The 143,353-nt window shown below is 31.6% G+C and overlaps 3 protein-coding genes across 10 annotated transcripts; all 3 read left to right on the top strand.

The window, feature by feature from the left end:
* The first annotated feature begins 23,817 nt into the window (after positions 1-23,817).
* On the top strand, positions 23,818-31,411 carry LOC148624975 (RNA exonuclease 4-like). Its single transcript, XM_088568147.1, has 8 exons — positions 23,818-23,923; positions 25,071-25,469; positions 26,060-26,139; positions 26,957-27,064; positions 28,620-28,813; positions 29,049-29,137; positions 30,504-30,653; positions 31,256-31,411. The coding sequence occupies exons 2-8, from the start codon at positions 25,074-25,076 to the stop codon at positions 31,382-31,384; spliced, it is 1,146 nt and encodes a 381-aa protein (XP_088424273.1). The 5' UTR covers positions 23,818-23,923; positions 25,071-25,073; the 3' UTR covers positions 31,385-31,411.
* Positions 31,412-38,219: 6,808 nt separating this feature from the next.
* On the top strand, positions 38,220-79,753 carry LOC148624974 (uncharacterized). 7 transcript variants are annotated; one of them, XM_088568138.1, is made up of 25 exons: positions 44,345-44,475; positions 45,597-45,711; positions 51,565-51,613; positions 53,318-53,418; positions 56,410-59,426; positions 60,110-60,205; positions 60,785-60,936; positions 61,407-61,563; positions 63,124-63,211; positions 64,138-64,188; positions 64,551-64,609; positions 65,387-65,458; positions 65,914-65,982; positions 66,365-66,448; positions 68,694-68,773; positions 69,158-69,260; positions 70,546-70,572; positions 71,578-71,601; positions 73,096-73,233; positions 73,898-73,997; positions 74,309-74,469; positions 75,026-75,148; positions 75,758-75,817; positions 76,133-76,230; positions 76,571-79,753. In XM_088568138.1, exons 2-25 carry the CDS (start codon positions 45,633-45,635, stop codon positions 76,605-76,607), a joined length of 5,025 nt encoding a protein of 1,674 aa, XP_088424264.1. In that variant the 5' UTR covers positions 44,345-44,475; positions 45,597-45,632; the 3' UTR covers positions 76,608-79,753. The 7 variants fall into 7 exon arrangements, with proteins under 7 accessions (XP_088424269.1, XP_088424270.1, XP_088424264.1 ...); XM_088568143.1 differs by lacking the exons at positions 44,345-44,475; positions 45,597-45,711 and adding an exon at positions 38,220-38,356; XM_088568144.1 differs by lacking the exon at positions 45,597-45,711 and having other exon boundaries at positions 44,327-44,475.
* A 945-nt stretch (positions 79,754-80,698) lies between these two features.
* Positions 80,699-85,210, top strand: LOC148624973 (toll-like receptor 4). 2 transcript variants are annotated; one of them, XM_088568145.1, is made up of 2 exons: positions 80,699-80,837; positions 82,393-85,210. In XM_088568145.1, exon 2 carries the CDS (start codon positions 82,599-82,601, stop codon positions 85,203-85,205), a length of 2,607 nt encoding a protein of 868 aa, XP_088424271.1. In that variant the 5' UTR covers positions 80,699-80,837; positions 82,393-82,598; the 3' UTR covers positions 85,206-85,210. The 2 variants fall into 2 exon arrangements, with proteins under 2 accessions (XP_088424271.1, XP_088424272.1); XM_088568146.1 differs by having other exon boundaries at positions 80,716-80,837; positions 82,546-85,210.
* Positions 85,211-143,353: the final 58,143 nt, after the last annotated feature.

The following is a 143,353-nucleotide window of genomic DNA, read 5'->3' as shown; positions in this document are numbered from 1 at the left end:
TTTTTGAAACCTTATAGTGTATGCGGAAGTCTAAAATTAGGTGTTTTTGAGAATCACAAGGTATATACATGTAGTGACTTACATTAGATGCATGAATATCAATGGAATGAATATATTAGGTTTTTTTTCACATTATTTATATTATTTACTAGCAAATACAAAAGATTCAGACCAATAAAACACATATCTGTGATTTTATGGATCCTAAGACAAGGCTGTGAAAACCCCTGATTTTGCCATATTTCATTGACTGGGTTCATAAAAATTACACTAAATTGTCAGATTTCTGCCTAAACCTTGTTCATAAAGTATGTTTTTTGTTGATTTGATGTTCCTAGTGTATAGTTAGAGGAGAAAAACTCAAAGCTGTACAATATGTTCCCCACAGGTTTATATTTCATACCTAGCACCTTAGCAAAAGTGCAATTTCAATGGAAAATCCCATAGAAACCATATTTTTTATTTTAATTTCAGAAAATAGAGAATAAAGGGCCAAAATCTTATTATTTCATGTAGATTTACTGAATTCTTGAAAATAAACACCAAATTACCCCCAGCAAATACTAGCAAATACAATTTCTGATACCCTGGCAACCCCCTTATTAGGCACGAGACCGCAATTAATTTTCAAGTGCATTTCAATATACACATTTGAGCAGATTAAAAAAATTCCACCGGTGCAAACTGAATAAAACTTCTCTGGCCTAAAGATATGTACAAACAGGATTTTATATATCAATTGTAGAAAATTTTACCATCATTTTCTGAAATTAATACATATAATTCGGAGATGGGGTAAACATGACAAATGAACTGAGTTAAAAGTCCTAAATTTTAACCTTCTTCCACTGAACCAAATCACAACTTTTAGTCAGAATTGATTAATGAAAAAAAAATCCCAAGTAATTTTAACCTATTTTCTACCAATTAGAGGCAAAACTTCAGCAAATAAGTTTCCAGTAAAAATATGAAAAAATGTGGAAGGTACCTACTACCAAAGTTGGAACTATATTCGTATACAACGAAAACCAAGGGGAATTAATTGTGTTCTCGTACCTATTAGATCAACAAATGTGCTCAATTTGAATAAAAACTGCACTCATGTCAAGATAAACCTTTTTTGACTTCAAGTACAAAGTTTCATCATGATTAGTTGAAAAATATATAAGTTATAGCAAATTTAGTATCAGTGGTACATTGCATGACTCGCATGTCCAATGGTCGAAGGAAATAAGGCCCCTCTAAAATGTGCATTTTTTTTTTTTAATGCAATATTTTTGTGATTTTTTACATTGGTTGCATCATATTATGTGTATTTGATGCAATGAAGTTCAGTTTACTCAAGTTCCAGCTGTTTTAAGGCCAAAAATTGGGTTTTTATACATGCGGCCATGGTCAATGCACTTTTAGACCATGTATAGGGGTACACATATGAAAACTCATTTTATGATGCTGACAATGACTTAAATTGATCAACTTCAAACATAAAGTGGTCTACACATATCAAATGTACATTGAAAACAATAAGAAGTGGTTTCAAAACTAAAACTGTCACTCCAGATCAATTTAAACCAGACCTCTACAGAGCTTGTTCAAGTGTGATTGTGTCCGATATTAAAAGTTAGCCTTTATTTGGGTTTTGAAGGATGAAAGATCTGAAACAAATGTAAAATAATGTAAGGTTCTAAGCTTATCAGGTACATAAGCAGACAGTCAGCTGTATTTTTCCAGTTTTTCTACAAAAAATTTCATTTTTGAAACCCCCCTTATAGTGTATGCGGAAGTCTAAAATTAGGTGTTTTTGAGAATCACAAGGTATATACATGTAGTGACTTACATTAGATGCATGAATATCAATGGAATGAATATATTAGGTTTTTTTTCACATTATTTATATTATTTACTAGCAAATACAAAAGATTCAGACCAATAAAACACATATCTGTGATTTTATGGATCCTAAGACAAGGCTGTGAAAACCCCTGATTTTGCCATATTTCATTGACTGGGTTCATAAAAATTACACTAAATTGTCAGATTTCTGCCTAAACCTTGTTCATAAAGTATGTTTTTTGTTGATTTGATGTTCCTAGTGTATAGTTAGAGGAGAAAAACTCAAAGCTGTACAATATTTTCCCCACAGGTTTATATTTCATACCTAGCACCTTAGCAAAAGTGCAATTTCAATGGAAAATCCCATAGAAACCATATTTTTTATTTTAATTTCAGAAAATAGAGAATAAAGGGCCAAAATCTTATTATTTCATGTAGATTTACTGAATTCTTGAAAATAAACACCAAATTACCCCCAGCAAATACTAGCAAATACAATTTCTGATACCCTGGCAACCCCCTTATTAGGCACGAGACCGCAATTAATTTTCAAGTGCATTTCAATATACACATTTGAGCAGATTAAAAAAATTCCACCGGTGCAAACTGAATAAAACTTCTCTGGCCTAAAGATATGTACAAACAGGATTTTATATATCAATTGTAGAAAATTTTACCATCATTTTCTGAAATTAATACATATAATTCGGAGATGGGGTAAACATGACAAATGAACTGAGTTAAAAGTCCTAAATTTTAACCTTCTTCCACTGAACCAAATCACAACTTTTAGTCAGAATTGATTAATGAAAAAAAATCCCAAGTAATTTTAACCTATTTTCTACCAATTAGAGGCAAAACTTCAGCAAATAAGTTTCCAGTAAAAATATGAAAAAATGTGGAAGGTACCTACTACCAAAGTTGGAACTATATTCGTATACAACGAAAACCAAGGGGAATTAATTGTGTTCTCGTACCTATTAGATCAACAAATGTGCTCAATTTGAATAAAAACTGCACTCATGTCAAGATAAACCTTTTTTGACTTCAAGTACAAAGTTTCATCATGATTAGTTGAAAAATATATAAGTTATAGCAAATTTAGTATCAGTGGTACATTGCATGACTCGCATGTCCAATGGTCGAAGGAAATAAGGCCCCTCTAAAATGTGCATTTTTTTTTTTTTAATGCAATATTTTTGTGATTTTTTACATTGGTTGCATCATATTATGTGTATTTGATGCAATGAAGTTCAGTTTACTCAAGTTCCAGCTGTTTTAAGGCCAAAAATTGGGTTTTTATACATGCGGCCATGGTCAATGCACTTTTAGACCATGTATAGGGGTACACATATGAAAACTCATTTTATGATGCTGACAATGACTTAAATTGATCAACTTCAAACATAAAGTGGTCTACACATATCAAATGTACATTGAAAACAATAAGAAGTGGTTTCAAAACTAAAACTGTCACTCCAGATCAATTTAAACCAGACCTCTACAGAGCTTGTTCAAGTGTGATTGTGTCCGATATTAAAAGTTAGCCTTTATTTGGGTTTTGAAGGATGAAAGATCTGAAACAAATGTAAAATAATGTAAGGTTCTAAGCTTATCAGGTACATAAGCAGACAGTCAGCTGTATTTTTCCAGTTTTTCTACAAAAAATTTCATTTTTGAAACCTTATAGTGTATGCGGAAGTCTAAAATTAGGTGTTTTTGAGAATCACAAGGTATATACATGTAGTGACTTACATTAGATGCATGAATATCAATGGAATGAATATATTAGGTTTTTTTTCACATTATTTATATTATTTACTAGCAAATACAAAAGATTCAGACCAATAAAACACATATCTGTGATTTTATGGATCCTAAGACAAGGCTGTGAAAACCCCTGATTTTGCCATATTTCATTGACTGGGTTCATAAAAATTACACTAAATTGTCAGATTTCTGCCTAAACCTTGTTCATAAAGTATGTTTTTTGTTGATTTGATGTTCCTAGTGTATAGTTAGAGGGAGAAAAACTCAAAGCTGTACAATATTTTCCCCACAGGTTTATATTTCATACCTAGCACCTTAGCAAAAGTGCAATTTCAATGGAAAATCCCATAGAAACCATATTTTTTATTTTAATTTCAGAAAATAGAGAATAAAGGGCCAAAATCTTATTATTTCATGTAGATTTACTGAATTCTTGAAAATAAACACCAAATTACCCCCAGCAAATACTAGCAAATACAATTTCTGATACCCTGGCAACCCCCTTATTAGGCACGAGACCGCAATTAATTTTCAAGTGCATTTCAATATACACATTTGAGCAGATTAAAAAAATTCCACCGGTGCAAACTGAATAAAACTTCTCTGGCCTAAAGATATGTACAAACAGGATTTTATATATCAATTGTAGAAAATTTTACCATCATTTTCTGAAATTAATACATATAATTCGGAGATGGGGTAAACATGACAAATGAACTGAGTTAAAAGTCCTAAATTTTAACCTTCTTCCACTGAACCAAATCACAACTTTTAGTCAGAATTGATTAATGAAAAAAAAATCCCAAGTAATTTTAACCTATTTTCTACCAATTAGAGGCAAAACTTCAGCAAATAAGTTTCCAGTAAAAATATGAAAAAATGTGGAAGGTACCTACTACCAAAGTTGGAACTATATTCGTATACAACGAAAACCAAGGGGAATTAATTGTGTTCTCGTACCTATTAGATCAACAAATGTGCTCAATTTGAATAAAAACTGCACTCATGTCAAGATAAACCTTTTTTGACTTCAAGTACAAAGTTTCATCATGATTAGTTGAAAAATATATAAGTTATAGCAAATTTAGTATCAGTGGTACATTGCATGACTCGCATGTCCAATGGTCGAAGGAAATAAGGCCCCTCTAAAATGTGCATTTTTTTTTTTTAATGCAATATTTTTGTGATTTTTTACATTGGTTGCATCATATTATGTGTATTTGATGCAATGAAGTTCAGTTTACTCAAGTTCCAGCTGTTTTAAGGCCAAAAATTGGGTTTTTATACATGCGGCCATGGTCAATGCACTTTTAGACCATGTATAGGGGTACACATATGAAAACTCATTTTATGATGCTGACAATGACTTAAATTGATCAACTTCAAACATAAAGTGGTCTACACATATCAAATGTACATTGAAAACAATAAGAAGTGGTTTCAAAACTAAAACTGTCACTCCAGATCAATTTAAACCAGACCTCTACAGAGCTTGTTCAAGTGTGATTGTGTCCGATATTAAAAGTTAGCCTTTATTTGGGTTTTGAAGGATGAAAGATCTGAAACAAATGTAAAATAATGTAAGGTTCTAAGCTTATCAGGTACATAAGCAGACAGTCAGCTGTATTTTTCCAGTTTTTCTACAAAAAATTTCATTTTTGAAACCTTATAGTGTATGCGGAAGTCTAAAATTAGGTGTTTTTGAGAATCACAAGGTATATACATGTAGTGACTTACATTAGATGCATGAATATCAATGGAATGAATATATTAGGTTTTTTTTCACATTATTTATATTATTTACTAGCAAATACAAAAGATTCAGACCAATAAAACACATATCTGTGATTTTATGGATCCTAAGACAAGGCTGTGAAAACCCCTGATTTTGCCATATTTCATTGACTGGGTTCATAAAAATTACACTAAATTGTCAGATTTCTGCCTAAACCTTGTTCATAAAGTATGTTTTTTGTTGATTTGATGTTCCTAGTGTATAGTTAGAGGAGAAAAACTCAAAGCTGTACAATATTTTCCCCACAGGTTTATATTTCATACCTAGCACCTTAGCAAAAGTGCAATTTCAATGGAAAATCCCATAGAAACCATATTTTTTATTTTAATTTCAGAAAATAGAGAATAAAGGGCCAAAATCTTATTATTTCATGTAGATTTACTGAATTCTTGAAAATAAACACCAAATTACCCCCAGCAAATACTAGCAAATACAATTTCTGATACCCTGGCAACCCCCTTATTAGGCACGAGACCGCAATTAATTTTCAAGTGCATTTCAATATACACATTTGAGCAGATTAAAAAAATTCCACCGGTGCAAACTGAATAAAACTTCTCTGGCCTAAAGATATGTACAAACAGGATTTTATATATCAATTGTAGAAAATTTTACCATCATTTTCTGAAATTAATACATATAATTCGGAGATGGGGTAAACATGACAAATGAACTGAGTTAAAAGTCCTAAATTTTAACCTTCTTCCACTGAACCAAATCACAACTTTTAGTCAGAATTGATTAATGAAAAAAAAATCCCAAGTAATTTTAACCTATTTTCTACCAATTAGAGGCAAAACTTCAGCAAATAAGTTTCCAGTAAAAATATGAAAAAATGTGGAAGGTACCTACTACCAAAGTTGGAACTATATTCGTATACAACGAAAACCAAGGGAATTAATTGTGTTCTCGTACCTATTAGATCAACAAATGTGCTCAATTTGAATAAAAACTGCACTCATGTCAAGATAAACCTTTTTTGACTTCAAGTACAAAGTTTCATCATGATTAGTTGAAAAATATATAAGTTATAGCAAATTTAGTATCAGTGGTACATTGCATGACTCGCATGTCCAATGGTCGAAGGAAATAAGGCCCCTCTAAAATGTGCATTTTTTTTTTTTAATGCAATATTTTTGTGATTTTTTACATTGGTTGCATCATATTATGTGTATTTGATGCAATGAAGTTCAGTTTACTCAAGTTCCAGCTGTTTTAAGGCCAAAAATTGGGTTTTTATACATGCGGCCATGGTCAATGCACTTTTAGACCATGTATAGGGGTACACATATGAAAACTCATTTTATGATGCTGACAATGACTTAAATTGATCAACTTCAAACATAAAGTGGTCTACACATATCAAATGTACATTGAAAACAATAAGAAGTGGTTTCAAAACTAAAACTGTCACTCCAGATCAATTTAAACCAGACCTCTACAGAGCTTGTTCAAGTGTGATTGTGTCCGATATTAAAAGTTAGCCTTTATTTGGGTTTTGAAGGATGAAAGATCTGAAACAAATGTAAAATAATGTAAGGTTCTAAGCTTATCAGGTACATAAGCAGACAGTCAGCTGTATTTTTCCAGTTTTTCTACAAAAAATTTCATTTTTGAAACCTTATAGTGTATGCGGAAGTCTAAAATTAGGTGTTTTTGAGAATCACAAGGTATATACATGTAGTGACTTACATTAGATGCATGAATATCAATGGAATGAATATATTAGGTTTTTTTTCACATTATTTATATTATTTACTAGCAAATACAAAAGATTCAGACCAATAAAACACATATCTGTGATTTTATGGATCCTAAGACAAGGCTGTGAAAACCCCTGATTTTGCCATATTTCATTGACTGGGTTCATAAAAATTACACTAAATTGTCAGATTTCTGCCTAAACCTTGTTCATAAAGTATGTTTTTTGTTGATTTGATGTTCCTAGTGTATAGTTAGAGGAGAAAAACTCAAAGCTGTACAATATTTTCCCCACAGGTTTATATTTCATACCTAGCACCTTAGCAAAAGTGCAATTTCAATGGAAAATCCATAGAAACCATATTTTTTATTTTAATTTCAGAAAATAGAGAATAAAGGGCCAAAATCTTATTATTTCATGTAGATTTACTGAATTCTTGAAAATAAACACCAAATTACCCCCCGCCAGCAAATACTAGCAAATACAATTTCTGATACCCTGGCAACCCCCTTATTAGGCACGAGACCGCAATTAATTTTCAAGTGCATTTCAATATACACATTTGAGCAGATTAAAAAAATTCCACCGGTGCAAACTGAATAAAACTTCTCTGGCCTAAAGATATGTACAAACAGGATTTTATATATCAATTGTAGAAAATTTTACCATCATTTTCTGAAATTAATACATATAATTCGGAGATGGGGTAAACATGACAAATGAACTGAGTTAAAAGTCCTAAATTTTAACCTTCTTCCACTGAACCAAATCACAACTTTTAGTCAGAATTGATTAATGAAAAAAAAATCCCAAGTAATTTTAACCTATTTTCTACCAATTAGAGGCAAAACTTCAGCAAATAAGTTTCCAGTAAAAATATGAAAAAATGTGGAAGGTACCTACTACCAAAGTTGGAACTATATTCGTATACAACGAAAACCAAGGGGAATTAATTGTGTTCTCGTACCTATTAGATCAACAAATGTGCTCAATTTGAATAAAAACTGCACTCATGTCAAGATAAACCTTTTTTGACTTCAAGTACAAAGTTTCATCATGATTAGTTGAAAAAATATATAAGTTATAGCAAATTTAGTATCAGTGGTACATTGCATGACTCGCATGTCCAATGGTCGAAGGAAATAAGGCCCCTCTAAAATGTGCATTTTTTTTTTTTAATGCAATATTTTTGTGATTTTTTACATTGGTTGCATCATATTATGTGTATTTGATGCAATGAAGTTCAGTTTACTCAAGTTCCAGCTGTTTTAAGGCCAAAAATTGGGTTTTTATACATGCGGCCATGGTCAATGCACTTTTAGACCATGTATAGGGGTACACATATGAAAACTCATTTTATGATGCTGACAATGACTTAAATTGATCAACTTCAAACATAAAGTGGTCTACACATATCAAATGTACATTGAAAACAATAAGAAGTGGTTTCAAAACTAAAACTGTCACTCCAGATCAATTTAAACCAGACCTCTACAGAGCTTGTTCAAGTGTGATTGTGTCCGATATTAAAAGTTAGCCTTTATTTGGGTTTTGAAGGATGAAAGATCTGAAACAAATGTAAAATAATGTAAGGTTCTAAGCTTATCAGGTACATAAGCAGACAGTCAGCTGTATTTTTCCAGTTTTTCTACAAAAAATTTCATTTTGAAACCTTATAGTGTATGCGGAAGTCTAAAATTAGGTGTTTTTGAGAATCACAAGGTATATACATGTAGTGACTTACATTAGATGCATGAATATCAATGGAATGAATATATTAGGTTTTTTTTCACATTATTTATATTATTTACTAGCAAATACAAAAGATTCAGACCAATAAAACACATATCTGTGATTTTATGGATCCTAAGACAAGGCTGTGAAAACCCCTGATTTTGCCATATTTCATTGACTGGGTTCATAAAAATTACACTAAATTGTCAGATTTCTGCCTAAACCTTGTTCATAAAGTATGTTTTTTGTTGATTTGATGTTCCTAGTGTATAGTTAGAGGAGAAAAACTCAAAGCTGTACAATATTTTCCCCACAGGTTTATATTTCATACCTAGCACCTTAGCAAAAGTGCAATTTCAATGGAAAATCCCATAGAAACCATATTTTTTATTTTAATTTCAGAAAATAGAGAATAAAGGGCCAAAATCTTATTATTTCATGTAGATTTACTGAATTCTTGAAAATAAACACCAAATTACCCCCAGCAAATACTAGCAAATACAATTTCTGATACCCTGGCAACCCCCTTATTAGGCACGAGACCGCAATTAATTTTCAAGTGCATTTCAATATACACATTTGAGCAGATTAAAAAAATTCCACCGGTGCAAACTGAATAAAACTTCTCTGGCCTAAAGATATGTACAAACAGGATTTTATATATCAATTGTAGAAAATTTTACCATCATTTTCTGAAATTAATACATATAATTCGGAGATGGGGTAAACATGACAAATGAACTGAGTTAAAAGTCCTAAATTTTAACCTTCTTCCACTGAACCAAATCACAACTTTTAGTCAGAATTGATTAATGAAAAAAAAATCCCAAGTAATTTTAACCTATTTTCTACCAATTAGAGGCAAAACTTCAGCAAATAAGTTTCCAGTAAAAATATGAAAAAATGTGGAAGGTACCTACTACCAAAGTTGGAACTATATTCGTATACAACGAAAACCAAGGGGAATTAATTGTGTTCTCGTACCTATTAGATCAACAAATGTGCTCAATTTGAATAAAAACTGCACTCATGTCAAGATAAACCTTTTTTGACTTCAAGTACAAAGTTTCATCATGATTAGTTGAAAAATATATAAGTTATAGCAAATTTAGTATCAGTGGTACATTGCATGACTCGCATGTCCAATGGTCGAAGGAAATAAGGCCCCTCTAAAATGTGCATTTTTTTTTTTAATGCAATATTTTTGTGATTTTTTACATTGGTTGCATCATATTATGTGTATTTGATGCAATGAAGTTCAGTTTACTCAAGTTCCAGCTGTTTTAAGGCCAAAAATTGGGTTTTTATACATGCGGCCATGGTCAATGCACTTTTAGACCATGTATAGGGGTACACATATGAAAACTCATTTTATGATGCTGACAATGACTTAAATTGATCAACTTCAAACATAAAGTGGTCTACACATATCAAATGTACATTGAAAACAATAAGAAGTGGTTTCAAAACTAAAACTGTCACTCCAGATCAATTTAAACCAGACCTCTACAGAGCTTGTTCAAGTGTGATTGTGTCCGATATTAAAAGTTAGCCTTTATTTGGGTTTTGAAGGATGAAAGATCTGAAACAAATGTAAAATAATGTAAGGTTCTAAGCTTATCAGGTACATAAGCAGACAGTCAGCTGTATTTTTCCAGTTTTTCTACAAAAAATTTCATTTTTGAAACCTTATAGTGTATGCGGAAGTCTAAAATTAGGTGTTTTTGAGAATCACAAGGTATATACATGTAGTGACTTACATTAGATGCATGAATATCAATGGAATGAATATATTAGGTTTTTTTTCACATTATTTATATTATTTACTAGCAAATACAAAAGATTCAGACCAATAAAACACATATCTGTGATTTTATGGATCCTAAGACAAGGCTGTGAAAACCCCTGATTTTGCCATATTTCATTGACTGGGTTCATAAAAATTACACTAAATTGTCAGATTTCTGCCTAAACCTTGTTCATAAAGTATGTTTTTTGTTGATTTGATGTTCCTAGTGTATAGTTAGAGGAGAAAAACTCAAAGCTGTACAATATTTTCCCCACAGGTTTATATTTCATACCTAGCACCTTAGCAAAAGTGCAATTTCAATGGAAAATCCCATAGAAACCATATTTTTTATTTTAATTTCAGAAAATAGAGAATAAAGGGCCAAAATCTTATTATTTCATGTAGATTTACTGAATTCTTGAAAATAAACACCAAATTACCCCCAGCAAATACTAGCAAATACAATTTCTGATACCCTGGCAACCCCCTTATTAGGCACGAGACCGCAATTAATTTTCAAGTGCATTTCAATATACACATTTGAGCAGATTAAAAAAATTCCACCGGTGCAAACTGAATAAAACTTCTCTGGCCTAAAGATATGTACAAACAGGATTTTATATATCAATTGTAGAAAATTTTACCATCATTTTCTGAAATTAATACATATAATTCGGAGATGGGGTAAACATGACAAATGAACTGAGTTAAAAGTCCTAAATTTTAACCTTCTTCCACTGAACCAAATCACAACTTTTAGTCAGAATTGATTAATGAAAAAAAAATCCCAAGTAATTTTAACCTATTTTCTACCAATTAGAGGCAAAACTTCAGCAAATAAGTTTCCAGTAAAAATATGAAAAAATGTGGAAGGTACCTACTACCAAAGTTGGAACTATATTCGTATACAACGAAAACCAAGGGGAATTAATTGTGTTCTCGTACCTATTAGATCAACAAATGTGCTCAATTTGAATAAAAACTGCACTCATGTCAAGATAAACCTTTTTTGACTTCAAGTACAAAGTTTCATCATGATTAGTTGAAAAATATATAAGTTATAGCAAATTTAGTATCAGTGGTACATTGCATGACTCGCATGTCCAATGGTCGAAGGAAATAAGGCCCCTCTAAAATGTGCATTTTTTTTTTTTAATGCAATATTTTTGTGATTTTTTACATTGGTTGCATCATATTATGTGTATTTGATGCAATGAAGTTCAGTTTACTCAAGTTCCAGCTGTTTTAAGGCCAAAAATTGGGTTTTTATACATGCGGCCATGGTCAATGCACTTTTAGACCATGTATAGGGGTACACATATGAAAACTCATTTTATGATGCTGACAATGACTTAAATTGATCAACTTCAAACATAAAGTGGTCTACACATATCAAATGTACATTGAAAACAATAAGAAGTGGTTTCAAAACTAAAACTGTCACTCCAGATCAATTTAAACCAGACCTCTACAGAGCTTGTTCAAGTGTGATTGTGTCCGATATTAAAAGTTAGCCTTTATTTGGGTTTTGAAGGATGAAAGATCTGAAACAAATGTAAAATAATGTAAGGTTCTAAGCTTATCAGGTACATAAGCAGACAGTCAGCTGTATTTTTCCAGTTTTTCTACAAAAAATTTCATTTTTGAAACCTTATAGTGTATGCGGAAGTCTAAAATTAGGTGTTTTTGAGAATCACAAGGTATATACATGTAGTGACTTACATTAGATGCATGAATATCAATGGAATGAATATATTAGGTTTTTTTTCACATTATTTATATTATTTACTAGCAAATACAAAAGATTCAGACCAATAAAACACATATCTGTGATTTTATGGATCCTAAGACAAGGCTGTGAAAACCCCTGATTTTGCCATATTTCATTGACTGGGTTCATAAAAATTACACTAAATTGTCAGATTTCTGCCTAAACCTTGTTCATAAAGTATGTTTTTTGTTGATTTGATGTTCCTAGTGTATAGTTAGAGGAGAAAAACTCAAAGCTGTACAATATTTTCCCCACAGGTTTATATTTCATACCTAGCACCTTAGCAAAAGTGCAATTTCAATGGAAAATCCCATAGAAACCATATTTTTTATTTTAATTTCAGAAAATAGAGAATAAAGGGCCAAAATCTTATTATTTCATGTAGATTTACTGAATTCTTGAAAATAAACACCAAATTACCCCCAGCAAATACTAGCAAATACAATTTCTGATACCCTGGCAACCCCCTTATTAGGCACGAGACCGCAATTAATTTTCAAGTGCATTTCAATATACACATTTGAGCAGATTAAAAAAATTCCACCGGTGCAAACTGAATAAAACTTCTCTGGCCTAAAGATATGTACAAACAGGATTTTATATATCAATTGTAGAAAATTTTACCATCATTTTCTGAAATTAATACATATAATTCGGAGATGGGGTAAACATGACAAATGAACTGAGTTAAAAGTCCTAAATTTTAACCTTCTTCCACTGAACCAAATCACAACTTTTAGTCAGAATTGATTAATGAAAAAAAAATCCCAAGTAATTTTAACCTATTTTCTACCAATTAGAGGCAAAACTTCAGCAAATAAGTTTCCAGTAAAAATATGAAAAAATGTGGAAGGTACCTACTACCAAAGTTGGAACTATATTCGTATACAACGAAAACCAAGGGGAATTAATTGTGTTCTCGTACCTATTAGATCAACAAATGTGCTCAATTTGAATAAAAACTGCACTCATGTCAAGATAAACCTTTTTTGACTTCAAGTACAAAGTTTCATCATGATTAGTTGAAAAATATATAAGTTATAGCAAATTTAGTATCAGTGGTACATTGCATGACTCGCATGTCCAATGGTCGAAGGAAATAAGGCCCCTCTAAAATGTGCATTTTTTTTTTTTAATGCAATATTTTTGTGATTTTTTACATTGGTTGCATCATATTATGTGTATTTGATGCAATGAAGTTCAGTTTACTCAAGTTCCAGCTGTTTTAAGGCCAAAAATTGGGTTTTTATACATGCGGCCATGGTCAATGCACTTTTAGACCATGTATAGGGGTACACATATGAAAACTCATTTTATGATGCTGACAATGACTTAAATTGATCAACTTCAAACATAAAGTGGTCTACACATATCAAATGTACATTGAAAACAATAAGAAGTGGTTTCAAAACTAAAACTGTCACTCCAGATCAATTTAAACCAGACCTCTACAGAGCTTGTTCAAGTGTGATTGTGTCCGATATTAAAAGTTAGCCTTTATTTGGGTTTTGAAGGATGAAAGATCTGAAACAAATGTAAAATAATGTAAGGTTCTAAGCTTATCAGGTACATAAGCAGACAGTCAGCTGTATTTTTCCAGTTTTTCTACAAAAAATTTCATTTTTGAAACCTTATAGTGTATGCGGAAGTCTAAAATTAGGTGTTTTTGAGAATCACAAGGTATATACATGTAGTGACTTACATTAGATGCATGAATATCAATGGAATGAATATATTAGGTTTTTTTTCACATTATTTATATTATTTACTAGCAAATACAAAAGATTCAGACCAATAAAACACATATCTGTGATTTTATGGATCCTAAGACAAGGCTGTGAAAACCCCTGATTTTGCCATATTTCATTGACTGGGTTCATAAAAATTACACTAAATTGTCAGATTTCTGCCTAAACCTTGTTCATAAAGTATGTTTTTTGTTGATTTGATGTTCCTAGTGTATAGTTAGAGGAGAAAAACTCAAAGCTGTACAATATTTTCCCCACAGGTTTATATTTCATACCTAGCACCTTAGCAAAAGTGCAATTTCAATGGAAAATCCCATAGAAACCATATTTTTTATTTTAATTTCAGAAAATAGAGAATAAAGGGCCAAAATCTTATTATTTCATGTAGATTTACTGAATTCTTGAAAATAAACACCAAATTACCCCCAGCAAATACTAGCAAATACAATTTCTGATACCCTGGCAACCCCCTTATTAGGCACGAGACCGCAATTAATTTTCAAGTGCATTTCAATATACACATTTGAGCAGATTAAAAAAATTCCACCGGTGCAAACTGAATAAAACTTCTCTGGCCTAAAGATATGTACAAACAGGATTTTATATATCAATTGTAGAAAATTTTACCATCATTTTCTGAAATTAATACATATAATTCGGAGATGGGGTAAACATGACAAATGAACTGAGTTAAAAGTCCTAAATTTTAACCTTCTTCCACTGAACCAAATCACAACTTTTAGTCAGAATTGATTAATGAAAAAAAAATCCCAAGTAATTTTAACCTATTTTCTACCAATTAGAGGCAAAACTTCAGCAAATAAGTTTCCAGTAAAAATATGAAAAAATGTGGAAGGTACCTACTACCAAAGTTGGAACTATATTCGTATACAACGAAAACCAAGGGGAATTAATTGTGTTCTCGTACCTATTAGATCAACAAATGTGCTCAATTTGAATAAAAACTGCACTCATGTCAAGATAAACCTTTTTTGACTTCAAGTACAAAGTTTCATCATGATTAGTTGAAAAATATATAAGTTATAGCAAATTTAGTATCAGTGGTACATTGCATGACTCGCATGTCCAATGGTCGAAGGAAATAAGGCCCCTCTAAAATGTGCATTTTTTTTTTTTAATGCAATATTTTTGTGATTTTTTACATTGGTTGCATCATATTATGTGTATTTGATGCAATGAAGTTCAGTTTACTCAAGTTCCAGCTGTTTTAAGGCCAAAAATTGGGTTTTTATACATGCGGCCATGGTCAATGCACTTTTAGACCATGTATAGGGGTACACATATGAAAACTCATTTTATGATGCTGACAATGACTTAAATTGATCAACTTCAAACATAAAGTGGTCTACACATATCAAATGTACATTGAAAACAATAAGAAGTGGTTTCAAAACTAAAACTGTCACTCCAGATCAATTTAAACCAGACCTCTACAGAGCTTGTTCAAGTGTGATTGTGTCCGATATTAAAAGTTAGCCTTTATTTGGGTTTTGAAGGATGAAAGATCTGAAACAAATGTAAAATAATGTAAGGTTCTAAGCTTATCAGGTACATAAGCAGACAGTCAGCTGTATTTTTCCAGTTTTTCTACAAAAAATTTCATTTTTGAAACCTTATAGTGTATGCGGAAGTCTAAAATTAGGTGTTTTTGAGAATCACAAGGTATATACATGTAGTGACTTACATTAGATGCATGAATATCAATGGAATGAATATATTAGGTTTTTTTTCACATTATTTATATTATTTACTAGCAAATACAAAAGATTCAGACCAATAAAACACATATCTGTGATTTTATGGATCCTAAGACAAGGCTGTGAAAACCCCTGATTTTGCCATATTTCATTGACTGGGTTCATAAAAATTACACTAAATTGTCAGATTTCTGCCTAAACCTTGTTCATAAAGTATGTTTTTTGTTGATTTGATGTTCCTAGTGTATAGTTAGAGGAGAAAAACTCAAAGCTGTACAATATTTTCCCCACAGGTTTATATTTCATACCTAGCACCTTAGCAAAAGTGCAATTTCAATGGAAAATCCCATAGAAACCATATTTTTTATTTTAATTTCAGAAAATAGAGAATAAAGGGCCAAAATCTTATTATTTCATGTAGATTTACTGAATTCTTGAAAATAAACACCAAATTACCCCCAGCAAATACTAGCAAATACAATTTCTGATACCCTGGCAACCCCCTTATTAGGCACGAGACCGCAATTAATTTTCAAGTGCATTTCAATATACACATTTGAGCAGATTAAAAAAATTCCACCGGTGCAAACTGAATAAAACTTCTCTGGCCTAAAGATATGTACAAACAGGATTTTATATATCAATTGTAGAAAATTTTACCATCATTTTCTGAAATTAATACATATAATTCGGAGATGGGGTAAACATGACAAATGAACTGAGTTAAAAGTCCTAAATTTTAACCTTCTTCCACTGAACCAAATCACAACTTTTAGTCAGAATTGATTAATGAAAAAAAAATCCCAAGTAATTTTAACCTATTTTCTACCAATTAGAGGCAAAACTTCAGCAAATAAGTTTCCAGTAAAAATATGAAAAAATGTGGAAGGTACCTACTACCAAAGTTGGAACTATATTCGTATACAACGAAAACCAAGGGGAATTAATTGTGTTCTCGTACCTATTAGATCAACAAATGTGCTCAATTTGAATAAAAACTGCACTCATGTCAAGATAAACCTTTTTTGACTTCAAGTACAAAGTTTCATCATGATTAGTTGAAAAATATATAAGTTATAGCAAATTTAGTATCAGTGGTACATTGCATGACTCGCATGTCCAATGGTCGAAGGAAATAAGGCCCCTCTAAAATGTGCATTTTTTTTTTTTAATGCAATATTTTTGTGATTTTTTACATTGGTTGCATCATATTATGTGTATTTGATGCAATGAAGTTCAGTTTACTCAAGTTCCAGCTGTTTTAAGGCCAAAAATTGGGTTTTTATACATGCGGCCATGGTCAATGCACTTTTAGACCATGTATAGGGGTACACATATGAAAACTCATTTTATGATGCTGACAATGACTTAAATTGATCAACTTCAAACATAAAGTGGTCTACACATATCAAATGTACATTGAAAACAATAAGAAGTGGTTTCAAAACTAAAACTGTCACTCCAGATCAATTTAAACCAGACCTCTACAGAGCTTGTTCAAGTGTGATTGTGTCCGATATTAAAAGTTAGCCTTTATTTGGGTTTTGAAGGATGAAAGATCTGAAACAAATGTAAAATAATGTAAGGTTCTAAGCTTATCAGGTACATAAGCAGACAGTCAGCTGTATTTTTCCAGTTTTTCTACAAAAAATTTCATTTTTGAAACCTTATAGTGTATGCGGAAGTCTAAAATTAGGTGTTTTTGAGAATCACAAGGTATATACATGTAGTGACTTACATTAGATGCATGAATATCAATGGAATGAATATATTAGGTTTTTTTTCACATTATTTATATTATTTACTAGCAAATACAAAAGATTCAGACCAATAAAACACATATCTGTGATTTTATGGATCCTAAGACAAGGCTGTGAAAACCCCTGATTTTGCCATATTTCATTGACTGGGTTCATAAAAATTACACTAAATTGTCAGATTTCTGCCTAAACCTTGTTCATAAAGTATGTTTTTTGTTGATTTGATGTTCCTAGTGTATAGTTAGAGGAGAAAAACTCAAAGCTGTACAATATTTTCCCCACAGGTTTATATTTCATACCTAGCACCTTAGCAAAAGTGCAATTTCAATGGAAAATCCCATAGAAACCATATTTTTTATTTTAATTTCAGAAAATAGAGAATAAAGGGCCAAAATCTTATTATTTCATGTAGATTTACTGAATTCTTGAAAATAAACACCAAATTACCCCCAGCAAATACTAGCAAATACAATTTCTGATACCCTGGCAACCCCCTTATTAGGCACGAGACCGCAATTAATTTTCAAGTGCATTTCAATATACACATTTGAGCAGATTAAAAAAATTCCACCGGTGCAAACTGAATAAAACTTCTCTGGCCTAAAGATATGTACAAACAGGATTTTATATATCAATTGTAGAAAATTTTACCATCATTTTCTGAAATTAATACATATAATTCGGAGATGGGGTAAACATGACAAATGAACTGAGTTAAAAGTCCTAAATTTTAACCTTCTTCCACTGAACCAAATCACAACTTTTAGTCAGAATTGATTAATGAAAAAAAAATCCCAAGTAATTTTAACCTATTTTCTACCAATTAGAGGCAAAACTTCAGCAAATAAGTTTCCAGTAAAAATATGAAAAAATGTGGAAGGTACCTACTACCAAAGTTGGAACTATATTCGTATACAACGAAAACCAAGGGGAATTAATTGTGTTCTCGTACCTATTAGATCAACAAATGTGCTCAATTTGAATAAAAACTGCACTCATGTCAAGATAAACCTTTTTTGACTTCAAGTACAAAGTTTCATCATGATTAGTTGAAAAATATATAAGTTATAGCAAATTTAGTATCAGTGGTACATTGCATGACTCGCATGTCCAATGGTCGAAGGAAATAAGGCCCCTCTAAAATGTGCATTTTTTTTTTTTAATGCAATATTTTTGTGATTTTTTACATTGGTTGCATCATATTATGTGTATTTGATGCAATGAAGTTCAGTTTACTCAAGTTCCAGCTGTTTTAAGGCCAAAAATTGGGTTTTTATACATGCGGCCATGGTCAATGCACTTTTAGACCATGTATAGGGGTACACATATGAAAACTCATTTTATGATGCTGACAATGACTTAAATTGATCAACTTCAAACATAAAGTGGTCTACACATATCAAATGTACATTGAAAACAATAAGAAGTGGTTTCAAAACTAAAACTGTCACTCCAGATCAATTTAAACCAGACCTCTACAGAGCTTGTTCAAGTGTGATTGTGTCCGATATTAAAAGTTAGCCTTTATTTGGGTTTTGAAGGATGAAAGATCTGAAACAAATGTAAAATAATGTAAGGTTCTAAGCTTATCAGGTACATAAGCAGACAGTCAGCTGTATTTTTCCAGTTTTTCTACAAAAAATTTCATTTTTGAAACCTTATAGTGTATGCGGAAGTCTAAAATTAGGTGTTTTTGAGAATCACAAGGTATATACATGTAGTGACTTACATTAGATGCATGAATATCAATGGAATGAATATATTAGGTTTTTTTTCACATTATTTATATTATTTACTAGCAAATACAAAAGATTCAGACCAATAAAACACATATCTGTGATTTTATGGATCCTAAGACAAGGCTGTGAAAACCCCTGATTTTGCCATATTTCATTGACTGGGTTCATAAAAATTACACTAAATTGTCAGATTTCTGCCTAAACCTTGTTCATAAAGTATGTTTTTTGTTGATTTGATGTTCCTAGTGTATAGTTAGAGGAGAAAAACTCAAAGCTGTACAATATTTTCCCCACAGGTTTATATTTCATACCTAGCACCTTAGCAAAAGTGCAATTTCAATGGAAAATCCCATAGAAACCATATTTTTTATTTTAATTTCAGAAAATAGAGAATAAAGGGCCAAAATCTTATTATTTCATGTAGATTTACTGAATTCTTGAAAATAAACACCAAATTACCCCCAGCAAATACTAGCAAATACAATTTCTGATACCCTGGCAACCCCCTTATTAGGCACGAGACCGCAATTAATTTTCAAGTGCATTTCAATATACACATTTGAGCAGATTAAAAAAATTCCACCGGTGCAAACTGAATAAAACTTCTCTGGCCTAAAGATATGTACAAACAGGATTTTATATATCAATTGTAGAAAATTTTACCATCATTTTCTGAAATTAATACATATAATTCGGAGATGGGGTAAACATGACAAATGAACTGAGTTAAAAGTCCTAAATTTTAACCTTCTTCCACTGAACCAAATCACAACTTTTAGTCAGAATTGATTAATGAAAAAAAAATCCCAAGTAATTTTAACCTATTTTCTACCAATTAGAGGCAAAACTTCAGCAAATAAGTTTCCAGTAAAAATATGAAAAAATGTGGAAGGTACCTACTACCAAAGTTGGAACTATATTCGTATACAACGAAAACCAAGGGGAATTAATTGTGTTCTCGTACCTATTAGATCAACAAATGTGCTCAATTTGAATAAAAACTGCACTCATGTCAAGATAAACCTTTTTTGACTTCAAGTACAAAGTTTCATCATGATTAGTTGAAAAATATATAAGTTATAGCAAATTTAGTATCAGTGGTACATTGCATGACTCGCATGTCCAATGGTCGAAGGAAATAAGGCCCCTCTAAAATGTGCATTTTTTTTTTTTAATGCAATATTTTTGTGATTTTTTACATTGGTTGCATCATATTATGTGTATTTGATGCAATGAAGTTCAGTTTACTCAAGTTCCAGCTGTTTTAAGGCCAAAAATTGGGTTTTTATACATGCGGCCATGGTCAATGCACTTTTAGACCATGTATAGGGGTACACATATGAAAACTCATTTTATGATGCTGACAATGACTTAAATTGATCAACTTCAAACATAAAGTGGTCTACACATATCAAATGTACATTGAAAACAATAAGAAGTGGTTTCAAAACTAAAACTGTCACTCCAGATCAATTTAAACCAGACCTCTACAGAGCTTGTTCAAGTGTGATTGTGTCCGATATTAAAAGTTAGCCTTTATTTGGGTTTTGAAGGATGAAAGATCTGAAACAAATGTAAAATAATGTAAGGTTCTAAGCTTATCAGGTACATAAGCAGACAGTCAGCTGTATTTTTCCAGTTTTTCTACAAAAAATTTCATTTTTGAAACCTTATAGTGTATGCGGAAGTCTAAAATTAGGTGTTTTTGAGAATCACAAGGTATATACATGTAGTGACTTACATTAGATGCATGAATATCAATGGAATGAATATATTAGGTTTTTTTTCACATTATTTATATTATTTACTAGCAAATACAAAAGATTCAGACCAATAAAACACATATCTGTGATTTTATGGATCCTAAGACAAGGCTGTGAAAACCCCTGATTTTGCCATATTTCATTGACTGGGTTCATAAAAATTACACTAAATTGTCAGATTTCTGCCTAAACCTTGTTCATAAAGTATGTTTTTTGTTGATTTGATGTTCCTAGTGTATAGTTAGAGGAGAAAAACTCAAAGCTGTACAATATTTTCCCCACAGGTTTATATTTCATACCTAGCACCTTAGCAAAAGTGCAATTTCAATGGAAAATCCCATAGAAACCATATTTTTTATTTTAATTTCAGAAAATAGAGAATAAAGGGCCAAAATCTTATTATTTCATGTAGATTTACTGAATTCTTGAAAATAAACACCAAATTACCCCCAGCAAATACTAGCAAATACAATTTCTGATACCCTGGCAACCCCCTTATTAGGCACGAGACCGCAATTAATTTTCAAGTGCATTTCAATATACACATTTGAGCAGATTAAAAAAATTCCACCGGTGCAAACTGAATAAAACTTCTCTGGCCTAAAGATATGTACAAACAGGATTTTATATATCAATTGTAGAAAATTTTACCATCATTTTCTGAAATTAATACATATAATTCGGAGATGGGGTAAACATGACAAATGAACTGAGTTAAAAGTCCTAAATTTTAACCTTCTTCCACTGAACCAAATCACAACTTTTAGTCAGAATTGATTAATGAAAAAAAAATCCCAAGTAATTTTAACCTATTTTCTACCAATTAGAGGCAAAACTTCAGCAAATAAGTTTCCAGTAAAAATATGAAAAAATGTGGAAGGTACCTACTACCAAAGTTGGAACTATATTCGTATACAACGAAAACCAAGGGGAATTAATTGTGTTCTCGTACCTATTAGATCAACAAATGTGCTCAATTTGAATAAAAACTGCACTCATGTCAAGATAAACCTTTTTTGACTTCAAGTACAAAGTTTCATCATGATTAGTTGAAAAATATATAAGTTATAGCAAATTTAGTATCAGTGGTACATTGCATGACTCGCATGTCCAATGGTCGAAGGAAATAAGGCCCCTCTAAAATGTGCATTTTTTTTTTTTAATGCAATATTTTTGTGATTTTTTACATTGGTTGCATCATATTATGTGTATTTGATGCAATGAAGTTCAGTTTACTCAAGTTCCAGCTGTTTTAAGGCCAAAAATTGGGTTTTTATACATGCGGCCATGGTCAATGCACTTTTAGACCATGTATAGGGGTACACATATGAAAACTCATTTTATGATGCTGACAATGACTTAAATTGATCAACTTCAAACATAAAGTGGTCTACACATATCAAATGTACATTGAAAACAATAAGAAGTGGTTTCAAAACTAAAACTGTCACTCCAGATCAATTTAAACCAGACCTCTACAGAGCTTGTTCAAGTGTGATTGTGTCCGATATTAAAAGTTAGCCTTTATTTGGGTTTTGAAGGATGAAAGATCTGAAACAAATGTAAAATAATGTAAGGTTCTAAGCTTATCAGGTACATAAGCAGACAGTCAGCTGTATTTTTCCAGTTTTTCTACAAAAAATTTCATTTTTGAAACCTTATAGTGTATGCGGAAGTCTAAAATTAGGTGTTTTTGAGAATCACAAGGTATATACATGTAGTGACTTACATTAGATGCATGAATATCAATGGAATGAATATATTAGGTTTTTTTTCACATTATTTATATTATTTACTAGCAAATACAAAAGATTCAGACCAATAAAACACATATCTGTGATTTTATGGATCCTAAGACAAGGCTGTGAAAACCCCTGATTTTGCCATATTTCATTGACTGGGTTCATAAAAATTACACTAAATTGTCAGATTTCTGCCTAAACCTTGTTCATAAAGTATGTTTTTTGTTGATTTGATGTTCCTAGTGTATAGTTAGAGGAGAAAAACTCAAAGCTGTACAATATTTTCCCCACAGGTTTATATTTCATACCTAGCACCTTAGCAAAAGTGCAATTTCAATGGAAAATCCCATAGAAACCATATTTTTTATTTTAATTTCAGAAAATAGAGAATAAAGGGCCAAAATCTTATTATTTCATGTAGATTTACTGAATTCTTGAAAATAAACACCAAATTACCCCCAGCAAATACTAGCAAATACAATTTCTGATACCCTGGCAACCCCCTTATTAGGCACGAGACCGCAATTAATTTTCAAGTGCATTTCAATATACACATTTGAGCAGATTAAAAAAATTCCACCGGTGCAAACTGAATAAAACTTCTCTGGCCTAAAGATATGTACAAACAGGATTTTATATATCAATTGTAGAAAATTTTACCATCATTTTCTGAAATTAATACATATAATTCGGAGATGGGGTAAACATGACAAATGAACTGAGTTAAAAGTCCTAAATTTTAACCTTCTTCCACTGAACCAAATCACAACTTTTAGTCAGAATTGATTAATGAAAAAAAAATCCCAAGTAATTTTAACCTATTTTCTACCAATTAGAGGCAAAACTTCAGCAAATAAGTTTCCAGTAAAAATATGAAAAAATGTGGAAGGTACCTACTACCAAAGTTGGAACTATATTCGTATACAACGAAAACCAAGGGGAATTAATTGTGTTCTCGTACCTGCGCCCATGAGATGATACACAAAATGTTTTTATCCAGTTAATGAATGATAAGACTCTTAAGTATATTTGTATCACAAATAGCTGGTTAATTTTGAAGTAAGTAATTAAATACTCAAATGATTTCTTAAGTATAACCACCGTGAGTATAACGCAGTGAGCTTTAACTCTTATCAATAAATACAGTACATCTCACAATTTTAGCATTCACTGTCACTGATAAATGCTGAGTATCTTGAAGGCATAGCTTTCAATGCTCAGGTCTTATTGCGGGTCGTAATTCATGGGCTGATGATCAGGTTTATGACCTGAACACCAGCAGCTGGTCAGCCAGGCATGAATTTGCAATAAACACAATTTTCATCAGGTAAATTAATAATAATATTTACCTGGACAGGAAGTATGAACCTGTAGGCTGTGTAGAGTAAAGAAGTTACTAGTTTAGGGAAAGTAACTGGAAATATAATTTTCAGACAGCATGTAGATGTAAAGGTGTCGCTACACATAGGTTAATAGAAGTCATGTAATAGTAATTGTGATGAGGAAACCTTAGTAAGGATATTGTTATTGTTGCTTTTCTCCAAGATTCTTTATTAATTTCTTCTTTTTTCTCCTCTAAATGACTACATTTCATCGAAAAGCTTGCTTCATTTTTTTTAAGGGTATTAAAAAAAATATCAGTAGTGGAGTCAAAACATATTGTCAACTAAAAAATGTACACAATACATCGTAACTGTACAACCAGTTTGTGTAGTTAGTTAAATTTACTTCAAAAATTGACTTACTTGACTTATACTGCCATCAACCAAAGTTTCAATTTCTTCACTCGTCACAGTGGAGTCACTCTTGTTTTCCACTGTGACTCCATTCAAGTAAAAAGATAAAATTGCTCCATATCAATACTTTTAAATATTTTTTTCTGTCCATTAATGAAATGTTATTTAGTAGCCAGTACCATTATATATATCTTGGTTTTAAGACATGAGAAGTAAACTACAGACAATTTTTGAAATGGTGGCTCTACTGTGGAGAGTGGAGACACTGTGTCTCCATTCACAATATCTCCTTGTCAATTTTGAATTTGTGTTGACACTAGTGATGTCTTGTTTACTCTGGCAGAGTGTAGACCACTGACAATCATCCTCCATCTGACTCAGTTGGCAGTGTGCTGAGCCATGGTGCACCAATTGTATCTTAAACTGTTTTCTTTGAAATTTATAATAGGTGTGTAATTTTCTTTTTTCAGACGATGAACCATCAGAAGAAAAGAAAACATCAACATTTACAAGAAAAGGTGCCAACTGTGAAAAGATTTAAAAGTGATCTGAATAATGCTGAGCAATTCAAGAAGAAAAAGACCATTTCTGATTCTTCAAAAAATAATGTGACTTCAGGTGTAAATGCTACTACTGCAAGAAAAACAAAAACTCAAATTAAAAATGGGAAGAGAAGGAAACAGTGGCAATCAGTGAAAGAAAAAAGGAAAAGATTAAAGAAAAAATATTTGTTGTCAAAATCAGAAGCAGAAAAATGTGATAGTACAGAAGGAAAGTCAAAACTGATCAACAAAAATAAAGAAAGTGAACCCGAAACAATGCCTAAAAATTCAGAAGAATTTTCATCTAATTGGAAAAGTTTGGCAAAGGTATTTTTCTTCCAGCATTAATGAAACATATACACATATATTAATTATAAGTCTAATGTACAAGAAAAAAAACAAAAGCTGATGGATGAAAACATGAATCAAGATAAAAATGCATTTAATATTGAAATTTTTTCAGTGAAAATTATTAGTGTATGAAAATAGGGAAATCTGACGTAGTGCTAGATGTATGCCCCTCCCTTCCATAAAACTGTGAGAAATTAGTTTAACTTGAAATCTTGACCTTTTTTATATCTTATTTTTTTAGTCTCACTTCATTTTGCCTAACTGAAAACCCAGTACTGCCCTGGTTGTAATAAAGCACATGTTGCAGCAACCTGTTTTTGTTTTTTTTGTTTTTTGGGAAACAAAGAAAAGGAAAAGATTTCTTTCATAAAACAAACAGTTACACACCATGAAAAAAAATAAATTCATTCAAATTATTTTTTTAATTAGTTTAAATTACATGTACCTGTTGATGTGGTATACCATAACTAAAAGGCATCTTTTCATTTTTTTCCATAAGATCAGCCTTGATTTCATTTTATAATTTATTTACATAGAATGATGGTGTTTATTTATTTTTATTACAGGCAATGCATATTTCTTCCTCAAAAAAGAAAAAGAGAAAAAGGCAAGAAGAAAGTACAGGAAACAAGACAGAAAAGGACAAGTATGAAATACTGAAATATTTTTTTTTATAGTGATTCACAATAAAAAAGATTTATATGTATTTGAATGGTATTTAATTTTATTGAGTTGTACTTAAGGGAGTAGACCTAAAGTAAGGGACACAACTCTTTCAAATCATTGGAATGTTTGTATTCAACATTTTACATCAACCTTGTATAAGCATCAAAGTGACTTGGATTTATTTCATTCTGTTTTAAATGACATCTTGAAAGGCTTTGGTGAAATTGAATATGATACAAACATATCACTGATTTCATGAGTTATGTCCCTTACCCTATGTCTACCTCCTAAAACAGGCTTTAAAATAATAATAATGTTTTTTTTTTTTCTTAAATACCTACACACAAAAAAAACCTTCATTCAAACTACTTCTTTCTTCTAAAGTCTTTAAAATTTGAAATTGCTATGACCTGAAAACATTTCTTTTTAAAGAGGGGAGGTAAACCTGTTTGCTTCAAGTGAAAGTAATTGTGGATGTATTTGATGACTTGTTTCGTTGAGATGTTATTGTTTTTGTTACCGTCACTTACATGTTCAAATGTATGTTTTCATTATGCATTAAGAGACATTGAAGTCCTAAGAAACTAACTACAGAATTTACCAGTAATCAATTTTTGAATAATTTTACAGATGTCAATGAATTGCTAAAATGTCACAAACACTTCTTAAAATATCTATTAAATATCTTTTAAAAAGTCACCAAATTGTTAATGCAGAATTAAGTGTTTAGTGACTTTATAAGTATTTTCCTTTTTATCTAGTTGATTGATTTGACTATTTTTTTCAATGAACTATAGGGAGCCTGAAATTTGGTTTGATGATGTGGATGAAATCTTACTAGACAGGAAACCAGAACAGATGAAGAACCAGACTGACAAACTTGTTAAACAGGAATCATTTACTGGGTAAATTAAAATTAGATTTTATCTGCTTAAATATGTAAACAGGCTTTATATTTACATTACCACTTCCTATAGCTTTTGAATACGGATTGTGTCCGTCCCCATTCTTGTGAATTCACTGGATCACAAACTGATGATTCACAAGCCCTATTACAAGGTAGTAAGTTTTAATACATTTTCATTTACATATTACATTCAGATTTGTAAGTATGATAGCAGTCAGTTCCCATATATTATTGGAACAGCCCTCAGTAGTGATTCACTCGAATTGTCAGTGATTTTTATATTCCTGACTTATTTGTCATACGGTTTTGTAAAAAAAAGTTTGTTTTTTTTTTTAAATAAATGGGACATATTAGTATATTTATACAAACCCTCTATTTCAATTTTTATAGCTATCTTACCTCCATGATGGGTCTTGTGTCCATATTGATATCTAAAGAAAACCGCATTAGGACTATTATTTTTGTGCTTAACTCAATTCAGAACTGCAATAGAATTTCTTGGTATTTCTATAATGAATCATCTCTTCAGTAGTTGGTTCTTATAAATACATAATACTTCAGTGCTATTCTCTGTAAGAATCAGGCAGTGGGTAAATTATGGTGGAAAAAATTATGTCTTTTCCATGAAATCTTATTCAAAATGTTTTCTGAAATGGAGAAATGGCATTCATTTCTTTTTCAAGTTTTAGTAATTGGAGGTATGAATTTTAAGAAATGCATTGTAATTTCTTGATTGTTTACATGTGTGAGTAATTTGCCTCCATGCTGTCAGTTAGCCGAACAGGTAAAAATGTGGATTTTCAGTATTATTTATTCAAGTAAATTCTGTGAAGAATTTCTACTATCATCGTACCATTAGCATAATGATTTTGGAAGCCTTATTTTCCAAGCTTCTCTTTACATTCCCATTACTTTACATGTTAAAAAACTAATCTTTAAAGTTTCACTGTGAATTTCCAGGACAAGTAATATCTTAATGTTGCATACCATTGCGAAGCTTGGAAAATAAAGTTTTCAAAATCATTATGCTAATTGTACAATGATTGTAGAAATTAATTTACTTGAATTAATAATACTGAAAATCCACATTTTTACCTTTTCTACTATCTGACAGCATAGAGGCAAATTACTCACACATGTAAACAATATTCATACAGTTTTGATCAACATACACACAGATTATGCTCTTACAATGCATAGATCTAGGTTCAGTGTTTTTGGTACTATATAGGGGGTGGCCATTTTATCAGGAAGTTGTAAGTGAGACCCTATCATTCTACTGTGACTTCAGACTTTCTTTTCAGCATCCTCTGATGTTTCTAAAATGAATGAACTGTCAATTTGTTTTCAGTAGACCATAAACATGTGTTTTTTTTTCTGACTATGTGATTCATTATTTTTCAACTTTGCCGAGTCTTACAGATTCAAGCACTTAAATATCTACAATCCAAAGCCATACTCTGGGTCATTAAATACTGAAGTAATGTCCATGCTACCATCACATGACATGTGTTTGAATCAAAAGCTGTGAGAGCAGTCTTCATTTATTTTAGTCTTACTAAGGATATAGCAATGGACTGTGAAATGGTTGGTGTTGGTTGGGAAGGGAAAGACAACCAGCTAGCAAGGGTATCAATTGTCAACCATTATGGACACTGTGTGTTAGATAAGTTTGTCAAACCTAAGGAAAAAGTTATGGATTATAGGACTCATGTCAGTGGTATCCGACCAGAAGACTTAGAACAAGGTGGGTGAATATTTTGAGCAATAACAATGTTTTTTGTTATGGTTTAAGTGATATCAGATATAAAGTACAACCCTAAGTCAATAATTGTACAGAACAATGGTTTTTAAAGGCAAGTACAAGTATTGACCTCTTACCTTCCAAAAATTGCACATTTGGTGTCAATCAGGCCATTTTTTAAGTGGTGTTTTTTTTCTACATCTCTGTTTAATATTGTATTATTAAATTTTTTTTGTAGGTGAAAAATTTGAAGATGTTCAGAAGGAGGTGGGTCAAATCATGAAAGACAGAGTTCTGATTGGCCATGCAATACACAATGATCTAAAGGTACTGTTGTTACTACAATACACAAAAGGAAAATGAATATTAAAGCCCCTTTTTATATTGAAAAAGGGGCATACTTGTTTATATCATTTTCTGTTCCTGTTATTAAGTTACAATTTTAGCATACCGACTAAAAAGACTTATTGCGATATTTATGTGTTAAAAATTTGACTAATGCTGTATAAAAAAGATTTACAAATCTGTTAAAACAATTATGTGTCAAAAGTATGTCACAAAGTATTGTTTTGTGCAAGTTTCAATGAATTCTTACAAAATTTTTAGGTTTGAAGGCAGTTTTTGGTCAGAATATTTTGATCACATGCTTGGACAAACTTTTCAAAAATAGTCTTGATGCAATATGCTTTTATGGCTGGAATATTTAAGTTGTTCACAAATGTGGCCAATATCTCCTGCAATAAAAAAAAATAATGAAATCAGGTGGCTTATGCAAATTTGTCAGAATTAACACATTTTGGTTACATTTTACACGAAGGTTTCCACTTAATGCATGGTTAAACATCAAAAAGGGTTTTGTATTGCAAGGTATGCACACATTTACTTGCATATCATCCAATATTAAAGCTGATTTTACCAAGTTTATTTTCAGGGCCAAATTTGATACAAACCAAACATACCCCTATATAAATACAAATTAAGTTCAACATTTTAATGGTAAGACAAGCTATGATAAGTGAAGTAACCACTTAAGAAATACATGCAGCTTTAGATTTAAATGTGATTTGAATGAAAAAAAATACACTATCCTTGAAAATATAAGTCCATAGGTGCTTTAGTATCTTTATAGATATTCTATAGTTGTATGAATTTTTACTGCAAATTACAGTCTACAGATTGTAAAACTCTCCGTAGTACAGTTACTATGTTAAAAATAAGAAAATTCAGGATTTAATACAGCATTTTCCTAAAATATGGTAAAAAACTAATAGATTTGTCTTGATGCAACATATGGAGTTTGTCATTTGTACTACAAAGGGGGGCCATCTAAACTGAGACTCCTCTAAAATGACTGTGTGGAATTTTATGAAACTTTCACAAAATCTTTACAATAAAAAGCCATTGGGTTTTTCCATCTGGTTGACTTTCCTGATGCAATACATGAACTTAGTCATTCATGGACCAAGGAAGGGGGCATCTTCTACACTATATCTCCTTTAAAATACACTGAATGGAATTCAATGAAACTTCCACATATTCTTTATTACATTATGCCATTGTGCAATTTGTATATTACTGCTTGGGTTGGTATTCTCCATTGTCTTTGCTTCACTTTTGGATATTTCCTAATTTGTTTTATCTTATTATGCATTTTCATGCTTTTTGTGTATTGACTCCATGATTTATTTTGTAGGTGTTGTATATAAGTCATCCTAAAAATATGATAAGAGATACCTCTAGGTATAAACCTTTTCGTCAAATGTTTGAGGGAAGAAATCCATCACTGAAGAAGTTGACAGCAAAAGTTTTAGGCGTATCTGTTCAAGAAGGAGAGCATAATTCTGTGAGTTAAGAATAAAGAAAGTACAGAGTCTGAAACAAAATTTCTTTTTATATTGAGCTAAATTATTAAAAACTGACTAAGGTTTTAACCTTTGGAAGAGAAAACCCTATTAATTTAAACACATTTTCACCAGTTTCTCATGCATCACTCTTTATCTAATGCATCATATTTTCTTGATGTCTTTTGTATATTTAAAGACAATTTTTTCCAACTAACACACGTGAGAGTATTGACCAATTTCAACCAGTTCTTTTTGTCTTAAAATGCAAAAGACAACAATCACTGGTGCATTTTTAGTCAATTACCATTGTTTGGGGCTGAAACAAATAGTTTATCAGAAAATTACACATTAAGTTTCAATTGATAAGTTTGTAAAACATCAATAGCGATACTTTGGCTAAAGAATCATATCACTAATTTTCTTTATACATGTACTGAAGTAATTGTCATCTTCGGACCACAGGCTTTGATCTTATCTATCTTACTCATCACTGGAAATTGATCTCATGATTTTCTTTGCATCATATTTGGTGTTGAATGGGCACAATAAGTGTTCATGTAATATGTTTATATCTAATTTAAACCTGATTTTATCTTGGTAGATTCAAGATGCACAGGCAGCTATGAGATTGTACACAATGCACAGAAAACAATGGGAAAAAGACATGAAAAATAAAACTAAAAAGAAAAAGAAAGGACCAAAGAAGAAGCAGAAATTGGAGAATAAATAGAATTAAAATATTTTTTTTTATCTGTGATCAAGATTGATCAATGTTATGTTCCTACTATTAAAGCTGTACTGTTCAGGGTTCATCTCAGGAGTGGAATCATATGAAGCATTTTATTTTATCTATTGAAGACAAAAAATGTCCCATCATTGTGGACAATTTTTATATAACAATAAAAAAAAATTGTGGTCCTTTAATGTTATGGTGATGCAATAATTAAAAGATTTAACTCTGGCTGCTGCTGAAAAAATATTATTTTTCGTGCTTGTGTGAAAAAAATGCTCAAAACTCAAATAAAATCCCAGCCCCCCTCCCCCCAAAAAAGAAAAGAAAATGGTCTGTGTCTGAATCAAACCATATTTTTTAGATTTTGTGAAATGGACTATAAAAGGCAAATGTCATAATTACAAAACTGGGGACCTTACTTGGCCTATCTGATCAGAAATTTGCCTCTTGAGCTGCATCCTGTGGAACATTTGATTGAGTTTCATTTTTCCTGGTTGTTGAATGAAATTCTTTGTTATGTTGATACAATTTCAGGAAGTCCTCTAAGTAAACCCATGATCATGTGTCAAAAAGGAAGATTCTAATATAGATCTTTTGTAAAATATAGTTACTAACTGTGAAACTTACTGGAAAAAAGATTAATATGAGTTATGATTTTTGTCCCACAGTACTCATAACAGTGCCCTATAGTTTTCACTCTGTCCTGCCACCTGTCTCATAAGATTTGTTATAATTGCAAAAACTCAAAAATGGGATTGAAATTTTGAAATTTTAAAATGTGTTCTAGCCAATAGTGTTGTTTTTTTTTTAATAGAAGAGTCATCATCATACAGACACATTTACATGCTTTTACTTAACCAAGTATTCTGTCCAGCATACATTAAGAAGACGTGTATTGAATAATTTGTATCATTCTGAAAATCTCAACTGATACCTTTTGCCTTTGATTTTAAATACCATATGAAGATGTGAATATCAAATATTGACAAAAATTATATAAATATTTTTTTGTAGAAATTTCAAAAAAAAATTTTACTGCAAAGTCACTGATTTTGATAATGTGAGCTTAAATCTCTAAATCCATATTTAATTGTTATACTAAATACATGTATGCATTTTCATATTAACATGTGCATACTAAAAAATTTTATCAAAAATTATCATGCAAAACAATGAGATATTTAGGTACAAATTCTCAAAAACTATACAAATTAGACTAAAATTAGTCCATATTTCAATTTCTTTATGCAGATGTGCATATTACATTGAAACATTATCTGTAAAAAACATGAGACCTTTCTTATTTCAATTGGTAAATGACTTTTTTTTCTCAACACTTCATTTGAGGTAGGGCCTTTCCTGATAACCTCAGTATTTTAGTGTCATTAAAATTCATGAAAAAAAAAACCAACAAAACAGGGCAATGTACAACAATTCTGTTCCTTAGATATCAATAAAAACAAAACCTCACTAAAAACCGACACAATCAAAACAAAAACAACCACTGCCACAAGCTATAGTTAATTCCATCGAATTTTAAATTATTAATGAGATTTCTGTTAGGTATACAAAAACAACAACAAAACCAAAAGAAAAAAAGAAAACAGACAACACACCAAGGGTCAAATGCATATGAACTAATTTCCAGTCTTACACCAAAAAAAGAAAAAAGAAAGTAATTTTGAATTACAATACGTTACCATATATTGACAAAGTTCTTTAAGTTGATCTAGTATCATTCGATCTCGTTCTAATTGGTCTTCCAGTTTATTTTTATATGATTACCCAGTAAAATAATTTGCAAAATGTGAATACAGGTTTATACTATGGAGGTAGTTTTTTCTTTTTTTTTTTTTTTTGACAATTTATATACATGAACATATGAATGCATTATAGCTAAAGTCCTACTTGTTCAGTTCACCTGGCCCAAAGGGCCATGGAGCTATCGCTATCACTTGACGACCATTGTCCACTGTTATCCATCGTCTCTAAACTTTTTCAAACATCTCCTCTGAAACTACTGTATAAAATTCAATGGAACTTGGCATGATTGTTCCTAGGGATGTCCTGCACAAAAAGAGCATTTGAATTTTTTTATCATTTGAAAAAAAAAACACAGATGCTGTTGCTATTTTTAGACCACAGGGGTCAAGTTACCAATTTTTTTACACATATCTCATAAACTAGACTTGCTATGAGTCCCTCTTTTTAATATATATGACCCAGAAAATCTATGAAATTAACCTCTCTGACAACGCCACTACTTATTGCTCTGAAAGAGTCTCTCTCCCACAATAATGATTAAATTTGCTATCAGAGGAATACTTGCAATCAAATGAGTCTCTGTTGGGTCAAAGTTGTCGGACAGTTCTTTGTTCGAGTTATTGCCCTTGAAAGATGAAAAATTATATTTATTGCAGTTTTCAGCCAGTATCTTGATATTGATAATAGGTACATGTTGATGAAATGATCCTTATAATAAGGCATACGAAAGACTTTTGGTTGATGTTGTCTAATGACTCCGTTTGAGTAATAGCCCCTGAAAGCTAAAAAAAATGACGGTTTTGGCAGTTTTCAGGCAATATCTTGAAATAGCTCTTCTTAATTTTTTTTTTCAATAGCGAATGAATTATAATTTTTTTTCAGAAAAATAACATAAATTTCCCATGTGCATATTGTTTATTGCGCGAAGTTTTATAAATTAATTTGAAAACATATTTTTATCTTTAAACATGAGAAAAGTAGCTCTGAATTTAACTGAATAAGGGCGTGTCAACATCTTTTTTATCCATTGAGATATAACAAAATTATTTTAACAATCAGATTACAGTATTTATCTCAAAAATCAACGGAGGACATATGAAAGTAAAGACTCAGATAATCAGATATTTTATTCTTGTCAAAACTAAATAAAATTAATGAATAAGTTTGCAACCCCGCCCGTTCCCATTTAAAAAATGGGACGGGAATTTCACAATTTCGATTTTATTTTTCAGTTTCGTTTCTTCGTATTTATGCAACATTAATATACAAATCTTTCAATTCTTGGTGACCAAAATAATGTTTCTTCTCAGAAACTGACGTGGCTATGGATTTAGAACATGTCTATACGCCAAAAAGATAAAATTAGGACAACAAATATCTGGTAAGGAGTAAAAAATGAAAAATAAAATCCTCTCAACCACTCCATATTTTTGGTGAGGGTTGGATGAAATTTATTTGGCCTATACAAGAAATGGCTTTGTCTGTAGCTAGGAATTGATGAGGAGCTGCTTCTTTTTTCTAAACCATACAGAGGTTCCACTGCGATAGCACGAGAAAGTCTGGGACTTGTGCAGGGAAGCAGCCCACGTCACAATCAATTACGCATGCCCAATCTATAGTCTATAGCCTTTTAGCACCCCAAAATATATCAACTAGGCAAGAAGCAATCTATGAGTCAATTGATGATTGTATATTACATGTATATCTAATTAAAATTCTCGCACACCTATATAGAAAATAAGGAGTGACAGGAGACAACCTTGGAGTATTTCTTGTATGTTCATTGAAGGATGGTAAGAGCGTTGAATTGTGAATGACTTGGCATTTGGAGTTTTTGTAGAGTCCTTGATTAGTCTTTACAATTTGACACGGATTCCACAGTGCCTTATTACCTTCCAAAGTGCATTTCTGTTAACTATGCTTAGGCCTTCTTGAAGTCCACGAAGTTTATGTAGATGGCTGATTGCCATTCTACTTATTACTCGATGATGACCCGTAATGTGGCAATTTGCATGGTCAATACACGATCGACCGCATCGGAATCTGGAGAGTAGCTGAAATCCTCTCCAGCTTTTGGCATTTGCACAGGTCGCCCTACTTTGGAAGTATAATGATGTAGCTTAATCTCCAATCTTCATGGATTTCTACTGTTTCCCACATGTTTTCAAACATGTCATGCAAGGTGCTGTAGGGCCCCGTGCAGGACCGAGTGTAAACAGATATAATTGAAATATTGCTGCTCGGGCGTTAAACCCCAACAATCAATCAATCAATCAATCAATCGAGATGTAGGTTTTTCCGGGTTGATCTTCAAGACCTCAGGTGGAAATTTGGTTCGGTCCTGGGGCTTTTCCAGTCCTTATTCGTAGGACTTTTATGATTTCATCCTTCGAGATTGGGCCAGTATCAACATAAAGGTCTTCTCCAGGAGGTAGATAGGGAGCATCTGATTTATCTTCTCCATTTAAAAGTGGTCGATCTAGGTTTGCTATCACATTGCCATCTTTGTCTTTCACTGGTTTGTATGTGTTGGTTTTTCTACCTGCCAGCTGGCGTGTGATGTACGCAGTTTTTATGTCATTTCTGCCTATTGCATTCTTTGCTTTTAAAGCGAGCTCGTTGATATAGGTTCTTTTATCCTATCTGTTCCTTTCTCTTTACTTCTTTCCTAATGCTTGTATGTTCGCTCGTATACTTTCGCCTTCTAATCTGATCTTGTATAGTTGCCATGGTTATCTTGATCTTAAATTTAGCCACCACAAGTTGATGATCAGATGCTATATCAGCATTTCGATAAGCTCTAGTGACTGTCATGCTCTTTATACACTTACTGGCGGCGACTGTAATGTGGTCTATCTGGTTTCTAGTTTTCATCTCTGGAGATACCCGGTTTTTTTGTGTATATCCTTGTTAGGGAGTTGGAATGTCGTACCTCCTATACCCGATAGTTCTGGGAGCAAAAATCTGCATTCTGAGTTCTCCATTTTCGTTGATGTCACCAATTCATTTCTCCCCCGTGATGAGTTCTTTCCCTGTGTTATCTTTTCAAACTTTGGCATTCATGTCACCCATTACAATCAAGATGCCCCAAGTGTTGTTCAATCTAGGGTAGCTTGGAGCTGGTTGTAAAACTCTTCTTTGTCTTCTTCCTCCGCTACGTTGGTAGGAGCGTAGCATTGAATGACTGTTACTGTTTGTATCTTTGACATAAATCTTGCCACGATAAATCTTTTACTCATAGGATTCCGTTCGATGAATGATGATGTTGCCTTCATGTTGAGTGAGATTTTTACTCCATGTTGATGGTTGCCATGTTCGATTGTGGTCCAGAGTACAGTAGAGTTTTCCCTGAAGATAGTATGACCGCTCCAGATGATGTCCATCTAACTTCGTCCAAAAATATCAAGGTTGTAGCTCTCCATTACTCTTGCAGCCCGGGCAGCTTTTCCAGTTTAGTATAATGTCTCCCCGCTCCAGCTTGCTATCATTGAGGCAGTCTTAAGGGGGAAATTGTAGTCGAGTAACTTTTTAATGAATTATAACTTTTGAGATTATGCATTAGGCTAATTGGACTATTATTAAGTCTTAAGTGGCGTTAGATTTTACCTTATTCCATTTGGATTTAATTACACTTTCTTTAAGAAATTTACTGAGGACTTAGATAATGTATAAGTAAATTTGAGTAGTTCAGATTCTTATAACAATGTTAAATAACATAATAAAGTTGATCAAAAGATCCATTAAAGACAATGAAGCCATCATCTCAGAGCTAATTATGTTGTGCTTGTTTGGGAACTTTTCAACCGTAAAGTTATTAAGTTCTTACGATGTATGTCGCATATGCCAGGGGTAGGGACTATCCTCATTGCACATCGCATTAAGAACTAATTAATTAATAGAACAAATTATAATATTACAAGTAAGTTCTCATTGCTCAAAAATATAGCATAGTCTTTTTTTACTCAAAGTGAACGTTTTCAACCGCCTTAATTAGTTCATTACTGAACATGCTTGTATACATGTTGTCATGTCATAAGTACATAGGAAATTTGTTGTCATTAGAAATTGTAAAAGTTCCGAGCCGTCTGGTACATAAGTTCCTTGGTCTTTAACGATAGGTAACAAAAAGTAGTCAAGAAGTCTACGCAATCTCCATAAATGGGAATAATTGGATGGCATGGTATTCTTATCTTTTCTCTATTGAAGATAAAATCTAAATTGGTTATAATGTTTTGTAGTAATTCGTGTATTTTTCGCATCTTTCTAATAGTTTGTCTAACATACTGGATTAATATAACACAAATCTCTGGATATTGATATGGATGTAGTTGCTCATTACAACATTATGAATGTTTCGACTATAAACCGTAAAATGTTAATATTAAAGACATTTATTACATACTTCTTCATGCATAATTTAACATGTTGAATGGACGTTTATGGTACATTCACTATATGTACGTACATGAGATTCCTCTCATCTCCTTTCATTTTCTTTTTATATTTTTTTCTATTTAAACTTTTTTTTATGGAAAAACAGAATACAACATTGTTTTTTACCATTAAGCAACTTCATTTATTTTTTTCTTGACACAGCAAAAATATTTTTTGGATTTTTCTTCAAAGTGAAATTAATTTTTTTTTTCAAAAATATCCCAGTCCCCCACCCTTAATATAAAAATGGTCAGTACCTTAGCATGAAGGACACCAAACCTATCAAAATTTGTGTCTAATTAATACAAAATGTTGGTAATCACCTCTCATGCAAAATTTGTATCATGTTTTCTAGTATTGACTTTTGGGTTCTATAATATTTGATATGTAATTAGCTGCAAACCACTTTGATACTGCCATGTTGAACTTTGCAAATTAATTACTATATACATGCGTATGTATTTTAAAATTTATGTGATATTCTTTATTTTAATAATATATATACCATCAATATTTAGAAATTAGATATATATGTTTATTCACTGCTATTTAACGTTAATTGGATAATTCTAAATATTACAAGGGAGGTAATGAGGAAGAGAGGTTTGATCACATGACCAATAGCGCTAATGTTTTTTGAAGCTCACGTGATTTGACCGGAAATTAGTACTTTTTATGTCAAGTGGAAAGGAAAAGTGCCATCGGTAATGTTTTCTTTATGAATAAAGAGATGTGCACAGTAGAAAGAAGATATGGGAGACATAGAGAATGGTAAGAAATCAATTTATCATTTTCTGTGTGTATACATCCATTATAACCACGTAACCATTGTCTTAAACCACCTGTTCCCATCTTCCGTGCACCGAAGACCAATTTTAAAATTACTCAAATGTGTGTAAAATAATGTTGTTTAAAATCATTGATGTTGCCAACCCAATCATTACTTGTTCTTGTTGAACTGTTATATTCAAAGTCGTGCTCAGTCAATTAAAAAAACATAAATATCGGAAATGTCATCAAACGCGATCTACAAGAGTGGCCAAGACAAGGGAAGTGTTTCGAAATATTCTGACAGTACATGGTACAATTATTTTCAAAACAACAGATCAAAGGAAAATGCTGCCGAATCAGCTTCAAAATTTGTGTAACTCATTTGGTATGAGTGAAAGTTGGCATTATTAAGTAAGATAATAGAAGTGATTTAGGGTAATATATAGACACACACTATGACTGTTGGCACAAAAATGGACCATACTGACTTGTCACTGTCTCTAGATATCAAGACAAAATATGTCTATGGAAAACATTGAGCACCTAAGTTAAAACATGATATTAACAAGAATCTACATGGTCCTTATACATGATGTGTGGAGAAATGCCTTTTTGTGCACATTCATATACTTCAGTCCACTAGTATAAATCCTTGGTTCAGTTTAAAGGAAATAACATTTTAGCTTTAAAAGAAAATTTGATGTCATCAAACTGGCATTGTACTTTAATGGTGAATTTGCTGTCTTCACAATTAAATTATATGCAACAGAAGTTTTTGCCTTAAGATTTCTTGGGAGCTATTGTAATGGTATTCATTGATTGTCTCTGAAATTCCATATTTTCTAAGATAAAAAAAGGTAGATAAAGTTGAGTTGCAAGAAAGCCTTATAAATCTAATACATGTATATAGAGAAGTGTGGAAACTGTTGTCTAATCTTCTTACTTTCTTAAAAGGACCAAGCAGTGCTCGCCTTTAGCCACTAGCCCGAAGTCCGGGCATAGTAAAAATTGGTTCGGGCTACTGAAATGATGTGTACATTTCTTGTTTCGGGCTAGTTGAATCCTATACAGTCCTCTATTATTTGGGCCAGTCATTAAGAATTTTGAAGGAAAGGACTGACTAGGATCTATTTATACATTGTAGCAATTCACAAAATGTTATGATGTAAAGTTGGTCTTAACTTACATGTACATCTTGTATTACTCTCAATACTTTTTTTTTCATCAGGCTATCATGACCTATTTGTATAATAAATTCTCTTTTAAGAGTAATCAAGAGAACCAAGATTCTAGAGGAAATCAACAGAATGTAATCCAGGGCTAAAACGTGCATGTTGAATGAAATCTACTATTAATTTTGACTTAGTTGCACACAAGTTAGTAAAACACTTTTAATTGTCATTTAAGACTTGGTTAATTATTCCTATACAGTTATGGCTTCCATAAATTTAAAGTTTACCTGATGTTCATGAAGAACCTATAGTAAGGATCTCCAATTCTCATCATACTGTACAAGTGAAAGTTTTATGAGGAAGAGTTATTTTATTTGGCAAATGAAAAGCTCTAATTTATGAAGGGATTGTTAGGTTTTGACAGCAAACATTGATTGTTAGAGTGGGTTGAATTTCATTTTGACCTGTTTTTTTCGAAAACTAAAACAAGACAATAAAACAATAACAGTGTACATGTACATGTATAGTACAAATTGTATATTTGCAATCCTTGATTTAACTGTGAGCCGCAAATTAACATTACTTTCATGTTACATAGAACCTCTGTACATTATCTGTAACACCAAGAATGTTAAGGATAAAAGAAAACCTAAAAATAAAATGGAAAATCTTACTTTCCATGTACATTGTATGTTGCAAGTAATTTTGTATTGCTTTTTGTACACTTGCAATTATGTGTGTGGTTATTTTAGTCACTGCATGCTTAAGTATTGATTCCACAATTCAGTGCTATATTTACAGAAGAAGAGATACTATTTGATATGAGCCATTTGTACATGATAAAAAAAGCTAAATTGCTAATTGCATACAGTAGTATAGGATGCTAGTATCTTCCACTGACATTGAAGTTCTAACAATAATTATTTTTCACACCTGGTGAGCAGTCAATTTAATTTACTTCCTGTTTTTGTTTATGTTTGAATAATCATAAACGAATCAGGGATTGAATTTCAGAATTTTTTCCACCAGCTAAATTTAGCAAGTATTGAAAATTTACACTTGCTAAATTTAAGTATTTTGGGTTATTTCTAGACTTATATACCTATATGACATATAGAGTTCCACTAGCAAATTTTAGCAAGTGGAAATAATTTCTACTAGCAAAATTGAATTTCAACTTGCATTTAGCAAGTATTTCTTCCTAAATTCAATCACTGCTAACCAGTACAGATATTTTGGTATTAAACACATGATGATGCCTTATCAAACCTTGGACCATCTGTTTTGGACAGTGATAATTTGTGTTCAAATGTTTATGTGTATCAGTAACTTTCACTCAGTCACAAGTACATATACAATCAAAGTACTCATGTACTGAATCAATTTGTGTCGATCGTTTGAGTTTTTACGCTGCAAATATTCGTCAAATTGCAAAAATTGGGCTGGATAAAAGGAAAATACCAGGACCAAATTCAAACAAATCTAAACATAAGCTTATTGTTGTAAATGGTTCATATTGGACTCTTTGATTTATTCTTAAATTCACCTTTCTGATTACGAAGGTCATTACTGAAAAAACACCAAATTCATGATGCATCGTAGCAGTGCGCCAGTTAGCGTAATATTCAGGTTTGATGTCGGTTTACATAGAACACCTAGATGAATGAACACAAAACCATCTGACATACTGGGTAATTGAAAAAGAAACTACTAGTTGGCCTTTTGCAATTTCTAAATTTCCAAATCAAAATTCAATTTATCAATCACCGGGTGGAAAATATCTGTCAAATAATTCAAACTTCAGCCGCAACATTCATTGAAATTTATCATCTCCTTAGATGCATGTCCCTCTCAACTAGCTACATTCCTTAGTTTATAACATAAACGCCAAAGTCTTAGAATATAATTTTAACAATTATTTGGCCCAAAAATGAGTGGCAAACGATAGTATTGAACCTCTTTCTCTATATAAGTTTCTTCATCAGATCCACATCCCCCTTTTTGTAAGTATTTGGACCAGCCAGGGCCTGCATGAAATATCTGATCACAGCTTCTATGATTGATGAATATTTATAGCCTAGCAGGGTTTTCATTTCTAGCTAAACATTAAATAGGTTGTTATGCATCTAAAATAAATAGACAACTTGAATATATTGACACTGAACAACTGGTTGCTTAGAAATAAGCAGGTACTGATAAGAGGTTAGAGGTCAACTATTTTTAATTGGATTGTTGTGAATACAAATGTAGACTCCTAATTAATCAGCAAATTTAGTTTACAGTAAAAGTTGTTTATTGGGTTTGTTTAGTGACGTAAATAACGTAGAATTAAATTTGATATATTAGATTTACCTGTAAAGTGGACTCAATTCCTGTATATGAACCTTAATGGGATATGCCAATGGGACTATTTTAATGTAGTAGTGTAAGATAATTGCAGATGCCATCAGGCTTTACAAATTTAAAGGCTATGGCAACTGCTATATCAATTCTGGTCTTCGATCTAAATTGATAATAAAATAACCATACTGGCAGTGCCACCAGCTAAGGTCATGGATTATACACCGTATAAATATACATGCACATGTCTTGACTTTTTAAAGCAGTTGGTAAAACATGAGCCTGCATTGCTAAGGCCAGGCTTTGATTTCCATGTGGCACTGTTGTGAATGATGTACAATGCATCATGTTCTGCTGTCATTTGAATTACCTTGACCATACTGACAGCTGTCCATTTTCCATAAATTTGCCAATAGCAAGTTGTTTTGCTACAGTTAAACTTTCCACTGAAATTTATAAATTGATTCTGTGAGGCCAACACTAATTGTAGTTTTTTGCAATTGCAAAATTACTGTGTGCACTGTATTCCTTTATTCTTTATGGATACATGTACATGTATAGCCACACAAAATATTTTATATTCAAAACAAGGGACATACATGTACAAGTATCTGCATCACTCAGGATTTGCCTAATATAATTGAACATGGACTTGATGAAATTTAAAACAATCACATTTACATTTATTTCGGCATACACCAAGAGTGTACAGTGAGTGTATGTTTGTGTTTATGATGAAAGTTAGTGAATTTAATATGTAGTTCAAAACAATAAAAAGTCCTAATAAGAAGTTGTTTGAAATCCTTACTTTGCAATGTACATGTATTTATGGGGGTACATGTAGTTTTACTCTGTGATAATTAGTGTTCATGTGTACAGATGAGACATTCTGACCTAATGGGCAAATACCTATGTCAAGTATGCTAATTATATATACTAGGTCTGTGTGATGTATGAAAGGCCAATAACACAAAATGATTCAAATACAAACGGTCATTACATCATTACTTCAAAGGGGTAATTTAGTTCATTTACCTTCTCATTGTGGGAAATGGATACATTAATTTATTGTGGTACATTGTACATTTATAATACATGTAGGACCAGAATATACAAAATGTAATCTTATAGAGCCTTGTTTGTCTAATTTGGTGATTTATTTGTTGATTCATCTTTTTGTACATACATGTACATGTACATTGTACAGGGATATTTTTTATCTTGACGTCAGAACTATGGTTATTGTATATATATATACAACATACATGTACAATGAATGTACATGTGTACAGTTTACATGTACATGTTAAGCTTTGACATGTATCAGTTATCATTAGATTCCAAGTACTTTTGTTTACTTTTTCTCTTTAGCCGTTTGATAACAATCATTGTACTTGAAATGTATCCCACTGTTTTCTCATATTCTAAAAATGGTACTTTTTGAATATTATATATTTGTACTTATGTCCATTAATTTATACATGTACAAAATGTAGGTCAACAGCAGCTTTCTGAAGTGAATGGTACTTAGACAGTTGGCTTAGACTATTTCATTACAAGGACACATTGTTTTAAGATTAGGTCATTGTCAGTGTGGTGTATTTACCTCTTATATGGAGGTTCATTGACTCTCATATAAAATTTTCTCAAATACACACCATGTCTAAGCCATAAAATGCATACTTAAAGATATGACAATGATATTCTTTATGTGAATTTAGGTAAGGATTTCTCTTCCTGGTCAAATGAAGCATTAAAGCTATAAAATGTCGAGGGCATTACATATGGTTTTGTCGGGGATATATACGTAGGCTCAAAGTATATATTGATATGAAAAAAAAATATATTCATGTAAACCAAGAAAAAAGATTCATACATTGAAATATTTGTTAGTGCCTCCCCATAATTATATGATCTTACTTTGAAATGGCTCATTGCTTTATGGAAGAGAAGGGCTTGTCTGTAAGTTTACAGATTTTTTGAAAGTGCATTTTACATGTACATGTAACTAGAATTAATTTCAGATAATACAGAATGGTACTATAATTGTCTGAGGAAAACAGTTGATAGACTACATGTAGGTGGCACAACTGTCAAGACCTTTTTACAATTCTAAACATTTTTTTTTAGCAGTCATGGATTGGGTCAAAAGTTAAGCAAAAACTGACAAAAACTGTAATTAACACCAAACTCTACATCAGTTTGTTTATAGTTTTAAATTCTCTTCCAATCTCTCTGGACAGGATTTACTGCAGCCAGTAACATAGATGATAACCCCTTCTGACTTTATCTTCATGAAGAACATGGCCCTCAGCACCTTCTTACATTAATTAACATATTTATCTATTTGTCTCTCTATCACTTTCATACACCGTTACCATGTATATGCCAGTGTAAATTGGTATTTCTATTCTTGTTACTTTACCGATTTAATTAAGACAGGATATGGCAGGTTTTACAAGTTACTAAGTCATTTTGTGGAGAGGATGGTTCCTATTTGTGCAGTATGTTTATAATTGACTTGAAGTTCACTTTAGAAGTGCTTCAGTGTTGGTGTAGTTGGATATATCTGGAAAGATTTGAAGTTGACAGCGATGGTTTTATCAGGTTTGTTTCTTAATTTTGTTAGTACATGTATTTGGTGGATATGGTGATAAATTTACAGTGTACATGTAGGAAAGTATGCATGGGACAAAACCATTCAGTTTTAAAAAAATCTGAAGTTGGTCAAACTATTACAGTGTCTTCATAATACATGTAGCTTTGACTTTATTCAATCTTCTGATAGTTCATTGAGTTTAATAGAATTTTTGAAATTTTTTAAAGGTTTAGGGTTTAATTATACATGTACATTGTTGTGCTACTTTAGGTGTACATTATAATGCAACACCTTGCTTTTGGTCTCATTATAACTGTTTAAGCTTTGTTTTTACACAATGTAATTCTACATTGCAATTACTTTGCCCATTGGTTCAGCATTTTAAAGACAAAAGGAGACTTTTGTTTCAAAACATAGTATGGCTATTTTACTAATTTAAAAAAAATACCTTCCTCCAATAAATTATTCCTTTACGATTTTACTATAGATTAGGTCAATTTCTGTCTTTTATGAATATTTATGAATAGTTTCATTTCATTTATTTTAGGGCCTTTTACACTTTGCTTTATGGTTTGGGTTTTGCCCATTATTGAAGATGGTATGATGACCCACATTGAAGTTTTGTTGTTTGGCTTTTGGTGGATGACTGTCTCATTGGCAATCATACCACATCCTTTTTTGCATATTTCAGTGTTAGCACATAGTACTTTGTACATGTGTATAGTCGACTTGACTGTCTAAACCTGTTTACATGACACCAAATACATGTACATCTATTATTAGAGATTGGTAATTTCTCTATTGCACCTTTCTTAAACTCTTGCTATTATTCACTTTTCCTTGTATTTTAAGAAATCTTGAATGCCTTTTTACGCCTTTATTTTGTGTTATAATAGTGTGACTTTGTTTAGGGGACAGGAAATTTCAATAGACATTCATAGGAAAGAGAGACTTTTACAACTTCCTGAAGTTTATAGTGTAGCTCTATAATGAAAGTTTAATGCCAAAATCTCTGCATTAAACTTTGAAATATTGAAGTTTTAGTTCAACTTTATTGTTGTGCATCAGATTTTGCAGTGAATTCTTACCATTACACAAAACTGATATGAAAAAATTTTTTTTGGCTTAGTGGAATTACCGTGTTAATGAGAGTAAATATTTTTGTATGGTGAAGATGGATATGAAAAGTTCAAGCTGGATTGTTAAATTTTCTGCAGAAAGGGATCAGTGTTTATTCTTGACAGGTTGGTTTTATCAGAGATAAGTTAGGAATTTCAGGAATAATACAACAGATTTCAAATCTTAATTTTTTTACTGTTTTGAATCCATACCAATACAAACAAGATAGATAGTTAGTTCTGCTTTGCTTTAAAAACCTTGTAATTCCTCCCCTGCCATATTGTTGCAGTGCTCTGGAATTGTAGTAATTATTTTGTCTTTCACTGAGAAGTTTGACTGTAAAAATTAACTTTCCCACAACTGAAATCAACTTACAAAATGATTAGACCCTGGGCTAAACTTGCCACCCATGATAGGAAGCAGGGGTTCTGAGATACTGTTACAAAGTTTGACATTTAAGCATTGCATGTATCAATAGTTACAAATAATGTGTAATATTGACAACATGGGTACCAATTCTATTTGTTTTGTGGGTTGTTAACTACAAAGGCCAAATCCTGACCAGATCTTCAATTTTTAACAGTCAGAATCTGTTAAGGCATTTACAAATCACAAATTTTCAGAGTATTGTAACAAATAAACAAAACTTGATCTAATCCCTAAAAAGTAATACCAGCAATTTTAAATGTAATAATTGTAAACTTAGATATTATATAAAAATTGTGTGGTTAGTACTGTAATATACACTACAGTGAAAGGTTAAACCCCTTTTGGACTTCAAAATTAGTTTGATTTAGAAAAGTATTCTGTTTCATGGAGAAAACATTTATTTTAAGTGATATGCAGGGACTTCAAAAAGTGTCTGGTTAAGACAGATATTGAGGTTTTCAGGATTTCAGTTTAGACAGGTATTGAGGTTTTTCAGGGTTTCAGTTTATACAGGTATTGAGGTTTTCAGGGTTTCAGTCTAGACAGGTATTGAGGTTTTCAGGACTCCAGTTTAGACAGGTATTGAGGTTTTCAGGGTGTCAGTTTAGACAGGTATTGAGGTTTTCAGGGTTTCAGTTTAGACAGGTTTCACTGTTTTATGAATATGAAACCAATGTGAAATTTTACAGATTTAAACATAGTAATTGCATTCAAATGACTATTATTTGAGAGTTGAAATATTTAACCATTTAATGAAAAGATAGTCGCTGGCTTCCTATTGGAATAGTTGAAAAACAATTTTAATTTTTAGCCAATTATTTTTATTGAAAGGTGAATATTCTTTAGAATGAGTACCTTTGTAAGTGATTCCATCAAACAGTTATATCAGATATGTCATTTTAAAAAATAATACAGCAAATTTAAAAGGGAAGTTAAGATGATAGACAACTTTGTTATCTTATTTATGTGTACTATAATGTGGGAATAAATTTGAAATATTTATCTATAGGTCTGATAGGAATTAGATTGCTAGGATTGTGACATTTTATATATTGAGTAAACACCCACATATAGTTTCTATATAGATTTATTACAGATCAAATAATAGATAAGAAGAAGAGATATGATTGACAGGGTATTGTTCTATTGCTTTATTGCACTAACATTTAAGTATAAGTGTAGTTACATGTGTTGTTGCACTTTCATTTAAGTATAAATGTAGTTTCATGTGTTGTTGCACTTACATTTAAGTATAAGTGTAGTTACATGTGTTGTTGCACTTACATTTAAGTATAAGTGTACTTTCATGTTCTTATGGTTCTACGTGTATTGTTTCATATAGCTAGAAAATGGTATTAACATGCAGTGGAAAAATGAAAATGGGGTGGTGAAATATTGTTGAGTGCTCAAAATCTAACATTTGTATACAATAATAGCCATCTCTGACTTTTTACTGATAATCCTGATAGCCCATCTCTCTCTGTCAGTAAATGAGTGGGTCAGGTATTGGTCAAGCAATGCTTTAGAATGCAGATAAGTAATTTGAGTACATGTACCCTCAGTGGGTGCTATATACATTTAACTCCATGGTCATTCAAAATCTCTTGGTTCTAAAGACCATTCTTTAGGAAGTTCAATGCTTTGTTTAAAAGTAACTGGGTTTTCAAAGGGTTATGATATGTTGTAAGATCTTTCATGCTAGAACAATATGAATAGAAAAAAATTATGGGTCAGCATGCTTGTTTTAGAGATATATATGTAAGCATTGAAATTTTGATGGGAAATGGATTTCTCTGTGTTTTTTTTTTCATAAGTTTTGCCATAGTAGGTTATATTTATCAAAAACCCTGAAGAAATAACAAGAATTTCATTATAACTTCTCAAATAACATTTTAAAGTGTGATGAAATTTTGGACAGAAAAGTGAGGGTCACTGGACAAAAAGGATTTTTGCTATGAAAGGGATAAAACCAGAGCAGTCTGAAAATCTGACAAAACCAGCATATATTCCTAAGGAAAACCAATGAGGGACAGAAGGATTTCTATTTAGTGTCCCAAAAAAGTAATATGCGTGCTTTTTACATTGTTCACAGCCAGAAGAAATGGTGGAGTGGCGTAATTGTATTTGTTTTAAAAATTAATATGGCAATAAAAATAATGGACAATGAGACAGTGTCTCAACATACTGGGGAGGACCTGGAACCAAGAAATTAACTTTTAATGCCCTGAATTTAGCATTATTGATCCTTCATCATGATGTCAAACCCTCCTTTTGTCCTCTTTTTACTCAGTTCCCCCTTCATTAAATGCTTTATCATCTGGATATCTCAACTGAAATCTTTTATTAATTTGTTCTTTCTAATATCTTTCTCCTTGTGTGTTGTTGTTTTTTGGTTAGGGGTAATTAATTATGGAGTACAAAAAGAAAGAAAGGCGGTTAATCTATGATGACTATAACACACTGTTATGTAACAGTTTGACAGCTGAATGCTTCACTATTTTATTAAGTTTTTAATTGATTTGGTATCTTATGCTGATGATTGAGAACATATTTCAATGTATAGTCATTATTTAGACTTGATTGTTCCTGCTTTCATAAAAAGAAGCTGAGTAAACTTGTAAAAATGATGAAATTCTGCATTCAATTAACATCTGAGATGTTAAGCTTTTGTCATAAATAAAACTATGCTTTTTTTTTTGTATAATCTGTACATATAACAGGTAGATTGCCAATGATTGGTGCCTTCAATAGCAGTGTTCAGATACTTTCACTTTTTTTTCAAGTACCCAAATAGTATTAAAGCATTGGTCCTTGTTAACAGGATTTTTGGCAAAAATAGTATTGATAAAACTATAACTGATGGTAATAGTTACAACAATGAAGGAACAGCAAATGCATGCCCTAGACCTGTATGAATTTTTAAAAAAGTCTTCGAATGAGATTTTTTTTTAATTTTAAGAAAAAGAAAGATTTTAGGAAATACTGGTGGCAGTTTTGAATTTCTGTTCAGGACTCAGTCTTAAATGAACTTAAATATCCCAGTGTAGAGGGAGAAATGTGACAGGTTCATGTAAAATACTATCTGTTGTACATATTTGTGCATAATTTTCTGTTGCTTAATTGCTTGTGTGACTAAGACTGTTGGTAAACAATGTTTCATTAAAGCTTATCAAGGGAATGCATGTACATGTACATTACATCACAGATTGGCTGACCTATATGATTGACCCTGTACACTACATGTACTAGTCAATTTATTTTTGGTCAAGGAAATGTTATTCTTAGTATATGTATCATAATGGACATGAGCTCCAAATAGTATTTATTTCTCAATTTGTTAAATTACTGACCTTCCAAATAGTCACAATGTACTTCTACAGGTAAGATGAGGTTCCTGTGAAAGTCCTTGGCTGAATTACTTTGAATCTGGGGTATTTTTTCATGCAATTAGATAAACTTATGAAGCTTATCATAACTGAGGGGCAGATCTAGATATTAAAAAAGGCGTGTCTAATCAAGAAATTAAATGGTCATTTTTGCTCAATGTTCGAACAAAGTTAACAAAATTTTCCAACAAATGGGGGAAGGGGGAATCATTGTTCCCCCTAGATCCTTCACTGGTAATAATCTTCTTTCTCTGACCAATTTGTTTTCTATAGTATGGCATGAAGAAGTACTTTTGTATATGTTTATTACATTATAAAGACAAACTTTTAAGTTAGTAATGATTTGAAAGAAGATCAGAGAAAAGCAGAATCAATTCTTTATTATAGAAATATAAGATAAGACAAACTAAGAAGAATGATTAGAGGGGGTTATCAATGTTTGAAGCATGTTGATTAGACAAACATATGGTTGTTTCTTGTGTGAAGTATGTATGGAAAAATAATGTACATGTATCAGAAAGAACAATAGGTTTAGCATCTTGATTTTTCTGAGTGCATTTTGCTTCTTCTGATTTTTTCATTGTTCAATAGTTTGTCTTGGTAATTGGTATCAGAGATCAGTTTGTAGTGGGTCATGTTTCAAACCTGCATAAAAGTTGATAAATTGATATCAAAAGGTACTAAGTGCTGCTGAAACACACAGACACTGTCTGTCCCAGTTTTTTCTCAGCTACTAGTTTTGTAAACCTACAAATCCCTGTATGTTTTTTTATTCATTAAAATTTCTTTGAAAAGTGTTGTTTTTAGAGAGATATGTTGTTATGAGGTATGGGTCCCATTTTACAGATGAGAACTTTAGTAATAGTAGGGCAAAGAGTGAAGTACCACAACAGGAAGGTTAGGATTAATTTTAGGGGTTATGTCGGAAACAATTTAGGAATAAAGGACCAAAAACAATTTCTAAAACTTGTATACATTGCTTATTCATTGTATTTTTACAAATTTCCAAGTGTATTAATTCAAAGTCAAGACACTTTGGGGTTCTTGATAGGCTGAATCTTACTATACATGTATTTAGATTTTTAATATCTGACACCATTTTAAAATTGGTCCATATCAAGTGTGATTTGGGGTCAAGTGATACCCAGGTGTTCTTTGATATGTTTGTTGAATATTACTGTACTCTATCTTAATTTTAGATTTTGGACCAAGACAGGTAATTATCCAATTTAAAACATTTAAGTCCTTGGACCACATTCATTTTGTGTCAGAGACTTTTGCTGTGTCAAATTTTTTACAGCTGAATGAATCTTGAATGTAGTATCCATACATGACACTAGTCCTAACTGTTCTGGGTTTGGTATATATGTATGTGGTTGTATCAAGCTGTACCCTGTGAAGAATTTTCTGTATTTGGTATTAAGTTGAAAGCAGTAGAGAAATATGCATGTTGTATATTCTTGCTAAAGTTTTTTTTATGTTTTAAACATTAGGAATAGAACTTGTTGATTTATTTTCATGTACCTGTTCCCTTTTCTGAACTACTGATAAACCTGATTTGAACTTTAATATGAAAAAAATAATGCAGTTGATCAGAATCTACATGGTTGCAGAACCACGAAGATCGAGATAAGAAAGCAAACTTCAAAAAAACAAATATATTCTTTTCCAATTTGAGTGCTCTGAGTGATAAAGCACAACTAACAATGTTCTACATCCCATTCTAAGAACATTATCAGCTGGATCATCTCCATCACTTTGCAGGCCGTAGAGATTAGTTTTGTATATTTCTACAGGAAAATTGAAGATTTTGTGCTATTGATCTGTGACCTTATGACTGGGCTAATAAGATAATTATTTATTCCTTGTAATTATAATATTTATCAACAATTGAGAAGTGTTAGTTTGACTGGGAGAGCATGACCCCTTGCTGTGATTAATGATTTAGTTGGGCTTATGGAGAGACTTCTCTGTTTGGCTGATTGACTGAGTTCGAATTCATTATATCCTGTTAATCAGAGATATGCTGGTATTCTATAGTGATTGACGATTGGCCATAAGGAAAAAGTGAAAACGGATGTTTTGATAAACCATGTATATACAGTATGTGCTCTTTGTATTGTGTATGATTGCTTTAAGATCTGCTTTCCTCTTCTACTGTAGATGACACAGAACATGGAAAAATGGTACAAACTGATACAGAAATTAAAAGGTTAGTGGTTTATCAGTGAGGTTAAATTATGATGTTGATTTTAAATTGCAGAAAATGCATGGTTTTCAGTATGAATTTATATATACATGGCACAGTACATGTACATACATGATGATTTAGGAATATACATATACTTGTACTTGTGTAGTATACAATAATTTATAGACCTTTTTGAGTGGTCTGAATGGATTTATTGTTGTTCTTGATCACAGGATGTATTATAGTTAAATGTAATTCAAATTTTGTATACATTGAATTGATAAAATTTTAGGCCTATTTAAAATATGTATTTAAAAAGGATGCCAGCCGGTTTTCCCATAATTTTCACTGAGTGATAATTTTCTTCATTTCTGTAGTTTCTCTAGTGAACATTTTAAATCGGTTGTTGGCAAAATCTGTAGATCGATTGAAGGCTATCAAAATATTTTAAGGATACTTTCCTCATAATTTATCAAAATTATGAATATTTTGGAGATCATGTAAACATTTTTGATGTTTTAGTATTACATGAAAAGCTCTTCTGCCAAATGAGTTAGTAATCAATGTAGAAGTTATAGACTTCAGAGTATGCATTTGTACTTAACAATCCAACAGAATGGGAGATTTCTGGAGACAAATCGAGATGTTTAATTTCAGAAGGCTGTAAGCCATCACTCAATCTGTCTCAACAGTTGCTGGTCTTAAACATTGATTTTCTTCAATTCTTATACAGCCAATATAATTAGGTTATAACACCAAGAACATTTCTTATTTTCCAGTCTGTATGAAATTTACTGTTATTGAGTAATTTGTAGTATTCACTTATCATGAGGGTCTATAGTAGTTTTGGCCATCAATTGATAATTATGAATAAGTTCTAGGAAATGAAACAGATGAAGAACGATCAATTATTGAAAATATCTCCGCAATAAGTTGATTTTAAATTCAATTTTATGTCTTCAGTGTGTCAATTATAGTCATGCTGTGAAATTGTTTATTTTTTTATTTTACAAGTGTTGTCACAATCAATAATGAATTGTCACCTCTATTCATGAATGGTAGTAATCTTGTGAAATTTCCATTAAACAATTCTTAGCACAATGTCATGTGTAACCTGCTATAGGGTTCCATATAGTAGCTTAGTTTCTTTTAACTTTATAGCACATACAATGGTGATGTTCAGGGGATATCGATTGTTTGCCCTCAGTGAACATTTTTAGACAGTTAACTAAAAATTTAAGAAGATTTAAACATTCCAACAGAGATCAATTAAATACGGAAGATGTTTTAAATCTTCTTTCCAAATTTTTCAGTTAACTATTGAGGGCGGTTGGTCAGGCGATTGTCATTCAGTCTCAAGGAAAGACCAACTCAATCCTCTGAACATCATCATTGTATCCACTGTAAAAATTTCTATTATTATCCTGTTCATATATATTGAGAAAAACATTGCTTAAAAAAGCATTGGTTAAACTATAATAAAAGTATATTTCAGTTGATCTATAAAATGTACCAAGGTTTTGTTTGATTCATTAATACAAGTTGTTAAATATTTAAATTTTGAAGTATTCTGGAAATACTATTGAATGTTGTAAGGATTGATTATGTAATAGTGATCAATAGTGCACCGGGTTTGCATATTTGAGTTCCTGTTTATCAAGAAATTCAGATTTATCATACTTTTCCATGATTGTAGTTGGATATAAATGGTATGATATTTTGCAGGAATTCAGTTATAGCTGGTAAACCAAAGCCTCCTCTTCCCAAGAAACCTCCGATAGCTGTTAAACCTAAAGTTCCTGTCAAGTCAAACAGTCTTGAAAGAGGTATTTTATTATTTGCGTACATGTTGTTAGTGTGTGGGCTTTTTTATATGGCTTCAAATATCAGCCAGAAAAAAAAATAACTGGTAAAATGAAGTAACGAACTAAGTAGTAGAACAAACACCCAGAGTTTATTGCTAATCTTGAGAAGGAAAATGGATTATTTCCAAATATTGAGTTTCCACCCTTGTAAAATGCCATATTTTCCTGGATACTAACTCAGCAACCACCATCATGTCACAACTATCTTCTAGTTAAGAGTGTCAGTATGGTAATATTCCTGAAATATTTGTCAATGCCTGGGTGATCTAGGATTTTAAGTAGAGGGATGGGAAGCAAAGTTTTTTTGCAAGGTGCTGTTTTAGGTATCATTCATAGCAGTTTAGTCAGGATTTCATGCAAAAGAATTCATTTTTCCACAGTTTTAGGGTTACATCCTGTATGTTTCACCTGGTGAATCTGTTTACCACGGTCGATAAACAATTCATTGTTGTCAGGATACTTTTAAACTTCTTTTACTGCATTTATTAAATGATCCTCAGGAAAAGCTAAATTTAGATATGTGTATGTACACTAGATTTGTACTTTCAAAATCTATTTCGTGGTATTATTAATTTTTGCTATTTCATACTTTGATTGAAATATATAGTACATTCTACTTGCCATGAGCTAATACAGGATTTTTACAAAGAGAGTAATTGATATAAAGGAAATATAACAATAAACAATTAAAATAAGGTTAAAAAGTATCTGTAAGAAAGAATGGATGATTAAATTACATGGGTATATCATTCATGTACAAGTAGGTCACATTTTATGACTAAGAAAAATGTGAATTAAGGTCACCAGTCATAACCTGCATTTTGGGGCTTCCTCTTTTACCATACAAACACATCTGCATAAGAGTTTTTGTGAAAGATGATAGAGGAGATAGTCTTAAGATGCTGATGTTAAGATGAAAAGGAAAATATACATCATTAGTCATTCTTAAGGTCTTAATTTAGCTTAGAACTTTGTTTAATTACTTGTGTAACTAAGATGATTTTTTTTGCCTTGTATTGTGGGTCATTCACAAAGTGTTAACTTTAGGATATCTGTTTGTAAAATATAGTTGATTTTACCAGCCTTAAGTTTGTTGCTTTTCCAATATTTCAAAAGCAAACTAGGTGTATCCAAGGGAGGCTCTTATACTTGAAAAGTTTGGCCAGTTTCCCCCCCCCCCTTTTGGAAATATTTAAATCCGCCATTTTTAAGTCTATTTATTTAATGTGAATATTTGAAATTATAATGGTATTAAACCTTGTTTGAATGTAACTTTTTTTTTTATTTCATTTTAAGTCACTATTAAGGGTTTTGTGGGAATTATCTTTCAAGGGAAGAAATTGATAGGTACATGTAAGACCTCTAAGAATAAGGAAACTTTACCAACTGTTTACTTCCAAAGTTAATGATTAAAGCTGTCATATAATCTGTTAGAAAAGATTTTGAATACATGATAATGGAAGAGGAACCTGTAGTTGTGATTGTTGTGTCTTAGTCAAGCAACACATTTAAATTCCTCCTAAAATTTGAAATTTCCAAGGCAACATAGATGTTGTTATATATAAAATCTCTTAATTCATTACTCAATATTGTAAACGTATTAATTTTTTTGCCCTATACCAATTTTCACTATTTTTGGGGGAGGATAGAAAACTGTAAAAAAACCAGTTTCTATGAAAATGATTTTTTACATTATGTAACGTTTATTATTATTTTTTGTGTTGAAACCTTGAAAATTGATATGCAAAATGTTCACTTGATTGAAGCTGCAAAAAATAGCAATTGTGAAAATTAATACGTTTACAGTAATATAACAAAATTACAGTAACCCTCAACCTTGATGCCCATGAATAAAAATACATGTACAATGTACCTTCAAAGTATTGTTTACTGGAAGAACCCATGTTGATATCCATGATATATATACATTTATTTATTTACCCCATTTTGAAAATATTTTTATAATCACAAATATGACAAAATTTTTGTTGCAATGTACTTTTATGTTTCCCAACCTTTTATGAATGATGGATAACATTTATGTATGAAGTTGCCTCATAAATTCGGTTACCAGTATATAGATTAATCTGGTATTCAAAGATGGCCTAGACATGTTCGATGCCAGTAGGCATACATTCATCAATGAAAAACATGCATATGACGTTACTGTCCAAAAATTTACATCCTTAGTTATTTACTTGAGCATGCAGATGTACATATAGTTATCTAGCTAGGATTTGAAAATAGTGGGTCATTTAGCACCTAATGTGCTAGATGCACTCCCAATCCTCATGGTCTTTACTTACATGTAAATTTACTGTGAAGGTGTGCAATGAGACCAATTATTGTGTCTGTTTCTCTTCTGTGAAATACTTATGTTTTAAATGTTTAAAACTTTTATAAAAGTGGGTGCACTGTTTTTGACAGTGAAAATGAAATTCAATAGTTTCTCTTAGAATTTAAAAGTATCAAAGTTCTGGCAGAGTTTAGATTTGAGAGTAATAATAGCTTGTTTTATCAGGATATCTTCTGATAAAGATTTCACAATCTCAAAGTTATCATGCTTGTTAAATAGATGCTGGTAGATCAGTATGGTGAGAAACTTTTTAAATGTAAAGAGGAAATATATAAGATGATTTAACTCAACATCCATTCATGCAAAATTGTGTTAAATGTCATTGCTTCCTGGAAACTAATTATAGTTTTAGAGAAACTGTCAGATTTTAGAATGCTGAAAATATGTGTTTTTATTCCTACAAAAAATAAGTAGCAATTACCAAGCACTTAGACACACATTTGCCATGAATTGGTGCAGGTTATTTTCCCTTGAAATGGATGAATAAATGTCAATACTCAAATAACGTCTATGTTCACCTGCAAAATATGCTGGAAGCCGCCCCTAAGGATGGTTCATTACCAAATTTTATCTGAAATATGCATTCTTTGTTTCAGGTTTATCAGGCACACCAAAGACACCACCACCATTGCCAAAAACACCACCAAAGGGACCAGGTGGCACTAGAGCTCAAAATGCCAGATCTTCACCATCACCTGATAGGTCATGTGACATAAAACCAATCAATCATGTTAAAGAACCTTCTGCCATATCAGCTGCTCATACACAAAGCACTTCACAAACCACTGCACAAAGCACAAGTAATCATGTTGGTGATTCACAATTTGTGGCACAATCGGGTCAAGATTTGGTTGATGGTGGCACTCATTATGTTAATGAACCAGTACAGAGTAAAACCCTTGAAAGGACATCATCTGGAGTGAGAGAATGTCACACATTGTCAGTAGGTCGGTCCAACACCCTCCCAAAGACTCCTCCAAAAGTTTCACCAAAACCAAGTAAAAGGCCACCATCTGTTATGCCAAAACCTAGACTATCTAAAAAGCTCTCTGAATCTGATCTACTGATAATTGAGACTGAACTTTGTCATAACAATAACACTTCCGAGAGTGTAATTAATAAAGAGGAACCATGTACTTGTGGAGAGAGCCCATCTATTAATGATTCACTAATTGACAATCAGTTAAAGGAGTTCAAGCAACCAGTTGGAAACAAGGAAGTAAAAACATCTCTTGATTCACAAGTGCAAAATGGACATTCTCGACCTCCTCCTGACGATCAATATGAAAATGACCCAAATCTCTTTTTATCTGTGCAATCTAAGTCTTTAGCAGAAAGTTCTGAAAATCTTGTTTTGTCTAATTGTAGTGATATGGGTGACAGTAAAGAATATATTGATACTGATGTTATCAAAAGTTGTGATTATAATGGAATAGATAAAGTAAATAATTGTGTCACAGATGAGATGAAGGAAACTAATGATGCTTCAAAAGCATTAACTAATTTATCAGAAATGGTTCAAAAAGACAAAAAATTTTCAGCCAAAGCAGAAGGTGAAGGTGCCAGTTTAAATGTATCTTTAGAGACTAATGTCACTCCTCGACTTGCAGAAAGGGGTAATTCACCTCCAAAAACTGCTAATAAACCCAACCGTCTTGTTGGGAGAAAATCAGAATCTCCGAAACGAAACAGTTTACCGTTTACAACAGCTTCTAGTGAAGAAATGAACTCAAGTCAAAGAAAAGTTGTGTATGAACAGTTAACAGTACAATCTAATTTGCATAATTCTAAAGATTGTATTCAGTCAAGAACTAAGTCACATGATAATTTATGTGTGGTCTCAAAATCATGTGATTTTAATTTGAAGCTGAAAGAGTCAGACTCAGACAGCTTTCATAAAGTTAAATCAAGGTCACAAGAAACTATAAATGAAGCTCAAAATGCAAGAGAACAGCTGAAAAAAGACAGTAGTTTTCCAGAACAGCTGAAAATAAAAACTGATTCTGAGGAACATTTACATGTTAATTGCAACCCTAATAGTGCTCAGAAACTGTCCATTCCTTCACCTGCTCCGAGGAAAATGACTCCAAAGCCTCGTCCAACTCCACGTAAACGGTTGTCCATATCTAAGGGTTGTGATCAACCTGACTTATCAGAAGAATATACAGATTGTATGAGTGCTAGGGCTAGTACTGCAGACCTTGCCAGTGTAAATTCTCCTCATGAAAATGTACAAATATGTGAAAAATTAAGTATTGAGGAAGTCAGTTTAGGAAGTTCTGATTCACACAGTTCAGTGCATGGTGCTATTCAAAAGTTAAATGATACTGAGGTAAATATTTCTGGCTCAAAGTCTGACAGTAATTCCCACTGTTCCGATCAATCGTTATGTAATATATCTGGCATAGAAAATATTCATGGAAGTAGGGAGAAATATGTCAATGGAAAACTAAACGCATGTCATAATTTATTGCAACCTGATGACAATTCACAACGAAGAGTAGACTTTTCTCCAATGACTGAGGAAGCTTTAGGAGAAACGTCTTCACTACTGGATGAAATAGAACAAATTGTTTCCCGGAGAATTAGCGCTTTGGGTGGATTATCTTCAGAGTTTTCATTGAAGAAAGCTCATTCAATTGAAACCTCAACTCCTGTTCGTCCTCCAAGGAGGAAACACAAAAATCGTAAAACTGCTTTAGAGGAACAGTTTCGTGATTCATGTGCTAGTGATACTGATTCCCTATTAGGTGAGGCTTCATTTAAGGGTTCTACATCCTCTTTAGATCGTTTAGATGATGGTGACCAATCATTCAAGGGATCAAATACCTCATTGGCATCAATCACAAGTGAATCTGGATCTCGTAAACCTTGCCCTCCAAAACCACCACGGAAAAAACTGCTGAAGTTAAACAGAAGTCAATCGGATGTTAGTGCTGCTAAATATAATGCTAAAAATGGGGAAAGCAACAAACATCAAACAACAAAAAGTGAACATGAAAAATACAAGAAAAAAGTTGACAGTAACTCTCCTTCTCTTTCTAAAAAAGGAAGGAGTCTAACTGTGGATTTCAAAGTGCCAGCAAATCAGGAAGCTCTTCTCAAGGAATTAGAAATAGCAAATAGAAAAAAGGCTGCAAATGATTCAGGTCAAATAGCCAAACCAAGGAGGAAAGCTCCTCCTCCTCCTCCTCCTCCTGTCAAGGTCACTCAACCTACAGATGCTGAACATATAAGGGAAGCTGAATATCATGACATTGACCTTAATCACTCAAGGACATCCTCAGCAGGTGAATATGTGGAAATTCCTGAAGAATTTTTAGAATGCAATAATCAACCCTATTGTAATGAAAATGAGGTCTTTCAAAGGTCAAACAAATCTCCATCACCTCCAGAACTTCCTCCTAGAAATTTAAGTGGTGGTACACCTGTTAACTCTCCACAACTTTCGATAAAATCTTTCAGCCCATCTAACCATGTTTCTACACCCAAGCCTGGGAGAGAACGACCAGTCAGTGATATAAGTCAAAACAGCAGCTTGTCCAGTCAGGAGAGTCCATTACAGGATGAGCTATCTAGCAGTGATTCTGATTGTGAAGATGAGGATGAGAGGGTAGGTTTGACTTAAGCTAATGGATTTGAGGGATTTTCAATAGATCTCATCCATTCAGAGGAGTTACATACAGTTATGATATTGTTGTTAGTCTTTTCTGATTTTGTCCTCCTTATATCTCTAGTTTGTGTATTATTTTAAAGTGAAATAGAAAACAGACTTTCAGCATTTCATGGGTCTGTAAAAAATCAGGCAAGGGATGATTTATCATATCTTTAGGCAACCAATGAAACTGTTCAAACACATATGCTGCATCCTATGAACAACTTTTTTTTATATTAGAACATAACCAAAACTTAAGTGTTATTATCTCCAGTGACCAACCTACATTTGTGCTCTAATTGTTGAATACTGTTTCTATGAGGCCTACTAAAAGATTTCAAATCAAAAGATTTTTTTTATTTAGATATGCATGAATCACTAACCATAAGCTTCTGCCTAGTTTTAAAGCAGAGCTGTACTCAACAATGGCAATACTGTGATACCTCGGTAATCATATGTAACTTAGGACTAATACAGAAGTGATATTTTACATGCACTTTAAGTTTAAAGATTTTACTGCCAAAATCTTTATATAAAAACACTATAGATATATGATCGAAAAATTGCAAGTTTGCAGTGCATACAAATTATTTATTAAGAAATGAGGAAAAAAATGTTGTGATTTATGTATTTTACTATAGGTAATAAGGAAAAGAGCCAAGAAGATATTTAACATAGCTAAAGAAATTGCATCATCAGAACATGTGTTTGTTGATGTTCTCAAACTCCTCAATGTGGTATGTAGCAATCTGTATCAAAGGGTTTATAGAGCATACGAGTGGTTCTTCACTCATTGAAGTGCCATCATTGGTTATCGTTTTCAAAGATAAGACATCTTCAATACTTTCTAATGCAGAAATGTATTACGTAATGATTAAAAGAAAATATTTATCAAAAGATTATATAGTATTTCTTAGGCCATACCTAGTTAATTCTTTGTTGTTAGGATTTGGCTGTACCAAATTTAAATGAAATTAGTTTGTCTTAGCCTTAAACCAGTGTTGTGCTACATATATATGCAATATACATGTAATTACAGTGCTATGTACACTTGATAGGATTAGAAAAAAATTCGCAGAAAAAAGCGACAGATTCATATCAGATATGTATTTTCATTGTAGAAAGAAAATTACCTGTATACACAGTTTCTCATACATTGTTGAAAAATAAGCAATATGAAATGAACACACTTAAATTTGTTCATATGATAAATTACATATTCACATAAATCTATGTACCTGTAAAAGTTGATAGTGGTCACTGTGTTTTCTTCAAAGGGAGTTAAAAGTACAATATCTACCCCTTAATTATTTCAGGATTTTCGACTACACATATCAAGATGTACCGAGAGAGCAGGTAGACCTGTTGTACCTTCTGAGGTATTGAACAGAATCCTCAAATACCTCCCTCAATTACAGAACTTCAATGAGGATCTTTTACGAGACCTGGAGGACAGAGTCGCTAACTGGTAAAGGCCATTTTCTGGCTAATGTGTTTTTTACTGCTAGCTTCATTTGTCTATGTTTTAGTAAATTTTGAAAATCTTCTGAAAACATATTACAAATGTGTTTGTCACTAACAAATTTACTATAAGACACTTACCACTGCTTGATAAATTCACATGGGAAATTTAGCACTGAAGACAAAGGTTTACAGTTCATTTTGTAAAAAAAAGAAACAGATTGATTCTTTGCCAAAATTTAGTAATACTGTGATCATAAAAATGACTTTTTACTTTAATATTTAAGTTTTTATAAAAAAAAATTGTTGGATTTTGCCAAAAATTGAGACTGTTTAAATATATAGATTTACCATGATGTTAAATATGAGTTTTTTCTGCTGTTTATTATTAAAAAAAAGAAAGATAAGCACTGTGTCTAACTATGATTGTAATTTAAAGCTGATGTGGGATTTATTAGCTTTCTAATGTATTTTTAGGGACAAATGTCAAAAGGTTGCAGATGTATTTGTAAAGAAGGGACCATTTCTAAAGATGTACTCCTCCTACATAACAGATTTTGAGGAAACAAACAAAGTCTTTGATGATGCTGTGAAAAAGATACCAACTTTTCAACACTCTGTCAAAGAATTTGAGGTATCCCAAGAATTTCTGATTGATTGCTTATAACTGATTAAAATAATTTGAATACCAGTTCACTTATATATTCTGTTTTTGGTCATTGTTATAGGAATTTTACTTGTGAAAAGTGATGTTGCTGTTTAAGGTAAATGATACAAGTTTGTTTTGTCAAAGTGCCTTTAAGTGTATGGGGTAGGTGTAATTTGTTAGAGGACAAAAGTGATAAACCAGCCCAGTTAAAGGCTAAGACACTTTTGCAATTAAAAATGTAGTTGATTTTTTTTCTAATGTTCTGAATTATTAGCTCACCTGGCCATAGGCCATGTAAGTTATTGCCATCACTTGGCGTTCGTCGTTGTCGTCATCTGTGGTTGACAATTTTTCAAAACTCTTCTCCTCTGACACTACATGACCAATTGGAACCAAACTTGATATGAATGTTCCTTAGGGTATCCTGCATAGAACTGTTGTGGGCTTTTGATCTATCCAAAAACACAGCCACTGTTACTAAAAATAGAATATAGGGGTCAGACAGTAGTTTTTTGCATATATCTCCAAACCTGTTAGGTTTAGCCAAATTCTCACAAGGTAAAAGTGTTTAGCATGAAGAGATCTATCTGTGGTCAAATTTTCATTGTAATCTGTGAAGCCATTTTGGAGTTGTTGCCCTTTTTCGACGTTTTTATGCTATTTTTAATGTTATTTCTTTAAAAAATCTCTTCCTCTGAAACTACTTGAACACTTGGAACCAAAGTTGGTATGAATGTTCCTTAGGGTATCCTGCATAGAACTGTAGTTGGGATTTTTGATCCTTGAAAAACATGGCTTCTGTTACTAAAAAAAGAATATATGGGTAAGATAGTAGTTTTTGTCTTATTATATCTCCAAATACGTTAGGTCTAGCCAAATTCTTTCTATTGCAGAAATGATCCTTATTATAAGGCCTACAAAAGTCTTCACGAGGTAAAGATGTCAGACAACTCCTGGTAACAGTTGTTGCCCTTGAAATACAAAAAAATTACAGTTTTTAATAACAGTTTTCAGCCAACATCTTGAAAACTATAATAGATAGAAAGAAACTCTCAATTGCTGAAATGATCCTTATGATAAGTCCTACCAAAGTATCCTTGAGTCAAAATTTTTGGACAACTCTTTGTTGAATTTATTGCCCTTGTAAACAAAATTTAACCAGGTGAGCAATTCTGGCTACTGGTATCCTCTTGTTTTGTTTGTTTTCAAAGTTATACAAATGCTTATTAACTCAATGACTTAAAATCCTGTCTTCAATACTGGATGGAACAGGTTTAATATGTGGAGTACTCTTGAAAAGCTAAAAGCCATTTGTTTGAGGTGACCAGTCTATTATTTTGTTGCTTAATTCTTGTGTGGTCAGTCAGACTAAAATCAAACTTAAAGTGATTCAAACGTCATTGTTTGAATGTATATTAATTGTTATTATGAGAACTTGATCCTCTACTATTTTTAAATGATGTTCCTATTCTTGTTGAAAGTTCTTAAACCAAAGCAATCTGTAATGAAAAAAAGAACTTCTTCATAGATTTTTCTCTGTTATAGATATTACCCAGATGTGCCAGTTTAGGAGTTAGACATTATCTTCTCAAACCAATACAGAGAATTCCACAGTATAAACTTCTCTTACAAGGTAAGTTTTTAACCCATATCTCATTGCCTCAGAGGGACTTAGTGATGCTCCCCTTTGACTGGTGATAAAATCTAGCTATGTAAAGATTCTAACCTTGTTTGATACCATATGTGTGCTCTATAAATTTAATCAGCTTCCAGTACTGTTCAGTTTGATAACATTCTTTTATTGATGTTTTGGAAGCTTGAGATACCTAAGGTTGCAAGGGACATAGAGCTTTGTGTAGAAAACTGAATGTTTGCTTCATCTACTAAAAATTTACCCAAAAAAATTGACATCTTTGGATATTGGATAAAAGTTTTTTGATAGAAATCATTAATTCAAAAAAAACATTCAAGTAGCAGTCTTTATAAAAATCAGACAGGAGGTGATTCATGCATGTCAAAAACCCACTGAGCTCACTTTAATTTCTTGTTCAGAAAGTTATTAATTACATGACCAGTCTTAGGTTTTCATTTGGATGTTGCACTTTTGAAATAATAATTATATTGATTGTACATGAAATTGACACTTTGCAAGAGTTATTGTTCTTGATTTTAATTTATTTGGTTGTTTTTAGTGAGAGATAAATGTATGATTTTCTCAAAAGTACAGATCTGAATATGGAAAGGACAATTGTTATGTAAAAATATAGCATATGTAGATTGAAAAAACATCATTTGTTTGATGGGTTTTTCTTCACCATGAGTCACTTTATTATTGGCACTGTCTGAATTTTATGTGGACTGGTACTTAAGTAGTTTAAAAAGTTGGTGGCTATGATTAAACTCTAGTGTAACTTAATCTCCTTTCTTTTTAAAGTGTTAAATATTTTTTTAAATAAAAAAAAATGTATTTGTACTTTGCGGTAGGAAATCATTTCCTGATTATGCGAGCAAAATTTACTTCCTGTTAATTATGGAGAATACATATTTATATTACTATAGATTACCTGAAACATCTTACACCTGAATCAGAGGATTATCATAATACGAAAGGTAAATCATACTGAATATAAGTTTTTGATTTCTATGAAGACAATTTTAAAATAAGAGGGTTTGTTGTGTAAAGTGTATTAAAGTAAACTATTCTACACCCACTCAACAATTTGGTAGTAAAGAAGAATCCTTCATTCCATCCATCTGAATTTCATGGCAACCAGTTGGGTATTCATAGCACAATGATACATGTAACTTCATGTTTTGGTTTGATTTCTTAGCTGAAGATATGTGTGTTTGGCTTGGAACGGGGGAAATAGCTTGGCGGAGCCTCGCATTTCCAACCCGTTCCGTCGCCTCATCACATATCTTCAATAATTTTCGACAATGTACCTATATTGTATATATGTTTACTATTACAGTTGCCCTGAATATTGTGAGTGAGGTGGCTGACCATGCTAACAGTAGTATGAGACAAGGAGTAAGTACTTAGGGATACTTTATTATACTAGAGAAAAAGTGGGTACAAGGAATGTGTCAGACATCTACCCTACCATACTGAAAAAAAAATAGACAAAGGCAGTCTTTGGATGAGAAGTTTTTACAACCTGAGTATGCCTTAGTTTGGATGGCCATTGAAACATCAAATAAACTGGTTAAGTGCACTACACATTAAACATATAAATACTGAATATTACGTGTCAAAATCTGTATCGTATGCTGTATCAACATGAGGCTTCTATATCACCCCGTGGGTGATATAGGTCGAGGGTTGATACCACATGTGATACAGATTTTGACATGTCATGTTCATTATATCATATATTTTAACCATACTTCAAGTATGGTCTGTAAAGGGGTGTGATATAGGGTATGTGATATAGGTTTAGGGGTGTGATATTGGGTAGACGATATAGGGTTTAAACAAACACTTATAATGCATATACAAAAATGTTATATCTTAATCTAAATATATGATAATAAAATATCACACTAGGTTAACTTATGTTAGTGATTCCTAACAGGAGGGGGGGGGGGAAGATACGGCATGGTTAAACTAGATATGGCGTGGTTAAACTGATTTAAAAGTCTCCCTTACCTCTAGCAAATCTCTATTCTGTTAGTGTTATTGCAAATGTGTATGATTAAAAATTTCCAGTTCAGTATAAATAAATGAAACTACAGCAGGTACTTCCATACAATCTACTATGTTTTATTTGTGGCAGAAATTTAATTAATTTTTTTCTATCAATTTCAGGATCAAGTACAGAAGATGTTAGAGATTCAGAAGAGTTTAGATGGACATTTCGAAGTGATTAAACCAGGAAGGGTAATTATTTGGTCAATATATTGAAAATCTGGGTTTGGTATATAAAAAAGATCTGAAATTTGGTTTATCTGTGTCTTTAATTCAGATTTTAACAATTTAGATTGCTGAAAATGCAAGATTTGAGGAAAATCTTACTGTAAAAGTGCTATTGTTTGTGGGGTACCAATTTTCGTGGTTTTTGTGGGTAGACCAAACCACGAAATTTGGTTCTCAACGAATAAGAGATTCCCATTGATGTGCATACTGAAAACATTAAAACCACAAATTGAAGAATCCACAATTTTTGTGTCTTCGCTCATCCATGAAAATTGGTTCACGTTCACAGTAATTTCAGATTTTTGTTATTTAGATGTGTGTGATGAATTTTTCAACAGATGTATATTTCATTGAAGAATACTTTTATTAGGCATATGTTACTGCTATACATGTTGTGTATTCTTCGTATATTTTTTTAGGATTTGATTAAGGAGGGTGAATTAATGAAACTGTCAAGGAAAGAAATGCAGCCTAGAATGTTCTTCCTGGTGAGTTTTCATTTAATATTTGTACCAAGTAAGAGATGCAGTCCTTATTTAAGATAAAAGATTTGTTCTTCCTGAAAAAAGAGATTCTGTACCTTAAAATTTATAATTATATACCCAATTGGCTATGCACTGGCATATTGGACATATAGTATAATACTAACAGATGGGGATATATTTATTTTTTGTAAAGTACAAAAGTTAACGTAACAACAGCTACATGTGGTAAACTTGTTCATTTTATATTCAAAGTAATATTTGACACCTTCAAAAGTGTACAAATACTTGAAACCTCAAGAAACAGACACCATGTAATTTAAAATATTGTTTTAAATGTTAAGCATACATGTAACCATGACAGTTTCTTCTGATTATTTTTTTACAGTTTAATGATGTACTACTTTACACCACTCCTACACCAACTGGTGGCTATAGACTTAATAATGTTCTCACTCTTGCTGGGATGAAGGTAAGGTCAATTGCAATATTTGATATTATTACCTAATTATAAGGTTTTATCTTGTTTATTAAATATACACATATTTTTCTCTATTTTCAAAATTTATTCAGGACAGGGCGATCTATTGCACTGTCGATGTACTATTGCACGATGCAATAATCTCCTTGAGGAGTCTATTGCACTGACCCCATAATGACCTTTATCTAAGCCTTTTGATTGGTTGAACTTTTTTTAAGCGCTTCATTGAATTGGAATGTACACACAAAAAACTTGTGTGTAAAAACATAGATGTGACTCTCGTCTGCCAATTCGTAAACATGGAGCGGTCAATTTCCTATTCCTGGTCGAATGTTTGTCTCTTTGACATATTCCCCATTTCCTTTTTTTATTATATCTCATAGACAAATTAGGTAATAAAACAGTTATTAAATGGGTTGGATGCAATAGACCAGAACATTTGTCCTTTGGTACTGAAAATGATCGAGTGTTCTCAGTACCTCAGGACAAATAATCTGGTCTATTGCATCCAACCCATTTAATAACTGTATATTGTCTTCAAAACTATTTTACTTTTTGTAATAAAGGCAAATCCCTCAAAAAGACCCTCCCCCAAAGAAAACAAAAAAAACTAACAAACCAGCAAAAAAGTGTGTATAAATATTTTGTACTTTTGTCAGATAGTATATTCATCTAGAACTATTATTATACCCTGCCAATAAAGCTTGGAGCTATATAGGAATAATCCTGTCTGTCTGCCTGTTCTGTCTATTTCTTTTAATTGCAACTCCTAAACTGCTCAAGAGATTTTGATGATTTTTTATGAAGTTTGGGCATCACATGTAAATGTACATGAAGGAATTATAATTTATGCTGATTCAGATAATTCAGCATCAGGGTTATAGCATTTTAAAAACGGTTAAGTGTCAGTCTCTGTAAGAGTCAGGCAGTTGGTGAAAAATAGTATGAAAGCAAACACCTTTTTACAAGTTTTATTTGACTATTCAAGAAAAAAAGACAGGATTTTTCAAATCACTTTGGTAAATTAAGTTATACTTTCATTGAAATACACTTAAAAATGAACATTTTAAGGGGATATAATTCTGTTAAAAGTTTCATGTTTCTAACATTATGTTGAAAAAAATCCTAAGCAAATTCAGTGATGTATTGTCTTTCCAAATAGAGAAGGTATCATAGAGTGAAATTATATTGTCAGAATTGTCAGATTGGAGGGTTTTTGACAAGCATATTCTTGATTTTCCCCATTTTGCCTGATACTTGCTACAACTTACACTTAATTGCATTTGAAAGAGAGGGATTTTCTCTTTGTATACACCTAAGATGAGACGTATTATGGTATACCATTGTCTGTCCGACCGTCCATCCACACCAGACAATAACTCAAAAACACTTTTTTTTTTTGTTTCCGTGTTATGAAATTTTTTACCTAAAAAAGGGGGATTTTCAAGTTTTCGGACAATAACTCACCTACTTTCACCTACCTTTGTGAAACTTTGGTGCATTGTTCATATCTATTGAAGTAAGCACCCTTCCGATTTGTATGAATGTCAAATTTTACGTTTGTGTTATGAAGTTTTACTCTTTAAAAAAAGCCGGAAACAGCCAAGGAAATTTTATTCGTTTGTTATGATAATTGACTAATAAATAAAAAAGGTACTTGATAACCTTGTCAGAAAAGTGTGTTTTGAACAAGATAGAAATGTATGGGTGAAAAATCAAGACAACAAACTTAGTTAAACTTGAGATAGCCTTGATAGTGCCAATTTTTTGTGCATTTTTTAATTACTTTTTTTTAGGGGGAGGGTATTTGACAGAGCTAACAGTATTTCTAGTTGATCATATAAATTCATTAAAAGCATAAGGACAAGTTAAAAGGGCAACGGGCGTATCATGCACTTAAAGGGCAGCTCTTTATTGTTCTTGTTTAAATTATTTCTAGTTATAGTATTGAGGTTTATTTTCCTGAATATATCTTAACATTTTGAAATCTAAATCATGAACTATGATGGGTCAGTGTTTGTGGGAGCACCCTTTGCTTCTTGCACACAAAACAATCAACCTGTAGATTTCTTGTAGAATGGGCTCATAGGAGCTTCTATTGATGATATAAACCAAACTCATTTTCCAGTGGCAGTCAGAAACAAACAAACAAACAACAAAAATCATTGTATTCGCCAATTAAGCTCATGTAGATATTCAAACTTACTGTAACTGTATTATAATTATGGATTTGTAGGTGACACTGCCAGCATCGGAAGACTATAACACAGAATTCAACATTGTCACAGTTCAAAGGTCATTCTCTGTTGAGGCCAGGTGTGTATGCACTTAATACAATAATGTAACAATGCATATTCTTTAGAGTAAGACTTTACAATCAAAGCTCAAAATAAAGAATTTATGTTAAGAACAATCTTAATTTGATAACACAAACTCTTAGAAATCATTGGAACATTTGTATTCATCATTTACATCAATCTCATATAAGCATCAATGTAACTTGGATTGATTTCATTCTGTTTCAAGTGAAAGCTTGATAGGCATTGGTGAAAATGAATATGATACAAACATATTACTGTTTTCAAGAGTTATGTCCCTTACCCTAGGTCTACCTCCTTAATTGCACGGAGGATTCAGTTACTTGATGACATTTTGCATATTGAAAAAGTAGTCAATGTGTTTAAAATGATGTGTTTACAGTTCAGTACAGGAGAGAGATGATTGGGTAAAAGCCTTGTCAGAGGCCATCAGTGATTATACGCAGAGAAGAAATACATTTGAAACTGTCAAAGCTAGTGGACAGGTATGTTACATTCAGGTTTTTTTAATTATTTTACAGTAACTTAAGGTTCCTCTCATGAAGCTGGATATTCATAGGTTTTTTTTCTGGTATCATTAGTCATTAGCTATTTTTTTTCTATTTGAGTAATTGTGCTGTATTGAATCAGAACATATGGTATGTTTAATCTATTCAAAATTTTTAAAATTCAAAGTTGACAAGATAACACAGCTTCAGGAGAGGAAAAAAAAATGATGTTAAATTCTTTAAATTCATGGATATTTTTTATAATTGTTTTATTAATTTTTCTCTTGTATGTTTGCATCTAGCATGTTGTTTGTTGTTTTAGGGTATTTATTTCATAAAATCTAAGTTCTTACACTTCGATTGAAATCAACATTGATTTGTGACACAACTTAAATTCTTTTTAAATATTGGATGTTTTTTTTTATATACATGTAGGACTAGGACTAAATGAAGAAGTGAATAACTAAAATATTCATTTATATTGAGATCAAATTAAATCTGCCACAATTCTTGGTACTAACTGTAATTTTGGTTATTCACAACTGTCAGTTGATTATCGTGTTAATTATTTTTATAAATAGATTTAAGTTATGGTATTTTTTCAAATAACATAGTTCTTAGTGGAAGTAGGATGCATCTGCTGAAATAATCCATGATTTCAGTTACTAGTAGTACTGAGGGTAAACTGAGTTTTGAAATGTTTTAGTGTTAAAGATAGTCAAAGAGTTTTAAAAAGATATTTGAAACATACACAATGTAATGAATTGCCTTTTTATCAATATAATAATAAACATTTTAAATGTTAGCTGCATGATTGCTATTGCACGGTTTTATTTCTAGTGTTTTACAATATCGACATAAATCTGCAAAATATAACAAAGGCATTACCTCATTTGTCAAATAAAAAATGGCAGTGCATACAAAAAATGAATAACAAAAACAGAAAAAAAAGCAAAAAGCAAAAACAATTCAACATCATAATTGTGTCAGTAGATATGAATATCACCAAAACAAAATATTGATGCTACTGTTACAGAGATTAAAAAAATGTCTGATCTTGAACTTTGTACCTATTTTAAATTTCTATCTGCCAAATTCAAATAGTCTTATTCTTACCCTATATTTTGCAACAAATGAAGAAGGTTATAATCTTTGATATATATTGTAAATTTTTATGTGAATATTGTTTTTCTCTCTCCATGAAGAGAGTTGTTTTTAAATCTAGTATTTTACTTGTACTATTTTACTTGCTTATAATTCATTGATGAACATTTTTAATCAGGGAAGTTCAGCACAGGAACTTTATGAAGTATGTAAATCTATTAGTATTTCACACAATACTTTTATTTATGTGTATACCTTTAGCTAGCATGTTTATGCATTATTAGACTGCTTGAACATTATCAGTTTTACTAATAAGAATTAATGGAAATAGTTAAGGTGGAATTGTGTTTATTTATAGGTATAAATGTACTTGCATGAGGGAATTTAAAAAAGTCAAACTTTGTTAAAGAATTTTTTTTTGGGTTCCAATTTGGTGGGTTTTGTGGTTCAGTCAAACCATAAAGTTCCAACATAATGAAAACTTTCTTTTCAAAACAAAGAGGCAATACCTATTAACCCTTCCACATTAGGGGAGACTCCCATGAAATCAATGAAAAATTTAGAATCTCCCACGTAAAATTTTGTGGGAGGTTTGACATAAAACAATTGTTGTTGTGTAAAAATCTTGCACATAAGACAGTGTCAGTGGGGATATTCTATTCCAAAAGTTAGCAGGTATGAGAGGCTCTTCTGAAACCAACAAATTAATTAAAACTCATTTAACTAACAAAATAATACAAACCTGAAAATTGATATCTATGAATTTAAGTACTTTCAAAATAAATTCTTATTAGATAGTACATTTGTTTTCTCAGTGACAACTATCCAATTTGATATCATATTTTATACTTATACCTCCCACAAAAGAAGTTGAGATTGCTAAGTATAGGAATCACCTCTGTTTGTCTGTTTGCCTATGTACTGTGATAGCTTAAGTCCTTCAAAATCATTGTTTGATTTTATAGAAACTTATTCAAAAGTTTGGGCATCATAGATGGTTGTAAAGGGAAAAATTCTACTTGCTGATTATGCCATTCACAGTTTTAATTTTTACTTTCAAGGGAATATTTGAAAATTTGAAAATTAAGCTTATAAATGTATCACTCATTAAACCAAACACACCCTTAATCCTTCATTCATTTTTTAAGACAAAGCACTATTTTTACCTTACTTTGCTATAACATCCGTTTTATTGCTTGTTTATTTATAGGGAAATTGTGTTCAAGCAGATGAGGTACTTTCACACATACTGTAGTGGATTTTATTTTGCAGTTTTCAGCTGTCCCCATTGTCAAACTTTTTTTCTTAATCTCTAAACCGCAATTAAAGAATTTCTGTCCTAATCTCACATTCTTGGTCCCCTATTGCCTCTGCATTTTACCTGCAAACTAATGTACTTGTTGTCAATTTCACAAAAAAAGTCAAAGAGTAAAATTGATTGTAAGTAATAATGTCAAGATGCTATTTTCTATTATGATGTCATTTCTTACAATCAGTTTTACACTTATATAACTTTTTGTAGAATTGACCACTGCTTCAGGTGTAGTGTTGTGTGGTTATTGAATAAATGGGCTGCTTTCTGCTGTGATGACTCCTATTGTATCAGGGAAGGATGAATGGGGGAATGGAGGAATGTCACACCATAAGAATATATATTGTTCTTACAGCATAATTTCTTTCCTTTTTGATATTTTCGAATAGACGACTATCACATTTTTGCCATTTTCATCATATAGGGAGGTAACTGGTTTACAGTTTTATACTTGACAAAGGAATTATATCGAATTTAAAGGCTACAAAAACAGTAATAGTTATGTAGCAATACATCTCTGGTCATAAAAATATCTGAAATGCTTCTTCAATATATGTATCATTTAAAAATTCCTGGCAGTCATCAAATCAATTTTCTGTTCCTGTGGCTCCCATTGCAATGTCACCCAATCTTATACCTGTTGACCCTAGTTGACCTCGATATAATTAAAGAACTTTTCAGGAACGGAAGTAAATTGTGAAAGTCGTCTAATATTAATAATTATGTTAGGAAAACAACAGGGTTACACTTAACTTGGCTGGTCTGTAATGAGCAGACGACTTCAAGCACCTCTTATCTTATCTGTGGAAAAGTTTGTCCTGTGTCTTTCTCAGTTTCAGCTAGAGTAAATTAGGAGTTCTTGTACTTGCTAGAGGCATGTTAGTCTCAATCTGTTCTCTTTTGTTAAGCTGATTGCTTTTCTTGTCAGAAAAATGAACAGAGTTGAAACATTTCACCAAATTAGTTAGAGTAGAAGTCATCCACATAATTGAAATGGTAGAAATGTTTAAGGCATATACCAAGAACTTTCCAAATTGAAGAGAAAGGAATGTCTTACAAATTGTTCCTGAAAACTTTAATAGTTTTAGTGTGAAAATTTGTGTTGGAATGTATATTACAGTGTGAAAAATGAAAAATGATGTTATTTAGCTTGACACAAATTCTTAAGAGACAAAAAGGAAGGCCGGCTTTGGTCAATGTAATTTAGATGTATTTTTCATACATTAGAGTCCAGTCTCTTTTTATATGTTTAATGAAAAAATAAATAGTTCAATTGTTTAAATTATTTTTTTACCTCCCTTCTTTCAATGATTTCCTTTCATCATCATGAATAGTAAGTTTCAGCTATTAATTCACATTTTAATGCAATTTCTTGTCAGTTCCAAAAATTGAATTCAATTTCCTTTCCATTTCCAGTCATTCTATGACAAAGATTTTGTGCTTGGTTCTAAGGCTCCAATATGGATACCTGATGCTCGTGTGACGATGTGTATGTTGTGTACATGTGAATTTTCTGTGGCCTGGCGACGCCATCATTGTAGATCATGCGGTAGGGTAGGTATATTTCAAGCTTTCAAAATAATGCCAACACTGATTCTTAACAATATTTTAAAGTATTTTCAGTACAGCAATATGATAGCAAGGTCTTATTGTTCAATATTGACGGGAATCGAAAATTTTTCATTTTTTCTCCTGTAAGTGTAAACCTGGTAGTTCACAGCTTTAAGAAATTGTAAATGTAAGAAACTCTTGGAATTATGTATTCACAACCAAATATCGGTAAAAAATACCCAAGCATCAGCAGTGGATGATTCAAATACTGTTAAATATTAATTTTGAGGTGGCTAATTTTCACAGATTCTGTCAAGTGAGCATTTGGCAGGTATCAATTTTTCGCAGATTTAGAATATGATTAGTGTTGTGTAGTGTTAAAAATCAATTTTGCATGTATATTTTTTGTGTTTTTCTGTTCCTCCAAAAATTAATGATAATTAGTATGTTTACAGTACGTCAAAATCCCTAAACATGGCCGGAAGAAGAAACAAGAATTTTAATATTACACAACCTTTAGGAAACTCACCTGGTAATGACATCTCAATATAGTATAATCAGTTGCACAAAATCAATCCATCCATCCACTGTAGTGTTTAAGGATTTAAGGGATATATTACTAAAAAGTGTTATCATGTAATCTCTCTCACTTGCTGTTTGTTTTCAGGTTGTTTGTTCTAGCTGCTCAGATAACAAAGCTCCATTAGAATACCTCAGAAACAAACCTGCTAGAGTATGTAATGAATGCTTCCAGAAACTTCATACAGGTACTAATGTTTGTTTTAAATGTTGTGTATCTGTTTTCTATGAATCGCTAGTAGTACATATAAAAGAAAGATGTATCTGATTTTCCAACTTTAAAGGGTTGAGGAAGGGCAGATATTCAATTAAGCAAATATGTAATTATTATGGATATAAAATGTAAAGTATTCAGTGGTTAATCAGAAGAAGAAAAAGAAGAAAAGGGAAATTTTAACATAAGAAAGTTGAAAAATAAATATACAATTTAAATACTAAAAGATACTAAAAGAATGATTCCCACTATATCATTTTTGTACTATTTTTTTTTTTTTTTAAGATTTTGAAGAGAAGGTGAATACAGGAAATGTGACTGAAGGAATGACACAAGATACTGATGGATCATTCCTTAGTCTTAGTAGTCTGAAGGAGAGGTTCCAACAAATCAGAAGAAGTGCAAGGTTTACCTCTAAAATCAAGAGACCCAACAGGCTGGTGGAGGTAAGAGGATTCGTATTCCTGCTTTATTCCTTTGATATTTAATTATAATTTTGAGTCATTGATATATGTTGGCTTTTATCCAGCATTACTATGATTTCAACAGTATGCCTTGGTTTAAAAAAAAATCAATTTAAGACTTGTTAATACATGTACAGCAAATTTAGTCACAATGATGTAATTTTCTGGTATGTGTAAAAAATAAATCATTAATATTATTATTTTAATACCTAGAATTTTCATTGAGAGTGAAGGAAGGAAATATTTTTTCAATTTTGACAAAATAAACTTGAGTATATTCAAAGGAGGGGCTTTATGCTAAACATTTTTGATTGAATATATGGAAAAGCACTGGAAATCACTTGAGTTGACCCCCTCTTAGGCCAGTCAGTGCACTACCCCCTTCCAAAATGTTGTGGGTCTGGCACTGATGGAGTATATGTATTGTTAAACTACGAAAATAACTTAGTATTACATTAGTATATGCATAGAATAATTTCTGAATTTACATTATGACATTGCCCTATAACATTATGATATAAAACTTTCTGTTATATAGGTACATGCCAATGATATGGACTGTAGCATGAGTGGTACTCTAAAGATCCTGAAGGGGAAGAAATGGAAGAAGTATTGGTTTCTACTGAAAGATAAAGTCCTGTATAAGTTTAAAGCAAGTGAGGTTAGTTAGAAATTAAGGGAAAGCTGCCCACCTTCAACATCAGAGAAACATGTTCAAATGATTGAAAACAGATTGAAGAATATTTACAGTGTTGAACATAAAACCAAATAAATGTATCATTTTAGAAAGAATTTATGGGAAACGCAGATAAGACTTTGTAAGAATAAAATCAGACAGTATATCATTGTCACACCCTACTGAAAGGGTGCAAATTTATGTGTCATGTTTTTCCTTATTGAAGCAGATATGTAAATTATATTATAATTTCTTTTCTTTTTTGATATTGTTGATGAATTCCTGAAAGAATGGCAAAAAAAAACAATCCAAGAATAAGATCACATGTATTAAATGATAAATTAGAAATAATGTATAACTGTTAACATGAGTTAAAGTCTTATAAAATTCATCGACTCTCTTTGACTCTAATCTTAAATATCTGTATATTACTTTAAGCTAAAGTATAGATTTGATTAAAAGTTGTATTTACGTATTGGTTCACATTTCCACTGTATGCTGTCTAGATCTAAAGAAATTCCCTGAAGGTGGTTACCTATAAATTGTGCTGACAATTGAAACTAATGTCAGTTATCTCCCTTTGTCTGTTTTTAGGATGTGGCTGCTATAGATACTATGCCTGTCATCGGATATGATGTTCAAAGGTTCAAAGAGGTAAGTATGTGAAGAGACATTTTAATATTCCAAAATATTGATAAATTGCTATGAAAAATTGAATGATGTAACCAGAACCAATTTCTCACTTGTATTATTCAGTTTAGAAAAATTACACATGATCCATGTTCTTGTAGCTTAAAAATTGTTTAAATGAGTAAAGATCATATAATGCCTCAATATTATTTTTATAGATAATCTTCAGTAATAAAAAAATGATTTTCACAGAATTTGATCAAGGGGCGTCATTTTTCAGTGGTTGATTTAAAAATTATTGATTAAAGGATTTCACACATCGTTCTTATTGTTTTGTAGAATTATGAAGGTATTGCCAAGAACCTTGTTTTCCAGCTGATTCACAAAAACCAATCACCATTAGTGTTCCAGACAGAGAATGTTTTATCTACAGAAAGGTAGACATCATGTGTTTATGAATAAAATCAGTTAATAGTGCTAACATCCAATTTTTTTATGTAATGTATTACTGCATGAAATAAATATCTCCAATTCTTTTTCTACACTATCACTCTCAATATGACATAATTAAGAAGGTTGTATAAGGCCTTGGTATTATCATTTAGTGTTCAGGGAGTTGACATTTTCACTTCTTTATTATAGTATCTCCTGGTAGAATCATATTCACATCATAGTGTTCATTACTGAATGTAAATAGTTAAAATGTATCCTGTTTAAGTGGTTGTGTTCTCAGTCATAATGTATCTTGTTTTAAGTTTCTATTTCTTTCTCTTCTAGATGGATCAAAGCAATGGAAAATGCTGCCAAAGGTTGAAGTTCATGATATTATAGAATAGTCAGTCTCTTAGGCTATACATAAGTTAGGATTTGTATGGAAGGAAGGTTGTGTCACTTTATGACATGACTGTAAGAAGAATGGTGTAATGAAAACAAGATTTTAGCAAGGAAGTATTCTCTTATTGTCCTTCTCAAGTGTGTACACTATTAAATTCAATATGTGCCATAGTTATCTACCAAAGTAGCATCAGGTTTATTTATCTTAATGATGTATGATATCATGATCTACGAAATGTGATGCTACAATTATGAATTTCATCAAAACATAATTATTGTTACTACTGTTTTATATATTGTTAACTGTATATAAGAAAGAACAGTCATAATCTGTTGGCTTGTGCAATATTTATTTGGAGATTGAGTAGTGCTATTTATAGAACACGTGTTCAAACTATCTTCTGTTGTTAATAATTAGACAAAAAAAAAATGTTTGTTTCCTGCTACAGTGCCTACCCTAAACATTTATTGCCATTTTTTGGCTCAAAACATGTTAAATTCTAGATGTTTTCCATGAAGTCATAGGAAAATGTTATTGAGAAGTTAAATTATATACATTATTTTTTTCTTGCTTGTAGCAGGAAACAAGACTTTTATTTTTTTTCCTTAATGCTGAAGAATTAAAAAGGTTGTATTTGTTTCTGTAGCTCTCATGGGTTGTAATTGTGGATTTTTAGCATAATTGATTTGCATAGCTCTAATGTATTAGAATGAAATTAGTGACTATGAAATCTTAAGAATATGCAATTTCAGAATACACAACTTCATGTAGAATGATTTCTTCTTTGAATTGTTTTACCCAACAATAAGCCTTCGGAAAATGTTAGCAAATCTTCAAGACAGTGAAATTTCACAAGTAAACAAGTCTGCTTCAGTAAAGCATTAGATGAACTAGTTGACGTTATTATGTGTGGTTATTTATTGTTTATTGATAACATAAGTTTTCCTTTGAACTACCACAGCTTTTGTCTTTTTTTTTTATGGCATATTGATTTACACGTACCCAAACACTGTAAACTCTTTATTTTGGCAGCAAATATTTTTTATAAATCTGGTGTGTTTTACTATTTGAAGTCATGATTTTTCTATCATCTTCCTTGATATTGATTTTTTTAAAAATCTCTTGGATGTAAACTCTGTCTAATGCATTTGCTTCTTGTTAAGCTCTATGTATTTGACAATGTAATATAAATGACTATGCATTTAAAGAGGGAGACCTGGGGTAAGGGACATAACTCATGAAGTCAGTGATATGTTTGTATCATATTCAATTTCACCAAAGCCTATCAAGCTTTCATTTGAAACAGAATGTAATCAGTCCAAGTTACTTTGATGTTTACATGAGATTTGTGTAAAATGCTGAATACAAACATTCCAATGATTTGTAAAAGTTGTGTCCCTTACCCTAGGTCTACCTCCTTAAAGAGTGTTTAGCCTTATCAGCTTCTTTTTAACCATTTTTATTATCATTTATATATTTTGAATCTTTTCTCAAAGATCTTAAGTCAGAGGATATTGATGATTTTATCCACATATCTTGTGCCAGTGAAACATGCCTGTATTGAATTATGAATAAAAAACCCATAATTTTTGAGATTTGAATATGTATATACCTGTTTTTTATTTTATCATGCAATACAGACATGAACATATAATATGATTGGAAATTAATATAGTATTTTACCACCTTGGTCCTTTAACACCACTACTTTGCCTGATATACCACATTAGCCCAGTCCTACCTGGTTTGGTCATGTAGCTCCTGTATCAGACCAGACGATGAAATCATAAACATTAGAAAGGAATATATATGGTGAAAAGTTGACTAAATAGGCTAAGAAATATCCAAGCATTATCTCTGATTATGACTGAAGCTGGTATGAAGGTCTTTTTATGATACTAAGGCCAATATGGATTAGCCCATAAATAACCCCATAGGTATAGGATTTTATTTTTGGGTTATTGTCATATATGCATCACATTAGTCTGAACTGTTTTTGTCAAAGAATGTCCTTTCTTTATGGCTGTTGCAAACAATGTTTTAAAACTGTAGAAATGCCTGTTGTCTGACAAAATATTATTTTTTAAAAGCTGAAAACCCATTAGTTAAGACAAGATTCACAGTGACATTTTTGTTGTTTTTTTTCTCTTTCTTAGCCTAGCAGTTGTAGTGAGAGAGACTATTGGTCATGAAATGCAATTATAATCCTGAAATTATCTATACATAATCTATGTTTTTCAATTGGTTCACCTCTTTTTATTGTTTCTTTTTCATTTAAGATGTCTGTCATTGCATTTCCTGCCTTAATTTATTTTTAATGACTTTTTGCCTAAATACTACGCATCTAATGTATTTAATGTAGAGTGTTTGAATGTCTTATTGAAAGAAGAGGCATTTTTATGTGCCATAATATCTGTTGATCACTGTTTATTATACATATTTTATGAAGTGTAAAACCGTACATTTCACATTACCTTGATTTCAATGGATCATTTTTCATCATTTTATAATTTATTCAGCATGCACAAAGTATGAGTAATCAGAAATACCAGTTAATAAACCCATTTACTTCACATTTACTTCCTTAAAAAGTGAGGGGTAATTATAAAAATGTGTACCAAGTAATTTCACTGTAAATGTCCTTGGTTTTTTAAACCATGCTTGACTTATTTAATGCTTTGAATTATTGTGATATTAGGTATCTGATTTTATGTTGTAATTGTATAATAGCAGAAATCATTTAAGGAGGTAGACCTAGGGTAAGGGGCATAACTCTTGAAATCAGTGATATGTTTGTACCATATTCAATTTTACCAAAGCCTTTCAAGCTTTCATTTGAAACAGAATGTAATCAATCCAAGTTACTTTAATGCTTGCATGAGATTGATATAAAGAGTCTGAATACAAGCATTCTAATGACTTTAAAGAGTTGTGTCCTTTACCTTAGGTCTACCTCCTTAAATTCACCCTTACATACCATATAGAACCAATCCTAATATTTTTTGTTAAATGTGTAGTTCTTGTTATTTGCTTACAGTTGCTTTTTATGAATCTGTACAGTATAGATTATACATAATTGTTATGTAAAATAATATATAAATTATACAAACAATATCCTACCATTATCTTTTTCTTTCATTTTTTAAGATACCAATCCATTTACTATTCAGACTTTCACAATGGTAAAGGTGATTCGTCATGGTGCAGGAAAATCCCAGCGAATAAAAACACTAAATCTTTAAAGGTGACTATCTGCATATAGATAGGTGTTTTAGAGAAAACTATACATTCATTTCCCACTCAACCAAAACAAGAACAATAACTCTTTCAAAGTCCCAATTTTGTACACATTAGAATTTCTCTAAATGGTTAAGATTTTATAACAATAAAAAAAACACCTCAAACTGTTTATCAAATCATATTTAGGACAAAAGTCAATGCATATTGTTTTATATGACCTATCAGATGAGTTTACAGTGAAAACATACTATTTGATCCTACTAGGTGAATAATTTTTATTTCCAACATCTCCACTTTCTATCCCTTTAGTATCCCTGCAGTTCCACTTCATACAATTTGGCGTTTTTGTTTCCCTCAGAAGAGACACTTCCAATATACAGAGTACAATCATCTAGTAAGTCAATAGAAAAGGGCATATGTATACCCATTGAACAGGCTTTAACACATGACATCGCAATTCCTGTGTTGTCGAGGATGTGAAAAGATTCACTTCCTAAATCGCAAACAATTATCTTATCTAAGAAAGTTTTTGTCAAGTCTACTGGCTTAAATTGTACATTCATGTTGCTTGAGATTCCGTTGTAAATGTTTTTAACCTCACCATTCCAACTAAGAACAACTATTCTACCAACACCGTCATCTGAAAGTCCGTCAACTATAAAAATGTTCTTATTAGTTGTACAAGTTATTCTGAATGGAACAGAAAAGAGACGATTTCCTTTAGAATCACGTCCAAACGTTGCTTCTTGGTGACCGTCTTCGTTAAACAAAATAACAATTCTTCTACCACTAACAGGGAAGTATTCACCAGGACTGATGGCACCCACGATGACCACGTCACAGGTGATGTGCAGCGAAACTACATTTAGAGAACCTGCATTATATTTAGAGTCACTAATTTGGCCTGTGTCATAGTCAACGATTTTCACAGAGGGTGATCTATCTGCTAGTAGAAGTTGCTTACATTTTGTGAGTACTTGTATACCACTGAGTTTGGACTTGATTGTTTGTATCCGCTTTAGAATATTTCCTTGTATTTTCACTTTGTGAATTCTCCCATTTACGTATTCGCCTATCCATAAGGTACCAGCTGAACATACTGCCAAGAAGTCGCAATAGTTCAGCTCAGTATCAAATTGTCTTTTTATTTTGAAGCCCTTCTCTTCTTCAATGTCATTAATATCTAGAATGATATGATTTTTTGCATGTTTAAACTTTGCATGAATTTTGTCTTTACATCTATTACACATGAAAAAGTCACAGTCTAAACATCTCCATTTGATACTAGGTTCAGTTTCACAAAGTTTACACTTTAAAACAGCTTGAGCAGAGCCTGTAGATAATGAATACGCCATATTTAATCCTAACTGTTTTTGTTCCATTTATATACATAGAAGGATTTTGCAAAATTTGTTACGATCATATCTTGTGCAACTTAATCACACAGATCATTTTCTTGAACAGAAGGAAGTAAAATTGATTTAGAAAAGTATACGAGCAAACTATCTCATATTACTGTTGATATTTACAAAAGATTGTTTTTTTTTAAAACTATCTTCGACGATTCGTCTGCTTTTGGATATTTCTTACTATTCAACCATCGATAATTAACTATAAAATAACACAATCGATCAGTATATTAATCATTTAAGTACACAAACGTACCAAATAAGTTGGGGCATTACCAAGTAAAGTTAAGTGGGTTAAATACCTGTTATTCCAACTTAATAATTTTTCGCATTTTCTACAAAATTCGGGCGTATTTTGTTTTTATAAAAACATTCAATATTTCAACAAATAAAGTTATTTTTTTATCCATTTATAGTTTCTGAAAGGTCCTATATTCGGTATGTTTTAGGTTTTGATGCAATATATGAATCAAACATTTTTATTGAAATTGGTACAGAAGAACATTTTTAAAAACCTGGAATTGTGTTTTCGTCCCCAACACGAACATATCAAATATGTTGATGTGTTTACCTGCAACGCCATGCGTGTTGCGTAGTTCTTTTATTATTATCCTGTGAGCTAAGCCAAAAAGCAATTTTAGTCGTAGATTCAACCCATCATTCTGCATCTTTTACATAATATTCATTTTATTTTTTTCCCTAAATGAATACATTACACAGAAACGGAGTTACATAACAAATTATCGCCTTGCTTTTTTAAATTAAATTTGATTTTATGAATAATTTCCAATTTGTTACATCCTACTTAAATGTTAAGAGAGTGCAAGTATCTATTTGCAAAATATTTTAACCAATATCATACTATTTTATATTTGACTTCTGTAATATTGGGAAGTAAAAACTACTGGAGCAGTTAACGTTTATTCAACACTACACTAAAATATTGTAGCATCACGGAAGTCATTTCTATTAACTTAATATTTTTGCTTTGTAACTTTTATTAAACCATTTGCACACACTGTAATTCTAAATGATTATTCAAAACAGTTGTGAAAACAAATATTAATTCATTGGAATTATATATCTGGTAAAGATGAACATATTTATCTTGGTAGCAATAGTTTTACTGGAAAGGGCTGAAAATCTAAAAGCTAGGAAACCTTCAGTGAAATGCTTTTGTAGTGTGAATAGAACGCAATTAGTTTGTTCCGGGTTAAATTTAAAAGTGTTTCCCGACTTCAAAAATTGCGTAAACATCACTTCAATAGATTTCAGTAGGAACAGGATTACGAAAGTACCCGATGCTGATCAACTTCCTAAAATGCTGGTTAAGTTGGATATTTCGTACAATGAGATAAATCACACAGGAAGCAATTCACTATCTAGAGCTCACTATTTGGAAGAACTTAATCTCAGTGGCAACAAACTTATAACCATGATAGATGGATCAAAATTACCAAGATCATTGCTATATTTAAACATATCAGCGAACATTTTACAGTCATTCGGTCCGAATCCTTTTAGTAACTGTTTCAAACTACATCATTTAGATCTTCACAACAACGGCCTAAGATATGATGGTGGAATATTTTATGAACATTTATTTCAGAATATTTCTGGCTTAGCTGTCATTGATATTGCATACAATTCAGACAAAACAGAATATCAGTATCCGGATGAGATTTCGAAAATATTTTCCCTGGAAAGTCTCGCTATAGATGGATTAGCAGGTGCAACGTTTGGGAAAGGATTCAAGAAATTAAAAAAACTTAAATCTGTCACTATCGTGAACGTGAACGTAGAACATATAGTCGCTAACTTCTTTGAAAACTTAACGCAGATTACAAAGTTAACACTGAAATGTAAGTCACACGATTTTATGAAGAACGCAACCTGTAGAAATCTACTTAGTATAGAAACGGGAGCCATTGCAAAACTGCACAGACTTCGTTATTTAGATGTATCAGGCAATGTTTTGTTAGGACTCTGTGGATTACGTAATATAACGGAGGACCTGCAAAGCACTTCTATTAAAATACTAAAGGCACAAAATATAAAGTGTCCTTATGGATATAGTACTGTTCTTTTCATTGATGATATAAAGCCACTAAATAAAACAAGCATTGAAGAGCTTCATCTTGATAAAATTAGACTAGAAATGACTGAGGACTTTGCGCCAACCTATCTTCCAAAAAGCTTGAAGGTTCTTAGTCTGGACTTTAACAGACTTCGGTTAGAAAGTTACAGTAAAGATGGGTTAGCCAATTTGACTGGAATTAGAGAGCTTTACTTGAATAGTCAAGATAGACAAGAAATGATCGATCTTCCACATTGGTGGAAGTGTAACGATTTCAGGCAAACCTTGCAGTGCATGCAACAACGTAACACTATTGCCACAGATGCGCCAATAGCTTCGTTTGGTGATCAACTGTCACCAACCAATGCATTTTTATTCGAATCAAACCCGTCAATGAACGAATTTGATTACCTGCCGATAATAAAGGATAACCGACGTTACAAACTGGACATCCATAGTATAGATCCACATCCAGAAATTCGACCTGAAAATTGTACATACTTAAACCACACATTTTTCAAAACCTGGATTCCGCCAAAAATGAAAAGGGTTGAGTTTACTTATTCGAGTCTTGGTGATATTGTAATGCAACAATTTCTTTCAGAGGATACTTTAGAATTTGTTAATATGAGTGGAAACCATTTTTATTACCTCAAAGGGCCAGTGTGCAATGTAACAAAAGTAAAGGTCTTAGACTTTTCAGAAAACAAATTTAGCAACATAACACCATATTTTTTCGTTGGATTTAAAAATCTTGAAGAACTGTACATTCAAGAAAATCGAATCGGCGGAGAGTTAAGTAAGTTTAAAAAAGGAGTACTATTCAAAAACCAAAAGCGATTGAAAATACTTGATATGTCTTCGAATAGAATTTCTGTACTACCTGAATCATTTTTGGCCCATAACAAACACATGCAGCTATTAAATTTAAGACACAACATGCTAACTGATTGGAAAATGGCGGTTTTACATCTACGCTATTTGAAACATATTGATTTGTCTTACAATAAAATTTCATATTTATCAGCTGATGGCATGAGCAAGTTAGAGGAGTTATTAAAAACTGCCAAGGTAACTATAAATTTGCAAAATAATACTTTTTCTTGCTTTGATCATGATTCATGTACATTTTTTACATGGATGGATAGACATAAGTTGACATTCCTGTATTTTGATACTTACAATTGTCAAGCAGTGGACGGATCAAATTTGAATCTTAATGCACAGTTAAGGAATATCAAGTTAGCCTGTGCCCCTAAAGTTGGTCTTATTATTGTAGTATCTTCGTTAATTTTATTATCTTTTGGTGTCATCATTGGTGCTACTGTGTACAGATTTCGATGGCATATAAGATATTGGTACTATGTAGCCAAGAGAAATCACCATAAAGACAAAAAAAGTCAGGAAAATAATAGGGATTTTACCTTTGATGCATTTCTTTCATACGCAGACGATAACAGACATTTGTTACAGATGATGGTCGCACATTTTGAGGACAAAGAGGGCATGAGACTTTGTATTCACCATCGCGACTTTATCATCGGTTGTGACATAGCGGACAACATCACCAATGCTATTCATCAAAGTAAAAAAACTGTTTGCCTCATGTCACGTGCTTTTTTAAGATCTGCTTGGTGTATGTATGAGCTGAATATTTCACGTGTCGAGGGAATGTGGTCACGTGGTGGTGATAACATGATTATTATTTTTCAAGTTGATGACATGCCTATAGAAGAGATGCCAACTCAAGTAATTGAACTTTTAAAAAATGAAACATACTTAGAATATAAACTATTGCGTCATGACCGAACCGAAGCATTAAATTTGTTGAAAACTGCAATAAAACATTAAAGTTGTTTTTTATTTTAATATACCCAAGCTTTGGTTTCAATTTGGGGTTCATTGAAACGGAACTGATTTTGGAAAGGAAAAAAAAGTAATAAAAATGATAAAATTCCTATAAAGTTGTATATTTTGTCATTTACGGAAAAAATCTAATGTCGTCGAAGCTTAATAATCGAAACAAAGTACATAGTCTTTCCATCAAACCTAATGAACTTTGTTCTTTTTAATATACCGAACATGCTTACCGTTCTTTAGTCAATGTGTATCGTGAGATTGAACACCTGAAAATATATGTTCACATTGTAAACTGGTTAAACAAAAGGGATTTTACAGAAAGTATAATCAATTAAATGATAAAAAATTCCAACAATAATTTTCAGATCTACATATGTTAATGTTGTTTGATTGATACCGTTCAGATACAAACGTAATTTGAATTGTTGATATGAAATGATGTTAAAACAATTGCAATCGATGATGATGCCGGTCTAGAAGATTAGAATGCATTTTGCCATAACTTTTAAAAATATTATACATGCAATAACTCGTATGTGATTGACAATTATGCACGCTGTTAAGTTGGCTCATTTTATAAGCTTAACCCCGTATTTCCATTGAAAACAAAGTATAAAGCTTAGAAAATGGTTAGCTTGAAACTATTGATATATGAATATAGTTTAATCAAGAATTGTTATGAATGGAGCTTGTACTAAACAACACACGATATAACTAGAAGTTTTTGTTTAAGCATCATGTATGTTTCCGACATTCGATTTCTCAATGGGAAAATCCTATTCAAATGAACTAACTAACATTATTCCATACTGTTTCTGACCTAAGCAAAGTAAGCAAACAAAAAAGGCCGATTATACCATCGACTGAGATGATTTGTGACACTTGGCACTACGACAATTCTCTACAACTGAAAAACGTACTTACATCGAAATACCATACTAGATTATGTTATTTTTTTTTCGATCGCTAACTTCCATAGGTGTTCTCCGATTGACAAACATTCGTATATTTGAAATTAGAAGGAGAGGTAAACATGTATAAAGTGACATACTACTCATAATTCAAATAACAAAAAAACAAAAAACAAAAAACAAAAAAACAAAAAAAACCCAAAAAACAAAACAAAAAACATAACAAACAAACAAAACAAACAAAACAAAACAAAACAAAAACAAAAAACAAAAAAACAAAAAACAAAAAAACAAAAAAAACCAAAGACACCGAAAACAGAAGTTCATATACTAAAATGTAAAGGAGAAAAAAATGGATAAGCATTCAGGACTCCACAACAATAAGTACTGGTTATCGGGTAAATGAGAAAGCGAGTTTAATGAAAGTTCAATTAAGGTTACAGACCACCAATTCAACCAATGAGCATTTGGAACGTACGCAAAAATAGTCCTACGCAGAAATTACCCCTGTTCCTCATAGTGCTGTGAAAAAAATTTATTTACCTAAATATGGTGGTAATAAGCACTTGAAATCAAGTTTTGTGTAGATTTGAGCAAAAATTAGGTTAGAAATGAGGAAAAACTCACTTTCATTACTGCGGTTAAGGCCATATAAGCATTCCCCTATGGCAACATGGAAAATCCATTATTGGGTACTTTTTTTGCTTTAGGTGCCCTTTACTGGTCATGTTTTAATGTGAAAACACTGTATTTACAAATTTAAAGCCAAATATATCACCTTTTGTGAAAATTTAAAGATTTAGGATTTTTGACATGTGATCAAGAAAAAGGGGGAGGCATGTCAGAAATAAATTTTTAAAAATAGACCAATTTCTCAGAAAATGATTACTTTTAAAACTATTTCTTCATTAATATTGTTAAAAAACAAGTTGTGATTGATATTTTTTATTTGAAAAGTCAGAAAAAGTTCTTTGCAAATATTTAATGCATTTAAGTATGGTAGAATATTGTCACTTTTTTGCTCGCACAACTTGGTTACCCTATATTTAAAAATCAAATATTTAAAAAAGTGCTTGTCACATTTCACTGAAACTTTGCAAATGCATTCAGTATGTGTGTAGGAAGATACCTGTATAGTTATTTATTTTTTCTAAGACAAAAAGTGACTCTTTAGGTTACAGACCACCAATTCAACCAATGAGCATTTGGAACGTACGCAAAAATAGTCCTACGCAGAAATTACCCCTGTTCCTCATAGTGCTGTGAAAAAAGTTCTCATCTTATTTAAAAAATTTAAACAGTTTCTGAAAGGAAAAACATTTCTGTACATTTTATAGGTGCATTTTGCTTCTTGTGATGTGAAGCCTAATCTCCATAATGATTTTTAAATATACCCCTATCTTGTGAAAACACTGGGATTTCCCATGCTATTTATAGACCCTTCACTTCCGGTGACCAGTACTGCACTGCAAGTCTGCTAACCCCACATGCCATTCTGAGGATTGTGAGCTGACATATGTAGAATCAAGCTGATATATAGTCCTCTGCAGGTTAAAGTTAAGGTAAAGTCCAGAGAAGCCATTGAATATTGTGAAATTAGCATAGAAGCCTATGGGAAGTGGAATTAGTGGTTTTTAGGCTTCTATGCTAATTTCACAATATTCAATGGCTTCTCTGGACTTTACCTTAACTTTAACCTGCAGAGGACTATATATCAGCTTGATTCTACATATGTCAGCTCACAATCCTCAGAATGGCATGTGGGGTTAGCAGACTTGCAGTGCAGTACTGGTCACCGGAAGTGAAGGGTCTATAAATAGCATGGGAAATCCCAGTGTTTTCACAAGATAGGGTTATATTTAAAAATCATTATGGAGATTAGGCTTCACATCACAAGAAGCAAAATGCACCTATAAAATGTACAGAAATGTTTTTCCTTTCAGAAACTGTTTAAATTTTTTAAATAAGATGAGAACTTTTTTCACAGCACTATGAGGAACAGGGGTAATTTCTGCGTAGGACTATTTTTGCGTACGTTCCAAATGCTCATTGGTTGAATTGGTGGTCTGTAACCTAAAGAGTCACTTTTTGTCTTAGAAAAAATAAATAACTATACAGGTATCTTCCTACACACATACTGAATGCATTTGCAAAGTTTCAGTGGAATGTGACAAGCACTTTTTTAAATATTTGATTTTTAAATATAGGGTAACCAAGTTGTGCGAGCAAAAAAGTGAAAATATTCTACCATACTGAAATGCATTAAATATTTGCAAAGAACTTTTTCTGACTTTTCAAATAAAAAATATCAATCACAACTTGTTTTTTAACAATATTAATGAAGAAATAATTTTAAAAGTAATCATTTTCTGAGAAATTGGTCTATTTTTAAAAATTTATTTCTGACATGCCTCCCCCTTTTTCTTGATCACATGTCAAAAATCCTAAATCTTTAAATTTTCACAAAAGGTGATATATTTGGCTTTAAATTTGTAAATACAGTGTTTTCACATTAAAACATGACCAGTAAAGGGCACCTAAAGCAAAAAAAGTGCTCAAAAATGGATTTTCCATGTTGCCATAGGGGAATGCTTATATGGCCTTAACCGCAGTAATGAAAGTGAGTTTTTCCTCATTTCTAACCTAATTTTTGCTCAAATCTACACAAAACTTGATTTCAAGTGCTTATTACTACCATATTTAGGTAAATATAGCCCTCAAAGTTTAATATTTGATATTTTTACTAAATTTTCTACACTTTTTAAAAGATAGGACATAAAAATCAGCCAAAAAGACCAATTTTCCATAATTTGGACCTATAACTTAAAAAAATGCATATTTTGAAGGATTTTTGTAGTGTATTCCTCTCATGGCAAAGTTAACAAGATCTTCAAGTAGTTTAAAGCTTTTTCAAGAAACTTTTCATTTTGCCATGGCTTCCTCTTAAGGCTAAAAACCACTAATTCCACTTCCCATAGGCTTCTATGCTAATTTCACAATATTCAATGGCTTCTCTGGACTTTACCTTAACTTTAACCTGCAGAGGACTATATATCAGCTTGATTCTACATATGTCAGCTCACAATCCTCAGAATGGCATGTGGGGTTAGCAGACTTGCAGTGCAGTACTGGTCACCGGAAGTGAAGGGTCTATAAATAGCATGGGAAATCCCAGTGTTTTCACAAGATAGGGTTATATTTAAAAATCATTATGGAGATTAGGCTTCACATCACAAGAAGCAAAATGCACCTATAAAATGTACAGAAATGTTTTTCCTTTCAGAAACTGTTTAAATTTTTTAAATAAGATGAGAACTTTTTTCACAGCACTATGAGGAACAGGGGTAATTTCTGCGTAGGACTATTTTTGCGTACGTTCCAAATGCTCATTGGTTGAATTGGTGGTCTGTAACCTAAAGAGTCACTTTTTGTCTTAGAAAAAATAAATAACTATACAGGTATCTTCCTACACACATACTGAATGCATTTGCAAAGTTTCAGTGGAATGTGACAAGCACTTTTTTAAATATTTGATTTTTAAATATAGGGTAACCAAGTTGTGCGAGCAAAAAAGTGAAAATATTCTACCATACTGAAATGCATTAAATATTTGCAAAGAACTTTTTCTGACTTTTCAAATAAAAAATATCAATCACAACTTGTTTTTTAACAATATTAATGAAGAAATAATTTTAAAAGTAATCATTTTCTGAGAAATTGGTCTATTTTTAAAAATTTATTTCTGACATGCCTCCCCCTTTTTCTTGATCACATGTCAAAAATCCTAAATCTTTAAATTTTCACAAAAGGTGATATATTTGGCTTTAAATTTGTAAATACAGTGTTTTCACATTAAAACATGACCAGTAAAGGGCACCTAAAGCAAAAAAAGTGCTCAAAAATGGATTTTCCATGTTGCCATAGGGGAATGCTTATATGGCCTTAACCGCAGTAATGAAAGTGAGTTTTTCCTCATTTCTAACCTAATTTTTGCTCAAATCTACACAAAACTTGATTTCAAGTGCTTATTACTACCATATTTAGGTAAATATAGCCCTCAAAGTTTAATATTTGATATTTTTACTAAATTTTCTACACTTTTTAAAAGATAGGACATAAAAATCAGCCAAAAAGACCAATTTTCCATAATTTGGACCTATAACTTAAAAAAATGCATATTTTGAAGGATTTTTGTAGTGTATTCCTCTCATGGCAAAGTTAACAAGATCTTCAAGTAGTTTAAAGCTTTTTCAAGAAACTTTTCATTTTGCCATGGCTTCCTCTTAAGGCTAAAAACCACTAATTCCACTTCCCATAGGCTTCTATGCTAATTTCACAATATTCAATGGCTTCTCTGGACTTTACCTTAACTTTAACCTGCAGAGGACTATATATCAGCTTGATTCTACATATGTCAGCTCACAATCCTCAGAATGGCATGTGGGGTTAGCAGACTTGCAGTGCAGTACTGGTCACCGGAAGTGAAGGGTCTATAAATAGCATGGGAAATCCCAGTGTTTTCACAAGATAGGGTTATATTTAAAAATCATTATGGAGATTAGGCTTCACATCACAAGAAGCAAAATGCACCTATAAAATGTACAGAAATGTTTTTCCTTTCAGAAACTGTTTAAATTTTTTAAATAAGATGAGAACTTTTTTCACAGCACTATGAGGAACAGGGGTAATTTCTGCGTAGGACTATTTTTGCGTACGTTCCAAATGCTCATTGGTTGAATTGGTGGTCTGTAACCTAAAGAGTCACTTTTTGTCTTAGAAAAAATAAATAACTATACAGGTATCTTCCTACACACATACTGAATGCATTTGCAAAGTTTCAGTGGAATGTGACAAGCACTTTTTTAAATATTTGATTTTTAAATATAGGGTAACCAAGTTGTGCGAGCAAAAAAGTGAAAATATTCTACCATACTGAAATGCATTAAATATTTGCAAAGAACTTTTTCTGACTTTTCAAATAAAAAATATCAATCACAACTTGTTTTTTAACAATATTAATGAAGAAATAATTTTAAAAGTAATCATTTTCTGAGAAATTGGTCTATTTTTAAAAATTTATTTCTGACATGCCTCCCCCTTTTTCTTGATCACATGTCAAAAATCCTAAATCTTTAAATTTTCACAAAAGGTGATATATTTGGCTTTAAATTTGTAAATACAGTGTTTTCACATTAAAACATGACCAGTAAAGGGCACCTAAAGCAAAAAAAGTGCTCAAAAATGGATTTTCCATGTTGCCATAGGGGAATGCTTATATGGCCTTAACCGCAGTAATGAAAGTGAGTTTTTCCTCATTTCTAACCTAATTTTTGCTCAAATCTACACAAAACTTGATTTCAAGTGCTTATTACTACCATATTTAGGTAAATATAGCCCTCAAAGTTTAATATTTGATATTTTTACTAAATTTTCTACACTTTTTAAAAGATAGGACATAAAAATCAGCCAAAAAGACCAATTTTCCATAATTTGGACCTATAACTTAAAAAAATGCATATTTTGAAGGATTTTTGTAGTGTATTCCTCTCATGGCAAAGTTAACAAGATCTTCAAGTAGTTTAAAGCTTTTTCAAGAAACTTTTCATTTTGCCATGGCTTCCTCTTAAGGCTAAAAACCACTAATTCCACTTCCCATAGGCTTCTATGCTAATTTCACAATATTCAATGGCTTCTCTGGACTTTACCTTAACTTTAACCTGCAGAGGACTATATATCAGCTTGATTCTACATATGTCAGCTCACAATCCTCAGAATGGCATGTGGGGTTAGCAGACTTGCAGTGCAGTACTGGTCACCGGAAGTGAAGGGTCTATAAATAGCATGGGAAATCCCAGTGTTTTCACAAGATAGGGTTATATTTAAAAATCATTATGGAGATTAGGCTTCACATCACAAGAAGCAAAATGCACCTATAAAATGTACAGAAATGTTTTTCCTTTCAGAAACTGTTTAAATTTTTTAAATAAGATGAGAACTTTTTTCACAGCACTATGAGGAACAGGGGTAATTTCTGCGTAGGACTATTTTTGCGTACGTTCCAAATGCTCATTGGTTGAATTGGTGGTCTGTAACCTAAAGAGTCACTTTTTGTCTTAGAAAAAATAAATAACTATACAGGTATCTTCCTACACACATACTGAATGCATTTGCAAAGTTTCAGTGGAATGTGACAAGCACTTTTTTAAATATTTGATTTTTAAATATAGGGTAACCAAGTTGTGCGAGCAAAAAAGTGAAAATATTCTACCATACTGAAATGCATTAAATATTTGCAAAGAACTTTTTCTGACTTTTCAAATAAAAAATATCAATCACAACTTGTTTTTTAACAATATTAATGAAGAAATAATTTTAAAAGTAATCATTTTCTGAGAAATTGGTCTATTTTTAAAAATTTATTTCTGACATGCCTCCCCCTTTTTCTTGATCACATGTCAAAAATCCTAAATCTTTAAATTTTCACAAAAGGTGATATATTTGGCTTTAAATTTGTAAATACAGTGTTTTCACATTAAAACATGACCAGTAAAGGGCACCTAAAGCAAAAAAAGTGCTCAAAAATGGATTTTCCATGTTGCCATAGGGGAATGCTTATATGGCCTTAACCGCAGTAATGAAAGTGAGTTTTTCCTCATTTCTAACCTAATTTTTGCTCAAATCTACACAAAACTTGATTTCAAGTGCTTATTACTACCATATTTAGGTAAATATAGCCCTCAAAGTTTAATATTTGATATTTTTACTAAATTTTCTACACTTTTTAAAAGATAGGACATAAAAATCAGCCAAAAAGACCAATTTTCCATAATTTGGACCTATAACTTAAAAAAATGCATATTTTGAAGGATTTTTGTAGTGTATTCCTCTCATGGCAAAGTTAACAAGATCTTCAAGTAGTTTAAAGCTTTTTCAAGAAACTTTTCATTTTGCCATGGCTTCCTCTTAAGGCTAAAAACCACTAATTCCACTTCCCATAGGCTTCTATGCTAATTTCACAATATTCAATGGCTTCTCTGGACTTTACCTTAACTTTAACCTGCAGAGGACTATATATCAGCTTGATTCTACATATGTCAGCTCACAATCCTCAGAATGGCATGTGGGGTTAGCAGACTTGCAGTGCAGTACTGGTCACCGGAAGTGAAGGGTCTATAAATAGCATGGGAAATCCCAGTGTTTTCACAAGATAGGGTTATATTTAAAAATCATTATGGAGATTAGGCTTCACATCACAAGAAGCAAAATGCACCTATAAAATGTACAGAAATGTTTTTCCTTTCAGAAACTGTTTAAATTTTTTAAATAAGATGAGAACTTTTTTCACAGCACTATGAGGAACAGGGGTAATTTCTGCGTAGGACTATTTTTGCGTACGTTCCAAATGCTCATTGGTTGAATTGGTGGTCTGTAACCTAAAGAGTCACTTTTTGTCTTAGAAAAAATAAATAACTATACAGGTATCTTCCTACACACATACTGAATGCATTTGCAAAGTTTCAGTGGAATGTGACAAGCACTTTTTTAAATATTTGATTTTTAAATATAGGGTAACCAAGTTGTGCGAGCAAAAAAGTGAAAATATTCTACCATACTGAAATGCATTAAATATTTGCAAAGAACTTTTTCTGACTTTTCAAATAAAAAATATCAATCACAACTTGTTTTTTAACAATATTAATGAAGAAATAATTTTAAAAGTAATCATTTTCTGAGAAATTGGTCTATTTTTAAAAATTTATTTCTGACATGCCTCCCCCTTTTTCTTGATCACATGTCAAAAATCCTAAATCTTTAAATTTTCACAAAAGGTGATATATTTGGCTTTAAATTTGTAAATACAGTGTTTTCACATTAAAACATGACCAGTAAAGGGCACCTAAAGCAAAAAAAGTGCTCAAAAATGGATTTTCCATGTTGCCATAGGGGAATGCTTATATGGCCTTAACCGCAGTAATGAAAGTGAGTTTTTCCTCATTTCTAACCTAATTTTTGCTCAAATCTACACAAAACTTGATTTCAAGTGCTTATTACTACCATATTTAGGTAAATATAGCCCTCAAAGTTTAATATTTGATATTTTTACTAAATTTTCTACACTTTTTAAAAGATAGGACATAAAAATCAGCCAAAAAGACCAATTTTCCATAATTTGGACCTATAACTTAAAAAAATGCATATTTTGAAGGATTTTTGTAGTGTATTCCTCTCATGGCAAAGTTAACAAGATCTTCAAGTAGTTTAAAGCTTTTTCAAGAAACTTTTCATTTTGCCATGGCTTCCTCTTAAGGCTAAAAACCACTAATTCCACTTCCCATAGGCTTCTATGCTAATTTCACAATATTCAATGGCTTCTCTGGACTTTACCTTAACTTTAACCTGCAGAGGACTATATATCAGCTTGATTCTACATATGTCAGCTCACAATCCTCAGAATGGCATGTGGGGTTAGCAGACTTGCAGTGCAGTACTGGTCACCGGAAGTGAAGGGTCTATAAATAGCATGGGAAATCCCAGTGTTTTCACAAGATAGGGTTATATTTAAAAATCATTATGGAGATTAGGCTTCACATCACAAGAAGCAAAATGCACCTATAAAATGTACAGAAATGTTTTTCCTTTCAGAAACTGTTTAAATTTTTTAAATAAGATGAGAACTTTTTTCACAGCACTATGAGGAACAGGGGTAATTTCTGCGTAGGACTATTTTTGCGTACGTTCCAAATGCTCATTGGTTGAATTGGTGGTCTGTAACCTAAAGAGTCACTTTTTGTCTTAGAAAAAATAAATAACTATACAGGTATCTTCCTACACACATACTGAATGCATTTGCAAAGTTTCAGTGGAATGTGACAAGCACTTTTTTAAATATTTGATTTTTAAATATAGGGTAACCAAGTTGTGCGAGCAAAAAAGTGAAAATATTCTACCATACTGAAATGCATTAAATATTTGCAAAGAACTTTTTCTGACTTTTCAAATAAAAAATATCAATCACAACTTGTTTTTTAACAATATTAATGAAGAAATAATTTTAAAAGTAATCATTTTCTGAGAAATTGGTCTATTTTTAAAAATTTATTTCTGACATGCCTCCCCCTTTTTCTTGATCACATGTCAAAAATCCTAAATCTTTAAATTTTCACAAAAGGTGATATATTTGGCTTTAAATTTGTAAATACAGTGTTTTCACATTAAAACATGACCAGTAAAGGGCACCTAAAGCAAAAAAAGTGCTCAAAAATGGATTTTCCATGTTGCCATAGGGGAATGCTTATATGGCCTTAACCGCAGTAATGAAAGTGAGTTTTTCCTCATTTCTAACCTAATTTTTGCTCAAATCTACACAAAACTTGATTTCAAGTGCTTATTACTACCATATTTAGGTAAATATAGCCCTCAAAGTTTAATATTTGATATTTTTACTAAATTTTCTACACTTTTTAAAAGATAGGACATAAAAATCAGCCAAAAAGACCAATTTTCCATAATTTGGACCTATAACTTAAAAAAATGCATATTTTGAAGGATTTTTGTAGTGTATTCCTCTCATGGCAAAGTTAACAAGATCTTCAAGTAGTTTAAAGCTTTTTCAAGAAACTTTTCATTTTGCCATGGCTTCCTCTTAAGGCTAAAAACCACTAATTCCACTTCCCATAGGCTTCTATGCTAATTTCACAATATTCAATGGCTTCTCTGGACTTTACCTTAACTTTAACCTGCAGAGGACTATATATCAGCTTGATTCTACATATGTCAGCTCACAATCCTCAGAATGGCATGTGGGGTTAGCAGACTTGCAGTGCAGTACTGGTCACCGGAAGTGAAGGGTCTATAAATAGCATGGGAAATCCCAGTGTTTTCACAAGATAGGGTTATATTTAAAAATCATTATGGAGATTAGGCTTCACATCACAAGAAGCAAAATGCACCTATAAAATGTACAGAAATGTTTTTCCTTTCAGAAACTGTTTAAATTTTTTAAATAAGATGAGAACTTTTTTCACAGCACTATGAGGAACAGGGGTAATTTCTGCGTAGGACTATTTTTGCGTACGTTCCAAATGCTCATTGGTTGAATTGGTGGTCTGTAACCTAAAGAGTCACTTTTTGTCTTAGAAAAAATAAATAACTATACAGGTATCTTCCTACACACATACTGAATGCATTTGCAAAGTTTCAGTGGAATGTGACAAGCACTTTTTTAAATATTTGATTTTTAAATATAGGGTAACCAAGTTGTGCGAGCAAAAAAGTGAAAATATTCTACCATACTGAAATGCATTAAATATTTGCAAAGAACTTTTTCTGACTTTTCAAATAAAAAATATCAATCACAACTTGTTTTTTAACAATATTAATGAAGAAATAATTTTAAAAGTAATCATTTTCTGAGAAATTGGTCTATTTTTAAAAATTTATTTCTGACATGCCTCCCCCTTTTTCTTGATCACATGTCAAAAATCCTAAATCTTTAAATTTTCACAAAAGGTGATATATTTGGCTTTAAATTTGTAAATACAGTGTTTTCACATTAAAACATGACCAGTAAAGGGCACCTAAAGCAAAAAAAGTGCTCAAAAATGGATTTTCCATGTTGCCATAGGGGAATGCTTATATGGCCTTAACCGCAGTAATGAAAGTGAGTTTTTCCTCATTTCTAACCTAATTTTTGCTCAAATCTACACAAAACTTGATTTCAAGTGCTTATTACTACCATATTTAGGTAAATATAGCCCTCAAAGTTTAATATTTGATATTTTTACTAAATTTTCTACACTTTTTAAAAGATAGGACATAAAAATCAGCCAAAAAGACCAATTTTCCATAATTTGGACCTATAACTTAAAAAAATGCATATTTTGAAGGATTTTTGTAGTGTATTCCTCTCATGGCAAAGTTAACAAGATCTTCAAGTAGTTTAAAGCTTTTTCAAGAAACTTTTCATTTTGCCATGGCTTCCTCTTAAGGCTAAAAACCACTAATTCCACTTCCCATAGGCTTCTATGCTAATTTCACAATATTCAATGGCTTCTCTGGACTTTACCTTAACTTTAACCTGCAGAGGACTATATATCAGCTTGATTCTACATATGTCAGCTCACAATCCTCAGAATGGCATGTGGGGTTAGCAGACTTGCAGTGCAGTACTGGTCACCGGAAGTGAAGGGTCTATAAATAGCATGGGAAATCCCAGTGTTTTCACAAGATAGGGTTATATTTAAAAATCATTATGGAGATTAGGCTTCACATCACAAGAAGCAAAATGCACCTATAAAATGTACAGAAATGTTTTTCCTTTCAGAAACTGTTTAAATTTTTTAAATAAGATGAGAACTTTTTTCACAGCACTATGAGGAACAGGGGTAATTTCTGCGTAGGACTATTTTTGCGTACGTTCCAAATGCTCATTGGTTGAATTGGTGGTCTGTAACCTAAAGAGTCACTTTTTGTCTTAGAAAAAATAAATAACTATACAGGTATCTTCCTACACACATACTGAATGCATTTGCAAAGTTTCAGTGGAATGTGACAAGCACTTTTTTAAATATTTGATTTTTAAATATAGGGTAACCAAGTTGTGCGAGCAAAAAAGTGAAAATATTCTACCATACTGAAATGCATTAAATATTTGCAAAGAACTTTTTCTGACTTTTCAAATAAAAAATATCAATCACAACTTGTTTTTTAACAATATTAATGAAGAAATAATTTTAAAAGTAATCATTTTCTGAGAAATTGGTCTATTTTTAAAAATTTATTTCTGACATGCCTCCCCCTTTTTCTTGATCACATGTCAAAAATCCTAAATCTTTAAATTTTCACAAAAGGTGATATATTTGGCTTTAAATTTGTAAATACAGTGTTTTCACATTAAAACATGACCAGTAAAGGGCACCTAAAGCAAAAAAAGTGCTCAAAAATGGATTTTCCATGTTGCCATAGGGGAATGCTTATATGGCCTTAACCGCAGTAATGAAAGTGAGTTTTTCCTCATTTCTAACCTAATTTTTGCTCAAATCTACACAAAACTTGATTTCAAGTGCTTATTACTACCATATTTAGGTAAATATAGCCCTCAAAGTTTAATATTTGATATTTTTACTAAATTTTCTACACTTTTTAAAAGATAGGACATAAAAATCAGCCAAAAAGACCAATTTTCCATAATTTGGACCTATAACTTAAAAAAATGCATATTTTGAAGGATTTTTGTAGTGTATTCCTCTCATGGCAAAGTTAACAAGATCTTCAAGTAGTTTAAAGCTTTTTCAAGAAACTTTTCATTTTGCCATGGCTTCCTCTTAAGGCTAAAAACCACTAATTCCACTTCCCATAGGCTTCTATGCTAATTTCACAATATTCAATGGCTTCTCTGGACTTTACCTTAACTTTAACCTGCAGAGGACTATATATCAGCTTGATTCTACATATGTCAGCTCACAATCCTCAGAATGGCATGTGGGGTTAGCAGACTTGCAGTGCAGTACTGGTCACCGGAAGTGAAGGGTCTATAAATAGCATGGGAAATCCCAGTGTTTTCACAAGATAGGGTTATATTTAAAAATCATTATGGAGATTAGGCTTCACATCACAAGAAGCAAAATGCACCTATAAAATGTACAGAAATGTTTTTCCTTTCAGAAACTGTTTAAATTTTTTAAATAAGATGAGAACTTTTTTCACAGCACTATGAGGAACAGGGGTAATTTCTGCGTAGGACTATTTTTGCGTACGTTCCAAATGCTCATTGGTTGAATTGGTGGTCTGTAACCTAAAGAGTCACTTTTTGTCTTAGAAAAAATAAATAACTATACAGGTATCTTCCTACACACATACTGAATGCATTTGCAAAGTTTCAGTGGAATGTGACAAGCACTTTTTTAAATATTTGATTTTTAAATATAGGGTAACCAAGTTGTGCGAGCAAAAAAGTGAAAATATTCTACCATACTGAAATGCATTAAATATTTGCAAAGAACTTTTTCTGACTTTTCAAATAAAAAATATCAATCACAACTTGTTTTTTAACAATATTAATGAAGAAATAATTTTAAAAGTAATCATTTTCTGAGAAATTGGTCTATTTTTAAAAATTTATTTCTGACATGCCTCCCCCTTTTTCTTGATCACATGTCAAAAATCCTAAATCTTTAAATTTTCACAAAAGGTGATATATTTGGCTTTAAATTTGTAAATACAGTGTTTTCACATTAAAACATGACCAGTAAAGGGCACCTAAAGCAAAAAAAGTGCTCAAAAATGGATTTTCCATGTTGCCATAGGGGAATGCTTATATGGCCTTAACCGCAGTAATGAAAGTGAGTTTTTCCTCATTTCTAACCTAATTTTTGCTCAAATCTACACAAAACTTGATTTCAAGTGCTTATTACTACCATATTTAGGTAAATATAGCCCTCAAAGTTTAATATTTGATATTTTTACTAAATTTTCTACACTTTTTAAAAGATAGGACATAAAAATCAGCCAAAAAGACCAATTTTCCATAATTTGGACCTATAACTTAAAAAAATGCATATTTTGAAGGATTTTTGTAGTGTATTCCTCTCATGGCAAAGTTAACAAGATCTTCAAGTAGTTTAAAGCTTTTTCAAGAAACTTTTCATTTTGCCATGGCTTCCTCTTAAGGCTAAAAACCACTAATTCCACTTCCCATAGGCTTCTATGCTAATTTCACAATATTCAATGGCTTCTCTGGACTTTACCTTAACTTTAACCTGCAGAGGACTATATATCAGCTTGATTCTACATATGTCAGCTCACAATCCTCAGAATGGCATGTGGGGTTAGCAGACTTGCAGTGCAGTACTGGTCACCGGAAGTGAAGGGTCTATAAATAGCATGGGAAATCCCAGTGTTTTCACAAGATAGGGTTATATTTAAAAATCATTATGGAGATTAGGCTTCACATCACAAGAAGCAAAATGCACCTATAAAATGTACAGAAATGTTTTTCCTTTCAGAAACTGTTTAAATTTTTTAAATAAGATGAGAACTTTTTTCACAGCACTATGAGGAACAGGGGTAATTTCTGCGTAGGACTATTTTTGCGTACGTTCCAAATGCTCATTGGTTGAATTGGTGGTCTGTAACCTAAAGAGTCACTTTTTGTCTTAGAAAAAATAAATAACTATACAGGTATCTTCCTACACACATACTGAATGCATTTGCAAAGTTTCAGTGGAATGTGACAAGCACTTTTTTAAATATTTGATTTTTAAATATAGGGTAACCAAGTTGTGCGAGCAAAAAAGTGAAAATATTCTACCATACTGAAATGCATTAAATATTTGCAAAGAACTTTTTCTGACTTTTCAAATAAAAAATATCAATCACAACTTGTTTTTTAACAATATTAATGAAGAAATAATTTTAAAAGTAATCATTTTCTGAGAAATTGGTCTATTTTTAAAAATTTATTTCTGACATGCCTCCCCCTTTTTCTTGATCACATGTCAAAAATCCTAAATCTTTAAATTTTCACAAAAGGTGATATATTTGGCTTTAAATTTGTAAATACAGTGTTTTCACATTAAAACATGACCAGTAAAGGGCACCTAAAGCAAAAAAAGTGCTCAAAAATGGATTTTCCATGTTGCCATAGGGGAATGCTTATATGGCCTTAACCGCAGTAATGAAAGTGAGTTTTTCCTCATTTCTAACCTAATTTTTGCTCAAATCTACACAAAACTTGATTTCAAGTGCTTATTACTACCATATTTAGGTAAATATAGCCCTCAAAGTTTAATATTTGATATTTTTACTAAATTTTCTACACTTTTTAAAAGATAGGACATAAAAATCAGCCAAAAAGACCAATTTTCCATAATTTGGACCTATAACTTAAAAAAATGCATATTTTGAAGGATTTTTGTAGTGTATTCCTCTCATGGCAAAGTTAACAAGATCTTCAAGTAGTTTAAAGCTTTTTCAAGAAACTTTTCATTTTGCCATGGCTTCCTCTTAAGGCTAAAAACCACTAATTCCACTTCCCATAGGCTTCTATGCTAATTTCACAATATTCAATGGCTTCTCTGGACTTTACCTTAACTTTAACCTGCAGAGGACTATATATCAGCTTGATTCTACATATGTCAGCTCACAATCCTCAGAATGGCATGTGGGGTTAGCAGACTTGCAGTGCAGTACTGGTCACCGGAAGTGAAGGGTCTATAAATAGCATGGGAAATCCCAGTGTTTTCACAAGATAGGGTTATATTTAAAAATCATTATGGAGATTAGGCTTCACATCACAAGAAGCAAAATGCACCTATAAAATGTACAGAAATGTTTTTCCTTTCAGAAACTGTTTAAATTTTTTAAATAAGATGAGAACTTTTTTCACAGCACTATGAGGAACAGGGGTAATTTCTGCGTAGGACTATTTTTGCGTACGTTCCAAATGCTCATTGGTTGAATTGGTGGTCTGTAACCTAAAGAGTCACTTTTTGTCTTAGAAAAAATAAATAACTATACAGGTATCTTCCTACACACATACTGAATGCATTTGCAAAGTTTCAGTGGAATGTGACAAGCACTTTTTTAAATATTTGATTTTTAAATATAGGGTAACCAAGTTGTGCGAGCAAAAAAGTGAAAATATTCTACCATACTGAAATGCATTAAATATTTGCAAAGAACTTTTTCTGACTTTTCAAATAAAAAATATCAATCACAACTTGTTTTTTAACAATATTAATGAAGAAATAATTTTAAAAGTAATCATTTTCTGAGAAATTGGTCTATTTTTAAAAATTTATTTCTGACATGCCTCCCCCTTTTTCTTGATCACATGTCAAAAATCCTAAATCTTTAAATTTTCACAAAAGGTGATATATTTGGCTTTAAATTTGTAAATACAGTGTTTTCACATTAAAACATGACCAGTAAAGGGCACCTAAAGCAAAAAAAGTGCTCAAAAATGGATTTTCCATGTTGCCATAGGGGAATGCTTATATGGCCTTAACCGCAGTAATGAAAGTGAGTTTTTCCTCATTTCTAACCTAATTTTTGCTCAAATCTACACAAAACTTGATTTCAAGTGCTTATTACTACCATATTTAGGTAAATATAGCCCTCAAAGTTTAATATTTGATATTTTTACTAAATTTTCTACACTTTTTAAAAGATAGGACATAAAAATCAGCCAAAAAGACCAATTTTCCATAATTTGGACCTATAACTTAAAAAAATGCATATTTTGAAGGATTTTTGTAGTGTATTCCTCTCATGGCAAAGTTAACAAGATCTTCAAGTAGTTTAAAGCTTTTTCAAGAAACTTTTCATTTTGCCATGGCTTCCTCTTAAGGCTAAAAACCACTAATTCCACTTCCCATAGGCTTCTATGCTAATTTCACAATATTCAATGGCTTCTCTGGACTTTACCTTAACTTTAACCTGCAGAGGACTATATATCAGCTTGATTCTACATATGTCAGCTCACAATCCTCAGAATGGCATGTGGGGTTAGCAGACTTGCAGTGCAGTACTGGTCACCGGAAGTGAAGGGTCTATAAATAGCATGGGAAATCCCAGTGTTTTCACAAGATAGGGTTATATTTAAAAATCATTATGGAGATTAGGCTTCACATCACAAGAAGCAAAATGCACCTATAAAATGTACAGAAATGTTTTTCCTTTCAGAAACTGTTTAAATTTTTTAAATAAGATGAGAACTTTTTTCACAGCACTATGAGGAACAGGGGTAATTTCTGCGTAGGACTATTTTTGCGTACGTTCCAAATGCTCATTGGTTGAATTGGTGGTCTGTAACCTAAAGAGTCACTTTTTGTCTTAGAAAAAATAAATAACTATACAGGTATCTTCCTACACACATACTGAATGCATTTGCAAAGTTTCAGTGGAATGTGACAAGCACTTTTTTAAATATTTGATTTTTAAATATAGGGTAACCAAGTTGTGCGAGCAAAAAAGTGAAAATATTCTACCATACTGAAATGCATTAAATATTTGCAAAGAACTTTTTCTGACTTTTCAAATAAAAAATATCAATCACAACTTGTTTTTTAACAATATTAATGAAGAAATAATTTTAAAAGTAATCATTTTCTGAGAAATTGGTCTATTTTTAAAAATTTATTTCTGACATGCCTCCCCCTTTTTCTTGATCACATGTCAAAAATCCTAAATCTTTAAATTTTCACAAAAGGTGATATATTTGGCTTTAAATTTGTAAATACAGTGTTTTCACATTAAAACATGACCAGTAAAGGGCACCTAAAGCAAAAAAAGTGCTCAAAAATGGATTTTCCATGTTGCCATAGGGGAATGCTTATATGGCCTTAACCGCAGTAATGAAAGTGAGTTTTTCCTCATTTCTAACCTAATTTTTGCTCAAATCTACACAAAACTTGATTTCAAGTGCTTATTACTACCATATTTAGGTAAATATAGCCCTCAAAGTTTAATATTTGATATTTTTACTAAATTTTCTACACTTTTTAAAAGATAGGACATAAAAATCAGCCAAAAAGACCAATTTTCCATAATTTGGACCTATAACTTAAAAAAATGCATATTTTGAAGGATTTTTGTAGTGTATTCCTCTCATGGCAAAGTTAACAAGATCTTCAAGTAGTTTAAAGCTTTTTCAAGAAACTTTTCATTTTGCCATGGCTTCCTCTTAAGGCTAAAAACCACTAATTCCACTTCCCATAGGCTTCTATGCTAATTTCACAATATTCAATGGCTTCTCTGGACTTTACCTTAACTTTAACCTGCAGAGGACTATATATCAGCTTGATTCTACATATGTCAGCTCACAATCCTCAGAATGGCATGTGGGGTTAGCAGACTTGCAGTGCAGTACTGGTCACCGGAAGTGAAGGGTCTATAAATAGCATGGGAAATCCCAGTGTTTTCACAAGATAGGGTTATATTTAAAAATCATTATGGAGATTAGGCTTCACATCACAAGAAGCAAAATGCACCTATAAAATGTACAGAAATGTTTTTCCTTTCAGAAACTGTTTAAATTTTTTAAATAAGATGAGAACTTTTTTCACAGCACTATGAGGAACAGGGGTAATTTCTGCGTAGGACTATTTTTGCGTACGTTCCAAATGCTCATTGGTTGAATTGGTGGTCTGTAACCTAAAGAGTCACTTTTTGTCTTAGAAAAAATAAATAACTATACAGGTATCTTCCTACACACATACTGAATGCATTTGCAAAGTTTCAGTGGAATGTGACAAGCACTTTTTTAAATATTTGATTTTTAAATATAGGGTAACCAAGTTGTGCGAGCAAAAAAGTGAAAATATTCTACCATACTGAAATGCATTAAATATTTGCAAAGAACTTTTTCTGACTTTTCAAATAAAAAATATCAATCACAACTTGTTTTTTAACAATATTAATGAAGAAATAATTTTAAAAGTAATCATTTTCTGAGAAATTGGTCTATTTTTAAAAATTTATTTCTGACATGCCTCCCCCTTTTTCTTGATCACATGTCAAAAATCCTAAATCTTTAAATTTTCACAAAAGGTGATATATTTGGCTTTAAATTTGTAAATACAGTGTTTTCACATTAAAACATGACCAGTAAAGGGCACCTAAAGCAAAAAAAGTGCTCAAAAATGGATTTTCCATGTTGCCATAGGGGAATGCTTATATGGCCTTAACCGCAGTAATGAAAGTGAGTTTTTCCTCATTTCTAACCTAATTTTTGCTCAAATCTACACAAAACTTGATTTCAAGTGCTTATTACTACCATATTTAGGTAAATATAGCCCTCAAAGTTTAATATTTGATATTTTTACTAAATTTTCTACACTTTTTAAAAGATAGGACATAAAAATCAGCCAAAAAGACCAATTTTCCATAATTTGGACCTATAACTTAAAAAAATGCATATTTTGAAGGATTTTTGTAGTGTATTCCTCTCATGGCAAAGTTAACAAGATCTTCAAGTAGTTTAAAGCTTTTTCAAGAAACTTTTCATTTTGCCATGGCTTCCTCTTAAGGCTAAAAACCACTAATTCCACTTCCCATAGGCTTCTATGCTAATTTCACAATATTCAATGGCTTCTCTGGACTTTACCTTAACTTTAACCTGCAGATGACTATATATCAGCATGATTCTACATATGTCAGCTCACAATCCTCAGAATGGCATGTGGGGTTAGCAGACTTGCAGTGCAGTACTGGTCACCGGAAGTGAAGGGTCTATAAATAGCATGGGAAATCCCAGTGTTTTCACAAGATAGGGTTATATTTAAAAATCATTATGGAGATTAGGCTTCACATCACAAGAAGCAAAATGCACCTATAAAATGTACAGAAATGTTTTTCCTTTCAGAAACTGTTTAAATTTTTTAAATAAGATGAGAACTTTTTTCACAGCACTATGAGGAACAGGGGTAATTTCTGCGTAGGACTATTTTTGCGTACGTTCCAAATGCTCATTGGTTGAATTGGTGGTCTGTAACCTAAAGAGTCACTTTTTGTCTTAGAAAAAATAAATAACTATACAGGTATCTTCCTACACACATACTGAATGCATTTGCAAAGTTTCAGTGGAATGTGACAAGCACTTTTTTAAATATTTGATTTTTAAATATAGGGTAACCAAGTTGTGCGAGCAAAAAAGTGAAAATATTCTACCATACTGAAATGCATTAAATATTTGCAAAGAACTTTTTCTGACTTTTCAAATAAAAAATATCAATCACAACTTGTTTTTTAACAATATTAATGAAGAAATAATTTTAAAAGTAATCATTTTCTGAGAAATTGGTCTATTTTTAAAAATTTATTTCTGACATGCCTCCCCCTTTTTCTTGATCACATGTCAAAAATCCTAAATCTTTAAATTTTCACAAAAGGTGATATATTTGGCTTTAAATTTGTAAATACAGTGTTTTCACATTAAAACATGACCAGTAAAGGGCACCTAAAGCAAAAAAAGTGCTCAAAAATGGATTTTCCATGTTGCCATAGGGGAATGCTTATATGGCCTTAACCGCAGTAATGAAAGTGAGTTTTTCCTCATTTCTAACCTAATTTTTGCTCAAATCTACACAAAACTTGATTTCAAGTGCTTATTACTACCATATTTAGGTAAATATAGCCCTCAAAGTTTAATATTTGATATTTTTACTAAATTTTCTACACTTTTTAAAAGATAGGACATAAAATTCAGCCAAAAAGACCAATTTTCCATAATTTGGACCTATAACTTAAAAAAATGCATATTTTGAAGGATTTTTGTAGTGTATTCCTCTCATGGCAAAGTTAACAAGATCTTCAAGTAGTTTAAAGCTTTTTCAAGAAACTTTTCATTTTGCCATGGCTTCCTCTTAAGGCTAAAAACCACTAATTCCACTTCCCATAGGCTTCTATGCTAATTTCACAATATTCAATGGCTTCTCTGGACTTTACCTTAACTTTAACCTGCAGATGACTATATATCAGCATGATTCTACATATGTCAGCTCACAATCCTCAGAATGGCATGTGGGGTTAGCAGACTTGCAGTGCAGTACTGGTCACCGGAAGTGAAGGGTCTATAAATAGCATGGGAAATCCCAGTGTTTTCACAAGATAGGGTTATATTTAAAAATCATTATGGAGATTAGGCTTCACATCACAAGAAGCAAAATGCACCTATAAAATGTACAGAAATGTTTTTCCTTTCAGAAACTGTTTAAATTTTTTAAATAAGATGAGAACTTTTTTCACAGCACTATGAGGAACAGGGGTAATTTCTGCGTAGGACTATTTTTGCGTACGTTCCAAATGCTCATTGGTTGAATTGGTGGTCTGTAACCTAAAGAGTCACTTTTTGTCTTAGAAAAAATAAATAACTATACAGGTATCTTCCTACACACATACTGAATGCATTTGCAAAGTTTCAGTGGAATGTGACAAGCACTTTTTTAAATATTTGATTTTTAAATATAGGGTAACCAAGTTGTGCGAGCAAAAAAGTGAAAATATTCTACCATACTGAAATGCATTAAATATTTGCAAAGAACTTTTTCTGACTTTTCAAATAAAAAATATCAATCACAACTTGTTTTTTAACAATATTAATGAAGAAATAATTTTAAAAGTAATCATTTTCTGAGAAATTGGTCTATTTTTAAAAATTTATTTCTGACATGCCTCCCCCTTTTTCTTGATCACATGTCAAAAATCCTAAATCTTTAAATTTTCACAAAAGGTGATATATTTGGCTTTAAATTTGTAAATACAGTGTTTTCACATTAAAACATGACCAGTAAAGGGCACCTAAAGCAAAAAAAGTGCTCAAAAATGGATTTTCCATGTTGCCATAGGGGAATGCTTATATGGCCTTAACCGCAGTAATGAAAGTGAGTTTTTCCTCATTTCTAACCTAATTTTTGCTCAAATCTACACAAAACTTGATTTCAAGTGCTTATTACTACCATATTTAGGTAAATATAGCCCTCAAAGTTTAATATTTGATATTTTTACTAAATTTTCTACACTTTTTAAAAGATAGGACATAAAAATCAGCCAAAAAGACCAATTTTCCATAATTTGGACCTATAACTTAAAAAAATGCATATTTTGAAGGATTTTTGTAGTGTATTCCTCTCATGGCAAAGTTAACAAGATCTTCAAGTAGTTTAAAGCTTTTTCAAGAAACTTTTCATTTTGCCATGGCTTCCTCTTAAGGCTAAAAACCACTAATTCCACTTCCCATAGGCTTCTATGCTAATTTCACAATATTCAATGGCTTCTCTGGACTTTACCTTAACTTTAACCTGCAGATGACTATATATCAGCATGATTCTACATATGTCAGCTCACAATCCTCAGAATGGCATGTGGGGTTAGCAGACTTGCAGTGCAGTACTGGTCACCGGAAGTGAAGGGTCTATAAATAGCATGGGAAATCCCAGTGTTTTCACAAGATAGGGTTATATTTAAAAATCATTATGGAGATTAGGCTTCACATCACAAGAAGCAAAATGCACCTATAAAATGTACAGAAATGTTTTTCCTTTCAGAAACTGTTTAAATTTTTTAAATAAGATGAGAACTTTTTTCACAGCACTATGAGGAACAGGGGTAATTTCTGCGTAGGACTATTTTTGCGTACGTTCCAAATGCTCATTGGTTGAATTGGTGGTCTGTAACCTAAAGAGTCACTTTTTGTCTTAGAAAAAATAAATAACTATACAGGTATCTTCCTACACACATACTGAATGCATTTGCAAAGTTTCAGTGGAATGTGACAAGCACTTTTTTAAATATTTGATTTTTAAATATAGGGTAACCAAGTTGTGCGAGCAAAAAAGTGAAAATATTCTACCATACTGAAATGCATTAAATATTTGCAAAGAACTTTTTCTGACTTTTCAAATAAAAAATATCAATCACAACTTGTTTTTTAACAATATTAATGAAGAAATAATTTTAAAAGTAATCATTTTCTGAGAAATTGGTCTATTTTTAAAAATTTATTTCTGACATGCCTCCCCCTTTTTCTTGATCACATGTCAAAAATCCTAAATCTTTAAATTTTCACAAAAGGTGATATATTTGGCTTTAAATTTGTAAATACAGTGTTTTCACATTAAAACATGACCAGTAAAGGGCACCTAAAGCAAAAAAAGTGCTCAAAAATGGATTTTCCATGTTGCCATAGGGGAATGCTTATATGGCCTTAACCGCAGTAATGAAAGTGAGTTTTTCCTCATTTCTAACCTAATTTTTGCTCAAATCTACACAAAACTTGATTTCAAGTGCTTATTACTACCATATTTAGGTAAATATAGCCCTCAAAGTTTAATATTTGATATTTTTACTAAATTTTCTACACTTTTTAAAAGATAGGACATAAAAATCAGCCAAAAAGACCAATTTTCCATAATTTGGACCTATAACTTAAAAAAATGCATATTTTGAAGGATTTTTGTAGTGTATTCCTCTCATGGCAAAGTTAACAAGATCTTCAAGTAGTTTAAAGCTTTTTCAAGAAACTTTTCATTTTGCCATGGCTTCCTCTTAAGGCTAAAAACCACTAATTCCACTTCCCATAGGCTTCTATGCTAATTTCACAATATTCAATGGCTTCTCTGGACTTTACCTTAACTTTAACCTGCAGATGACTATATATCAGCATGATTCTACATATGTCAGCTCACAATCCTCAGAATGGCATGTGGGGTTAGCAGACTTGCAGTGCAGTACTGGTCACCGGAAGTGAAGGGTCTATAAATAGCATGGGAAATCCCAGTGTTTTCACAAGATAGGGTTATATTTAAAAATCATTATGGAGATTAGGCTTCACATCACAAGAAGCAAAATGCACCTATAAAATGTACAGAAATGTTTTTCCTTTCAGAAACTGTTTAAATTTTTTAAATAAGATGAGAACTTTTTTCACAGCACTATGAGGAACAGGGGTAATTTCTGCGTAGGACTATTTTTGCGTACGTTCCAAATGCTCATTGGTTGAATTGGTGGTCTGTAACCTAAAGAGTCACTTTTTGTCTTAGAAAAAATAAATAACTATACAGGTATCTTCCTACACACATACTGAATGCATTTGCAAAGTTTCAGTGGAATGTGACAAGCACTTTTTTAAATATTTGATTTTTAAATATAGGGTAACCAAGTTGTGCGAGCAAAAAAGTGAAAATATTCTACCATACTGAAATGCATTAAATATTTGCAAAGAACTTTTTCTGACTTTTCAAATAAAAAATATCAATCACAACTTGTTTTTTAACAATATTAATGAAGAAATAATTTTAAAAGTAATCATTTTCTGAGAAATTGGTCTATTTTTAAAAATTTATTTCTGACATGCCTCCCCCTTTTTCTTGATCACATGTCAAAAATCCTAAATCTTTAAATTTTCACAAAAGGTGATATATTTGGCTTTAAATTTGTAAATACAGTGTTTTCACATTAAAACATGACCAGTAAAGGGCACCTAAAGCAAAAAAAGTGCTCAAAAATGGATTTTCCATGTTGCCATAGGGGAATGCTTATATGGCCTTAACCGCAGTAATGAAAGTGAGTTTTTCCTCATTTCTAACCTAATTTTTGCTCAAATCTACACAAAACTTGATTTCAAGTGCTTATTACTACCATATTTAGGTAAATATAGCCCTCAAAGTTTAATATTTGATATTTTTACTAAATTTTCTACACTTTTTAAAAGATAGGACATAAAAATCAGCCAAAAAGACCAATTTTCCATAATTTGGACCTATAACTTAAAAAAATGCATATTTTGAAGGATTTTTGTAGTGTATTCCTCTCATGGCAAAGTTAACAAGATCTTCAAGTAGTTTAAAGCTTTTTCAAGAAACTTTTCATTTTGCCATGGCTTCCTCTTAAGGCTAAAAACCACTAATTCCACTTCCCATAGGCTTCTATGCTAATTTCACAATATTCAATGGCTTCTCTGGACTTTACCTTAACTTTAACCTGCAGATGACTATATATCAGCATGATTCTACATATGTCAGCTCACAATCCTCAGAATGGCATGTGGGGTTAGCAGACTTGCAGTGCAGTACTGGTCACCGGAAGTGAAGGGTCTATAAATAGCATGGGAAATCCCAGTGTTTTCACAAGATAGGGTTATATTTAAAAATCATTATGGAGATTAGGCTTCACATCACAAGAAGCAAAATGCACCTATAAAATGTACAGAAATGTTTTTCCTTTCAGAAACTGTTTAAATTTTTTAAATAAGATGAGAACTTTTTTCACAGCACTATGAGGAACAGGGGTAATTTCTGCGTAGGACTATTTTTGCGTACGTTCCAAATGCTCATTGGTTGAATTGGTGGTCTGTAACCTAAAGAGTCACTTTTTGTCTTAGAAAAAATAAATAACTATACAGGTATCTTCCTACACACATACTGAATGCATTTGCAAAGTTTCAGTGGAATGTGACAAGCACTTTTTTAAATATTTGATTTTTAAATATAGGGTAACCAAGTTGTGCGAGCAAAAAAGTGAAAATATTCTACCATACTGAAATGCATTAAATATTTGCAAAGAACTTTTTCTGACTTTTCAAATAAAAAATATCAATCACAACTTGTTTTTTAACAATATTAATGAAGAAATAATTTTAAAAGTAATCATTTTCTGAGAAATTGGTCTATTTTTAAAAATTTATTTCTGACATGCCTCCCCCTTTTTCTTGATCACATGTCAAAAATCCTAAATCTTTAAATTTTCACAAAAGGTGATATATTTGGCTTTAAATTTGTAAATACAGTGTTTTCACATTAAAACATGACCAGTAAAGGGCACCTAAAGCAAAAAAAGTGCTCAAAAATGGATTTTCCATGTTGCCATAGGGGAATGCTTATATGGCCTTAACCGCAGTAATGAAAGTGAGTTTTTCCTCATTTCTAACCTAATTTTTGCTCAAATCTACACAAAACTTGATTTCAAGTGCTTATTACTACCATATTTAGGTAAATATAGCCCTCAAAGTTTAATATTTGATATTTTTACTAAATTTTCTACACTTTTTAAAAGATAGGACATAAAAATCAGCCAAAAAGACCAATTTTCCATAATTTGGACCTATAACTTAAAAAAATGCATATTTTGAAGGATTTTTGTAGTGTATTCCTCTCATGGCAAAGTTAACAAGATCTTCAAGTAGTTTAAAGCTTTTTCAAGAAACTTTTCATTTTGCCATGGCTTCCTCTTAAGGCTAAAAACCACTAATTCCACTTCCCATAGGCTTCTATGCTAATTTCACAATATTCAATGGCTTCTCTGGACTTTACCTTAACTTTAACCTGCAGATGACTATATATCAGCATGATTCTACATATGTCAGCTCACAATCCTCAGAATGGCATGTGGGGTTAGCAGACTTGCAGTGCAGTACTGGTCACCGGAAGTGAAGGGTCTATAAATAGCATGGGAAATCCCAGTGTTTTCACAAGATAGGGTTATATTTAAAAATCATTATGGAGATTAGGCTTCACATCACAAGAAGCAAAATGCACCTATAAAATGTACAGAAATGTTTTTCCTTTCAGAAACTGTTTAAATTTTTTAAATAAGATGAGAACTTTTTTCACAGCACTATGAGGAACAGGGGTAATTTCTGCGTAGGACTATTTTTGCGTACGTTCCAAATGCTCATTGGTTGAATTGGTGGTCTGTAACCTAAAGAGTCACTTTTTGTCTTAGAAAAAATAAATAACTATACAGGTATCTTCCTACACACATACTGAATGCATTTGCAAAGTTTCAGTGGAATGTGACAAGCACTTTTTTAAATATTTGATTTTTAAATATAGGGTAACCAAGTTGTGCGAGCAAAAAAGTGAAAATATTCTACCATACTGAAATGCATTAAATATTTGCAAAGAACTTTTTCTGACTTTTCAAATAAAAAATATCAATCACAACTTGTTTTTTAACAATATTAATGAAGAAATAATTTTAAAAGTAATCATTTTCTGAGAAATTGGTCTATTTTTAAAAATTTATTTCTGACATGCCTCCCCCTTTTTCTTGATCACATGTCAAAAATCCTAAATCTTTAAATTTTCACAAAAGGTGATATATTTGGCTTTAAATTTGTAAATACAGTGTTTTCACATTAAAACATGACCAGTAAAGGGCACCTAAAGCAAAAAAAGTGCTCAAAAATGGATTTTCCATGTTGCCATAGGGGAATGCTTATATGGCCTTAACCGCAGTAATGAAAGTGAGTTTTTCCTCATTTCTAACCTAATTTTTGCTCAAATCTACACAAAACTTGATTTCAAGTGCTTATTACTACCATATTTAGGTAAATATAGCCCTCAAAGTTTAATATTTGATATTTTTACTAAATTTTCTACACTTTTTAAAAGATAGGACATAAAAATCAGCCAAAAAGACCAATTTTCCATAATTTGGACCTATAACTTAAAAAAATGCATATTTTGAAGGATTTTTGTAGTGTATTCCTCTCATGGCAAAGTTAACAAGATCTTCAAGTAGTTTAAAGCTTTTTCAAGAAACTTTTCATTTTGCCATGGCTTCCTCTTAAGGCTAAAAACCACTAATTCCACTTCCCATAGGCTTCTATGCTAATTTCACAATATTCAATGGCTTCTCTGGACTTTACCTTAACTTTAACCTGCAGATGACTATATATCAGCATGATTCTACATATGTCAGCTCACAATCCTCAGAATGGCATGTGGGGTTAGCAGACTTGCAGTGCAGTACTGGTCACCGGAAGTGAAGGGTCTATAAATAGCATGGGAAATCCCAGTGTTTTCACAAGATAGGGTTATATTTAAAAATCATTATGGAGATTAGGCTTCACATCACAAGAAGCAAAATGCACCTATAAAATGTACAGAAATGTTTTTCCTTTCAGAAACTGTTTAAATTTTTTAAATAAGATGAGAACTTTTTTCACAGCACTATGAGGAACAGGGGTAATTTCTGCGTAGGACTATTTTTGCGTACGTTCCAAATGCTCATTGGTTGAATTGGTGGTCTGTAACCTAAAGAGTCACTTTTTGTCTTAGAAAAAATAAATAACTATACAGGTATCTTCCTACACACATACTGAATGCATTTGCAAAGTTTCAGTGGAATGTGACAAGCACTTTTTTAAATATTTGATTTTTAAATATAGGGTAACCAAGTTGTGCGAGCAAAAAAGTGAAAATATTCTACCATACTGAAATGCATTAAATATTTGCAAAGAACTTTTTCTGACTTTTCAAATAAAAAATATCAATCACAACTTGTTTTTTAACAATATTAATGAAGAAATAATTTTAAAAGTAATCATTTTCTGAGAAATTGGTCTATTTTTAAAAATTTATTTCTGACATGCCTCCCCCTTTTTCTTGATCACATGTCAAAAATCCTAAATCTTTAAATTTTCACAAAAGGTGATATATTTGGCTTTAAATTTGTAAATACAGTGTTTTCACATTAAAACATGACCAGTAAAGGGCACCTAAAGCAAAAAAAGTGCTCAAAAATGGATTTTCCATGTTGCCATAGGGGAATGCTTATATGGCCTTAACCGCAGTAATGAAAGTGAGTTTTTCCTCATTTCTAACCTAATTTTTGCTCAAATCTACACAAAACTTGATTTCAAGTGCTTATTACTACCATATTTAGGTAAATATAGCCCTCAAAGTTTAATATTTGATATTTTTACTAAATTTTCTACACTTTTTAAAAGATAGGACATAAAAATCAGCCAAAAAGACCAATTTTCCATAATTTGGACCTATAACTTAAAAAAATGCATATTTTGAAGGATTTTTGTAGTGTATTCCTCTCATGGCAAAGTTAACAAGATCTTCAAGTAGTTTAAAGCTTTTTCAAGAAACTTTTCATTTTGCCATGGCTTCCTCTTAAGGCTAAAAACCACTAATTCCACTTCCCATAGGCTTCTATGCTAATTTCACAATATTCAATGGCTTCTCTGGACTTTACCTTAACTTTAACCTGCAGATGACTATATATCAGCATGATTCTACATATGTCAGCTCACAATCCTCAGAATGGCATGTGGGGTTAGCAGACTTGCAGTGCAGTACTGGTCACCGGAAGTGAAGGGTCTATAAATAGCATGGGAAATCCCAGTGTTTTCACAAGATAGGGTTATATTTAAAAATCATTATGGAGATTAGGCTTCACATCACAAGAAGCAAAATGCACCTATAAAATGTACAGAAATGTTTTTCCTTTCAGAAACTGTTTAAATTTTTTAAATAAGATGAGAACTTTTTTCACAGCACTATGAGGAACAGGGGTAATTTCTGCGTAGGACTATTTTTGCGTACGTTCCAAATGCTCATTGGTTGAATTGGTGGTCTGTAACCTAAAGAGTCACTTTTTGTCTTAGAAAAAATAAATAACTATACAGGTATCTTCCTACACACATACTGAATGCATTTGCAAAGTTTCAGTGGAATGTGACAAGCACTTTTTTAAATATTTGATTTTTAAATATAGGGTAACCAAGTTGTGCGAGCAAAAAAGTGAAAATATTCTACCATACTGAAATGCATTAAATATTTGCAAAGAACTTTTTCTGACTTTTCAAATAAAAAATATCAATCACAACTTGTTTTTTAACAATATTAATGAAGAAATAATTTTAAAAGTAATCATTTTCTGAGAAATTGGTCTATTTTTAAAAATTTATTTCTGACATGCCTCCCCCTTTTTCTTGATCACATGTCAAAAATCCTAAATCTTTAAATTTTCACAAAAGGTGATATATTTGGCTTTAAATTTGTAAATACAGTGTTTTCACATTAAAACATGACCAGTAAAGGGCACCTAAAGCAAAAAAAGTGCTCAAAAATGGATTTTCCATGTTGCCATAGGGGAATGCTTATATGGCCTTAACCGCAGTAATGAAAGTGAGTTTTTCCTCATTTCTAACCTAATTTTTGCTCAAATCTACACAAAACTTGATTTCAAGTGCTTATTACTACCATATTTAGGTAAATATAGCCCTCAAAGTTTAATATTTGATATTTTTACTAAATTTTCTACACTTTTTAAAAGATAGGACATAAAAATCAGCCAAAAAGACCAATTTTCCATAATTTGGACCTATAACTTAAAAAAATGCATATTTTGAAGGATTTTTGTAGTGTATTCCTCTCATGGCAAAGTTAACAAGATCTTCAAGTAGTTTAAAGCTTTTTCAAGAAACTTTTCATTTTGCCATGGCTTCCTCTTAAGGCTAAAAACCACTAATTCCACTTCCCATAGGCTTCTATGCTAATTTCACAATATTCAATGGCTTCTCTGGACTTTACCTTAACTTTAACCTGCAGATGACTATATATCAGCATGATTCTACATATGTCAGCTCACAATCCTCAGAATGGCATGTGGGGTTAGCAGACTTGCAGTGCAGTACTGGTCACCGGAAGTGAAGGGTCTATAAATAGCATGGGAAATCCCAGTGTTTTCACAAGATAGGGTTATATTTAAAAATCATTATGGAGATTAGGCTTCACATCACAAGAAGCAAAATGCACCTATAAAATGTACAGAAATGTTTTTCCTTTCAGAAACTGTTTAAATTTTTTAAATAAGATGAGAACTTTTTTCACAGCACTATGAGGAACAGGGGTAATTTCTGCGTAGGACTATTTTTGCGTACGTTCCAAATGCTCATTGGTTGAATTGGTGGTCTGTAACCTAAAGAGTCACTTTTTGTCTTAGAAAAAATAAATAACTATACAGGTATCTTCCTACACACATACTGAATGCATTTGCAAAGTTTCAGTGGAATGTGACAAGCACTTTTTTAAATATTTGATTTTTAAATATAGGGTAACCAAGTTGTGCGAGCAAAAAAGTGAAAATATTCTACCATACTGAAATGCATTAAATATTTGCAAAGAACTTTTTCTGACTTTTCAAATAAAAAATATCAATCACAACTTGTTTTTTAACAATATTAATGAAGAAATAATTTTAAAAGTAATCATTTTCTGAGAAATTGGTCTATTTTTAAAAATTTATTTCTGACATGCCTCCCCCTTTTTCTTGATCACATGTCAAAAATCCTAAATCTTTAAATTTTCACAAAAGGTGATATATTTGGCTTTAAATTTGTAAATACAGTGTTTTCACATTAAAACATGACCAGTAAAGGGCACCTAAAGCAAAAAAAGTGCTCAAAAATGGATTTTCCATGTTGCCATAGGGGAATGCTTATATGGCCTTAACCGCAGTAATGAAAGTGAGTTTTTCCTCATTTCTAACCTAATTTTTGCTCAAATCTACACAAAACTTGATTTCAAGTGCTTATTACTACCATATTTAGGTAAATATAGCCCTCAAAGTTTAATATTTGATATTTTTACTAAATTTTCTACACTTTTTAAAAGATAGGACATAAAAATCAGCCAAAAAGACCAATTTTCCATAATTTGGACCTATAACTTAAAAAAATGCATATTTTGAAGGATTTTTGTAGTGTATTCCTCTCATGGCAAAGTTAACAAGATCTTCAAGTAGTTTAAAGCTTTTTCAAGAAACTTTTCATTTTGCCATGGCTTCCTCTTAAGGCTAAAAACCACTAATTCCACTTCCCATAGGCTTCTATGCTAATTTCACAATATTCAATGGCTTCTCTGGACTTTACCTTAACTTTAACCTGCAGATGACTATATATCAGCATGATTCTACATATGTCAGCTCACAATCCTCAGAATGGCATGTGGGGTTAGCAGACTTGCAGTGCAGTACTGGTCACCGGAAGTGAAGGGTCTATAAATAGCATGGGAAATCCCAGTGTTTTCACAAGATAGGGTTATATTTAAAAATCATTATGGAGATTAGGCTTCACATCACAAGAAGCAAAATGCACCTATAAAATGTACAGAAATGTTTTTCCTTTCAGAAACTGTTTAAATTTTTTAAATAAGATGAGAACTTTTTTCACAGCACTATGAGGAACAGGGGTAATTTCTGCGTAGGACTATTTTTGCGTACGTTCCAAATGCTCATTGGTTGAATTGGTGGTCTGTAACCTAAAGAGTCACTTTTTGTCTTAGAAAAAATAAATAACTATACAGGTATCTTCCTACACACATACTGAATGCATTTGCAAAGTTTCAGTGGAATGTGACAAGCACTTTTTTAAATATTTGATTTTTAAATATAGGGTAACCAAGTTGTGCGAGCAAAAAAGTGAAAATATTCTACCATACTGAAATGCATTAAATATTTGCAAAGAACTTTTTCTGACTTTTCAAATAAAAAATATCAATCACAACTTGTTTTTTAACAATATTAATGAAGAAATAATTTTAAAAGTAATCATTTTCTGAGAAATTGGTCTATTTTTAAAAATTTATTTCTGACATGCCTCCCCCTTTTTCTTGATCACATGTCAAAAATCCTAAATCTTTAAATTTTCACAAAAGGTGATATATTTGGCTTTAAATTTGTAAATACAGTGTTTTCACATTAAAACATGACCAGTAAAGGGCACCTAAAGCAAAAAAAGTGCTCAAAAATGGATTTTCCATGTTGCCATAGGGGAATGCTTATATGGCCTTAACCGCAGTAATGAAAGTGAGTTTTTCCTCATTTCTAACCTAATTTTTGCTCAAATCTACACAAAACTTGATTTCAAGTGCTTATTACTACCATATTTAGGTAAATATAGCCCTCAAAGTTTAATATTTGATATTTTTACTAAATTTTCTACACTTTTTAAAAGATAGGACATAAAAATCAGCCAAAAAGACCAATTTTCCATAATTTGGACCTATAACTTAAAAAAATGCATATTTTGAAGGATTTTTGTAGTGTATTCCTCTCATGGCAAAGTTAACAAGATCTTCAAGTAGTTTAAAGCTTTTTCAAGAAACTTTTCATTTTGCCATGGCTTCCTCTTAAGGCTAAAAACCACTAATTCCACTTCCCATAGGCTTCTATGCTAATTTCACAATATTCAATGGCTTCTCTGGACTTTACCTTAACTTTAACCTGCAGATGACTATATATCAGCATGATTCTACATATGTCAGCTCACAATCCTCAGAATGGCATGTGGGGTTAGCAGACTTGCAGTGCAGTACTGGTCACCGGAAGTGAAGGGTCTATAAATAGCATGGGAAATCCCAGTGTTTTCACAAGATAGGGTTATATTTAAAAATCATTATGGAGATTAGGCTTCACATCACAAGAAGCAAAATGCACCTATAAAATGTACAGAAATGTTTTTCCTTTCAGAAACTGTTTAAATTTTTTAAATAAGATGAGAACTTTTTTCACAGCACTATGAGGAACAGGGGTAATTTCTGCGTAGGACTATTTTTGCGTACGTTCCAAATGCTCATTGGTTGAATTGGTGGTCTGTAACCTAAAGAGTCACTTTTTGTCTTAGAAAAAATAAATAACTATACAGGTATCTTCCTACACACATACTGAATGCATTTGCAAAGTTTCAGTGGAATGTGACAAGCACTTTTTTAAATATTTGATTTTTAAATATAGGGTAACCAAGTTGTGCGAGCAAAAAAGTGAAAATATTCTACCATACTGAAATGCATTAAATATTTGCAAAGAACTTTTTCTGACTTTTCAAATAAAAAATATCAATCACAACTTGTTTTTTAACAATATTAATGAAGAAATAATTTTAAAAGTAATCATTTTCTGAGAAATTGGTCTATTTTTAAAAATTTATTTCTGACATGCCTCCCCCTTTTTCTTGATCACATGTCAAAAATCCTAAATCTTTAAATTTTCACAAAAGGTGATATATTTGGCTTTAAATTTGTAAATACAGTGTTTTCACATTAAAACATGACCAGTAAAGGGCACCTAAAGCAAAAAAAGTGCTCAAAAATGGATTTTCCATGTTGCCATAGGGGAATGCTTATATGGCCTTAACCGCAGTAATGAAAGTGAGTTTTTCCTCATTTCTAACCTAATTTTTGCTCAAATCTACACAAAACTTGATTTCAAGTGCTTATTACTACCATATTTAGGTAAATATAGCCCTCAAAGTTTAATATTTGATATTTTTACTAAATTTTCTACACTTTTTAAAAGATAGGACATAAAAATCAGCCAAAAAGACCAATTTTCCATAATTTGGACCTATAACTTAAAAAAATGCATATTTTGAAGGATTTTTGTAGTGTATTCCTCTCATGGCAAAGTTAACAAGATCTTCAAGTAGTTTAAAGCTTTTTCAAGAAACTTTTCATTTTGCCATGGCTTCCTCTTAAGGCTAAAAACCACTAATTCCACTTCCCATAGGCTTCTATGCTAATTTCACAATATTCAATGGCTTCTCTGGACTTTACCTTAACTTTAACCTGCAGATGACTATATATCAGCATGATTCTACATATGTCAGCTCACAATCCTCAGAATGGCATGTGGGGTTAGCAGACTTGCAGTGCAGTACTGGTCACCGGAAGTGAAGGGTCTATAAATAGCATGGGAAATCCCAGTGTTTTCACAAGATAGGGTTATATTTAAAAATCATTATGGAGATTAGGCTTCACATCACAAGAAGCAAAATGCACCTATAAAATGTACAGAAATGTTTTTCCTTTCAGAAACTGTTTAAATTTTTTAAATAAGATGAGAACTTTTTTCACAGCACTATGAGGAACAGGGGTAATTTCTGCGTAGGACTATTTTTGCGTACGTTCCAAATGCTCATTGGTTGAATTGGTGGTCTGTAACCTAAAGAGTCACTTTTTGTCTTAGAAAAAATAAATAACTATACAGGTATCTTCCTACACACATACTGAATGCATTTGCAAAGTTTCAGTGGAATGTGACAAGCACTTTTTTAAATATTTGATTTTTAAATATAGGGTAACCAAGTTGTGCGAGCAAAAAAGTGAAAATATTCTACCATACTGAAATGCATTAAATATTTGCAAAGAACTTTTTCTGACTTTTCAAATAAAAAATATCAATCACAACTTGTTTTTTAACAATATTAATGAAGAAATAATTTTAAAAGTAATCATTTTCTGAGAAATTGGTCTATTTTTAAAAATTTATTTCTGACATGCCTCCCCCTTTTTCTTGATCACATGTCAAAAATCCTAAATCTTTAAATTTTCACAAAAGGTGATATATTTGGCTTTAAATTTGTAAATACAGTGTTTTCACATTAAAACATGACCAGTAAAGGGCACCTAAAGCAAAAAAAGTGCTCAAAAATGGATTTTCCATGTTGCCATAGGGGAATGCTTATATGGCCTTAACCGCAGTAATGAAAGTGAGTTTTTCCTCATTTCTAACCTAATTTTTGCTCAAATCTACACAAAACTTGATTTCAAGTGCTTATTACTACCATATTTAGGTAAATATAGCCCTCAAAGTTTAATATTTGATATTTTTACTAAATTTTCTACACTTTTTAAAAGATAGGACATAAAAATCAGCCAAAAAGACCAATTTTCCATAATTTGGACCTATAACTTAAAAAAATGCATATTTTGAAGGATTTTTGTAGTGTATTCCTCTCATGGCAAAGTTAACAAGATCTTCAAGTAGTTTAAAGCTTTTTCAAGAAACTTTTCATTTTGCCATGGCTTCCTCTTAAGGCTAAAAACCACTAATTCCACTTCCCATAGGCTTCTATGCTAATTTCACAATATTCAATGGCTTCTCTGGACTTTACCTTAACTTTAACCTGCAGATGACTATATATCAGCATGATTCTACATATGTCAGCTCACAATCCTCAGAATGGCATGTGGGGTTAGCAGACTTGCAGTGCAGTACTGGTCACCGGAAGTGAAGGGTCTATAAATAGCATGGGAAATCCCAGTGTTTTCACAAGATAGGGTTATATTTAAAAATCATTATGGAGATTAGGCTTCACATCACAAGAAGCAAAATGCACCTATAAAATGTACAGAAATGTTTTTCCTTTCAGAAACTGTTTAAATTTTTTAAATAAGATGAGAACTTTTTTCACAGCACTATGAGGAACAGGGGTAATTTCTGCGTAGGACTATTTTTGCGTACGTTCCAAATGCTCATTGGTTGAATTGGTGGTCTGTAACCTAAAGAGTCACTTTTTGTCTTAGAAAAAATAAATAACTATACAGGTATCTTCCTACACACATACTGAATGCATTTGCAAAGTTTCAGTGGAATGTGACAAGCACTTTTTTAAATATTTGATTTTTAAATATAGGGTAACCAAGTTGTGCGAGCAAAAAAGTGAAAATATTCTACCATACTGAAATGCATTAAATATTTGCAAAGAACTTTTTCTGACTTTTCAAATAAAAAATATCAATCACAACTTGTTTTTTAACAATATTAATGAAGAAATAATTTTAAAAGTAATCATTTTCTGAGAAATTGGTCTATTTTTAAAAATTTATTTCTGACATGCCTCCCCCTTTTTCTTGATCACATGTCAAAAATCCTAAATCTTTAAATTTTCACAAAAGGTGATATATTTGGCTTTAAATTTGTAAATACAGTGTTTTCACATTAAAACATGACCAGTAAAGGGCACCTAAAGCAAAAAAAGTGCTCAAAAATGGATTTTCCATGTTGCCATAGGGGAATGCTTATATGGCCTTAACCGCAGTAATGAAAGTGAGTTTTTCCTCATTTCTAACCTAATTTTTGCTCAAATCTACACAAAACTTGATTTCAAGTGCTTATTACTACCATATTTAGGTAAATATAGCCCTCAAAGTTTAATATTTGATATTTTTACTAAATTTTCTACACTTTTTAAAAGATAGGACATAAAAATCAGCCAAAAAGACCAATTTTCCATAATTTGGACCTATAACTTAAAAAAATGCATATTTTGAAGGATTTTTGTAGTGTATTCCTCTCATGGCAAAGTTAACAAGATCTTCAAGTAGTTTAAAGCTTTTTCAAGAAACTTTTCATTTTGCCATGGCTTCCTCTTAAGGCTAAAAACCACTAATTCCACTTCCCATAGGCTTCTATGCTAATTTCACAATATTCAATGGCTTCTCTGGACTTTACCTTAACTTTAACCTGCAGATGACTATATATCAGCATGATTCTACATATGTCAGCTCACAATCCTCAGAATGGCATGTGGGGTTAGCAGACTTGCAGTGCAGTACTGGTCACCGGAAGTGAAGGGTCTATAAATAGCATGGGAAATCCCAGTGTTTTCACAAGATAGGGTTATATTTAAAAATCATTATGGAGATTAGGCTTCACATCACAAGAAGCAAAATGCACCTATAAAATGTACAGAAATGTTTTTCCTTTCAGAAACTGTTTAAATTTTTTAAATAAGATGAGAACTTTTTTCACAGCACTATGAGGAACAGGGGTAATTTCTGCGTAGGACTATTTTTGCGTACGTTCCAAATGCTCATTGGTTGAATTGGTGGTCTGTAACCTAAAGAGTCACTTTTTGTCTTAGAAAAAATAAATAACTATACAGGTATCTTCCTACACACATACTGAATGCATTTGCAAAGTTTCAGTGGAATGTGACAAGCACTTTTTTAAATATTTGATTTTTAAATATAGGGTAACCAAGTTGTGCGAGCAAAAAAGTGAAAATATTCTACCATACTGAAATGCATTAAATATTTGCAAAGAACTTTTTCTGACTTTTCAAATAAAAAATATCAATCACAACTTGTTTTTTAACAATATTAATGAAGAAATAATTTTAAAAGTAATCATTTTCTGAGAAATTGGTCTATTTTTAAAAATTTATTTCTGACATGCCTCCCCCTTTTTCTTGATCACATGTCAAAAATCCTAAATCTTTAAATTTTCACAAAAGGTGATATATTTGGCTTTAAATTTGTAAATACAGTGTTTTCACATTAAAACATGACCAGTAAAGGGCACCTAAAGCAAAAAAAGTGCTCAAAAATGGATTTTCCATGTTGCCATAGGGGAATGCTTATATGGCCTTAACCGCAGTAATGAAAGTGAGTTTTTCCTCATTTCTAACCTAATTTTTGCTCAAATCTACACAAAACTTGATTTCAAGTGCTTATTACTACCATATTTAGGTAAATATAGCCCTCAAAGTTTAATATTTGATATTTTTACTAAATTTTCTACACTTTTTAAAAGATAGGACATAAAAATCAGCCAAAAAGACCAATTTTCCATAATTTGGACCTATAACTTAAAAAAATGCATATTTTGAAGGATTTTTGTAGTGTATTCCTCTCATGGCAAAGTTAACAAGATCTTCAAGTAGTTTAAAGCTTTTTCAAGAAACTTTTCATTTTGCCATGGCTTCCTCTTAAGGCTAAAAACCACTAATTCCACTTCCCATAGGCTTCTATGCTAATTTCACAATATTCAATGGCTTCTCTGGACTTTACCTTAACTTTAACCTGCAGAGGACTATATATCAGCTTGATTCTACATATGTCAGCTCACAATCCTCAGAATGGCATGTGGGGTTAGCAGACTTGCAGTGCAGTACTGGTCACCGGAAGTGAAGGGTCTATAAATAGCATGGGAAATCCCAGTGTTTTCACAAGATAGGGTTATATTTAAAAATCATTATGGAGATTAGGCTTCACATCACAAGAAGCAAAATGCACCTATAAAATGTACAGAAATGTTTTTCCTTTCAGAAACTGTTTAAATTTTTTAAATAAGATGAGAACTTTTTTCACAGCACTATGAGGAACAGGGGTAATTTCTGCGTAGGACTATTTTTGCGTACGTTCCAAATGCTCATTGGTTGAATTGGTGGTCTGTAACCTAAAGAGTCACTTTTTGTCTTAGAAAAAATAAATAACTATACAGGTATCTTCCTACACACATACTGAATGCATTTGCAAAGTTTCAGTGGAATGTGACAAGCACTTTTTTAAATATTTGATTTTTAAATATAGGGTAACCAAGTTGTGCGAGCAAAAAAGTGAAAATATTCTACCATACTGAAATGCATTAAATATTTGCAAAGAACTTTTTCTGACTTTTCAAATAAAAAATATCAATCACAACTTGTTTTTTAACAATATTAATGAAGAAATAATTTTAAAAGTAATCATTTTCTGAGAAATTGGTCTATTTTTAAAAATTTATTTCTGACATGCCTCCCCCTTTTTCTTGATCACATGTCAAAAATCCTAAATCTTTAAATTTTCACAAAAGGTGATATATTTGGCTTTAAATTTGTAAATACAGTGTTTTCACATTAAAACATGACCAGTAAAGGGCACCTAAAGCAAAAAAAGTGCTCAAAAATGGATTTTCCATGTTGCCATAGGGGAATGCTTATATGGCCTTAACCGCAGTAATGAAAGTGAGTTTTTCCTCATTTCTAACCTAATTTTTGCTCAAATCTACACAAAACTTGATTTCAAGTGCTTATTACTACCATATTTAGGTAAATATAGCCCTCAAAGTTTAATATTTGATATTTTTACTAAATTTTCTACACTTTTTAAAAGATAGGACATAAAAATCAGCCAAAAAGACCAATTTTCCATAATTTGGACCTATAACTTAAAAAAATGCATATTTTGAAGGATTTTTGTAGTGTATTCCTCTCATGGCAAAGTTAACAAGATCTTCAAGTAGTTTAAAGCTTTTTCAAGAAACTTTTCATTTTGCCATGGCTTCCTCTTAAGAGTCACTTTTTGTCTTAGAAAAAATAAATAACTATACAGGTATCTTCCTACACACATACTGAATGCATTTGCAAAGTTTCAGTGGAATGTGACAAGCACTTTTTTAAATATTTGATTTTTAAATATAGGGTAACCAAGTTGTGCGAGCAAAAAAGTGAAAATATTCTACCATACTGAAATGCATTAAATATTTGCAAAGAACTTTTTCTGACTTTTCAAATAAAAAATATCAATCACAACTTGTTTTTTAACAATATTAATGAAGAAATAATTTTAAAAGTAATCATTTTCTGAGAAATTGGTCTATTTTTAAAAATTTATTTCTGACATGCCTCCCCCTTTTTCTTGATCACATGTCAAAAATCCTAAATCTTTAAATTTTCACAAAAGGTGATATATTTGGCTTTAAATTTGTAAATACAGTGTTTTCACATTAAAACATGACCAGTAAAGGGCACCTAAAGCAAAAAAAGTGCTCAAAAATGGATTTTCCATGTTGCCATAGGGGAATGCTTATATGGCCTTAACCGCAGTAATGAAAGTGAGTTTTTCCTCATTTCTAACCTAATTTTTGCTCAAATCTACACAAAACTTGATTTCAAGTGCTTATTACTACCATATTTAGGTAAATATAGCCCTCAAAGTTTAATATTTGATATTTTTACTAAATTTTCTACACTTTTTAAAAGATAGGACATAAAAATCAGCCAAAAAGACCAATTTTCCATAATTTGGACCTATAACTTAAAAAAATGCATATTTTGAAGGATTTTTGTAGTGTATTCCTCTCATGGCAAAGTTAACAAGATCTTCAAGTAGTTTAAAGCTTTTTCAAGAAACTTTTCATTTTGCCATGGCTTCCTCTTAAGGCTAAAAACCACTAATTCCACTTCCCATAGGCTTCTATGCTAATTTCACAATATTCAATGGCTTCTCTGGACTTTACCTTAACTTTAACCTGCAGATGACTATATATCAGCATGATTCTACATATGTCAGCTCACAATCCTCAGAATGGCATGTGGGGTTAGCAGACTTGCAGTGCAGTACTGGTCACCGGAAGTGAAGGGTCTATAAATAGCATGGGAAATCCCAGTGTTTTCACAAGATAGGGTTATATTTAAAAATCATTATGGAGATTAGGCTTCACATCACAAGAAGCAAAATGCACCTATAAAATGTACAGAAATGTTTTTCCTTTCAGAAACTGTTTAAATTTTTTAAATAAGATGAGAACTTTTTTCACAGCACTATGAGGAACAGGGGTAATTTCTGCGTAGGACTATTTTTGCGTACGTTCCAAATGCTCATTGGTTGAATTGGTGGTCTGTAACCTAAAGAGTCACTTTTTGTCTTAGAAAAAATAAATAACTATACAGGTATCTTCCTACACACATACTGAATGCATTTGCAAAGTTTCAGTGGAATGTGACAAGCACTTTTTTAAATATTTGATTTTTAAATATAGGGTAACCAAGTTGTGCGAGCAAAAAAGTGAAAATATTCTACCATACTGAAATGCATTAAATATTTGCAAAGAACTTTTTCTGACTTTTCAAATAAAAAATATCAATCACAACTTGTTTTTTAACAATATTAATGAAGAAATAATTTTAAAAGTAATCATTTTCTGAGAAATTGGTCTATTTTTAAAAATTTATTTCTGACATGCCTCCCCCTTTTTCTTGATCACATGTCAAAAATCCTAAATCTTTAAATTTTCACAAAAGGTGATATATTTGGCTTTAAATTTGTAAATACAGTGTTTTCACATTAAAACATGACCAGTAAAGGGCACCTAAAGCAAAAAAAGTGCTCAAAAATGGATTTTCCATGTTGCCATAGGGGAATGCTTATATGGCCTTAACCGCAGTAATGAAAGTGAGTTTTTCCTCATTTCTAACCTAATTTTTGCTCAAATCTACACAAAACTTGATTTCAAGTGCTTATTACTACCATATTTAGGTAAATATAGCCCTCAAAGTTTAATATTTGATATTTTTACTAAATTTTCTACACTTTTTAAAAGATAGGACATAAAAATCAGCCAAAAAGACCAATTTTCCATAATTTGGACCTATAACTTAAAAAAATGCATATTTTGAAGGATTTTTGTAGTGTATTCCTCTCATGGCAAAGTTAACAAGATCTTCAAGTAGTTTAAAGCTTTTTCAAGAAACTTTTCATTTTGCCATGGCTTCCTCTTAAGGCTAAAAACCACTAATTCCACTTCCCATAGGCTTCTATGCTAATTTCACAATATTCAATGGCTTCTCTGGACTTTACCTTAACTTTAACCTGCAGAGGACTATATATCAGCTTGATTCTACATATGTCAGCTCACAATCCTCAGAATGGCATGTGGGGTTAGCAGACTTGCAGTGCAGTACTGGTCACCGGAAGTGAAGGGTCTATAAATAGCATGGGAAATCCCAGTGTTTTCACAAGATAGGGTTATATTTAAAAATCATTATGGAGATTAGGCTTCACATCACAAGAAGCAAAATGCACCTATAAAATGTACAGAAATGTTTTTCCTTTCAGAAACTGTTTAAATTTTTTAAATAAGATGAGAACTTTTTTCACAGCACTATGAGGAACAGGGGTAATTTCTGCGTAGGACTATTTTTGCGTACGTTCCAAATGCTCATTGGTTGAATTGGTGGTCTGTAACCTAAAGAGTCACTTTTTGTCTTAGAAAAAATAAATAACTATACAGGTATCTTCCTACACACATACTGAATGCATTTGCAAAGTTTCAGTGGAATGTGACAAGCACTTTTTTAAATATTTGATTTTTAAATATAGGGTAACCAAGTTGTGCGAGCAAAAAAGTGAAAATATTCTACCATACTGAAATGCATTAAATATTTGCAAAGAACTTTTTCTGACTTTTCAAATAAAAAATATCAATCACAACTTGTTTTTTAACAATATTAATGAAGAAATAATTTTAAAAGTAATCATTTTCTGAGAAATTGGTCTATTTTTAAAAATTTATTTCTGACATGCCTCCCCCTTTTTCTTGATCACATGTCAAAAATCCTAAATCTTTAAATTTTCACAAAAGGTGATATATTTGGCTTTAAATTTGTAAATACAGTGTTTTCACATTAAAACATGACCAGTAAAGGGCACCTAAAGCAAAAAAAGTGCTCAAAAATGGATTTTCCATGTTGCCATAGGGGAATGCTTATATGGCCTTAACCGCAGTAATGAAAGTGAGTTTTTCCTCATTTCTAACCTAATTTTTGCTCAAATCTACACAAAACTTGATTTCAAGTGCTTATTACTACCATATTTAGGTAAATATAGCCCTCAAAGTTTAATATTTGATATTTTTACTAAATTTTCTACACTTTTTAAAAGATAGGACATAAAAATCAGCCAAAAAGACCAATTTTCCATAATTTGGACCTATAACTTAAAAAAATGCATATTTTGAAGGATTTTTGTAGTGTATTCCTCTCATGGCAAAGTTAACAAGATCTTCAAGTAGTTTAAAGCTTTTTCAAGAAACTTTTCATTTTGCCATGGCTTCCTCTTAAGGCTAAAAACCACTAATTCCACTTCCCATAGGCTTCTATGCTAATTTCACAATATTCAATGGCTTCTCTGGACTTTACCTTAACTTTAACCTGCAGATGACTATATATCAGCATGATTCTACATATGTCAGCTCACAATCCTCAGAATGGCATGTGGGGTTAGCAGACTTGCAGTGCAGTACTGGTCACCGGAAGTGAAGGGTCTATAAATAGCATGGGAAATCCCAGTGTTTTCACAAGATAGGGTTATATTTAAAAATCATTATGGAGATTAGGCTTCACATCACAAGAAGCAAAATGCACCTATAAAATGTACAGAAATGTTTTTCCTTTCAGAAACTGTTTAAATTTTTTAAATAAGATGAGAACTTTTTTCACAGCACTATGAGGAACAGGGGTAATTTCTGCGTAGGACTATTTTTGCGTACGTTCCAAATGCTCATTGGTTGAATTGGTGGTCTGTAACCTAAAGAGTCACTTTTTGTCTTAGAAAAAATAAATAACTATACAGGTATCTTCCTACACACATACTGAATGCATTTGCAAAGTTTCAGTGGAATGTGACAAGCACTTTTTTAAATATTTGATTTTTAAATATAGGGTAACCAAGTTGTGCGAGCAAAAAAGTGAAAATATTCTACCATACTGAAATGCATTAAATATTTGCAAAGAACTTTTTCTGACTTTTCAAATAAAAAATATCAATCACAACTTGTTTTTTAACAATATTAATGAAGAAATAATTTTAAAAGTAATCATTTTCTGAGAAATTGGTCTATTTTTAAAAATTTATTTCTGACATGCCTCCCCCTTTTTCTTGATCACATGTCAAAAATCCTAAATCTTTAAATTTTCACAAAAGGTGATATATTTGGCTTTAAATTTGTAAATACAGTGTTTTCACATTAAAACATGACCAGTAAAGGGCACCTAAAGCAAAAAAAGTGCTCAAAAATGGATTTTCCATGTTGCCATAGGGGAATGCTTATATGGCCTTAACCGCAGTAATGAAAGTGAGTTTTTCCTCATTTCTAACCTAATTTTTGCTCAAATCTACACAAAACTTGATTTCAAGTGCTTATTACTACCATATTTAGGTAAATATAGCCCTCAAAGTTTAATATTTGATATTTTTACTAAATTTTCTACACTTTTTAAAAGATAGGACATAAAAATCAGCCAAAAAGACCAATTTTCCATAATTTGGACCTATAACTTAAAAAAATGCATATTTTGAAGGATTTTTGTAGTGTATTCCTCTCATGGCAAAGTTAACAAGATTTTCAAGTAGTTTAAAGCTTTTTCAAGAAACTTTTCATTTTGCCATGGCTTCCTCTTAAGGCTAAAAACCACTAATTCCACTTCCCATAGGCTTCTATGCTAATTTCACAATATTCAATGGCTTCTCTGGACTTTACCTTAACTTTAACCTGCAGATGACTATATATCAGCATGATTCTACATATGTCAGCTCACAATCCTCAGAATGGCATGTGGGGTTAGCAGACTTGCAGTGCAGTACTGGTCACCGGAAGTGAAGGGTCTATAAATAGCATGGGAAATCCCAGTGTTTTCACAAGATAGGGTTATATTTAAAAATCATTATGGAGATTAGGCTTCACATCACAAGAAGCAAAATGCACCTATAAAATGTACAGAAATGTTTTTCCTTTCAGAAACTGTTTAAATTTTTTAAATAAGATGAGAACTTTTTTCACAGCACTATGAGGAACAGGGGTAATTTCTGCGTAGGACTATTTTTGCGTACGTTCCAAATGCTCATTGGTTGAATTGGTGGTCTGTAACCTAAAGAGTCACTTTTTGTCTTAGAAAAAATAAATAACTATACAGGTATCTTCCTACACACATACTGAATGCATTTGCAAAGTTTCAGTGGAATGTGACAAGCACTTTTTTAAATATTTGATTTTTAAATATAGGGTAACCAAGTTGTGCGAGCAAAAAAGTGAAAATATTCTACCATACTGAAATGCATTAAATATTTGCAAAGAACTTTTTCTGACTTTTCAAATAAAAAATATCAATCACAACTTGTTTTTTAACAATATTAATGAAGAAATAATTTTAAAAGTAATCATTTTCTGAGAAATTGGTCTATTTTTAAAAATTTATTTCTGACATGCCTCCCCCTTTTTCTTGATCACATGTCAAAAATCCTAAATCTTTAAATTTTCACAAAAGGTGATATATTTGGCTTTAAATTTGTAAATACAGTGTTTTCACATTAAAACATGACCAGTAAAGGGCACCTAAAGCAAAAAAAGTGCTCAAAAATGGATTTTCCATGTTGCCATAGGGGAATGCTTATATGGCCTTAACCGCAGTAATGAAAGTGAGTTTTTCCTCATTTCTAACCTAATTTTTGCTCAAATCTACACAAAACTTGATTTCAAGTGCTTATTACTACCATATTTAGGTAAATATAGCCCTCAAAGTTTAATATTTGATATTTTTACTAAATTTTCTACACTTTTTAAAAGATAGGACATAAAAATCAGCCAAAAAGACCAATTTTCCATAATTTGGACCTATAACTTAAAAAAATGCATATTTTGAAGGATTTTTGTAGTGTATTCCTCTCATGGCAAAGTTAACAAGATCTTCAAGTAGTTTAAAGCTTTTTCAAGAAACTTTTCATTTTGCCATGGCTTCCTCTTAAGGCTAAAAACCACTAATTCCACTTCCCATAGGCTTCTATGCTAATTTCACAATATTCAATGGCTTCTCTGGACTTTACCTTAACTTTAACCTGCAGATGACTATATATCAGCATGATTCTACATATGTCAGCTCACAATCCTCAGAATGGCATGTGGGGTTAGCAGACTTGCAGTGCAGTACTGGTCACCGGAAGTGAAGGGTCTATAAATAGCATGGGAAATCCCAGTGTTTTCACAAGATAGGGTTATATTTAAAAATCATTATGGAGATTAGGCTTCACATCACAAGAAGCAAAATGCACCTATAAAATGTACAGAAATGTTTTTCCTTTCAGAAACTGTTTAAATTTTTTAAATAAGATGAGAACTTTTTTCACAGCACTATGAGGAACAGGGGTAATTTCTGCGTAGGACTATTTTTGCGTACGTTCCAAATGCTCATTGGTTGAATTGGTGGTCTGTAACCTAAAGAGTCACTTTTTGTCTTAGAAAAAATAAATAACTATACAGGTATCTTCCTACACACATACTGAATGCATTTGCAAAGTTTCAGTGGAATGTGACAAGCACTTTTTTAAATATTTGATTTTTAAATATAGGGTAACCAAGTTGTGCGAGCAAAAAAGTGAAAATATTCTACCATACTGAAATGCATTAAATATTTGCAAAGAACTTTTTCTGACTTTTCAAATAAAAAATATCAATCACAACTTGTTTTTTAACAATATTAATGAAGAAATAATTTTAAAAGTAATCATTTTCTGAGAAATTGGTCTATTTTTAAAAATTTATTTCTGACATGCCTCCCCCTTTTTCTTGATCACATGTCAAAAATCCTAAATCTTTAAATTTTCACAAAAGGTGATATATTTGGCTTTAAATTTGTAAATACAGTGTTTTCACATTAAAACATGACCAGTAAAGGGCACCTAAAGCAAAAAAAGTGCTCAAAAATGGATTTTCCATGTTGCCATAGGGGAATGCTTATATGGCCTTAACCGCAGTAATGAAAGTGAGTTTTTCCTCATTTCTAACCTAATTTTTGCTCAAATCTACACAAAACTTGATTTCAAGTGCTTATTACTACCATATTTAGGTAAATATAGCCCTCAAAGTTTAATATTTGATATTTTTACTAAATTTTCTACACTTTTTAAAAGATAGGACATAAAAATCAGCCAAAAAGACCAATTTTCCATAATTTGGACCTATAACTTAAAAAAATGCATATTTTGAAGGATTTTTGTAGTGTATTCCTCTCATGGCAAAGTTAACAAGATCTTCAAGTAGTTTAAAGCTTTTTCAAGAAACTTTTCATTTTGCCATGGCTTCCTCTTAAGGCTAAAAACCACTAATTCCACTTCCCATAGGCTTCTATGCTAATTTCACAATATTCAATGGCTTCTCTGGACTTTACCTTAACTTTAACCTGCAGATGACTATATATCAGCATGATTCTACATATGTCAGCTCACAATCCTCAGAATGGCATGTGGGGTTAGCAGACTTGCAGTGCAGTACTGGTCACCGGAAGTGAAGGGTCTATAAATAGCATGGGAAATCCCAGTGTTTTCACAAGATAGGGTTATATTTAAAAATCATTATGGAGATTAGGCTTCACATCACAAGAAGCAAAATGCACCTATAAAATGTACAGAAATGTTTTTCCTTTCAGAAACTGTTTAAATTTTTTAAATAAGATGAGAACTTTTTTCACAGCACTATGAGGAACAGGGGTAATTTCTGCGTAGGACTATTTTTGCGTACGTTCCAAATGCTCATTGGTTGAATTGGTGGTCTGTAACCTAAAGAGTCACTTTTTGTCTTAGAAAAAATAAATAACTATACAGGTATCTTCCTACACACATACTGAATGCATTTGCAAAGTTTCAGTGGAATGTGACAAGCACTTTTTTAAATATTTGATTTTTAAATATAGGGTAACCAAGTTGTGCGAGCAAAAAAGTGAAAATATTCTACCATACTGAAATGCATTAAATATTTGCAAAGAACTTTTTCTGACTTTTCAAATAAAAAATATCAATCACAACTTGTTTTTTAACAATATTAATGAAGAAATAATTTTAAAAGTAATCATTTTCTGAGAAATTGGTCTATTTTTAAAAATTTATTTCTGACATGCCTCCCCCTTTTTCTTGATCACATGTCAAAAATCCTAAATCTTTAAATTTTCACAAAAGGTGATATATTTGGCTTTAAATTTGTAAATACAGTGTTTTCACATTAAAACATGACCAGTAAAGGGCACCTAAAGCAAAAAAAGTGCTCAAAAATGGATTTTCCATGTTGCCATAGGGGAATGCTTATATGGCCTTAACCGCAGTAATGAAAGTGAGTTTTTCCTCATTTCTAACCTAATTTTTGCTCAAATCTACACAAAACTTGATTTCAAGTGCTTATTACTACCATATTTAGGTAAATATAGCCCTCAAAGTTTAATATTTGATATTTTTACTAAATTTTCTACACTTTTTAAAAGATAGGACATAAAAATCAGCCAAAAAGACCAATTTTCCATAATTTGGACCTATAACTTAAAAAAATGCATATTTTGAAGGATTTTTGTAGTGTATTCCTCTCATGGCAAAGTTAACAAGATCTTCAAGTAGTTTAAAGCTTTTTCAAGAAACTTTTCATTTTGCCATGGCTTCCTCTTAAGGCTAAAAACCACTAATTCCACTTCCCATAGGCTTCTATGCTAATTTCACAATATTCAATGGCTTCTCTGGACTTTACCTTAACTTTAACCTGCAGATGACTATATATCAGCATGATTCTACATATGTCAGCTCACAATCCTCAGAATGGCATGTGGGGTTAGCAGACTTGCAGTGCAGTACTGGTCACCGGAAGTGAAGGGTCTATAAATAGCATGGGAAATCCCAGTGTTTTCACAAGATAGGGTTATATTTAAAAATCATTATGGAGATTAGGCTTCACATCACAAGAAGCAAAATGCACCTATAAAATGTACAGAAATGTTTTTCCTTTCAGAAACTGTTTAAATTTTTTAAATAAGATGAGAACTTTTTTCACAGCACTATGAGGAACAGGGGTAATTTCTGCGTAGGACTATTTTTGCGTACGTTCCAAATGCTCATTGGTTGAATTGGTGGTCTGTAACCTAAAGAGTCACTTTTTGTCTTAGAAAAAATAAATAACTATACAGGTATCTTCCTACACACATACTGAATGCATTTGCAAAGTTTCAGTGGAATGTGACAAGCACTTTTTTAAATATTTGATTTTTAAATATAGGGTAACCAAGTTGTGCGAGCAAAAAAGTGAAAATATTCTACCATACTGAAATGCATTAAATATTTGCAAAGAACTTTTTCTGACTTTTCAAATAAAAAATATCAATCACAACTTGTTTTTTAACAATATTAATGAAGAAATAATTTTAAAAGTAATCATTTTCTGAGAAATTGGTCTATTTTTAAAAATTTATTTCTGACATGCCTCCCCCTTTTTCTTGATCACATGTCAAAAATCCTAAATCTTTAAATTTTCACAAAAGGTGATATATTTGGCTTTAAATTTGTAAATACAGTGTTTTCACATTAAAACATGACCAGTAAAGGGCACCTAAAGCAAAAAAAGTGCTCAAAAATGGATTTTCCATGTTGCCATAGGGGAATGCTTATATGGCCTTAACCGCAGTAATGAAAGTGAGTTTTTCCTCATTTCTAACCTAATTTTTGCTCAAATCTACACAAAACTTGATTTCAAGTGCTTATTACTACCATATTTAGGTAAATATAGCCCTCAAAGTTTAATATTTGATATTTTTACTAAATTTTCTACACTTTTTAAAAGATAGGACATAAAAATCAGCCAAAAAGACCAATTTTCCATAATTTGGACCTATAACTTAAAAAAATGCATATTTTGAAGGATTTTTGTAGTGTATTCCTCTCATGGCAAAGTTAACAAGATCTTCAAGTAGTTTAAAGCTTTTTCAAGAAACTTTTCATTTTGCCATGGCTTCCTCTTAAGGCTAAAAACCACTAATTCCACTTCCCATAGGCTTCTATGCTAATTTCACAATATTCAATGGCTTCTCTGGACTTTACCTTAACTTTAACCTGCAGATGACTATATATCAGCATGATTCTACATATGTCAGCTCACAATCCTCAGAATGGCATGTGGGGTTAGCAGACTTGCAGTGCAGTACTGGTTACCGGAAGTGAAGGGTCTATAAATAGCATGGGAAATCCCAGTGTTTTCACAAGATAGGGTTATATTTAAAAATCATTATGGAGATTAGGCTTCACATCACAAGAAGCAAAATGCACCTATAAAATGTACAGAAATGTTTTTCCTTTCAGAAACTGTTTAAATTTTTTAAATAAGATGAGAACTTTTTTCACAGCACTATGAGGAACAGGGGTAATTTCTGCGTAGGACTATTTTTGCGTACGTTCCAAATGCTCATTGGTTGAATTGGTGGTCTGTAACCTAAAGAGTCACTTTTTGTCTTAGAAAAAATAAATAACTATACAGGTATCTTCCTACACACATACTGAATGCATTTGCAAAGTTTCAGTGGAATGTGACAAGCACTTTTTTAAATATTTGATTTTTAAATATAGGGTAACCAAGTTGTGCGAGCAAAAAAGTGAAAATATTCTACCATACTGAAATGCATTAAATATTTGCAAAGAACTTTTTCTGACTTTTCAAATAAAAAAAATCAATCACAACTTGTTTTTTAACAATATTAATGAAGAAATAATTTTAAAAGTAATCATTTTCTGAGAAATTGGTCTATTTTTAAAAATTTATTTCTGACATGCCTCCCCCTTTTTCTTGATCACATGTCAAAAATCCTAAATCTTTAAATTTTCACAAAAGGTGATATATTTGGCTTTAAATTTGTAAATACAGTGTTTTCACATTAAAACATGACCAGTAAAGGGCACCTAAAGCAAAAAAAGTGCTCAAAAATGGATTTTCCATGTTGCCATAGGGGAATGCTTATATGGCCTTAACCGCAGTAATGAAAGTGAGTTTTTCCTCATTTCTAACCTAATTTTTGCTCAAATCTACACAAAACTTGATTTCAAGTGCTTATTACTACCATATTTAGGTAAATATAGCCCTCAAAGTTTAATATTTGATATTTTTACTAAATTTTCTACACTTTTTAAAAGATAGGACATAAAAATCAGCCAAAAAGACCAATTTTCCATAATTTGGACCTATAACTTAAAAAAATGCATATTTTGAAGGATTTTTGTAGTGTATTCCTCTCATGGCAAAGTTAACAAGATCTTCAAGTAGTTTAAAGCTTTTTCAAGAAACTTTTCATTTTGCCATGGCTTCCTCTTAAGGCTAAAAACCACTAATTCCACTTCCCATAGGCTTCTATGCTAATTTCACAATATTCAATGGCTTCTCTGGACTTTACCTTAACTTTAACCTGCAGATGACTATATATCAGCATGATTCTACATATGTCAGCTCACAATCCTCAGAATGGCATGTGGGGTTAGCAGACTTGCAGTGCAGTACTGGTCACCGGAAGTGAAGGGTCTATAAATAGCATGGGAAATCCCAGTGTTTTCACAAGATAGGGTTATATTTAAAAATCATTATGGAGATTAGGCTTCACATCACAAGAAGCAAAATGCACCTATAAAATGTACAGAAATGTTTTTCCTTTCAGAAACTGTTTAAATTTTTTAAATAAGATGAGAACTTTTTTCACAGCACTATGAGGAACAGGGGTAATTTCTGCGTAGGACTATTTTTGCGTACGTTCCAAATGCTCATTGGTTGAATTGGTGGTCTGTAACCTAAAGAGTCACTTTTTGTCTTAGAAAAAATAAATAACTATACAGGTATCTTCCTACACACATACTGAATGCATTTGCAAAGTTTCAGTGGAATGTGACAAGCACTTTTTTAAATATTTGATTTTTAAATATAGGGTAACCAAGTTGTGCGAGCAAAAAAGTGAAAATATTCTACCATACTGAAATGCATTAAATATTTGCAAAGAACTTTTTCTGACTTTTCAAATAAAAAATATCAATCACAACTTGTTTTTTAACAATATTAATGAAGAAATAATTTTAAAAGTAATCATTTTCTGAGAAATTGGTCTATTTTTAAAAATTTATTTCTGACATGCCTCCCCCTTTTTCTTGATCACATGTCAAAAATCCTAAATCTTTAAATTTTCACAAAAGGTGATATATTTGGCTTTAAATTTGTAAATACAGTGTTTTCACATTAAAACATGACCAGTAAAGGGCACCTAAAGCAAAAAAAGTGCTCAAAAATGGATTTTCCATGTTGCCATAGGGGAATGCTTATATGGCCTTAACCGCAGTAATGAAAGTGAGTTTTTCCTCATTTCTAACCTAATTTTTGCTCAAATCTACACAAAACTTGATTTCAAGTGCTTATTACTACCATATTTAGGTAAATATAGCCCTCAAAGTTTAATATTTGATATTTTTACTAAATTTTCTACACTTTTTAAAAGATAGGACATAAAAATCAGCCAAAAAGACCAATTTTCCATAATTTGGACCTATAACTTAAAAAAATGCATATTTTGAAGGATTTTTGTAGTGTATTCCTCTCATGGCAAAGTTAACAAGATCTTCAAGTAGTTTAAAGCTTTTTCAAGAAACTTTTCATTTTGCCATGGCTTCCTCTTAAGGCTAAAAACCACTAATTCCACTTCCCATAGGCTTCTATGCTAATTTCACAATATTCAATGGCTTCTCTGGACTTTACCTTAACTTTAACCTGCAGATGACTATATATCAGCATGATTCTACATATGTCAGCTCACAATCCTCAGAATGGCATGTGGGGTTAGCAGACTTGCAGTGCAGTACTGGTCACCGGAAGTGAAGGGTCTATAAATAGCATGGGAAATCCCAGTGTTTTCACAAGATAGGGTTATATTTAAAAATCATTATGGAGATTAGGCTTCACATCACAAGAAGCAAAATGCACCTATAAAATGTACAGAAATGTTTTTCCTTTCAGAAACTGTTTAAATTTTTTAAATAAGATGAGAACTTTTTTCACAGCACTATGAGGAACAGGGGTAATTTCTGCGTAGGACTATTTTTGCGTACGTTCCAAATGCTCATTGGTTGAATTGGTGGTCTGTAACCTAAAGAGTCACTTTTTGTCTTAGAAAAAATAAATAACTATACAGGTATCTTCCTACACACATACTGAATGCATTTGCAAAGTTTCAGTGGAATGTGACAAGCACTTTTTTAAATATTTGATTTTTAAATATAGGGTAACCAAGTTGTGCGAGCAAAAAAGTGAAAATATTCTACCATACTGAAATGCATTAAATATTTGCAAAGAACTTTTTCTGACTTTTCAAATAAAAAATATCAATCACAACTTGTTTTTTAACAATATTAATGAAGAAATAATTTTAAAAGTAATCATTTTCTGAGAAATTGGTCTATTTTTAAAAATTTATTTCTGACATGCCTCCCCCTTTTTCTTGATCACATGTCAAAAATCCTAAATCTTTAAATTTTCACAAAAGGTGATATATTTGGCTTTAAATTTGTAAATACAGTGTTTTCACATTAAAACATGACCAGTAAAGGGCACCTAAAGCAAAAAAAGTGCTCAAAAATGGATTTTCCATGTTGCCATAGGGGAATGCTTATATGGCCTTAACCGCAGTAATGAAAGTGAGTTTTTCCTCATTTCTAACCTAATTTTTGCTCAAATCTACACAAAACTTGATTTCAAGTGCTTATTACTACCATATTTAGGTAAATATAGCCCTCAAAGTTTAATATTTGATATTTTTACTAAATTTTCTACACTTTTTAAAAGATAGGACATAAAAATCAGCCAAAAAGACCAATTTTCCATAATTTGGACCTATAACTTAAAAAAATGCATATTTTGAAGGATTTTTGTAGTGTATTCCTCTCATGGCAAAGTTAACAAGATCTTCAAGTAGTTTAAAGCTTTTTCAAGAAACTTTTCATTTTGCCATGGCTTCCTCTTAAGGCTAAAAACCACTAATTCCACTTCCCATAGGCTTCTATGCTAATTTCACAATATTCAATGGCTTCTCTGGACTTTACCTTAACTTTAACCTGCAGATGACTATATATCAGCATGATTCTACATATGTCAGCTCACAATCCTCAGAATGGCATGTGGGGTTAGCAGACTTGCAGTGCAGTACTGGTCACCGGAAGTGAAGGGTCTATAAATAGCATGGGAAATCCCAGTGTTTTCACAAGATAGGGTTATATTTAAAAATCATTATGGAGATTAGGCTTCACATCACAAGAAGCAAAATGCACCTATAAAATGTACAGAAATGTTTTTCCTTTCAGAAACTGTTTAAATTTTTTAAATAAGATGAGAACTTTTTTCACAGCACTATGAGGAACAGGGGTAATTTCTGCGTAGGACTATTTTTGCGTACGTTCCAAATGCTCATTGGTTGAATTGGTGGTCTGTAACCTAAAGAGTCACTTTTTGTCTTAGAAAAAATAAATAACTATACAGGTATCTTCCTACACACATACTGAATGCATTTGCAAAGTTTCAGTGGAATGTGACAAGCACTTTTTTAAATATTTGATTTTTAAATATAGGGTAACCAAGTTGTGCGAGCAAAAAAGTGAAAATATTCTACCATACTGAAATGCATTAAATATTTGCAAAGAACTTTTTCTGACTTTTCAAATAAAAAATATCAATCACAACTTGTTTTTTAACAATATTAATGAAGAAATAATTTTAAAAGTAATCATTTTCTGAGAAATTGGTCTATTTTTAAAAATTTATTTCTGACATGCCTCCCCCTTTTTCTTGATCACATGTCAAAAATCCTAAATCTTTAAATTTTCACAAAAGGTGATATATTTGGCTTTAAATTTGTAAATACAGTGTTTTCACATTAAAACATGACCAGTAAAGGGCACCTAAAGCAAAAAAAGTGCTCAAAAATGGATTTTCCATGTTGCCATAGGGGAATGCTTATATGGCCTTAACCGCAGTAATGAAAGTGAGTTTTTCCTCATTTCTAACCTAATTTTTGCTCAAATCTACACAAAACTTGATTTCAAGTGCTTATTACTACCATATTTAGGTAAATATAGCCCTCAAAGTTTAATATTTGATATTTTTACTAAATTTTCTACACTTTTTAAAAGATAGGACATAAAAATCAGCCAAAAAGACCAATTTTCCATAATTTGGACCTATAACTTAAAAAAATGCATATTTTGAAGGATTTTTGTAGTGTATTCCTCTCATGGCAAAGTTAACAAGATCTTCAAGTAGTTTAAAGCTTTTTCAAGAAACTTTTCATTTTGCCATGGCTTCCTCTTAAGGCTAAAAACCACTAATTCCACTTCCCATAGGCTTCTATGCTAATTTCACAATATTCAATGGCTTCTCTGGACTTTACCTTAACTTTAACCTGCAGATGACTATATATCAGCATGATTCTACATATGTCAGCTCACAATCCTCAGAATGGCATGTGGGGTTAGCAGACTTGCAGTGCAGTACTGGTCACCGGAAGTGAAGGGTCTATAAATAGCATGGGAAATCCCAGTGTTTTCACAAGATAGGGTTATATTTAAAAATCATTATGGAGATTAGGCTTCACATCACAAGAAGCAAAATGCACCTATAAAATGTACAGAAATGTTTTTCCTTTCAGAAACTGTTTAAATTTTTTAAATAAGATGAGAACTTTTTTCACAGCACTATGAGGAACAGGGGTAATTTCTGCGTAGGACTATTTTTGCGTACGTTCCAAATGCTCATTGGTTGAATTGGTGGTCTGTAACCTAAAGAGTCACTTTTTGTCTTAGAAAAAATAAATAACTATACAGGTATCTTCCTACACACATACTGAATGCATTTGCAAAGTTTCAGTGGAATGTGACAAGCACTTTTTTAAATATTTGATTTTTAAATATAGGGTAACCAAGTTGTGCGAGCAAAAAAGTGAAAATATTCTACCATACTGAAATGCATTAAATATTTGCAAAGAACTTTTTCTGACTTTTCAAATAAAAAATATCAATCACAACTTGTTTTTTAACAATATTAATGAAGAAATAATTTTAAAAGTAATCATTTTCTGAGAAATTGGTCTATTTTTAAAAATTTATTTCTGACATGCCTCCCCCTTTTTCTTGATCACATGTCAAAAATCCTAAATCTTTAAATTTTCACAAAAGGTGATATATTTGGCTTTAAATTTGTAAATACAGTGTTTTCACATTAAAACATGACCAGTAAAGGGCACCTAAAGCAAAAAAAGTGCTCAAAAATGGATTTTCCATGTTGCCATAGGGGAATGCTTATATGGCCTTAACCGCAGTAATGAAAGTGAGTTTTTCCTCATTTCTAACCTAATTTTTGCTCAAATCTACACAAAACTTGATTTCAAGTGCTTATTACTACCATATTTAGGTAAATATAGCCCTCAAAGTTTAATATTTGATATTTTTACTAAATTTTCTACACTTTTTAAAAGATAGGACATAAAAATCAGCCAAAAAGACCAATTTTCCATAATTTGGACCTATAACTTAAAAAAATGCATATTTTGAAGGATTTTTGTAGTGTATTCCTCTCATGGCAAAGTTAACAAGATCTTCAAGTAGTTTAAAGCTTTTTCAAGAAACTTTTCATTTTGCCATGGCTTCCTCTTAAGGCTAAAAACCACTAATTCCACTTCCCATAGGCTTCTATGCTAATTTCACAATATTCAATGGCTTCTCTGGACTTTACCTTAACTTTAACCTGCAGATGACTATATATCAGCATGATTCTACATATGTCAGCTCACAATCCTCAGAATGGCATGTGGGGTTAGCAGACTTGCAGTGCAGTACTGGTCACCGGAAGTGAAGGGTCTATAAATAGCATGGGAAATCCCAGTGTTTTCACAAGATAGGGTTATATTTAAAAATCATTATGGAGATTAGGCTTCACATCACAAGAAGCAAAATGCACCTATAAAATGTACAGAAATGTTTTTCCTTTCAGAAACTGTTTAAATTTTTTAAATAAGATGAGAACTTTTTTCACAGCACTATGAGGAACAGGGGTAATTTCTGCGTAGGACTATTTTTGCGTACGTTCCAAATGCTCATTGGTTGAATTGGTGGTCTGTAACCTAAAGAGTCACTTTTTGTCTTAGAAAAAATAAATAACTATACAGGTATCTTCCTACACACATACTGAATGCATTTGCAAAGTTTCAGTGGAATGTGACAAGCACTTTTTTAAATATTTGATTTTTAAATATAGGGTAACCAAGTTGTGCGAGCAAAAAAGTGAAAATATTCTACCATACTGAAATGCATTAAATATTTGCAAAGAACTTTTTCTGACTTTTCAAATAAAAAATATCAATCACAACTTGTTTTTTAACAATATTAATGAAGAAATAATTTTAAAAGTAATCATTTTCTGAGAAATTGGTCTATTTTTAAAAATTTATTTCTGACATGCCTCCCCCTTTTTCTTGATCACATGTCAAAAATCCTAAATCTTTAAATTTTCACAAAAGGTGATATATTTGGCTTTAAATTTGTAAATACAGTGTTTTCACATTAAAACATGACCAGTAAAGGGCACCTAAAGCAAAAAAAGTGCTCAAAAATGGATTTTCCATGTTGCCATAGGGGAATGCTTATATGGCCTTAACCGCAGTAATGAAAGTGAGTTTTTCCTCATTTCTAACCTAATTTTTGCTCAAATCTACACAAAACTTGATTTCAAGTGCTTATTACTACCATATTTAGGTAAATATAGCCCTCAAAGTTTAATATTTGATATTTTTACTAAATTTTCTACACT

The sequence above is a fragment of the Perna viridis genome, chromosome 2, assembly GCF_037379345.1.
Source record: "Perna viridis isolate PV_CMFRI_1.1 ecotype Kerala chromosome 2, ASM3737934v1, whole genome shotgun sequence".
NCBI lineage: Eukaryota > Metazoa > Mollusca > Bivalvia > Mytilida > Mytilidae > Perna > Perna viridis.
This window is presented reverse-complemented; position numbering and strand designations above follow the sequence as displayed.

Coding starts and splice junctions, on each gene's coding strand:
- LOC148624975 (XM_088568147.1), top strand. CDS start 25,074: ATGAACCATCAGAAGAAAAGAAAACATCAACATTTACAAGAAAAGGTG. Junction 26,140..26,956: donor AACAAGACAGAAAAGGACAA/GTATGAAATACT, acceptor AATGAACTATAG/GGAGCCTGAAATTTGGTTTG. Junction 27,065..28,619: donor AAACAGGAATCATTTACTGG/GTAAATTAAAAT, acceptor CATTTATTTTAG/TCTTACTAAGGATATAGCAA.
- LOC148624973 (XM_088568145.1), top strand. CDS start 82,599: ATGCTGGTTAAGTTGGATATTTCGTACAATGAGATAAATCACACAGGA.
- LOC148624974 (XM_088568138.1), top strand. CDS start 45,633: ATGGTGAAGATGGATATGAAAAGTTCAAGCTGGATTGTTAAATTTTCT. Junction 45,712..51,564: donor TCAGTGTTTATTCTTGACAG/GTTGGTTTTATC, acceptor CTTCTACTGTAG/ATGACACAGAACATGGAAAA. Junction 69,261..70,545: donor CTGTCAAAGCTAGTGGACAG/GTATGTTACATT, acceptor ATTTTTAATCAG/GGAAGTTCAGCACAGGAACT.